The 142,436-nt window shown below is 50.0% G+C and overlaps 4 protein-coding genes across 7 annotated transcripts in view; 3 read left to right on the top strand and 1 right to left on the bottom strand.

Annotated features, from left to right (window-relative positions):
• The first annotated feature begins 10,137 nt into the window (after positions 1-10,137).
• LOC119957309 (cell division cycle and apoptosis regulator protein 1-like) lies at positions 10,138-59,848 on the top strand. 2 transcript variants are annotated; one of them, XM_038785170.1, is made up of 23 exons: positions 10,138-10,221; positions 15,994-16,106; positions 16,931-16,998; positions 19,338-19,447; positions 19,821-19,935; positions 26,410-26,545; positions 30,345-30,468; positions 34,670-34,810; positions 36,312-36,537; positions 37,007-37,120; positions 38,327-38,493; positions 39,688-39,898; positions 42,632-42,715; positions 44,379-44,579; positions 49,879-50,070; positions 50,318-50,638; positions 52,524-52,629; positions 53,575-53,648; positions 54,165-54,311; positions 55,417-55,543; positions 56,068-56,259; positions 56,855-57,060; positions 59,161-59,848. In XM_038785170.1, the coding sequence occupies exons 2-23, from the start codon at positions 16,070-16,072 to the stop codon at positions 59,191-59,193; spliced, it is 3,132 nt and encodes a 1,043-aa protein (XP_038641098.1). In that variant the 5' UTR covers positions 10,138-10,221; positions 15,994-16,069; the 3' UTR covers positions 59,194-59,848. The 2 variants fall into 2 exon arrangements, with proteins under 2 accessions (XP_038641098.1, XP_038641099.1); XM_038785171.1 differs by lacking the exons at positions 19,338-19,447; positions 19,821-19,935.
• An 8,150-nt stretch (positions 59,849-67,998) lies between these two features.
• On the top strand, positions 67,999-75,483 carry LOC119957529 (caspase-3-like). Its single transcript, XM_038785668.1, has 4 exons — positions 67,999-69,199; positions 70,274-70,446; positions 71,914-72,061; positions 74,890-75,483. Exons 1-4 carry the CDS (start codon positions 68,983-68,985, stop codon positions 75,135-75,137), a joined length of 786 nt encoding a protein of 261 aa, XP_038641596.1. The 5' UTR covers positions 67,999-68,982; the 3' UTR covers positions 75,138-75,483.
• Positions 75,484-79,578: 4,095 nt separating this feature from the next.
• Positions 79,579-85,766, bottom strand: LOC119957397 (trans-Golgi network integral membrane protein 2-like). 2 transcript variants are annotated; one of them, XM_038785429.1, is made up of 5 exons: positions 85,444-85,763; positions 84,219-84,347; positions 83,485-84,155; positions 80,709-80,792; positions 79,579-80,570 (listed from the first exon to the last, which is right to left on the bottom strand). In XM_038785429.1, exons 1-5 carry the CDS (start codon positions 85,490-85,492, stop codon positions 80,565-80,567), a joined length of 939 nt encoding a protein of 312 aa, XP_038641357.1. In that variant the 5' UTR covers positions 85,493-85,763; the 3' UTR covers positions 79,579-80,564. The 2 variants fall into 2 exon arrangements, with proteins under 2 accessions (XP_038641357.1, XP_038641356.1); XM_038785428.1 differs by having other exon boundaries at positions 83,485-84,347; positions 85,444-85,766.
• A 43,261-nt stretch (positions 85,767-129,027) lies between these two features.
• Positions 129,028-142,436, top strand: part of LOC119957387 (transcription factor 7-like 2) — a 35,091-nt gene continuing 21,682 nt past the window's right edge. For both annotated transcript variants that reach the window (XR_005458792.1, XM_038785343.1), the window contains exons 1-3: positions 129,028-129,291; positions 129,429-129,498; positions 129,670-129,782. Coding sequence is in view for 1 of the 2 variants with exons in the window: in XM_038785343.1 (XP_038641271.1) it covers positions 129,103-129,291; positions 129,429-129,498; positions 129,670-129,782 (372 nt within the window). In the remaining variant the exon portion in view is untranslated. The remainder of the gene's footprint in view (positions 129,292-129,428; positions 129,499-129,669; positions 129,783-142,436) is intronic.

The raw sequence follows: 142,436 nt of genomic DNA on the forward strand, positions 1-142,436 counted from the left end.
CTTTTTAGTGGTGAACACTGATCCCATTGCTGGGGCAGGATGCTGGAGAGAACAAGGCTTGGGAAACAGCCTGAATTTCCATGGGGAGGGAGGGGAGGGGTAAGGTTCTGGCCCTGTGACGTGGCGAGAGATTATAATCCGAAAGAGGGTCTTGCTGATAGGAGAATGAAAATAAATAATGGCCTGTTCTTTTCCTCAGCTGACGCAGTAGAGCCTCGGGAATGGAGGTGAAACCTCAGTGAAACTGCTCCTCAATCCAGGAATTGAGTGGGAATGGGGAAAGAAGGATGCGCCCACTGAGCAAGGAGGACGCGACAAGCAGCAAATTCCACGGATAAACTTTGCTGAAGCCCTGTGAACTGCGATTGTATCGAGGAGAGGAATGAGCGGAAGGACACAGCCTGGCTTGCCATTCCAAAAGACCTACCCCTCTATTCAATGACTTCTCTGCCGTCTCTTTGGCTGAGAAAGTCGCTGTGTGTTTAGTCCTTCCTGATCTTAATTCTGGTATAATTCTTGTGAATGTTTCTCTATGTTTTATTAAATAACTGTGCCGAGTTCTCCAGGTGAGCTCTAAGCAAAGTTCAATGCGGGTTTAACACAAGCCATCGTATTCTGGGACAATGGTGCTGGACTTTCTGAAATCCGTACTGTGGAGAGATAGTGTCACAGTCACCGAGATTCTGATAAAATTAAACAATACAGAAGGAGGCCTATCAGCTGCTGTGCCCATGTCAGCTCCTTTTAAAACTGACCTCCCTCACCCTCAACCTGACTCACACCATTCTCGAGTACAGTTTCAGAGATTTAGTATTGTGTTCTGGTGAGAATGTCACTCCTATGGTGGTGGCCGTGAACATGACCAGGGCTACCGAATCAGCGACCATTCACATTATTCACTATTTCCATGTTGTCTTAGTCAGTTGGGGTTTATAATTTCTAGCGCTACGAGCCAGATATCTCCATTTCAGTTCCTGGACTATGTTCAGTTAGCAGCACACAAGAGTTAAGGAGAGGAGTTCGATCTGATATGATTGTAGGTCATTTCAGAGTGACCTTTGATGAAGTTCTTCCTGTCTGGTGCATCGGGACACTTTCTGCAGATACGTCACATCTATCTTTTTTGAGCACTCCTGTGTGGGTCACTTCAGTGATTTGTATGCAGAATACAGTTTGTGAAAGTGCTCACGCACAATCCTCTTCTGGGTGCAGATTAGTGGGGAGCACAATTGGCTATGGTTAGTTCTGGCTTTCCCAAGTTGTCTGCCAATGAATCATAGAATTTACAGTGCAGAAGGAGGCCATTCTGCACTGTACCAGGGGCTGGTTTAGCGCACTGAGCTAAATCGCTGGCTTTTAAAGCAGACCAAGGCAGGCCAGCAGCACGGTTCGATTCCCGTACCAGCCTCCCCGGACAGGCGCTGGAATGTGGCGACTAGGGGCTTTTCACAGTAACTTCATTGAAGCCTACTCGTGACAATAAGCGATTTTCATTTTTCATTCGCCCGTCGAGTCTGCAGCTGACCTTGGAAAGAGCACCCTACCTAAGCCCACACCTACACTCTATTCCCGTACCACAGTAACCCCACCTAACCTTTTTTGGACACTAAGGGTAATTTATCATGGCCAATCCACTTAACCTGCACATCTTTGGACTGTGGGAGGAAACCGGAGCACCCGGAGGAAACCAACGCAGACACGGGGAGAACGTGCAGACTCCGCACAGACAGTGACCCAAGCCGGGAATCAAACCCAGGTCCCTGGAGCAGTGAAGCAACAGTGCTAACAACTGTGCTACCGTTCCACCTCTTAACTGTAACCCAATCCATCACGCAAACCAGCCTCCCATCCATTGACTCTATCTATATTTCCTACTGCCTTAGAAAGGCAGCCAGCATAATTAAGGGCCCCACGCACCCCGGACATAATCTCTTCCACCTTCCTCCGTCAGGAAAAAGCTACCAAAGTTTGAGGTCACGTACCAACCGACTCAAGAACGCTTCTTCCGTACTGCCATCAGACTTTTGAATGGACCTGCCTCGTATTAAGTTGATCTTTTCTCTACACCTTGCTATAACTGTAACATTATATTCTGCAATCTCTCCTTCCCTATGTACGGTATGCATTGTTTGTACAGCATGCAAGAAACAATACTTTTCACTGTTTGCTAATACACGTGACAATAATAAATCAAATCAAATGAGGATTTCTTCCCGTCCCACTGTGACCACCTGTCTGACTCCATCACCTTTCTGTGATTAACTATTCTATTTTGATTCAAATTGTTTTATTCCATGTTCTCAATGCAGCATGTATCACCACACCCTTGTTCCCACAGAATAAACAATGCTCTGAGCTTGTAGCCAGTCCATGAATCCCTTCCTTTCAAGTGAAGTGGGGCTGGTTTAGCTCACTGAGCTAAATCTCTGGCTTTTCAAGCAGGCCAGCAGCACGGTTCGATTCCTGTACCAGCCTCCCCGGACAGGCGCCGGAATGTGGCGACTAGGGTCTTTTTTCACAGTAATTTCATTGAAGCCTACTCGTGACAATAAGCGATTTCCATTTAATTTTTCATTTCAAATGCTGAAACTCTCTCTCCTCCACTGAGACTCAGTGCCAATTGAAAATGTAAAAAGTAAGATTTCTGGATTTTTGTTGCATTGGGGCATAACGGAGAGATATGGAACTAAGATAGCTAAAGAGAGTTAACGTCCAGATTAACAATGAGTTCATTCATTGGGGTTGGTTTAGCACAGTGGGCTAAACAGTTGGCTTGTAATGCAAATAAGGACAGCAGTGCAGGTTCAATTCCTGTACTGGCCTCCCCAAACAGGTGCCGGAATGTGGCGACTAGGGGCTTTTCACAGTAACTGCATTGCAGTGTTAATTTAAGCCTTGTGACAATAATAAGATTATTATTATTTATTATTATTTGAGGAAGAAGTTTCAAAGACTCAGATCCTCAAACAAAAATGTTTCCTCATCTCTGTCTTAAAAATGGGTGACCCCGAGTTCTCGACATCCACCCTGCCAAGACCCCTCAGGATCTTAAAGGTTTAAAGTTGTCTCTTACTCTTCTAAGCTAGGACAGCACGGTAGCATAGTGGCTAGCACAATTGCTTCACAGCTCCAGGGTCCCAGGTTCGATTCCCGGCTGGGTCACTGTCTGTGCGGAGTCTGCACCTTCTCCCTGTGTGTGCGTGGGTTTCCTCCGGGTACTCCGGTTTCCTCCCACAGTTCAAAGATGTGTTAGGTGGATTGGCCGTGATAATTGCCCTTAGTGTTGGGTGGGTTACTGGGGTACGGGGATAGGCTGGAAGTGTGGGCTTTCCAAGAGCTGGTGCAATCTCGATGGGCTGAATGGCCTCCTTCTGCCCATAAATTCTATGATCCAAACTCCAGTGGATACAAACCTAGTCTCTCCAACCTTTCCTCATACGACAACCCACCCATGCCAGGTATTAGTCTCGTAAACCCCTCTGAACAGTTTCTAATGCGTTTACATCCTTCCTTAAATAAGGAGATCAATACTATACTCAGTTGTGGTCTCACTAAGTCCTGTACAACCGAAGCTTAACCTCCCTACTGTAAGATTTATTTTCCCTCACAATAAATTATAATATTCTATCAGCTTTACTTACTTGCTGCAACTTTTTGAAATTCATACACTAGGACATCCAGATCCCTCTGACTCTCAGAGCCCTGAAATATCTCACAATCAATTATTTCAAAAGGAAATTGGATGGGCGCTGTTATGAAAATAAAGGTAGTATTAAGGGATTTGTATTTGCATTGGCAAATATTAGAAATAAGGCACAGTTTTAAGTGGGTTTAATTTAATGTTTCTCTGGCTGGACGGGTAAAACCTAAAGTTAGATTCATGCTGGACAAAGGTGATTGTACATGTGGGTTTGGTTTCAGTTCCAACTGTGATTCTATTGTGCTTAGATAGGGCTACGGTGTGAGGAGTGAATAAACTAGCAGTGGTAGCTTAGAAACTGGGCTTGTGAGGTAAAGAAGCTTGTAAATTTTAGTTTAGCTAATTTGATTGCAGTTAGAGATAGGTAGTGAAAGAGAAGGCAGCTTTGACAGCTGGAAGCAGTGGTTTTAGAAGGCTAAAGAGGAAACCTTTCATTCAGACCTACTGGAAGAAAAGCCATACGATGGAATAATAGTTAAGGGAATAGGTGCTGGAAACCTAAAATTCAGCTAGTTGAGAAAACTAGAAAAATGAAGAGAAGTTTCCAAGAAATATAAACTGGGAGCCAAGACAGATTACTTTTCAGTAAAGTTACAGAGAGTTCAAAAGACATTGGATTGTGAGAGGTCACAAATATATCTGCAGTAGTGCGAATGTTTGTAAGAAATTATTATAGTTTGGGAGATATTATTTGAAATAATTGTGGCAATCGGAGGCTGGACCTGTGAGTTTGTGTAAAAGTGTTTAAGACAAAGAAAACCTGAAGGGAGAGGTGTAAAACCTGAAAGAGAAGCCTTGATAGAAGCAGCGGAGTGGAAGCATCATTTAACACAAAATTTGAAAGCGTGACTTCCTTTAGTATATATTTTTATTCGGGCAGCAAGGTGGCACAGTGGTTAGCAATGTTGCCTACGGTGCTGAGGACCCAGGTTTAAATCCCGGCCCTGGGTCACTGTCCGTATGGAGTTTGCACATTCTCCCCGTGTCTGTGTGGGTCTCACCCCCACAACCCAAAGATGTGCAGGGTAGGTGGATTGGCCACACTAAATTGGCCCTTAATTGAAAAAATAACTGGGTACTCTACATTTTTTTAAAAAGAAAAGAAAAAAATATATATTTTTATTGGGTTGTTCAAATTCTTTACAATAAATGTGACCAAGTATTAAAAAATAATCAGTGCCAAACAGGTACAGAACAGAACAAAGGTTATAGCAAACATAGGAACAAGCAAGACAGGATAAATTCAAAACAATAGACTTAAGGAACCAGCGCCCCTAGTTCATGTCTCGGATTAATCCAACATCATTTTGGGGCAGCAGGGTAGCATGGTGGTTAGCATAAATGCTTCACAGCTCCAGGGTCCCAGGTTCGATTCCCGGCTGGGTCACTGTCTGTGCGGAGTCTGCACGTCCTCCCCCTGTGTGCGTGGGTTTCCTCCGGGTGCTCCGGTTTCCTCCCACAGTCCAAAGATGTGCGGGTTAGGTGGATTGGCCATGCTAAATTGCCCATAGTGTCCTAATAAAAGTAAGGTTAAGGGGGGGGTTGTTGGGTTACGGGTATAGGGTGGATACGTGGGTTTGAGTAGGGTGATCATGGCTCAGCACAACATTGAGGGCCGAAGGGCCTGTTCTGTGCTGTACTGTTCTATGTTCTAACAGATTAACAAATTGAGTGGGAAAGGGAGGTTGCACGCCTTTATTTATTGCAAAATCAAGACTAACAAAATGAAATAGCTCATGGAAATCTCACCAGGAGTAAGTCAGCCAAGGTGGAGCCGATGATTATGGAAGTCAGGAATTCCATAGGGATGCATTCCATAATTAGCCAATGCCTGTTTTGAATTCAAGTGTATTTGTCACTGATCCAGGGCCGTAGGATATTCTTCCAAGCTGAAAAGGTCAGTATATTGTACAGAATCAGTGATTCTCGCATCTGCAAGACTGAGAATCAGGAATACAGGACCTAACTCTAAGGCTCTCGCAAAAATCTTCCCAAGCTCTCTGACCGCCAGTCTAATAGGATTGAATCTCAACATAGGTCCTTCAACAATGTCTTTAATCACTCTTGACAACCAGGCGCTTCAGGCACATCAGGGATATAGCAGGATAAAATCAGTGTCTAAGATGTTAACTGAAGGCGGCGCAGTATTTTGAACAGGGTCTCTCTCATTTTATTGCAAACTGAAATTTTACCGGCATGGTTGCATGTATCACCCCATGTCACTTCGTCAAAATTGATCGCCAAGTCTTTTTCCCAAGACTGGAAGGCACTCAATGCTAACACTGGATTTAGAATTTAAAGTATTATAGAACTTGCGAATTAATTGTTTAGGCTCCACAGAATTCAGGATTCGTTCCACTTGGAAATTCAGGAGTCAAGACGCAAAGTTATGGATAAAGGAGTGATTCTCTTGTCTTTCAGCCACATGTTTCCCGGCGGAGGAGGCGACAGGCTGTTTGCTCTTGATGGGATTCTCTGCTCCTGGCGCTGTCAATGGGATTTCCAGTTGATGCTACCCCACGCTGCCGGGAAACCTATGGGTGGGGGGTGAACTCCTGGCTAGGCTGGAGAATCCGGCCACCAGCTAACGGCCGGAGAACTGGCCAAAGTCTCAAAGTTACAAATACCTAAAAAAAGAGTGTTTCGGGATGTCAAATTGTTGACATAGCTGCTCAAAGAATGACAAGGCAGTATTTCTGAACATGTCTCCTGTGACGATATGCATAAGGCAAGTTTGTACATAACGTTGTGCATGGCCATTGACCACGAGGTGGCATTGTAAACCACTCATGTGACCTTGTAGTCGAGGAGTTGGGAGTAGATCGTGCTGGAAGATAGACATAGAACATAGAACATTACAGCGCAGTACGGGCCCTTCAGCCCTCGATGTTGCGCCGACCTGTGAAACCATCTGAAGCCTATCTGACCTACACTATTCCATTTTCATCCATATGTCTATCCAGCGACCACTTAAATGCCCTTAAAGTTGGCGAGTCTACTACTGTTGCAGGCAGGGCGTTCCACGCCCCTACTACTCTCTGAGTAAAGAAACTGCCTCTGACATCTGTCCTATATCTACCACCCCTCAATTTAAAGCTATGTCCCCTCGTGTTGGTCATCACCATCCGAGGAAAGAGACTCTCACTGTCCACCCTATCTAACCCTCTGACTATCTTATATGTCTCTATTAAGTCACCTCTCAGCCTTCTCCTCTCTAACGAAAACAACCTCAAGTCCCTGAGCCTTTCCTCGTAAGACCTTCCCTCCATACCAGGCAATATCCTAGTAAATCTCCTCTGAACCCTTTCCAAAGCTTCCACATCCTTCCTGAAATGTGGTGACCAGAACTGCACGCAGTACTCCAGGAGCGGCCGCACCAGAGTTATGTACAGCTGCAGCATGACCTTGTGGCTCCGAAACTCAGTCCCCCTACTGTTAAAGGCTAGCACACCATATGCCTTCTTAACAGCCCTATTAACCTGGGTGGCAACTTTCAGGGATTTATGTACCTGGATGCCGAGATCTCTCTGTTCATCTACACTACCAAGAATCTTGCCATTAGCCCAGTACTCTGCATTCCTGTTACTCCTTCCAAAGTGAACCACCTCACACTTTTCCGCATTAAACTCCATCTGCCACCTCTCAGCCCAGCTCTGCAGCTTATCTATGTCCCTCTGTATCCTATAACATCCTTCAGCACTATCCACAACTCCACCGACCTTCGTGTCATCTGCAAATTTACTAACCCATCCTTCTACAACCCTCTTCCAGGTCATTTATAAAAATGACAAACAGCAGTGGCCCCAAAACAGATCCTTGCGGTACACCACTAGTAACTGAACTCCAGGATGAACATTTGCCATCAACCACCACCCTCTGTCTTCTTTCAGCTAGCCAATTACTGATCCAAACCGCTAAATGACCTTCAATCCCATACTTCTTTATTTTCTGCAATAGCCTACCGTGTGGAACCTTATCAAACGCCTTACTGAAATCCATATACACCACATCAACCGCTTTACCCTGATCCACCTGTTTGGTCACCTTCTCAAAAAACTCAATAAGGTTTGTGAGACATGACCTACCCTTCACAAAACCGTGTTGACTATCGCTAATCAACTTGTTCTTTTCAAGATGCTTATAAACCGTATCTCTTATAACTTTTTCCAACATTTTACCCACAACCGAAGTAAGGCTCACAGGTCTATAATTACCAGGTTGTCCTCTCTCTCTCCTTCTGAACAAGGGGACAACATTTGCTATCCTCCAGTCTTCCGGCACTATTCCTGTCGACAAAGACGACATAAAGATCAAGGACAAAGGCTCTGCAATCTCCTCCCTGGCTTCCCAGAGAATCCTAGGATAAATCCCATCTGGCCCAGGAGACTTATCTATTTTTACACTTTCCAAAATTGCTAACACCTCCTCCTTGTGAACCTCAATTCCATCTAGCCTGGTCGACTGAACCTGAGTATTCTCCTCGACAACATTGTCTTTCTCCAGTGTAAACACTGACGAAAATATCCATTTAACGCTTCCCCTATCTCCTCTGATTCCACACACAACTTTCCACTACTATCCTTGATTGGCCCTAATCTTACTCTAGTCATTCTTTTGTTCCTGATATACCTATAGAAAGCCTTAGGGTTTTCCTTGATCCTATCCGCCAACGACTTTTCGTGTCCTCTCCTTGCTCTTCTTAACTCTCCCTTTAGGTCCTTCCTGGCTAAATTGTAACTCTCAAGTGCCCTAACTGAGCTTTCATGTCTCACCCTAACATAAGCCTTCTTCTTCCTCTTGACAAGTGCTTCAATTTCCTTAGTAAGCCACGGTTCCCTTGCTCGACAACTTCCTCCCTGTCTGACAGGTACATACTTATCAAGGACACGCAGTAGCTGTTCCTTGAAAAAGCTCCACATTTCGATTGTACCCATCCCCTGCAGTTTCCTTCCCCATCCTATACATCCTAAATCTTGCTGAATAGCATCATAATTGCCTTTCCCCCAGCTATAATTCTTGCCTTGCGGTATATACCTATCCCTGCCCATTGCTAAAGTAAACATAACCGAATTGTGATCACTATCACCAAAGTGCTCACCTACATCTAAATCTAACACCTGGCCGGGTTCATTACCCGTACCAAATCCAATGTGGCCTCGCCCCTTGTTGGCCTGTCTACATACTGTGTCAGAAAACCCTCCTGCACACACTGCACAAAAACTGACCCATCTATAGTACTCGAACTATAGTATTTCCAGTCAATATTTGGAAAGTTAAAGTCCCCCATAACAACTACCCTGTTACTCTCGCTCCTGTCGAGAATCATCTTTGCAATCCTTTCCTCTACATCTCTGGAACTATTCGGAGGTCTATAGACAACTCCCAACAGGGTGACCTCTCCTCTCCTGTTCCTAACCTCGGCCCATACTACCTCAGTAGACGAGTCCTCAAACGTCCTTTCTACCGCCGTAATACTTTCCTTGATTAACAATGCCACACCCACCCTCCCCTCTTTTACCATCTTCTCTGTTCTTACAGAAACATCTAAATCCTGGAACCTGCAACAACCATTCCTTTTGCAGTAGTTGCACAATAATTAATTAGTGTTAGTTTATTTATCCCAGTTATCTCATTATGCAGTTCTAAATTATAGAATCTACAGTACAAAAGGAGGCCATTCGGCCCATCGAGTCTGCACCGGTTTTTGGAAAGAGAACCCTATCTTACGGTTAATTAGACCGGGTGGAAATTCTGGACTGGCCTGGATTGGAGAGGAGAAGTCAGTTTAGATCTCCTTTCTAGCGGATGGAACCACCTCCAGGCTCCAAGACTATCAATAATAATAGAATAGAACAGTACAGCACAGAACAGGCCCATCGGCCCTCGATGTTGTGCCAAGCAATGATCACCCTACTTAAACCCACGTAGCCCGTATACCCGTAACCCAACAATCCCCCCATTAACCTTACACTATGGGCAATTTAGCATGGCCAATCCACCTAACCCGCACATCTTTGGACTGTGGGAGGAAACCAGAGCACCCGGAGAAAACCCACACACACACAGGGAGGACGTGCAGACTCCACACAGACAGTGACCCAGCTGGGAATTGAACCTGGGACCCTGGAGCTGTGAAGCATTGATGCTAACCACCATGCTACCGTGAGGCCCCAAATAATAATAGGATTCTCAAACTACCTGAAAGTCACCAGAAAACAACACGAGCTGCGGAGGATAAACTGACTGGTCTGCTTCAATATCCTAACACAAACCTCCCCCCCTGTATGGCACTCTCATTATTACTTTGTGCTATTTATTTATAAATGCATCTCTTTTTGATCAATAATTTTCCAGCCTGCAGTACTTCCCGGTGCCGCCGGTGGGGCAGCGGGAGGTCCAGATGTAGCTGGTCCTCCGGCCAGTGCGCGGCGCTGCAGCCTCAGGTTCCGCTTGGCGCAGCGCGCACTCCTCGGTGTCGGCAGGCGGGAGCGGGCGGCCAGTGAGGCGGCGGATCGGCGACGGTAGGTGGCTCGGCCCGGGGCCCTCAGGCCAGGCGGAGGGGGAGCGAGGCCAAGGCGGCGGCGGCCTGGCCGGGGAGCGGCAAATCCAGCCCGGGGCCTGGGAGCACCAACACAAGCGGCCGCTCCCCGGAGCCGGCGGCCCCGCCTCACCGCCGCGCTGCTGCCGCGTGTCTTCCGGGCCGCTGGATCCGGCCTCCGGGACATCCTCCCGGCCTCCAGCAGCTTCTTTTGTCCCAGCAGCAGCCTCAGGCCCAGCGCGGCGCCACAACCCCCGGCCCCGATACACAGCCACCCCCCCCCCCCCCGATACACAGCCACCCCCCCCCCCCCGATACACAGCCCCCCCCCCGATACACAGCCCCCCCCCCGATACACAGCCCCCCCCCCCGGATACACAGCCCCCCCCCCCCCGGATACACAGCCCCCCCCCCCCCCCGGATACACAGCCCCCCCCCCCCCGGATACACAGCCCCCCCCCGATACACAGCCCCCCCCCCGATACACCCCCCCCCCCATACACAGCCCCCCCCCCGATACACAGCCCCCCCCCCCCCCGATACACAGCCCCCCCCCCCCGATACACAGCCCCCCCCCCCGGTACACAGCCCCCCCCCCGGTACACAGCCCCCCCCCCGATACACAGCCCCCCCCCCCGATACACAGCCCCCCCCCCCCGATACACAGCCCCCCCCCGATACACAGCCCCCCCCCCGATACACAGCCCCCCCCCCCGATACACAGCCCCCCCCCCCCCCGATACACAGCCCCCCCCCCCCCCCGGATACACAGCCCCCCCCCCCCCCGGATACACAGCCCCCCCCCGATACACAGCCCCCCCCCGATACACAGCCCCCCCCCCGATACACAGCCCCCCCCCCGATACACAGCCCCCCCCCCCCCCGATACACAGCCCCCCCCCCCGATACACAGCCCCCCCCCCCGGTACACAGCCCCCCCCCCGGTACACAGCCCCCCCCCCGATACACACCCCCCCCCCCGATACACAGCCCCCCCCCGATACACAGCCCCCCCCCCCGATACACATCCCCCCCCCCCCGATACACAGCCCCCCCCCGATACACAGCCCCCCCCCCGATACACAGCCCCCCCCCCCCGATACACAGCCCCCCTCCGATACACAGCCCCCCCCCCCCCGATACACAGCCCCCCCCCCCGATAAACAGCCCCCCCCGATACACAGCCCCCCCCCCCGGATACACAGCCCCCCCCCCGGATACATAGCCCCCCCCCCGGATACATAGCCCCCCCCCCATACATAGCCCCCCCCCCCCGGATACACAGCCCCCCCCCCCGATACACAGCCCCCCCCCATACACAGCCCCCCCCCGATACACAGCCCCCCCCCGATACACAGCCCCCCCACCCTATGCACAGCCCCCCCCCCCCCCCCTCCAGATACACAGCCCCCCTCCAGATACACAGCCCCCCCCCCCCCCCCCGATACACAGCCCCCCCCCCCCCCCCCGATACACAGCCCCCCCCCCCCCTGGATACACAGCCCCCCCCCCCCCCTGGTACACAGCCCCCCCCCCGATACACAGCCCCCACCCATACACAGCCCCCCATACACAATCCCCCCGATACACAGCCCCCCCCCCCCCCCCCCCCTGGATACACAGTCCCCCCCGGATACACAGCCGCACCCCCCCCCCCCCCCCCCCCCCCCCCCCCCGGATACACAGCCCCCCCCCCCCCGGATACACGCCCCCCCCCCCCCCCCCGATATACAGCCCCCCCCCCGATATACAGCCCACCCCCCCCCCCCCGATATACAAGGCCGGCCCCCCCCCCCGATACACAATCCCCCCGATACACAGTCCCCCCCCCCCCCCCCCCCCCCCGGACACACAGGTCCGCCCCCAGATACAGAGCCCCCCCTCCAACGGATACACAGCCCCGCCCCAACCGATACACGCCCCCCCCAACCGATATACAGCCCCCCCAACCGATACACAGCCCCCCCCCCACCGATACACAGCCCCCCCCCACCGATACACATGCACCCCCCCCAACCGATACACATCCCCCCCCCAACCGATACACATCCCCCCCCCAACCGTATACCAGCCGCCCCCAACCGATACACAGCACCCCCCCCCCCCCCCCCCCCCCCCCCGGATATACAGCCCACCCGAACACAGCCCCCCCCACCCCCTCGAGACAACAGCGCCCCCCTCCCAAACACAGCCCTCCCCCCAACCCCCCGAGACCACATCTGCCCCCCTCCCACACACTTAGCCTCCCAAGACACAGTCCCCCCCGATACAGAGTCTCCCCGATACACAGCCCCCTCCCGATACATAGCCCCCCTGACCTCACAGCCCCCACCTCACAACCCCCCCACACAGAAACCCTCCAAGACCCCCCTTTCCCCCATGACCCCCCTTCCCCCCATGACCCCCAAGACCCCCTTCCCCCCCCAAGACCCCCTTCCCCCAAGACCCCCCTCCCCCCCCCAAGACCCCCTTTCCCCCCCCCAAGACCCCCTTTCCCCCCCCAAGACCCCCCCTTCCCTCCCAAGACCCCCTTCCCCCCCAAGACCCCCTTCCCCCCCCCCCAAGACCCCCTTCCCCCCCCAAGACCCCCTTCCCCCCCAAGACCCCCCTTCCCCCCCAAGACCCCCCTCCCCCCCAAGACCCCCTCCCCCCCCCCCCCAAGACCCCCCTCCCCCCCAAGACCCCCTTCTTCCCCCCAAGACCCCCTTTCCCCCCAAAGACCCCCTTTCCTCCCAAGACACCCCGCCCACCCCACCCCGATACACAATTCTCCTCCCCCCCCCCCCCCCCCCCCGGATACACAGCCGTGCCCCTCCACTGATACACAGCTCCCCCCGACCTCACAGCCCCCCCCCCCCCCCCCCCCCACCTCACATGCCCCAACCCGACCTCCCCTCACAGAACCCCCAAGACCCCCTTCTCCTGCCCCCCCCCTCCAGATTCTCCCCCCCCCCTTCCCGGAACAACCCCTTTTTTCCTTCCCCCATCAGCCTCCCCTAGCCCCCACCTCCCTCTCACACCCCAGAGTCCGTCACCCACACAGACCACAGCCCCCCCCCCCCCTCCCCATGCAGAATGTATCCAAAAATCATGGGGGCTCAGCAGAAAGGTACTGCCACGTTCATGGGAGATTTGAATCTTCAAGTTGACTGGACCAATAAAACTGGGAGTCCGTTTTGTCAAATTATTCAGGGCAGTTTCTTGGAAACAATATGTTCCAGAGGCAACCGGGGAAAATCTATTTTATACCTGGCAATATGTCAATGAGGTGGGATGAAATATGACTTCAGTAAAGGGTTCTCTAGGTAAACGTGATCTGAACGTGATAGAATTTCACATTCAGTTTGAGATTGAGAAATGTGGGTTTGAAACTGAAGTCTTCATGTTAAAAGGAAAGGAAGGAAGTTGGCTAAAGTGGAATGGGCAAACGGTAAGATGATAGAGAAGCAGAGTCAGATATTTATGGGGATATTTATAACTGTCAACAAAAATGTATTCCAATAAGAAAGACACAATGATAAGGATGCACCAACTGTGGCTAACTAAGGAAGTTTAGGATAATATCAAATTGAAAGATAAGATGTACAATGCTAGAAAGATTAGGTGCCGCCGATAAGGTCACCACACAAGATGATGACGGGGTGATATATTAGCATGGATAGATGATTGGCCAACTAACATGAGGCAGTGTTGGGATGAATAGGTTATTTTCCGATTGTCAAACTAACTAGAATAGTGCAGCAGGGATTGGTGTTGGGGCCTCAACTAATTATGATCCATATTTCAGAGAATCGGGACAGTGCCGAAGGAGGCCATTTGGCCCATCGGATCTGCACCGACCCTCTCAGAGAACACCCTACCTCGGCCCACAAAGCAGCCTATCCTGTAACCCAAGAACCCCACCTAACCTGAATTTAGCATAGTCAATCCACCTAACCTGCACATCTTTGGACTGTGGGAGGAAACGAGCACCCGGAGGAAACCCACGCAGACACGGGGAGGAAGTGCAAACTCCACACATGATGTGGAGATGCCGGAGTTGGACTGGGGTGAGCACAGTAAGAAGTCTTACAACAACAGCTTAAAGTCCAACAGGTTTGTTTCAAACACAAGCTTTTGGAGCACTGCTCCTTCCTCGGGTGAATGACTGGGTGAATTCACCTGAGGAAGGAGCTGCGCTCCGAAAGCTCGTGCTTGAAACAAACCTGTTGGACTTTAACCTGGTGTTGTAAGACTTTTTACTGTGCAAACTCCACACAGTCACCCAAGGTTGGAATTGAACCTGGGTCCCTGGTGCTGCGGCAGCAGTGCTAACTCATTGCTATCTCAATGACTTATGGCATATTTTATGACTTGGCTGAGGGAACTGACGACATTGTAGCCACGTTTGATGCTATAAAGATAGGTGGAAAGCAGGAGGATGCAGAAGGATTTATTTGGCAGATGGAATTTAATGTGGGAAAACGTGAGATTACTTGCATTGGAAGTAGATCAGAGAAGGTTTGCTCAGCTGGTTCCTGGGATGCAGGTTGTCTTATGAGGAAAGGGCCTATCCTGACTGGGTTTCGAAGAATCCTTGAATGTGAAGTGTTCCATATGGCTGTTTATGCTTGGAACTCTCAAAACTTATTCAGCATACTTAGTGCATTTGCTAAACCTGTCTTTGTATTCCTGATTTTTCTCCATTTGTTGGTATCTAAAATGGAACTACTCCCTTCTCCAATACTGTTCAACACCCTGATTCTTTTATGCACCCTATTCCTGTTTTCCACCTTTATAAGCTGGTGCACACACTTCTGTGGATTGAAGTTGAAGCCTCCTCAGTCACGTTAATGAATTTCTACGCAAGAACATTGGTCCCAGTCCTGTTGAATCGGCCATGGAACTAGTTCCAATGCCCCAAGAATCTGAAGCTCTCCTTTGCACCATTCTTCAAGCCACACGTTGATCTTCACGGTCTCCCGATCTCTGCTGTCACTAGTGCGTGGCACTGGGGGTAATCCAGAGGTTGTGGTGTTTGAGGTCCTACTTTTTAAATTTCTCCCGATCTCCAGGGTGATTGACTCTTCAGAATCTAGTGCCCTTTGAAGTTGTCCTGCTGGAGGCCTCAAATGGGCTCTAAGCCTTCACTTTGGGTAAGGAAATGATTCTCCTGCAGATATCCTGACGTTCCATGTTGATCCATTATGAGGTGCTGATGGTGATGGGGTTCTCACTGCACCTCTCCTTAGATGCCTGAGCAGGATGGCTCGGATGGGCATATAGAGATACCAAGTGACCTCCTGGCTATACCTGTACCCTTTGCTTGACTCATGATGGCCTCTACCTTAGTCTGTGAGCAAACAGAATTATCTCCCCCAACAAAGAAGTTTCTGTTTGCTTCAGCACTACAGATTCTGCCCTGTCTCTCTGGCACTTGGATTATTGCCCTTGTGTCTCCGAGGGACACCATGTAGATGTGTTCAAGGTTGCAATTAGACACAGGTAATGTCCAGATGGCACACTGCCCGTGGCTATATTGTCACCAGTGTGGGTGATGGGGTATACCACTGGAATGTAGAGTTTAGGATACAGATGAGATGAGCACAGCTCTGTTTCTCTCCTTTCATCTTTACTGACAAGACTCACCAGTCATGAACTAAATGAATTGCGTTGCCCATTAGACTGGGGCCATGTTGGTAATTGTTGAAGAAACTGAGAGTGTGCGATCCAGATTCAACTGTGTGAACTGTCTGTATTTGCTTTCCTTTCTCAGGTGACTATCAGCTCAATCAGACACAAGCTTCCGAAGGCCAATATTGTGTTCTTAGTGAAGAGACCAGACAAGATCAATGTGGGGCAATCAGTTCCAGTCTGCCACCAAGGCAGGTACGTAGTCACTGAGTGAGTCTGATGTATGAACTGCGGTTAGCATCCTTAATTCATCCTATCAATACATTCCTCAGACTGCATCACCACCATTCTGACCTCTTGTTCCTCATTTCTCAAGCCTGAGCCTGCCCAGACCTTGTGTCCTCCGCCTGGCCCTCGGACCCTCCCTGCTCCCGCCTTGGGATTTTCCCTCCTGGCCTCGACACCTCTCATCCCCAGCCACTCCTCACTCCCCTCTCTGCCACTGTCCTCCCCATTGTGGCTGCTGGATCAGACCTGACTGCTTCCCCCTCTGCCATGGCCTGCAAGATTACCGGTCGCTTCTAATCTCTCAGTTCCTACTGTGTTGAGAATGCCATGATCTCTTTGGTAGACTGACTGCTCCTGTGTATGTCCACTATAGGTGTAAGACATGGAAACCAGATGTTGTACTTCCTGGGAGCCAATACAACAGTAGAAACGAGAGCCCGGCGTAGGCCATTCTGCACCTCGAGCCTGCTCTGCCAGTCACTACGATCTGATCTAATCTGACTATTGCCTTAATGCTACTTTGCTGCCTGCCACCATAACTCTGCCCGATTTGTGGATTCTCTCACACGGTGTGGACACTTGAGTGTTCAATAAAATCACAAACTATTTCACTGGATTCTTTATAGAGAAGCTCTTCAGTTGGTATTGTGTGGGCCAATTACTGAGTACAAAAATGATAGTTTCTGGCGAGAATGGACACTGAGGTGACGGTCCAGTACGTAACCCCGACCCAGAGTGTGTATAAACTTTACAGTTGTAAGTGAAATTAAGGCCTGTGTTTCTTCCTATAGGTGTTCATGGCCAGCAACAATCACTGCTGGGACCTGGACCTCCATCTCTACAACAGGCATTGCTACAGGTAATCACTGCACATGGAACACATTACTGTCACTCTGGGGGTGGGGAGTTCATGCAGTCACTCTGAGCTGGAGGGCAGTGTTGGGGAATCGAGTCACACTGGGGTGGAGGGCAGTGTTGGGGAATTGTCTATTTCTATCATTTTCTGAATTAATTTGTATTACTGCAAGCGGTTACATCAGAAAGCTGTCCATATTGCTGAGCCCTGCATTTAGAACATAGAACAGTACAGCACAGAACAGGCCCTTCAGCCCTCAATGTTGTGCCGAGCCATGATCACCCTACTCAAACCCACGTATCCACCCTATACCCGTAACCCAACAACCCCCCCCCTTAACCTTAATTTTATTAGGACACTACGGGCAATTTAGCATGGCCAATCCACCTAACCCGCACATCTTTGGACTGTTTTTGCCGAGTTTCCTGGTGTGTACTGGTGGGAGATTAAATATGGAGTGAAGGGGTCCCAGGATAGATACTTCCCACTTGAACCTCAAGCTGTCTTTCTATTTTCTCAGCTCTTTGTCTTTATTATGGTGTGAGATGCTGGTTTTGTGTTTTTTTTTTCCAATTAAGGGGCAATTTAACGTGGCCAATCCACCTCCCCTGCACATATTTGGGTTGTGGGGATGAGACCCATGCAGACACGGGAAGAATGTGCAAACACCACAAGGACAGTGAACCGGGGCCCGGGATCGAACCCGGGTCCTCGGTGACGTGAGGCAGCAGTGCTAACCACTAGGCCACTGTGTCGTCCCATACAGCTGATCTCTACATGTTCTCTTTCAAATCCTGATTTCCATTCCCTCTGTGTTTCTCACTTTGTCCCTTTGTCTTTGAGCTTGCCAGTTCCCTCACAGATGCTGACTAACCTATTGTTTCCTTGTCATAAGGATATAGGTCTTGTTATGTTCAGTGTGCCAGGAGCGACAGTCTCAATAAAGCTCTTGCTGGGGAGCAGAACTAAATTCAATCCTTGAAGTCAGACAACAATTCACTCAAAGCATTCAACTCTCAGATAATCTGCAAATGAATGATCGCTGCTTCAAAGGATGATAACTAGATAGAGTTTGATGTTTAAGCTGTGATTTCAACTCCATGTCCTCCTTGTCACAAAGATCACCTAATTTCATCGACTTGTGTTCCTGCCACATTGACCTCAGCTCATCTATTGAAATATTGATCCATTTCTTCGTTACGTCCAGGCCCAACTGTTGCAACATTTACCCAGATTTCCATCTTTCATCCTCTTATGATTTGCAGCTCATCCAAACCTATCTTGTCTGCATCCTAACTCCATTTTAAAATTTCTGATTCTTGTTCACGTCCCTCCCTCCTCTCTCTGGCCCCATTCAGCTCCTACAACCTTTCAAGGTTTCTGCGCTCCCTCACTTCTGGCATCTCTGTTTTGCCCATTCCCTTTCTCCCTCCGGGCAAAATGGCTTCAGCTATCTAGGCCAGATCCTCCCAACTTTCTACCTTTGAAGATGCTCCTCATTGCCACCCTCTTCTGTTTCAGCCTGTCTTGATATCAGCCACTTTCTGTTTGTTTGCAGCCCTGTCAAGCATCTTGGAGCATTTTTACTCTGTTGCAAGTTGTTGTGTTCAGAATTGCGCTGTTAAGTCTTTGAGACGTACTACAGAACTTCATAGCCAATGAATTGCTTCTTAATGCAGTCTCTGCTTTTACGGCATAGCAGATCCTTTGTGGACATAAAGATGCCGCAGCACACGATGAACTGAAATGGTTTATGGTCATCTTACTGAAAGAAGTAAATGTTGTTTAGGTCACGAGGAAGAACTCCTTTGCTGTTATTTGGCTGGTGCCGATGGATCCTTCCCTCCCACCTGAGAGCACAAATCGAGTCTGCGTTTAATGGAAGAACTAAACCACGTGTAGATCTTTACTTCATGTCCACTCTGCACCATGTTGAAATGTAGCCATTAAGTTGTGTATCATTGAGCCAGTCCTTAGCAGTTGTATGAAGAATTAACAGCTGAACCTCTCACGGCGTGTTCATGGATGTAAATGACCCGAGATGTTGTGCCCCAGATAAATTACAAACTTGGGAACTACGAAAGCAGGGGTGTCAGATTAGAGCGAGAGGTTACTCAGCGAGAATGTCTTTGCAGTTGAATATCTGGCTGACACTCGAACAGCAGGCCTCTGCTGGAGGGTGAATGTGGAATTGTGCCACAGAGTTCCGGAGAACGGGGTGGGGGAGTGGCTTCATGTTGACATAGAAAAGATTTTGTGATGGGCTTATCCCGTTATGGGGGTCTTGCTGGAGACTTGCTGTCCCTTATTACAATACTGACTGGTTCTGTTGCTATTGGCAGGGTCACGGGCAGGCTGGCCAATCGCAGAAGCAGCGTGTGTTCACAGGAGTAGTCACAAGTCTTCACGATTACTTTGGGTTCATTGATGAGGAAGTGTTGTTTCATCTGAAGTAAGTGATCCACGAACCTGTAGACCAGTGCTCTGAGAGAGGACTCCTCCGTTAATGATTGCTGCAGTCTGGCACTGAACCGTTCAGTTGCTCCAAGCTTGATGGGCAGTCTGTGCCACAGTTTGCCCCATGAGACTTGACTCCTGATGGCTGGAACGGGCTGTATACCGAGTTAACCTTGGCTGGTCATGCACACCATTATCAACTAGCTCAAATGAGGACTGCCCAGTTTGAAGTGCCAGAGGCCTGCATTCCCGGCAATCTGTGCCCCATTCCCACTTGGGAAAATCCCAACCATCAGCGTGTGCTGACAGTATTGAGCAGTTTAAGCAGCATGTGGAAGGGTTCTGATCTCTGTGTCTTTGTATTGCAGTGTGGTGAAGGGACGCATGCCCCAGGCTGGGGAGCGAGTGCTGGTGAAAGCTGTGTACAACCCCAGTCACTCAGTGAAGTGGAATGCACTGAAAGTCCAGGTGCAGCCAACACAGGTACAGGCATTAGTGTAGCAGTGAGGGAAGCACATGGATTAGTGAAGGGCAGGCGAGTATAGGGTGACAATGACTTTTCCTGGTTCAGTCTCCCCATGTGAGATAGGGTTTGTGACAGAGACTGCAGGCTGTGAAGCAGGATTTGGCATTGACGTTTCAAACAATCCCTCTCATATATAGCCTTTCTGAGCGCTCCTTTCCTGCTCTGAGCTCCCCTGCCCACTGTCTATAAGCCCCCCCCCTCCTTCAGCCTGTGAGCTCTCCTCTCCCCCCCCCCCACCCCACACACTGTCTGTGAGCTCTTCCCCCCCCCCCCCCCCCCCCCCCCCCCCCCCCCCACTGTCTGTGAGCTCTCCCCCCACTGTCTGAGCTCTTTGCATATTTGTTCCTCTACATCCTTCCCACGAGTGGATGAGCTGTGGACTACACCAAGCACCTTTTATATTCCTGAACTCCATCTTAATCAATTTTATCCTTTAATGTCCTCGACCCAATTGCAGTCTTTCACCCTGTCTCTCCAACCTGATACTGATAGTGAAGTCCAGGAGCTGCAGCTGACAACTGATTTAGCAATTCTCTGCCAGGTCTGGCTAGACTGCAAAGAGTGCTGTTGGATCCTGTCATGATTTGCTAAAACGGCTCGTTGTCATCTTGCAATGCACGGATAACCCAGCTCCCTTCCTCCACTGTGAACTGTTGTCCTAAACCCATCTCAGCTGACCCTTCCATCTCTCTCCAATACACAGTGCCAGGTGATCATGAATTTCTTGTCATTGAGATTGAGACCATCGACCAGTTGCTGTATTGCGTCCTTCCCTTCCATGATCCCACTGGACCAAGCACCCTTTAAATTTCCCCTCTTCCCTGAACTCGCATCTTTCTCAAATTTCTCTTCTGTGTCCCCTGGTGCCCTTTCTAAACTTATGTCGGGATGACGGACAAGATGCACTGCAAATTTCAGTAATTCTCCTTCGACAGTTCCTTCCAAACTAGCATCCTCTTCCACCTAGAAGGACAAGGGCAGAAGGCGACTGGGGACACCACCAACACCAAATCTCTCACTATCCTGGTTTGGAACAACTCCGTCCCTCTCCCCGGTAATTGTCAGAAGTCTGCTCACAACCTTGAGATTTGACCCTGATTTGTGCTTCCAAATACATTTGTGTCATCACTCAGACCACCTGTTTCAACCTCTGCCATGTCACCCAACCTTGTCCTTGTCTTCGCCCATCTGCTGCTGAAACCCTCAACCTTTCCAGTGCCTACCTGGCTGGTGTCTCACACTCGTCCCTCTGGAGTCCCCAATTGAAATTTCCCCCTTCCCACAAGTCCCCAATTGAAATGTCTCCACCATTGGTGGCCGTGTCTTCTGTTGGCCAGGCCTCAAGTTCTGGAATATTCTGCCCCCCTACCTCATCTCCTCCTTTCAAATATTCCGCACAATCCCACTCTTTGAACAAGTCCTTGTACCTCTTTACGTCACTCGGTTTTATACTTGGGTTTTATAATGCTCCTGAGCAACACATTTTGGATGTTTTATTGAATTGAAGATGTTTCTAAGTGGAAGTTGTTGATGGAGATTATGAATCTGGAACGTGTGTGTCCAGATATTTAAAATTGTGATATATGGGGTTGTGAGGGTGGGACTCCCCAGAATGGCCACTCAGCATGGTGGCACAGCGGTTAGCACTGCTGCCTCAGCGCCAGGGACTCTGGTTCAATTCCGACAGTGGGTGACTGCCTGTGTGGAGTTTACACTTTGCCCTGTGTCTGTGCTGGTTTCCTCCGGGTGCTCCGTTTTCGTCCCACAGCCCAAAGTGGATTGGCCATGCTAAATTGCTCCATAGTGTCCAAAAAAGATGTGCAGGGGCTATTGGGACAGGGAGGGTGGGTGGAGTGCTCTTTCCATAGCTTTTGATCATCTTCACCCTAAGTTCTATATCTAACTGCTTCTTGAAACCATACAATGTTTTGGACTCAACTATTTCCTGTGGTTACGAATTCCACAGGCCGACTACACTCTGGGTGAAGAAATTTCTCCTCCTCTGTCTTAAATGGTCTCCCCCGTATCCTCAGACTGAGTCCTGGTTCCGTACACCCTCACCATCAGGAACATCCTTTCTGCATCGACCCTGTCCAGTTAGACTTTTCCCCTTCATTCTTCTGAACTCCAGCGAATACAATCCTAACCGATTCAATCTCCTTGCACGTCAGTCCTGCCATCCCAAGAATCAGTCGAGTAAACCTTCGTGGCACTCCCTCTATAGCGAGAACATCCTTCCTCAGATAAGGAGGACAATTTAGGGCAGCACATCACAGTGGTTAGCACAGTTTCTTCACAGCTCCAGGGTCCCAGGTTCGATTCTCGGCTTGGGTCACTGTCTGTGTGGAGTCTGCACGTTCTCCCTATGGCTGCGTAGGTTTCCTCCCACAGGTCCAAAGATGTGCAGGTTAGGTCGATTGGCCACGATAAATTGCCCTTCGTGTCTAAAAACGTTGGGTGGGGTTACTGGGTTATGGGGATAGGTTGGTAGTGTGGGCTTATGTGGGGTGTTCTTTCAAAAGGGCCGCTGCAGACTTGATGGGCTGAATGGCCTGTGAAGATTCGGTTATCCCTGTGAAATCTCAAACATCTAATCATAGAATTTCTGCACTGTAAATTCTATAATCATACCCAGTCACGTCTATTTGCACGATTAGTTCGTCCACTTTATTGCGAATGCTCCTTGCGTTGAGGCACAAAGCCTTGAAGCTTGTCTTTTAATCATTACTAGTCCCACTCCCACCGTATTTCACTGGCCCTGTTTTAATCTTGACTCTTGGTTTATCTGCCTATCACTTTTCTTGTTCCCCTTTCTGTCTTTTGCCCAGCCCTTGATTCCTCCTCCTCAGTCTCCTTGCCTAGGTTTCCAGCCCCCACCCTCCCCAACCACTCTAGCAAATACTCTCCCAAGGACATCAGTCCTGGTCCTGCCTGGGTGTAACCTGTCCAGTTTGTACTGGTCCCACCTCCCCCAGAACCGGTCCCAATGCCCCAGGAATCTGAAACCCTCCCCCTCTCACCATCTCTTCAGCCACTGATTTATCCGATATATCCTGCTGTTTCTATTCTGACTAGCATGTGGCACTGGGAGTAATCCTGAGATCACTACCTTAGAGGTCCGACTTTTCAACTTTCTTCCTCACTCCCGAAATTCTGCTTTTAGGGCCTCGTCCCTTTTTTTTAACCTATGTTGTTGGTACCGATGTGTACCATGGCTTCTGGCTGTTCGCCCTCCCCCTGCAGAATAAGAACATAAGAACTAGGAGCAGGAGTAGGCCATCTGGCCCCTCGAGCCTGCTCCGCCATTCAATGAGATCATGGCTGATCTTTTGTGGACTCAGCTCCACTTTCCGGCCCGAACACCATAACCCTTAATCCCTTTTTTCTTCAAAAAACTATCTATCTTTACCTTAAAAACATGTAATGAAGAAGCCTCAACTGCTTCACTGGGCAAGGAATTCCATAGATTCACAACCCTTTGGGTGAAGAAGTTCCTCCTAAACTCAGTCCTAAATCTACTTCCCCTTATTTTGAGGCTATGTCCCCTAGTTCTGCTTTCACCCGCCAGTGGAAACAACCTGCCCGCATCTATCCTATCTATTCCCTTCATAATTTTATATGTTTCTATAAGATCCCCCCTCATCCTTCTAAATTCCAACGAGTACAGTCCCAGTCTACTCAACCTCTCCTCATAATCCAACCCCTTCAGCTCTGGGATTAACCTAGTGAATCTCCTCTGCACACCCTCCAGTGCCAGTACGTCCTTTCTCAAGTAAGGAGACCCAAACTGAACACAATACTCCACGTGTGGCCTCACTAACACCTTATAAAATTGCAACATAACCTCCCTAGTCTTAAACTCCATCCCTCTAGCAATGAAGGACAAAATTCCATTTGCCTTCTTAATCACCTGTTGCACCGGCAAACCAACCTTTTGTGACTCATGCACTAGCACACCCAAGTCTCTCTGCACAGCGGCATGCTTTAATATTTTATCGTTTAAATAATAATCCCGTTTGCTGTTATTCCTACCAAAATGGATAACCTCACATTTGTCAACATTATATTCCATCTGCCAGACCCTAGCCCATTCACTTAACCTATCCAAATCCCTCTGCAGACTTCCAGTATCCTCTGCACTTTTCGCTTTACCACTCATCTTAGTGTCATCTGCAAATTTGGACACATTGCCCTTGGTCCCCAACTCCAAATCATCTATGTAAATTGTGAACAATTGTGGGCCCAACACAGATCCCTGAGGGACACCACTAGCTACTGATTGCCAACCAGAGAAACACCCATTAATCCCACTCTTTGCTTTCTATTAATTAACCAATCCTCTATCCATGCTACTACTTTACTCTTAATGCCATGCATCTTTATCTTATGCAGCAACCTTTTGTGTGGCACCTTGTCAAAGGCTTTCTGGAAATCCAGATATACCACATCCATCGGCTCCCTGTTATCTACTGCACTGGTAATGTCCTCAAACAATTCCACTAAATTAGTTAGGCATGACCTGCCCTTTATGAACCCATGCTGCGTCTGCCCAATGGGACAATTTCTATCCAGATGCCTCACGTTTGCTAATTTCCAATCCACCGGGACCACCCCAGAGTCTAGTGAATTTCGGTAAATTATCACTAGTGCATCTGCAATTTCCCGAGCCATCTCCTTTAGCACTCTGGGATGCATTCCATCAGGGCCAGGAGACTTGTCTACCTTTAGCCCCATTAGCTTGCCCATCACTACCTCCTTAGTGATAACAATCCTCTCAAGGTCCTCACCTGTCATAGCCTCATTTCTATCAGTCGCTGGCATGTTATTTGTGTCTTCCACTGTGAAGACCGACCCAAAAAAACCTGTTCAGTTCCTCAGCCATTTCCTCATTTCCCATTATTAAAACTCCCTTCTCATCCTCTAAAGGACCAATATTTACCTTAGCCACTCTTTTTTGTTTTATATATTTGTAAAAACTTTTACTGTCTGTTTTTATATTCTGAGCAAGTTTACTCTCATACTCTAGCTTACTCTTCTTTATAGCTTTTTTAGTAGCTTTCTGTTGCCCCCTAAAGATTTCCCAGTCCTCTAATCTCCCAGCAATCTTTGCCACTTTATATGCTTTTTCCTTCAATTTGATACTCTCCCTTATTTCCTTAGATATCCACGGTCGATTTTCCCTCTTTCTATCGTCCTTCCTTTTTGCTGGTATAAACCTTTGCTGAGCACTGTGAAAAATCGCATGGAAGGTTCTCCACTGTTCCTCAACTGTTCCACCATAGAGTCTTAGCTCCCAGTCTACCTTAGCTAGTTCTTCTCGCATCCCCTTGAAATCTCCTTTGTTTAAACACAAAACACTAGTATTTAATTTTACTTTCTCACCCTCCATCTGTATTTTAAATTCCACCATATTGTGATCGCTCCTTCCGAGAGGATCCCTAACTATGAGATCATGAATCAATCCTGTCTCATTACACAGGACAAGATCTAGGACCGCTTGTTCTCGCTCTGAGACATCATTGATCCTAGCACCAGAGAGGCAATATACCATCCTGAAGTCTCCTTTGCGGCCACAGAAACGCCTGTCTATTCCCCTTACAATTGAATTCCCCATAACTATTGCATTCCACACTCTTTAGTCCTCCCCTCTGCAGCAGAACCGTCCGTGGTGCAATGAATTTGGCTGTTGCTGCTTTCCCCTAAGAGGTCATTCCCTTCAACAGCATCCAGAGCGGTGTTTGTTGTTGAGACATCACTGTAATGATGCAGGAGTCTCTGGAGTCCCCGGGACTGTACTCTTTCCCTCTTACTGGACCCCTCCTACAGCTGACTATTTTTGCCGCCCTCTTCACCTCAGTGGAGACTGTCTGACATGGGGATGGGGCTCTCAGGGCTGCTGTCCACACTTAAATTTATAACGGAACTGGAGTCTAGCGTGTGAAGGACTGTCACACGTAGCTTTCTGCATTATAAAGGTTGTAAACCTTGTGACCCTCTGCTCTACCATCACTACCTGAGTTAGCACTGCTGCCTCACAGCACCAGGGTCCCAGGTTCAATTCTGGCCTCGGGTGTCTATGCTGAGTCTGCACATTCTCCCTGTGTTTGCGTAGGTTTCCTCCGGGTGCTCTGGTTTCCTCCCACAATCCATAGATGTGCAGGTTAGGTGGGTTGGCCATGATAAATTGCCCCTTAGTGTCCAAAGGTTGGGTGGCGTTGGTGTTGTGGGATTTGGGTGAGTGAGGGGGCTTGAGTAGGGTGCTCTTTCCAAGGGCTGATGCGGGCTCAATGGGCCGAATGGTCTCCTTCTGCACTGTAGAAGATTAGAAGTTTGAGATTTCACAGGGATGACTGAACCTTCGCAGAGTGGGCATTGTATCAGGTGAAAGCCTTCCTTGTACTTACTACTTTTGTGATATTTATTTTTTGCAGAGTCCATCACACATGTTGTCTGGTCAGAAGCAAGGCATCCTTGGAGCAAAACCCCAGCCACAGCCCCTACTCCAAGCTCCACGCATTCCCTCCTTATTATCCTCACAGTCACTGCTTTCCCAGCTCCCCCACAAACGTAAGTATGAACAAGAATGCTCTGCTTTATCCACTGGAGTCAGGAAGCTACCAAAAAATATAACCTAGCCCTACGTATAGTAACAACATTCTTGGGTCTGTCAAGAGGCACGCTGATCCCAACGTGGAACCCCGATTCGTGGGGATGTACAATTTTGTTTTAGTGTGAGGAGATGAGTGAGAATAAACAATTCAATCGTCGTGTAACAATTATTAAAGATTATTTATTAAAGTGAAGGAAAGACAAATATACACAAACAGGACTACTCTACTCTCACACAATTAAAATGAATGATTTGCTAAACACTTAGCTTAGAGCCTCTGATTGCATCACCGTGAGACCCAAAAATGCCCCAGAAGGGTCTGCAATTTCTCCAGGGTAGGGGCCTTTATCGGCTGTTCGACCACTGTAGGCATCACTACCATCTGGGATCCTAGGATCATGGATATAATTCCCTAGAATTAATGGAATGCCTCCAATAGGCACGATTGCTGCCATGCCTACCACATTCCCCCGTCTTCAAGCTGCTCTATAAGCTTATTTTTACTCGAGCAAATTTTTTGCTTTTTCTGAGAATGCTGCTGATCACCGTTTCTTTTAATATCCCTCCTGGACAACAAATATCTTTATCCCACAACATTAGGGATCATCCCACCCTTGTATCTCGTATCATTTTAATATTTTTCCCCCTTTGATCCTGTCCATGTGGAAATATTTTACCCTGGCACCCATTTTGTAAACGCGCCTGCCACCTGCTGGTCATTCTGCATTAGTGTGTGTACAAGTCACACCTGCTTCTCCTGTACTCCAGTCCCTAATGTTGTATTTCCACTTTATAGATTTGTCACACCCTGTGCCTGACTGTTTAATCTCCGGCATAGTGATTCAGTGTATTCCAGTTTATCACAATGAGAACATCTGACCATTTTCTATCTCTCACCCTTTCGACAGGCTGTGTTGTATTCTGAGATAAAATCTTGGAGTTTCCGACCACTCCTCCTCTGGCTGACCTGTCCCCTCTTTCCTATTTCCAATTTCTCTGATTTAAAATTGGGTCCAAAGAAAGGCTTTGTGCCATGAAACCAGCTCATCGTTATCCAGAAGCTCCACACTTGTCTAACTCCGTTGACAGCTCTAACTTTGCTCCTCAACATGAGTTCTAATCATGGTTCTGTGAGGCAATTAACCTTTAAATTCCTCCATCAGAATTATCTCTTCAGGGCTTCATGGGTTTCTTTCATAGCCCTTACCCACCTATCAAAATGAGTTTGCTTCAGCCTTTTGAATTCGAGGTAAGTCTGCCCAGTCTGTTTTTTAAAAGATCTAAATTTCTGTCAGTACGTCTCCAATAGGAGCTCTCATTCTGCTAATATCGCTTTCTTCACTGTCGTATAGTCTCCACAACATTTCCTCTGATACGGACATATAAACTTCACTAGCCATATCCACACATTTACCGATAAGAGTGGGATCCAACAATCATGTTGGCACCTCAGCTGTTTAGCTATTTTCTGAGAAGGACAAAAGAATGTTTGGCATCTCTCCCATCGAATTTTGGTATGGTCTGTACATATTGGAGCACCTCCCCACTAGGTTCCCTTCCAGAACCACCTTCCTCCGCCCACTGCTCGAACCTTGCAGTTCCTGCTGCCTGTCCGAAGTTCGAAGCGCCTCTCTTTCTTCCTGGGTGACTTTCCCTTTTAAACTCCCTCTTCTCATTCCCATTGAAACGCTCTCTCCCCCTTTTTTCCTGCATATCTAACTTCTTAACTTCTACCTCCCTTTGTAATTGAAGCTTCATTAATTCAAAATCCTCACTTCTCAACATTTTGAGTCTGGCTAACTGCCCTCGTATATTTAAATTGTTACTGGGCTTGCAATTATCTCAGCCTTCTTAGCTCCTGTAAATGAGACTACTTCCAATTTACCTGCCAAATTCCACCAATTTGCCTTTAGGTACACTTTCAAACTTGCTAGAGTTATATTGTGTACGTCCAGATAAGAGTGAGCTGATCAAGAGCTATGGCATCTTAATTTAACATGTTCTTACTTGTTTCTCACTCTCGTTATGTTCAAAAGTCAGAAATTTCTTACGCCCAAGGAATTAAACCTTTTTAAGATCGAGGACACAAGCCCCAATTTTCTGTCACTAAGTACGATGATGTTGAAATTCCTGTTCCTTTCCCTTCATCCACTTATTCATCTAATCTTGAATATTGGCATAGTTTCTGCCACTATCTCTGGGAGTGAATCTCACAGCCTCATGTTCCTGCCCTCTCTCCTAAATCTCTCACATTTAATCTTGTATTTATTACCCCTCATTCTTCACCTCAGAATTTTTAACAAATTATTTTGTGGAATGTGGGCAAGGCGAGCACTTGCTCCCAATCCTTCATTGCCCTTGAACTGAGTGGCTTGCTGGGCCATTTCAGAGTAAAGCACATTGCTGTGGGTCTGGACTCTCATATGTGCCAGACCGGTGAGAGCGGATTTGTGTCGCTAAAGGACATTGGTAAGCCAGATTGGTTTTACAACAATCAACACTGGACACAGGGTTACTCTTGGGCAATCGTTTAATTCCGAATGTACGAATTGAATTTAAATGTAATCAGTTGTCGTGGTGGGATTTGAACCCTGGAGCTCTGGGTCACTCTGCCAGTGATGTCTCTGTATCCACGAATTAAAAACAGTCTGCCTTTGTCTCCCTATCTTTTCCTTTCAACATTATAAACATTTATTGTATTGTCCCGACAGATTTTTGTAATTTGTCCATTTTTCTTCATTGTGTTTCAGACAGTACCGTAATGATTTTGTTGTATCAAGTCTAAAACCTGTGGCAGAGATTGCAGGGCTCATGGTCACCTTTGAGATAAAACATTGGTTCAATCAGTTTTTGCTCACCAACAGGAGGTGCTGCCTGAATATTCTGGGCTAGGACTGAACCCCTCTGACTGTAGCCTGAGACAGAGACTGTCAACAATGGACATTTGGTTGGGTTGGTGGGTGATGGGGTGGGGGAAATGTGATTCAAACTATTTGATGGAATGCAAATTCAAAACTAAAATGGGCTGAATGGCCTATTTACATTTTATAAAGTTCACAAACTCCTATCTATAAATTGCTCTGTCCTTGCACGGCACCTTTGTATCACCTCACACTTGGCAGCACCAAATTTCCCCTGCTTTCCTGAAACTCATTTCCCTGTTCTCGTTGATGTCCGTCGCGGGATGCTTGCCTGGTTTTAAAGTTGAGATCACTGCAACCCAAGCGTGGAGCTCCTCACTCGCTCTTGCCAGGGTCTTGGGATGGAATTTCTGATGGCGTTGCTGACATATAGTGAGGAGAAACACAGCTCGTGTCTGACTTCCAGATGACAGCTCTCACCCAGATCACCCATCATCTAATCCCGGGAAAATTCCTTTCTCGTCTAGAACAGCTAAAGATGTTCAGTGGTTGAAGTTAAAGTCCTGCAAATAAGACAGATTGAAGGTTGGTTGAGCTTTGCCATCCCTTTTGTGTTTTCCAAATGTATTCCTGGATGTCAGGGTTACTGGCAACACCAGCATTTATTGCTCTCAAACAGGTGGTGGTGAGCCGCTGCCTTTTAGCAATCGTCCGTTTGGTATGGGTACATCCAAAGTGATTTTGGGGATGAACTTCCAGGATTTGGAAGCAGTGCTGATGAATGAACGATGATGTAGTCATTCAGCAGCACCACCTCTATGTGCATGTTGCTGTACCCTGGCCTGTGTTAAATGGTAGTCATGCTGTTTGAATACTTTCTCTCCTTCTTCCCCAGCTGGTTTACTGCAACCTTTGGTTCATCTGAGCCCACATGCCCAGCTTGGCCGTAGGTTGGATATAGGACTACGGGCGATGGGGAGAAATGGCCGAATGGACATTGGCAGGAGAGGTGACAGGAGGTAGGAGCATCTGTATTCTTTGTTTAGGTGGCATGTGTGAAATAACTTGCTGCTTTTGTTCGAAGGCTGTCAGGGGTCGGCGGGGTCTGTACAGGATCGGCGCGCGCTGTCCCGCCCGGGGTCGGCGCGCGCTGTCCCGCCCGGGGTCGGCGCGCGCTGTCCCGCCCGGGGTCGGCGCGCGCTGTCCTGCCCTGGGTCGCCGCGCGCTGTGCCGCCCGGGGTCGCCGCGCGCTGTCCCGCCCGGGGTCGCCGCGCGCTGTCCCGCCCGGGGTCGCCGCGCGCTGTCCCGCCCGGGGTCGCCGCGCGCTGTCCCGCCCGGGGTCGCCGCGCGCTGTCCCGCCCGGGGTCGCCGCCCGCTGTCCCGCCCGGGGTCGCCGCCCGCTGTCCCGCCCGGGGTCGCCGCCCGCTGTCCCGCCCGGGGTCGCCCGCGCGCTGTCCTGCCCGGGGTCGCCCGCGCGCTGTCCTGCCCGGGGTCGCCCGCGCGCTGTCCTGCCCGGGGTCGCCCGCGCGCTGTCCTGCCCGGGGTCGCCCGCGCGCTGTCCTGCCCGGGGTCGCCCGCGCGCTGTCCCGCCCGGGGTCGCCCGCGCGCTGTCCCGCCCGGGGTCGCCCGCGCGCTGTCCCGCCCGGGGTCGCCCGCGCGCTGTCCTGCCCGGGGTCGCCCGCGCGCTGTCCCGCCCGGGGTCGCCGCGCGCTGTCCCGCCCGGGGTCGCCGCCCGCTGTCCTGCCCGGGGTCGCCGCCCGCTGTCCTGCCCGGGGTCACCGCCCGCTGTCCTGCCCGGGGTCGCCGCGCGCTGTCCTGCCCGGGGTCGCCGCCCGCTGTCCTGCCCGGGGTCGCCGCCCGCTGTCCTGCCCGGGGTCGCCGCGCGCTGTGCTGCCCGGGGTCGCCGCGTGCTGTCCTGCCCGGGGTCGCCCGCGCGCTGTCCTGCCCGGGGTCGCCCGCGCGCTGTCCTGCCCGGGGTCGCCCGCGCGCTGTCCCGCCCGGGGTCGCCCGCGCGCTGTCCCGCCCGGGGTCGCCCGCGCGCTGTCCCGCCCGGGGTCGCCGCGCGCTGTGCCGCCCGGGGTCGCCCGCGCGCTGTCCTGCCCGGGGTCGCCCGCGCGCTGTCCTGCCCGGGGTCGCCGCGCGCTGTGCCGCCCGGGGTCGCCCGCGCGCTGTCCTGCCCGGGGTCGCCCCGCGCGCTGTCCCGCCCGGGGTCGCCCGCGCGCTGTCCCGCCCGGGGTCGCCGCGCGCTGTGCCGCCCGGGGTCGCCCGCGCGCTGTCCTGCCCGGGGTCGCCGCGCGCTGTCCTGCCCGGGGTCGCCCGCGCGCTGTCCTGCCCGGGGTCGCCCGCGCGCTGTCCTGCCCGGGGTCGCCGCGCGCTGTGCCGCCCGGGGTCGCCCGCGCGCTGTCCTGCCCGGGGTCGCCCGCGCGCTGTCCTGCCCGGGGTCGCCGCGCGCTGTGCCGCCCGGGGTCGCCCGCGCGCTGTCCTGCCCGGGGTCGCCCGCGCGCTGTCCTGCCCGGGGTCGCCGCGCGCTGTGCCGCCCGGGGTCGCCCGCGCGCTGTCCTGCCCGGGGTCGCCCGCGCGCTGTCCTGCCCGGGGTCGCCCGCGCGCTGTCCTGCCCGGGGTCGCCCGCGCGCTGTCCCGCCCGGGGTCGCCGCGCGCTGTGCCGCCCGGGGTCGCCGCGCGCTGTCCCGCCCGGGGTCGCCGCGCGCTGTCCCGCCCGGGGTCGCCGCGCGCTGTCCCGCCCGGGGTCGCCGCGCGCTGTCCCGCCCGGGGTCGCCGCGCGCTGTCCCGCCCGGGGTCGCCGCCCGCTGTCCCGCCCGGGGTCGCCGCGCGCTGTCCTGCCCGGGGTCGCCGCGCGCTGTGCCGCCCGGGGTCGCCGCGCGCTGTCCTGCCCGGGGTCGCCGCGCGCTGTGCCGCCCGGGGTCGCCGGCGCGCTGTGCCGCCCGGGGTCGCCGCGCGCTGTCGTGTCGGGGGGGGGGGGGGGGGGGCAGTCTGGGGCTCTTCCACCTATTGGGACTTTTCATGAGCGATCCTCTACTGTCCCTGAGTCGACTATTTAACTGTGCAGGTGGAGTTCTGAAATGCTGATTGCTCCTGCCAACATCAGACCCCGGGGAGCAGAGTGGCCTGAGAGTTTGGCTGGGCTCCAGACTGTGCTGGTAACCACAAGGTCTTGCACTGAGCAAGCAGCTCCTCTTGAAAGGAATCTAACAAAGTTCAGATTCGCCCTGTCAACTAGACTCCAGTTCAACACAGCATTGCTTTAAAATGGCTTTCATGGCAGGAACAGGCTGGTGGCTGTCCCTTTGCAAGTCTGGCCCTCACCCGTGAGTTCCTGATCCTGAACCCAGCCCCGATCCGTGAGTTCCTGTCCCTAACCCCAGCCCCGATCCGTGAGTTCCTGTCCCTAACCCCAGCTCCGATCCGTGAGTTCCTGTCCCTAACCCCAGCCCCGATCCGTGAGTTCCTGTCCCTAACCCCAGCCCCGATCCGTGAGTTCCTGTCCCAGGCCCCAGCCCCGATCCGTGAGTTCCTGTCCCAGGCCCCAGCCCCGATCCGTGAGTTCCTGTCCCTAACCCCAGCCCCGATCCGTGAGTTCCTGTCCCTGGCCCCAGCCCCGATCCGTGAGTTCCTGTCCCAGGCCCCAGCCCCGATCCGTGAGTTCCTGTCCCAGGCCCCAGCCCCGATCCGTGAGTTCCTGTCCCTAACCCCAGCCCCGATCCATGAGTTCCTGTCCCAGGCCCCAGCCCCGATCCATGAGTTCCTGTCCCAGGCCCCAGCCCCGATCCGTGAGTTCCTGTCCCTAACCCCAGCCCCGATCCATGAGTTTCTGTCCCAGGCCCCAGCCCCGATCCGTGAGTTCCTGTCCCAGGCCCCAGCCCCGATCCGGGAGTTCCTGTCCCAGGCCCCAGCCCCGATCCGGGAGTTCCTGTCCCTAACCCCAGCTCCAATCAGTGAGTTCCTATCCCTTTTTTTATAAATGTTTTTTATTGAGTTTTCATGTTTTATATATGACAAGTTACAAATTATTAGAGAGAAAAAAATAGAAAACACAAAAATTTAACATGTAAATTTACAGGTAAGCATCTTTATAACAACAATTGTGGCCGCCCCCTTTAGCCGGCATACATATTCTACATTCCCCAATATGGCCGAGGCACATGTTTGTAGGCATTTATTTATAGTTTGGTTTTGGGTCTTAGCTTGCCATCAAACCCCCATAATGAACCCGCAGCCCCCCCACCCCCCGGCTACCTTCCCCCGATTCCCGTCCATTTTCCCCTGATTCTTGGCCACCCGACTATTCTTCCTCTTGTTCGTTGGCCACAAACAGGTCCCGGAACAGTTGCATGAATGGCTCCCACGTTCTCTGGAAGCTGTCGTCTGACCCTCGGATGGCAAATTTGATTTTCTCCATTTGGAGAGATTCCGAGAGGTCGGACAGCCAGTCTGCAGCTCTGGGCGGTGCTGCTGACCGCCAGCCAAACAGGATTCTACGGCGGGCGATCAGGGAGGCAAAGGTATGTGCGTCCGCCCTCTTCCCCAGGAATAGATCTGGCTGGTCTGAAACCCCGAAGACCGCCACTATCGGGCATGGCTCCACCCTCACCCCCACCACTTTGGACATAGCCTCGAAGAAGGCTGTCCAGTAATCCACAAGTCTGGGGCAAGACCAGAACATGTGGGCGTGGTTGGCCGGGCCTCTTTGGCACCGTTCACATCTGTCGTCCTACTCATACGGTTTCTCGTTAAGTGGGCTCTATGTACCACTTTTAGTTGCGTCAGGCTGAGCCTTGCACACGTGGAGGTGGAGTTGACCCTATGTAGTTCCTGTCCCTAACCCCATCCCCGATTCGTGAGTTGCTGTCCCTAACCCCAGCTCCGATCCGTGAGTTGCCGTCCCTAACTCCAGCCCCGATCCGTGAGTTCCTGTCCCTAACCCCAGCTCCGATCCGTGAGTTCCTGTCCCTAACCCCAGCCTCGAAACATGAATTCCCGTCCCAGGCCCCAGCCCTGAACTATAATTGAAAGCCTTGCTGTGTGTCTCAGCTCAGTTGCGAATGATTTGGCATCTTATTCTGCTGGAATTAATTTTGTCTGGAAAGTGGTAAAAATTGGATGTTCTGGACTGCAGCTGTTTATGTTATCCTGAGAGACTAATCAATTTTACACAACTAAACCTCCAACTGTCTTTGTTTTGTTTCCCTGTGTGTCAAACAGAGGCAATTACAAGCGCATGGGTGGCCAGGGCAGCTCTCAGAAACGGTACCAGGATATGGCATCTGGGGAAGGACCAGCAAAAAAGGCACGGCATTACATCCCCTCGTACAGCGTGCAGTATGCCCGCTTCTCTCTAGACAGGTACTGGCTCTCTCAATACCAGTGTGTTTGTAGAATTGTATCAGCTGATTGTACGAGAGGCACTTATGCCAAGAGCAGAGGTAGTTTTCTCTGAGCTCTGATGTATTATTGGATGTTAGAAATACAGTATCTATTTAAAGGGGATTGATTTAGTGTTTCTGTGTAAGAAAGCGTAAAACTCCTAGTTAGAGTTTTGGTTTCATTTAAGCTGCGTGTCTGTTGTGCTTTGAGAGTTCATGGCTTGAAACTCGGAGAAACAAGCTCGAAGATAGAATGAGCTGTTGCTTAGCAACCAGGATCGCTTTAGGATTGACAGACCTTAACTGAACTCGGGTTCCAGTTCATTGAAGTTAAACGTGGAGCTGAATCGAGCAGACCTGCTGAAGCTGACGAGTGAGAAGCCAGAGCTCCGAAGTAATCGTGAGGTTGCAGATATTTCACTGCAGTCTGTTGAATAAAAATTGAAGAAATTGTGAATCAGTTGGTGACTGGATCCCTGAGAGATTGTGTGAAAGCTGGTGGCTATTCAAGACAAAGGAACACTGAATGGACAGTTGGAAATTCTGGAAGTGGATCCTTGCTGGAAACAGTTGAGGGAAGCATTGTTTGAATGAAAATTCTACAGCATGTCTTTTTGAGAGTGGAGGTTGGGAACACTTGTGTGAAAGGTGGAGTATAGTGAGAACAGCCGGCTCACGATATAATAAACCATCTGGGGATCTTGATAAATCCACAGAAGTTTGATTGGGGAGCATTTCACATTGGTTCCAGAGTGGGGTGTATTTGACCACAGTTAGCTTGCTGGGTTATCGGGACTGTGTATTTACTGAGAACATCATAGCATAAGATACATTTTGTAATCTGTGTTATCCATGAAGTCTGTGTGCAATTGTGAAGATAAGTGTGAAAGAATATAGTATTATAGTTGTGTTTAATAATTTAGTTAAAAAATAATTGGCAGTCCTGCAACTATCCATCCACGTTTTCTAAACAAAGTAAAAGTTTGAGGCAGGGTTTCATCCTGGGATCTTCCTGTCCAGGGTAACATCAGCTGAGATCGTAACAGTCGGCATTGTTCACCCTGCCACAGGGAATTATCGTAGCACAGTGTGGATGGCTGCTCTAGGTCGAATGGTGTGTGTTCACAGACTGTTTCCTGATTGAAGGACTCTCCACATAGCACTGTCTCTCCCCTGTATGATTTCCAGAAATTTATGTCTGCGATTACCCTCTGGGCGATGGGATACGGTCAGTCTGTGACTGACCCCCAAATGGTGGTGGGGGGGGTTGGTCTACAGATTGAGGGTGCACATTCAAAACTGGTGAGCTGGGCTGTGATGAATTGTATTGTGTTAATGAGATCAATAGAACTTGCTGTTCGGGTGCGACATTAGGCTCCATCACAGATGTACTAGTACAAATGCGATGTTTTGGGGTTTTTGTATGTAATGCTCCAGATTGTCAGTCATTGTGAAGCACCATTTTTCTTTTTGTTCTGCAGCTCTACTTGTGATGCAATCGAAGTCCAGCGCCGATATCCTTGCCTGCACATCCCAGATAGGTTCTTCGATAGTAAGGTGTCCTGGGCCAATACATTCCCGTTGAGTGAACCTTTCCAGATAGGGCAGAAATGTGTATTCCATGTGATGGAGGGTGGATCAGACTCTGCTGAGGTACAGGAGAGTTACGTGGAGCCCCCTGATGCAGATTCCACCTACAGTGCCAAGGTGAGCTGAGGGACCTTCACCGTACTGATCTTACTGTATGTGTGGTTTGAATACCATTCCGAAACATAGCTCAGTTCTCCCTTACTTGCAAGCACATCGAGTGCATGTCTCCTGTCCCCCACACACGGGTCTGTCACGTCCTTGCATGAGCACAATCAGTGTGAATCCCTCTCCTTCAGTTAAAACTGCAGCACATTTAGTAAAGATTACTATAGCACTATGTGGGTACTGCACTTCAAATCTTGCACTATTCATCAAGGTAACCGTGCAGGATTCCAGGTAAAGTGCAAATGGTTATTGGGTTGAGTCCTGCCACTGTTGGTGAATAGTCAGCAGAGTTCGATGGGCCGAATGGCTGCCTTTGGTGCTGTAATTTTGCTGACTGTTTGCCATTGAGAGTCTGAATTTGAATTCTATATTCACTGCTTGTCTCCAGCTCTTTCACTGACGGTCTTGACTGAAATTTTAGGTGATCCTGCTGTCGTGCCCTGACCTTCAGAAGCTCTATCATCAGACATGCACCTTAGCTGAAGCCCCAAAAGAGACAGGGGACGTTCCTCAACATCCCACCAAACTGATCAAGGTAGGTTCTCTGTGATGGTTTTTGCAAAGGGATTGTTTTCGTCCTATTATCTTGCACGGGCAATGTCTGACCACCAGGATACAAGCTCCTTCGCATCACAAGCAGGCAAATGGGGTTTTTGTGTGAGCCCACACTGCCAGGCTGTTTTAGTGGCTAAAGCACTGGGCCCGTTTTAAAAAGAAAATTCCTTTAAGGGCAATTTAGCGTGGCCAATCCACCTCGCCTGCACATCTTTCAGTTATGGGGATGAGACCCAGACACGGGGAGAATGTGCAAACTCCACATGGACAGTGACCCGGGGCCGGGATCAATCCAGGTTCTCGGCACTGCGCCACCGTGCCGCCCTTGGCCCAGTTAATCCTCAGTCAGTGTGCCCCCTATGAAGTCATCTTACTGGATGTGATTTGCGAGAGAGTGCAAATTCTGGTGGCGAGATCAAGCCAACTCCATGGGCACAGGCGCTAGGACTTCTGGTTTAAATAGTTCAGTAAAATTCCACCTGGGATCATTATTAACAGGTCATTGACCCAATACTACAGGCCAAGATGCCCAATCTTAGGGGAGCACTGTACTGTCAGGAGAGTTGATGCTGAGGGAATGCAGCACTGTCAGTCGGAGGGGCGGTACTGAGGGAGCACGTCACAGTGGGAGGCAGGTGGGAGGGTCTGAACTGGGGGTGTTCTGTGCAATCGAAGAGTGCTGTCTTGGGTGAGGCATGAAATTGAAGCCCTATCTTCCCCTTCAGGTGAAAGTAAATCTTGCCCTGGCTTCATTCAAGGAAGACTTGGGGAATTCCAGGCAGCATGGTGGCGCAGTGGTTAGCCCTGCTATCTCACGGCGCCGAGGTTCCAGGTTTGATCCCGGCTCTGGGTCACTGTCCGTGTGGAGTTTGCTCATTCTCCCCGTGTTTGCGTGGGTTTCGCCCCCACAACCCAAAGATGTGCAGGGTATGTGGATTGGCCACGCTAAATTGCCCATTAATTGGAAAAAATGAATTGGGTAGTGTAAATTTATTTTTTAAAAGAATTGGAGAATTCCTCCCAATGTGTCCTGTGGCCGGTATTAATTCCTCAACTAACATAACTTCATATTATCTGGTTAGTTATCACTTGCAGTTTGTGGAATCTTCCTTTCTGCACTGCCTGTCTTTATATGTGGATTTCATCCTCCTGATCCCCCCCGTTCTCTCTCTCTTCCTTTGTGCAGTTCTTGGTGGGGATGAAGGGCCAGGAAGGAGCCGAACTGATTGGAGGCTCTTGGTCCCCTTCTCTTGATGGTCCATGTCCAGATAAGGATCCCAGGGTACTGATCAAGACTGCCATTCGCACCACCAAGGCCCTAACTGGCATTGACCTGACCGCCTGCACTCAGTGGTGAGTTTGTGACCTCGCAGAGGAGTGGGTGGGCACTGGGTGTGGGTACACGTTATTCTGATGGTGCAGGAAGCATGACGAAGGGGCATGGCAGGCACATTAATGAAGAGAATACCAGTTATCACATGAATCCATGGAGGAAAACTATGCAGTTCTGCTGTATGCAACATGATTCAGTGCTGGTGCATTGCACGACTTGGTCAATGGAACAATATCTCCCATCACTAGCGCCACTTTCAACTGTTGGACTCACAACGAGCATAAACCTGCTGGTGACACTGCTCAGTGACCTGGCGAGGTGCATCCTCCAGGGTCAGGCAGATATTTCCGAGGGAGTATGTGCTTGAGTGACACCGGGTGAGGGAATTAACTAAAATGTGACAAAGCGAGTGAGGGGATTGAGCAGTTTTGGCAATAGTTTGTCATAACCATTGGCCACACAGGTGTCGGACAGAACCTTGTGCTCTTTGGCTTGTAGCAAAGTGAGCCTTTCCTTTCAGCGCCCAGTGAGGCTGTGCTGGTGGCATGTTGCCCAGATGTGTAATGTTCCTGCCACAAACAGCTGGGAGGCTGACAGTACATCTCTGGTCATTTGCTGCTTTTTTCAGTGGCTCCCTGGATTAATATTCTAAATGTAGATGCTGAGGGTGCCCAAATGTTTAAAAACAAATCACTCTGGGACCCCAGAGCCACATGTGCCCAATCTCTGCACTGAGGCCCCGGGCATCTCCTCATCGCTGGCCTGTTTGTTTCTGTTGTGTGTCATACGTCAAACCCACTGTGTGTTTGAACTGTTTGTGTTTGTAAAGCCAAAACTAACAGCAGTTCTTGAGAAGGAGAACAGGTTGCTGCTCTTGATTAGCTTGCTGTATTAGCCTTGCAAATAGAAGTTGGAGATGGGAGGGAGGTCAGTGTACAGTCGAGTCAATGGGTGGGTGGAGCTGGCCTGGAGATTGGTGGCCCACTATTTCTCTGAACCACATGCCCTTTCCCCTGGGAAAAACTGGGAGCTGAGCCTGTCTAGGGAGCTGATGGAGGGCAGAGGGATGGGAATTAGGTACATTGGGAATGAAAGCCTTCTTTTTAGGAAGGGGAGATTGAAAAGTGCGGATTGACGCGGAACTGTAGACTGTGAGCATTGGATTTCTGCTCCTGTGTGCTGTTATATCCAGTAACCCTCTTCCCTTGTGACAGGTTTCGCTTTGCTGAGATTCGCTACCATCAGCCTGGGGAGCTCCATGAAGGGTGGCTGCCTCCAGCCCGCGTGGAGACTGTGGTTGTATTTCTGCCGGATGTTTGGCATTGCCTCCCTACTCGCTTGGAGTGGGACGCACTGTCCCTGGGATACACGCAACAGCTGACTGACAGGGAGCAGGCAGAGCACAAGGACACGGACCGAGATGAGGCATTGAATCTTTTTTTATTACTCCATTTTCTAACACAAACACTGACACACACACACACAAACACACACCTTAACCCCTCCACTGCCATATCAAGAATGATCAGGAGCACTCAGTTGACGTGACCATTTGCCGTCCTTAAAAGTTGCTGACCGTTAAATTTTCAAATGGTGGAGCGGAGAATGATTGCAGCTCCTCTTGGCACTCTGTGTGAATGTGGAGGGGGGTTCATTGACACTGAAACACAGCAACTGGCCTCATCTCAATTCCTTAAACAGAGTCGGGGTGGCACTAGAGTTGGCATCTTGGTAAACTTCAATCATTAATCTAGCAGTTGTCCAGTAGCATCATCTTCAGGATAGTTTGTCGTCTGCCCCTTCCAGTTCTCACTGTGGAGCTGTTACTGATGCTGAGTGAAGGAGACACTGCCAGTGCCACGAGGTGTCTTTCCTCCTGGGATGGAGCAGCAGCTGCGTCTAAGAATCACAATTATACACAGCACCTTTGTTCAGTCCTCAGCGGGATTACTGAACACAGGTCCCCTGTCATCCCCACACAATGATAGAACCTGGCCTGGTGTCAGTAATATCTCTCCTGGGTGCTTTAGGCACCCGGTAATGCACTAGCTAACATTGCAACATAGGAAGGAAAGAATAGCATTCGGTGGAATTAACTATCTGAATTCAACAGCCCTTTTTGTTCACAGTATAGAATCTGAAAACTGCAGCAAATTCTTTACCTCCCAGAACACCCTGTTTAAGGAAATGTGAGTTGGCAAGCACACAGGCACACACACACCAATAATACATCTGTGCTCCACACATACACACTCTCACACAACTACCTTCCTCTGTGACATCCCTCCACACCTACTGAAACACTGTTTATGATGCAGTTTGCCAGACAATTTGTTGTTCCTTCCCCTGACAGGCTCTCTGACCCCTCAGCTCTGCACCTCCTGTGAATGTAAGGAGCACTGTCCTGTGTGTGTGCATGGCCCATTTCTGCTCCGGATATTCAGTCTGATACCTTCAGGGTGAATTCCATCTCATTTGACGAACCAACGCTACAAAGACCGCTCCTCAGTTCGTGTAAGGGAGTCTTATTCCCGGGCAGGTGTCCACTCAGAATAGCATCCTTTAATGGTGGAGCAGGTAGTGAGTTTGTGATACAGCTAAGCCTATCATTAAGTGGCATTCACATAACTTATGGACTGGAGGTTTTGTATCTACTATGGAAGAGACTTCTCCACAATGTGGGAATGAGAATACCAGCAGCAGGCAATCCAGGTTTAAGGTGGAGCAGCAAGCCAAATTTCTAACATTGGCTCAAGAGGGAATAAGACAAGTATTAAAGCCCCCCTCCCCTCCTAGGTTGGACGCTTCAGGACTGACATAGCACTTGTTGGTAGAACATTACTAACATTGACATCTGTACCTACGACACCCCAGTATTATACAGTGAGAGACCTGTTACGACTAGTGCTGTACCTCAGTATTGTGCAGTCATTTTGACTTCTGACTACCCCTGGTTCAGATTTGCACCTCAGTCAGAAGTTACAAGTGGCTCCACATTAAATGCAGCGTGAATAGATTATCAGAGGATGGCGACTTGGGGGCAGGTTGTAGAATTGCACAGCGCACCCTGAAGGGAGGAGGCCCTTACTGCAGGAATCTGTTGGCTGACGATTGGTCCTTGTGGCCTCCGACTTGTAACATGCGGAGTTATCGCCTACAGTCTCACTTCTGCTGGCTGAAAGTGTGGCTTTGTCCCTGATCCACGTGGGCACGAGGGTTGAGTAATGGTTTGCTGAAATGTCCTCCATTATTATGGTGCATGTTCCAGTTCCCCTGATGGGCAATGTGTTCATTTGGAGTCTGTTTGGACTAAGAGAAGCAATTAACGAATCAACAGCAGAGTCACTTCAGGGCTAAATGACGATCTGATCCTGCAGGGTCGCCAGGCTGTCAGTTGCAGGAAAGGGACTGCAGAGCTCTCATCACGTTGGGCCCACAGGATAGGGACAGTGCAATGGGATCTGTGATGTGTCTACCATTCTAGTGTGTGATGGGGACAGTGTAGAAGGAGCTTCATTTCATAGTTGACCCTGTCCTTGGAGTGTTTAATGGGGACAATGGGGAGCTTTACTCTATCTACGCTGTGATATTCCTATGCTTTGCGTATTTGATGCTCCCGTCAGGTGTCTGAATTGTGGTGTTGCATTTTTAAACCTTGAAGAGGAACATTTGAAAAGCTTTGCTGAGCAGTGGCTGGGTATTGTGGAGGGAGAAGGATGTCTCGGTGAAGCAGCTGACAGGTAGTTAGGGGTGGATGGACAATTCAAAAAGTCGTCTGATCATTGAATTACAGAATTGTTACAGGGCAGAAGGAAACCATTGTGCTCTCTTGTGAGTGGAGAAGGACATGGGACTTTGTTCTGCACCTCTGTCTCCCTTAGTTTCAATTCCATATAACTGAATTTCCCTCCTTTGTCTCTCTGGACCTGTGCTGGGAGTGGCCTCCCTCGATTAGGGAGCTGATCCAGAGTCCCACAGCTCACAGACCATAGCTACTCCAGGTTTTGTTTGGAGGTCAAAGGCCAGGACAGGGTCAAATAGCGGTCCTGTGTGCGGCGTTTGATGCATTGGCAGACGACCCTTGGAATCTGCGTAGGAAGATGAGCTCAGCTGACACTCCAGGCTGCTCAATAATGTAAGACATATTTATCCTCACAGACTGAAGAGAAGATGGAAGAGCAAGGAGAAGATGCACTTCCCACTCCAACCCAGTGGAGCAGTCTGGACCTGAAGACCATGAAAGTAAGACCTGCTTCTGTATCGCAAACTGTGTACATGCTGGTTCGTGATGGGATTATCGTCAGTGTGTGTCATCCCAACTCAAAATCTCTGTTCCTATTCATTCTTGTTCCAGGCTGTATTTACATCAAAACTCCTATTCTAGCTCCCTTCACGTCCAGCAAGAAAGTACTTTGTGCATTTCTAATCAGCCAGAACACAAACTGGGCCATTCAGGCCCGTGAGACCATTCTGGCTGCTACGAGGAGTGCATTGTCAAGATTTAACCTGGAGGTCAAAAGAGCCTCAGGAGACTTGTCTGAGGCAGAAGATTGTGGAGTCAAGCTGTCCCCAGCCCAGCTCCTATGACCTGAGCGCAAAATCTCGCTGACATTCCAGTGCCAGTAGTTGAGAGATTGCTGCATTGTCAGAGGGGCTGTGTTTAGCAAGAGCCGTTAAATTGAAGCCCCGCAACTTCATGGAAATTATCCCACAACCAGTATTCAAAGATGGGCAAGCTGTTTCTGTCTGGTGGCCTGGCCAGCATTCATCCCTCAAGCAGCATTACTAAAACAGATGACAGAATTTACAGTACAGAAGGAGGTCATTTGGCCCATCGAGTCTGCACCGGCCCTTGGAAAGAGCACCCTACTTAATCCCACACCTCCACCCTATCTCCGTAACCCAGTAACCCCACCTAACCTTTTTGGACACGGAGGGCAATTTAGCATGGCCAATCCACCTAACCTGCACATCTTTGGGCTGTGGGAGGAAACCGGAGCACCCGCAGGAAACCCGCACATACACGGGGAGAACGTGCAGACTCCACACAGACAGTGACCCAAGACTGGAATTGAACCCGTGTCCCTGGAGCTGTGAGGCTGCAGTGCTAACCACTGTGCCGCCCAGATTGATCCTGTTGCTATGTTTCCAACATTGTAACAGTAATTCCACTTCTGAAGTACTTCATTGGCTCGGGAGTGTTTGCGATGTCCTGAGGCTGTGAAAGGTGGAAATGAAGTTTTTGTTCTAACCTTCAGTCCCGAAAAGCTTAACCTCAAAATATATAAATACTGTGTGCGATAGAGATTAATTCTGATACAATACTTGGATGTACATGGTTTAGAGAGGGTGGTCAATATTCTTCACCTCAGCTCATGATCAATATATTATTACTCCCTAATTTTTTTCAACTTTCACCACCTCCACCTAATCATCGTCGTGTCTTGGTCCTTTGTGTCTGTTTTCAAAGCAACATGATTGTGTGAATGATCGGCGAGACTGTGAAATCAGTGATTGTGTGAATGATCGGCGAGACTGAAATCAGTGATTGTGTGAACGATCGGCGAGACTGAAATCAGTGATTGTGTGAGTGATCGGCGAGACTGAAATCAGTGATTGTGAGAGTGATCGGCGAGACTGTGAAATCAGTGATTGTGTGAATGATCGGCAAGACTGTGAAATCAGTGATTGTGCGAATGATCGGCGAGACTGAAATCCGTGATTGTATGAATGATCGGCGAGACTGTGAAATCAGTGATTGTGTGAGTGATCGGCGAGACTGTGAAATCAGTGATTGTATGAATGATCGGCGAGACTGTGAAATCCTGGCTGGAGGAGCAAGAAGCCTAGAGGTTGCTAACTGGGATTGAACCGGAGTGCTGTGATGGATTTTTCATTGATTTAGGTGGAAGATTTCCGCAGAGAGCTGAAAGCAAGGAATATGAATTCCAAGGGGACGAAAGCGCAGCTTATCAGCCGTCTGGAGAAAGAACTGGAAGAAGAGGCGGCAAAGGAAGAGATTGAAAAGGATGAAACAGCAATCCAGAAGGAGGCTGCAAATGACGCTACAGAAGAAACGAGTTCCCCGATGGAGGAGCAGAAGGAGGTGAGAATATTGAATGTATAGATGGGATATGATTTCAAAATTTGTATAGAAAGGCAAAGTCAGCATTGAGGTAGGCGAGGGTGCAAGAGCAGAAAGCTGGGGGGGGGGGGGGGTGATTGCGCACAGATGTTTGAGGGCAGTTCTTAAAGAAGGCTTTATTACCAGACTCAGCACAAAGCTTGATAAAGCACTCATTCAGCCTCTCCAGCATTGTGTCCAGTTCTGAGCACCGCACGTGAGTGAAGCTGTCCTGCCACGGAGGGTGCAGAAATTTACAGGAATGGTTGTCAAAATGAGGCATTACAATCACATCAATAGACCAAAAAGCAGAAAGATTTGAGAGGAAACGTGATAAAAGTGTTTAAAATTATTAAAGTTTCAGACAGCGGCAAGCGAGAGATGGTTTTCAGTCCCTCCCAAGGTCAATAAACAGAGATAGGAAGCGATTGGCAACAAGACCAGAGGGGACACAAGCAAATACTTTTATAATGCAATCAGTGGTTAGGATTCGGAAAGCACAGTCGGATTGGATGGTGACAACATTTTCAGTTGGGGTCTTTGCAAGGAAATTGGCTAAAAGGAAAGAAAAATGCAGTGATATGGAGAAAGAGCAGGAAAGTTGGGTGAAGTAGATTGTTTTTGGAAAGTGCTAACATGTACAAGATGGGCCAAATGGCGTGCCGCTAGGATTGGGTAATAAACATCCTTGTTGGCACTGAGCACTCTTGAAATTGTGGGATATGGATGTCGCTGTCAAGGCCAACATTTCTGAACAGAATGGCTTGACCAATGACCCACTGCTGTAGATCCGGAGGCATGTGTGACATGCTCGCTTGGCATCCTTCTTTCAGGTGACATCCTTTGTCAGGCCGATGACGCCACCCGAGATTTGCAGAACTGGGTTGCAACACCCATTGATGGGCTGCAGCGGAGGGTCACCAGGTGAACCCCTGGGATGGCGGGATTGCCTGAAGTGGAGAGATTGTGGAAAACTGGCTGTGTTCCCATAAGTTTTCAAGAATGAGGGGTTACCTGGTTCTTCAGCCATGACGGTGGATGTGGATGTTTGCCCTGGCTGCTGAGTGTAGAACCGGGAGAAGCATGCTGAGAGTAATGGGTAGGCTGTTTTACATTGAGATAAGAAGTAATTTGTACCTTTGGGAATTTCTGATCTGGGCTAGTGTGAGGGGGGTGGCATCGAGGTTGATGACCAGCCATTCTCTGTTTGAATGGCGCAGGCTTGTCACGCTGAATGGCCAACTCCTATTTCCAATGTTCCGATGCGCCTTACCCTCCTTTCCCACCTCCACTACCCTCTGCGCCCCATCCCCGTCCCTCTCTCCATCCCCGTCCCTCTCTCCATTCCCGTCCCTCTCTCCATCCCCGTCCCTCTCTCCATCCCCGTCCCTCTCTCCATCCCCGTCCCTCTCTCCATCCCCGTCCCTCTCTCCATCCCCGTCCCTCTCTCCATCCCCGTCCCTCCCCCATCCCCGTCCCTCCCCCATCCCCGTCCCTCCCCCACCCCCACCTCCGTCCCTCTCTCCATCCCCGTCCCTCTCTCCATCCCCGTCCCACTCTCCATCCCCGTCCCTCTCTCCATCCCCGTCCCTCTCTCCATCCCCGTCCCTCTCTCCATCCCCGTCCCTCTCTCCGTCTTCCTCCCTCTCTCCGTCTTCCTCCCTCTCTCCGTCTTCCTCCCTCTCTCCGTCTTCCTCCCTCTCTCCGTCTTCCTCCCTCTCTCCGTCTTCCTCCCTCTCTCCGTCTTCCTCCCTCTCTCCGTCTTCCTCCCTCTCTCCCTCTTCCTCCCTCTCTCCGTCTTCCTCCCTCTCTCCGTCCCCCTCCCTCTCTCCGTCTTCCTCCCTCTCTCCGTCTTCCTCCCTCTCTCCGTCTTCCTCCCTCTCTCCGTCTTCCTCCCTCTCTCCGTCTTCCTCCCTCTCTCCGTCTTCCTCCCTCTCTCCGTCTTCCTCCCTCTCTCCGTCTTCCTCCCTCTCTCCGTCTTCCTCCCTCTCTCCGTCTTCCTCCCTCTCTCCGTCTTCCTCCCTCTCTCCGTCTTCCTCCCTCTCTCCGTCTTTCTTCCTCCCCTCTCCCGTCTTCCTCCCTCTCTCCGTCTTCCTCCCTCTCTCCCGTCTTCCTCCCTCTCTCCGTCTTCCTCCCTCTCTCCGTCTTCCTCCCTCTCTCCGTCTTCCTCCCTCTCCTCCTCTCTCCGTCTTCCTCCCTCTCTCCGTCTTCCTCCCTCTCTCCGTCTTCCTCCCTCTCTCCGTCTTCCTCCCTCTCTCTCCGTCTTCCTCCCTCTCTCTCCGTCTTCCTCCCTCTCTCCGTCTTCCTCCCTCTCTCTCCGTCTTCCTCCCTCTCTCTCCGTCTTCCTCCCTCTCTCTCCGTCCCCCTCCCTCCCTCTCTCTGTCCCCCTCCCTCTCTCTCTCTGTTCCCCTCCCCCTCTCTCTGTCCCCCTCTCTCTCCGTCCCCCTCTCTCTCCGTCCCCTCCCGCTCTCCGTCCCACTCTCTCTCCGTCCCACTCTCTCTCCGTCCCCCTCCCTCCCTCTCTCTCTGTCCCCCTCCCCCTCTCTCTCTCTCTGTCCCCCTCCCTCCCTCTCTCCGTCCCCCTCCCTCCCTCTCTCCGTCCCCCTCCCTCCCTCTCTCCGTCCCCCTCCCTCCCTCTCTCTCCGTCCCCCTCCCTCCCTCTCTCCGTCCCCCTCCCTCCCTCTCTCCGTCCCCCTCCCTCCCTCTCTCCGTCCCCCTCCCTCCCTCTCTCCGTCCCCCTCCCTCCCTCTCTCCGTCCCCCTCCCTCCCTCTCTCCGTCCCCCTCCCTCCCTCTCTCCGTCCCCCTCCCTCTCTCTCTGTCCCCCTCCCTCTCTCTCTCCGTTCCCTCTCTCTCTCTCCGTTCCCCTCTCTCTCTCTCCCTGTCCCCCTCCCTCTCTCTCTCCGTTTCCCTCCCTCTCTCTCTCTCTCTCTCTCTGTCCCCTTCCCTCTCTCCGTCCCCCTCCCTCTCTCTCTCCGTCCCCCTCCCTCTCTCTCTCCGTCCCCCTCTCTCTCTCTCTGTCCCCTCCCTCTCTCTCTCTCCGTTCCCTCTCTCTCTCTCCGTTCCCCTCTCTCTCTCTCCCTGTCCCCCTCCCTCTCTCTCTCCGTTCCCTCCCTCTCTCTCTCTCTCTCTCTCTGTCCCTTCCCTCTCTCCGTCCCCCTCCCTCTCTCTCTCCGTCCCCCTCCCTCTCTCTCTCCGTCCCCCTCTCTCTCTCTCTGTCCCCCTCCCTCTCTCTCTCCGTTCCCCTCCCTCTCTCTCACTCACTCTCTGTCTCTGTCCCCCTCCCTCTCTCTCTCTGTTCCCCTCCCCCTCTCCCTCTGTCCCCCTCTCTCTCCGTCCCCCTCCCGCTCTCCGTCCCACCCCCTCCCACTCTCACTCCGTCCCCCTCCCTCCCTCTCTCCGTCCCCCTCCCTCCCTCTCTCTCTGTCCCCCTCCCTCTCTCTCTCTCTGTGTCCCCCTCCCTCTCTCTCCGTCCCCCTCCCTCTCTCTGTCCCCCTCCCTCTCTCTGTTCCCCTCCCTCTCTCCGTCCCCCTCCCTCTCTCCGTCCCCCTCCCTCTCTCCGTCCCCCTTCCTCTCTCCGTCCCCCTTCCTCTCTCCGTCCCCCTTCCTCTCTCCGTCCCCCTCCCTCTCTCCCGTCCCCCTCCCTCTCTCCGTCCCCCTCCCTCTCTCCGTCCCCCTCCCTCTCTCCGTCCCCTCCCTCTCTCCGTCCCCTCCCTCTCTCCGTCCCCCTCCCTCTCTCCGTCCCCCTCCCTCTCTCTCTCCGTCCCCCTCCCTCTCTCTCTCCGGCCCCCTCCCTCTCTCTCTCCGTCCCCCTCCCTCTCTCTCTCCGTCCCCCTCCCTCTCTCTCTCCGTCCCCCTCCCTCTCTCTCTCCGTCCCCCTCCCTCTCTCTCTCCGTCCCCCTCCCTCTCTCTCCGCCCCCTCCCTCTCTCTCTCCATCCCCCTCCCTCTCTCTCCATCCCCCTCACTATCTCCGTCCCCCTCCCTCCCTCCGTCTCCCTCCCTCTCTTCGTCCCCCTCCCTCCCTCAATCTGTCCCCCTCCCCCTCTCTCTCTCTCTCTGTCCCCCTCCCTCTCTCTCTGTCCCCCTCCCTCTCTCTCCGTCCCACTCCCTCTCTCTCTCCATCCCCCTCCCTCTCACTCCATCCCCCTCACTATCTCCGTCCCCCTCGCTCCCTCTCTCCGTCCCCCTCCCCCCCTCTCTCCATCCCCCTCCCTCTCACTCCATCCCCCTCCCTCCCTCTCTCCGTCCCCCTCCCTCCCTCTCTCCGTCCCCCTCCCTCCTTCTCTCCGTCCCCCTCCCTCCTTCTCTCCGTCCCCCTCCCTCCTTCTCTCCGTCCCCCTCCCTCCTTCTCTCCGTCCCCCTCCCTCCTTCTCTCCATCCTCCTCCCTCCTTCTCTCCGTCCCCCTCCCTCCCTCAATCTGTCCCCCTCCCTCTCTCTCTCCGTCCCCCTCCCTCTCTCTCCGTCCCCCTCCCTCTCTCTCTCTGTCCCCCTCCCTCTCTCTCCGTCCCCCTCCCTCTCTCTCTCTGTCCCCCTCACTCTCTCTCTCTGTCCCCCTCACTCTCTCTCTCTGTCCCCCTCACTCTCTCTCTCTGTCCCCCTCACTCTCTCTCTCTGTCCCCCTCACTCTCTCTCTCTGTCCCCCTCACTCTCTCTCCGTCCCCCTCACTCTCTCTCCGTCCCCCTCGATCTCTCTCCGTCCCCCTCCCTCTCTCTCCGTCCCCCTCCCTCTCTCTGTCCCCCTCCCTCTCTCTGTCCCCCTCCTCTCTCTGTCCCCCTCCCTCTCTCTGTCCCCCTCCCTCTCTCAGTCCCCCTCCCTCTCTCAGTCCCCCTCCCTCTCTCTCCGACCCCCTCCCTCTCTCCATCCCCCTCCCTCTCTCCGTCCCCCTCCCTCTCTCCGTCCCCCTCACTCTCTCCGTCCCCCCTCACTCTCTCTCGCTGCCCCCTCACTCTCTCTCGCTGCCCCCTCCCTCTCTCTCGCTCTCCCCCTCCCTCTCTCTCGCTCTCCCCCTCCCTCTCTCTCGCTCTCCCCCTCCCTCTCTCTCGCTCTCCCCCTCCCTCTCTCTCGCTGTCCCCCTCCCTCTCTCTCGCTGTCCCCCTCCCTCTCTCTCGCTGTCCCCCCTCCATCTCTCTCGCTGTCCCTCTCTCTCTCTCTCTCTCTCTCTCTGTCCCTCTCTCTCTCTCTCTCCGTCCCCCTCTCTCTCTCTCATTCCTCACTGCAGAGAGCTGTACTGGTTTATTTCTGCCTTGTTAATCTAATTGAATTGCATTGAAATTTGTGAAGGATGCCACGGGGAAGCAGGCTGGCGATGCTACCGCCCCGCCTAAGGAAGAGCCTCGCTGTCCCCTGCCGGCTGAACCCGCTGTGATTGTGCGTCCCACTCGCTCCTCCATGGGAGGGAACTTTGGCTGTGACGTCCTGTCTCTGAGTACACTGAGAAGCTACCGCAATGATTCCAAGGGCCATTCCTTTGAGGTAATTTTCTTTTGCACGTGACAAACAGTTTAACACTTTGGCTCCTGTCATTGGCCACGATGTTGAAGGCGTGCAGCATGAGCCTGATGATGTGTCTGAGCCATGCTGTATCCGCCTGGGGGGGTGTAGACGGAGTTTCACTCTGTACCTAACCCATGCTATACTTGTCCAATCTTCCTGCAAGACGGTGCATGCGTTGGAGGAGGAAGGTTTAGTTTTGAGTCTGAATCCTGTGCTTTAATCCCAGGTTTTGTGGCTCGCTGAGATGTTTGGTGAAATGCTGCAAAGGGACTTTGGCTACACCATCTACAAAGCCCTGCTGGCATTCCCTGAGAAAAAGCCAGAGGAGGAGGTGGAGAAACCCAAGGCCGCAACTGCCAACGAAGAAAGTGAAGAGAAAGATCAAAAGGAGCTGGAGCCGGAGGAAAAGTTGAAACAGCCGAAGAAAGAAGCTGAGGTGAAGGAAGCAGAGGTGAAGGAAGCAGAGGAGGTGATGGAGGCGGAATCGAGCCAGACGTCAGTTAAAGCCGCTCCACTGGAAGAGGATTGGGACTGGGAGCTGACAAAGGTACAGACCACCAATGGGAAAACTGGACAGGGGCGGGGCAATTGGGCCAATGGGATGGAGACGTAGCCAGTTTATGGGCAAACACAAAGTGGCCAATGGGAGAGTTTGAATTGGGTTGATAGCCACTGAAAGCTGAGGAATGGAGGGGAAGGCAATGGGGATAGGTGGATATGAAACATCAGCACCAGGAAGGGCACAGTGGAGCAGATAGTGTTTTCTTTATATTTTCATGTGTTGTGGGGTTGCAGGCAGGGCCAGCATCTGTTGCCCATCCCTAATTGCCCTTGAACTGAGTAGCTAGTTAGAATCATAGAATCTCCAGTGTAGAATGAGGCCCATCGAATCTGCATCAACCCTCTGAAGGACCACTCCACCGAGGCCCAATCCAAACCCCCAACCTATCCCAATAATCCCACCTATTTAGCATAGCAAATCCACCTGCGCATCTTCGGGCTGCGGGAGGAAACCGGAGCACCCGGAGGAAACCCACGCAGACACGGGGAGAGCGTGCAGACTCCGCACAGTCACCCAAGCTGGGAATTGAACCCAGCTCCCTGATGCTGTGATAACCACTAAGCCACCGTGCTGCTCTGAGGGAATTTCAGAGTCAACTGCATTGCTGTGGGTCTGGAGCAGGGGTGGGCAAACTTTTCCGTGCAAGGCCCACATTCAGAAATTCATAATTTTAAAGGGCCGCATAGTATATTAAGTAAAATAATTACTTTAGCCGGTTATGATTCTGGGCGCCTCATATAGAACATAGAACAGTACAGCGCAGAACAGGCCCTTCGGCCCTCGATGTTGTGACGAGCAATGATCACCCTACTCAAGTCAACGTATCCACCCTATACCAATGAGTAACCCAACAGCCCCCCCCCCCCCCAATTAACCTTTAAAAATATAATTTTTTAAAATAATTTTTTTTTTTTTTAAATTAATGACTTGGTGGGCCGCATAAATACCTTTGGCGAGCCGCATGCGGCCCGCGGGCCGTAGTTTGCCCACCCCTGGTCTGGAGTCACATGTAGGCCAGACTGGGTAAGGACGGCAGATTTCCTTCCCTAAAGGACATTGGTGAACCAGGTGGGTTTTTACAGCAATCGACAACGGTTTCATGGACTTTTAATTCCAGATTTTTATTACAAATTCTACCACCTGCCATGGTGGGATTGACCTTGGTCCCCAGAGCATTGGTCTGGGTCTTTGGTTTACTTGTCCAGTGACAATGCAACTGTGCCACTACGTCCCAGCGGCATCTTGCGAGGAAAGGGAAAGAGGGAATGTGATCTGAGAGTTGGGCTTGGGGTGAACGTGTGAAGCTCTGGGCTGGGATTTTGCAGGGGGGGTAGTTACTGGGTGGCGGGGGTGCTCTGGGCCAGAGATAGAGATGTTTGATGACATGCCATCTTGGTGGAAGAGGTGCTAAATATTCTTCATTTCCCCAATGATGCTCACTGGGTGAAAGAGCAATCTCTGAGGAATGGTGCTGCTGATGGTTTTCTGATTGTTCAGCCAGAAGAATCTATTTTTCTAGTAGCCTTTGGCAGATGAAGAAGAGAGACTGAGGGTTTGACCTGCTCAGTATTCCTAAAGTTTGGAGTATTTGTTTTTCGCCTATCCCTGTGTCCTGATCCCCCTCCATTACCTCAATGTGAACTCAGAGTCGAGTGCACAGTCTCCAGCTGTAGCTACTCGGAGATTCATAGCTGCATCTTCATTTTTGTATTGCAGAGCTGGTGCTGTGAACCAACTCTTTGACACCAGGGGCTGTTATTGTAATGGATTATAATCTCAAATCCCTCATCCTCCCCAAATATCCCAGCAAACCCTCATTGAAAATATCATTTATTTATAGTTAACCATATCTTTCCAATGATCATTGTAGCCCGAAGAGGGAGTGGCTAAAGAAAAGGATGGCAAAGAGTGCGATGACGATACACTTCTGCAGATTGATGATGTTCTGCTCCTGGAGGACAACGAGGAGGATTTTGGTGAGGAACAGTTAGTTTGAAAGCAATTCAACATAGTCCCAACCATCTCACTACATAGTGTGGAGGCTGTTGGATCTGTGTGCGGTTCTCACAGATCTGCAGTTCTCCAGATCTTCATATTAATTTTATAGAATTTGTGGCATTTATTAGGTTGTTACTTCAGCACGTTTGAAAAGACACTTTGCGACACAGCATTGTAGTTGAGTTAGGAGGTATTTACTTGTTATCTTTCATTCAGAATAAATGGAAAATGAGTAAATGTTGGCTCCAGTTTCATCCTATACCAATGGCAATCAGAATTAAAACACTTGGGCCATTCTGTGACGTTCTGATGTCAAAGAATCACCGATAACCTGCCCAGTGAACCAAACTGGCATCAGGAAGAATCCAGTCAATGAGTCAAAGGTGTAGATTGTTCAGTGCACCGGAATTTAGGCACATGTAACCTGCATAGTATCTCCCTGGTTCTCAATCCCAAATGCCAGGTCGAGAAGAATAAAACCATAACCAAGTTTTTACTCACTTGAGCTTCGGTTTGCCGAGGTACACATTACAAATATGCCAGCTGCAAATCTCAACAATCACCACTTTAATCGTTCCTGTGCAGGAACTATCATATGAATGAATGAAAATGAAACGAAAATCGCTTATTGTCACGAGTAGGCTTCAATGAAGTTACTGTGAAAAGCCCCTAGTCGCCACATTCCGGCGCCTGTCCGGGGAGGCTGGTACGGGAATCGAACCGTGCTGCTGACCTGCTTGGTCTGCTTTAAATGCAACTGAACATTGAATTGTATATATATGAGGGAGTGTTTGATGGGACAATGTAGAGGGAGTTTTTACCCCATATCTAATACCAGCTCTGAGACCGTAACAACTCTGTCTGCTGCTCCCTCCCTTTGTGCTTATCTCCAATGTCATGATGCTTGTTTGTGCTTTCTGCAGGTATCTCGAACACTGATGAAAAAAAGCCAATTGTGAAAGGGAATAGCGCAGAGAGTGAATCTGTCAAAGAGATGGTAAGGAAATATTGGTGCAATGAGAGACTGCTGGGACAGCAGAAGCTTTCTAGACATCACTGAATTCCGAGGCTTTGGGATTAGGTGTATCACAGGGCAAGCAGTGAGGGGCAGACCGGGGAAGCTGCAGGATCACAGAATGTGATTGGGGGGAGGGGGGGTTAATGCATGACTGTCAGTCAGAGAGAGAGGCTGCATGCTGAAGCTGGTAGAGAATTGGGTGCAGCTATGGTGGTGTGGGAGGGGGCTGAGTGGGCTCTGTGGAGCTGGTAGTGGACTGGGTGCAGCTATGGTGGTGTGGGAGGGGGCTGGTTGGGCTCTGTGGAGCTGGTAGTGGACTGGGTACCAAGGCCCTTGCACTGCACCCAGTGGAAGCTTTGAAACTGAGCCTGGGGTTGAATGGAACGTGGAGAGTTTGCAGTATGAAGCTTCAGTCTGGTTAACTTGGGAACATTCACAGTGGTTAGCACTGGAAGGACAATAACATAACTCTGCTTTCATCTCTCTCTGCCACAGGAGAAGGATGTCAGTCAAATGGTGTCATTGCGCAAGGATCTTCTACTCGCCTTCATCTACTTTGACCGCAATCTGTGTAGTTACATTCTGGAGAAAGACCTGGAGCAGATCATCTGTACCGTGGGACTGCATCTGTCCAGAGCTCAGGTACGCTGCAATCCTGCTCATGTATACAGTGCACACAAGCTTCCCTGGTACTTGCATACTTTTTCATAGCTTGCTTGTTCCTGCTTGCTGTTCCTGCTTAACTCAGTATAGTTCGGGCGGCACGGTGGCACAGTGGTTAGCATTGCTGCCTACGGCGCTGAGGACCCGGGTTCGAATCCCGGCCCTGGGTCACTGTCCGTGAGGAGTTTGCACATTCTCCCCGTGTCTGCGTGGGTTTCGCCCCCACAACCCAAAGATGTGCAGGGTAGGTGGATTGGCTACGCTAAATTGCCCCTTAATTGAAAAAATAATTGGGTACGCTAAATTTATTTTTTTAAAAACTCAGTATAGTTCCTCCATCCACCCGAGTGACAGTTCAATGGGTACTAACACCTCTCTTTTGACTTTGAGAGTTAACCCGGGCACAAGCTGAGTTTACAGCTCCACTGCATCCTTTTTCAGTCAGGGATCTTGTGGTTGACAACTGGAACCCTGGCTGATTTCCTACTTTCCATCACATAGCTCCCCAAAAGGTGTCCAGGTTAAGATCAGCGAACTGAGCAGACAATCAGGCAAGTTATTCCGGTCACTGTTGAACAGCAAGAGCTGTTTCCTGACGACTCTTGGGCCTCGGTTAACTCTGCTCTTGCAGCTTGACTGGAGCAACCTTCAGAGCCCCTCTTCCTTGCGAGATATTTTGCAAGGGAGCTGGCACCTTGGGTGTCCTGTGTGTGTATCTGTGATAGAACAAAGAACAGCACAGGAACAGGCCCTTTGGCCTGTTCGGCACATTGACCGCACGTTCATTTCAGTGCTTTGTCACATTTCAATCACTGTGATTCACCCAGGAAAGCTAACATAACAGAGACAGGGTGTTGCTGAGTAAACGTCACAGGATTTGGGACGAGCTCCAATTCCTGACTGGTTTGTTGGATACTGGCCAGTTTGACTGTCCACAGGGTGAGGGACATGACTCATTAAGTGGATTGAAAGGGATAAACTGTTGAGGGCAATGAACATACACCCCTGACACCAATTAGTGGGAGCTCAGCAAAGGGACTTGCAGTCAATGGACCCTAATTTAAATTGCATGCTGATGTTGCAGGTTAAGCAGCTGGTGGTGAAGGTGTGCTCCCAGAACATGTGTCTTTATCGAACCCTCACCGATGGCTGGGAAGGCGATCTGGAGAAATTGGAGGACAAGAGCCTTGTGACAGAGGAGATGCTGCTCGGTAAGTTGTGTATTATTTGGTCCATCCTCCTCCTGCCGGTATTATACTCCAGGGGACCCATTAGGATTTTAAATGTGCGTTGACCCCCTGCTATTCCACACTGGCCCAGGGCAATTATTGTCCCTCATTATGATGAGCCCAGATCAGCCACTGAGGTCCCTGTGTAATTGCTGATTGCACACTGCGCTCTGAAAATTCAGTCCTTCAGCCTATTCAAGGCTTAAACATAATTTCTTGTATTCTAGCCTGCCTGAGTGCACACAGTAAAACCCGCAGCTCCATGCCGACTCTCCCCTCATTACCACTAATTCTTCATTTGCTCCTCCTCACTTCTCCCTTTACCCCCCCCCTCACTTCTCCCTTTACCCCCCTCCCCTGCTCCTCACCTCCCCTGTCCAGTCACTTGATCTCTGATGCCTCATGGTGATGTCAGTGTGACTCAGTGGTGGGTTCTGTTGCCTCCCATGGCTATTTGTTGAGAGAGGAGAGGAATTTGACCTTTGATTGTTGTGCATCTCCCTCAGGGAACCATCACCTCTTGCCATCCTGCCCCAGCGTTGCTCCCAGTAAACCGAGGACCCGGTCTGGAGACACTAGCCTGATTGAGCACAATGGCAACATGGTCAATGTTGGGAATCTGATCCAGAAACTGGAGCGAGATGAGAGGAACCGTGCAGACATGGAAAATAAACTGGAATCAATGGAGTCCCAGCTGGGTGAGCATGAAAATGATGCCGGGTGGTAGGTATGCTGAAAAGTGTCGAGACGTGCTAAGGAGATTTACTCGATTTGTTCCAGGGAAATAGTAGAGCGACTGAAGAAGCTGATTTTCTCCTGAGAACAGAAATATAAGTGGGAGATTTAATTGAGATATTCAAAATCCTGTTTTGATTGAGTAAATAAGGAGAATCTGTTTCCACTGGGAGAAGGATCAGTAACCAGAGGATACAGTTTTAATTGGAAAAGGAACCAGAAGAAAGATGAGAACTTATTAAATGCAGGAACTATGATTTGGAATGAGCTGACTAAAGGGACGGTAGAAGCAGATTCAATAGTAGCTCAAAGAGAATGAGAAAAATATTTGCCAAATTGAAATTTAATCAGCGAAGGGGTAAGTGAGTTCAAAGTGGGGCTGATTGTGTAATTGCTTCAAGGTGGCCGATGTGTCAAACTGTCTCCTCTTGTGCAGCAAGGTTCTCTGATTGAGTGAAAGGGAGATTGGGGGTGGGGTTTTCAATGTGGCCAGTTCCTGGGGACCGGGAGTTGGGCTTTGGTGTTATGACTGATGGTTGAAAAATGTTTCCTGTGCAGCTGAAACTCTGGGAAAACTGTCTTCAAATGACAGTGTAAACAAGTCTCTGAGTTCGGAGATGCAGGAGATGCAGAAACAGGTGTCTGAACTGGAGGAGCGGGTGAAGGCAGCAGAGAAATTGAAGCTATTCTATGAACTGCGGCTCCAAGACAACACCAGGAATCTCAACTCCATGATGGAGGAGATTCAGCGCATCATTAAAAAGGTAAAGAGTCCCATATTATTTACACAAGCCAACCCCTCCCCCAATAGCCCGTGACAACAAACACACCCTGCCCTTTGTCTTTGTATTATTAGGATGCTGGACCAGACCCCAATGTTTTATTTCATTTGTAAGATTGAGGAAAGGATATTTCACTCCAGGAGTGACTCCACCCACAAGCAGGGATATAATATATTAAAACAAACTATTAGTAACACAGTATTAAACTAACTTTAACATCACACAAGAAAGACCTTACAATTACTAGTTAAACAATGTTTAACAAAATGTGACACTAACTCTTAACTACTATCCTTTAATCTGCAATCAGGCAAAACCAATTTCAGGTCAAAATGCACTTTTAAATGCATTCAGCAAACACAGGAATACTTGCTGTATAGAGATGTCGTGGAGAAATTGCTTTGAAGAGAGAGATCCTTCAGGAAACAGCCTGTAGTTTCTTGCCTCTGTCAAACTACTGTTGAACTTGCCAGCATTTGGCAAAAAGCTCCTGTTCTGTTCTCGCAAAATTTGAACTGAAACTCGACAGCCGGCTGCTGCAACCCTGGGCTCCACCCATGAACTACATCATCTCTATCCCACTAACTGACCATCGAACCGCAAAATTCCATTGGCTGAATTTGGATAAACACTATACATGGCTGGAATGAATCAGGCTCTTGTACAATGCTTTAATTAGCCCGTCTGTAGACACAGCGTCTGCCTGTCTTTCAAACAAAGAACAAAGAAAATTACAGCACAGGAACAGGCCCTTCGGCCCTCCCAGCCTGCGCTGATCCAGATCCGTTATCTAAACCTATCGCCTATTTTCCAAGGATCTACTTCCCTCTGTTCCCGCCCATTCATATATCTGTCTAGATGCATCTTAAATGATGCTATCGTGCCTGCCTCTACCACCTCCGCTGGCAAAGCGTTCCAGGCACCCACCACCCTCTGTGTAAAAAAAAAAATTTCCACGTACATCTCCCTTAAACTTTCCCCCTCTCACCTTTAAATCGTGACCCCTTATAATTGACACCCCCACTCTTGGAAAAAGCTTATTGCTATCCACCCTATCCATACCCCTCATAATTTTGTAGACCTCAATCAGGTCCCCCCTCAACCTCTGTCTTTCCAACGAAAACAATCCTAATCTACTCAAACTTTCTTCATAGCTAGCACCCTCCATACCAGGCAACATCCTAGTGAACCTCCTCTGCACCCTCTCTAAAGCATCCACATCCTTCTGGTAATGTGGTGACCAGATCTGCACGCAGTATTCCAAATGTGGCCTAACCAAAGTCCTATACAAATGTAACATGACCTGCCGACTCTTGTACTCAATACCCCGTCCGATGAAGGCAAGCATGCTGTATGCCTTCTTGACCACTCTATCGACCTGTGTTGCCACCTTCAGGGTACAATGAACCTGAACTCCCAGATCTTTCTGTACATCAATTTTCCCCAAGACCCTTCCATTGACCATATAGTCCGCTCTTGAATTTGATCTTCCAAAATGCATCACCTCGCATTTGCCTGGATTGAACTCCATCTGCCATTTCTCTGCTCAACTCTCCAATCTATCTATATTTTGCTTTATTCTCTGACAGTCCTCACTATCTGCAACTCCACCAATCTTAGTATCATCTGCAAACTTGCTAATCAAACTACCTATACCTTCCTCCAGATCATTTATTTATATCACCCAGGATTTTGTAAAACCTCACTGCAGTACAGGCATGCAGTCTGTATGTCAGACACTACCCCAGTCTTTTACCCATTGTTGTACCAGATACATTTACAATATATACCTGAAATCCTTATGTTCATCACATGACTGGCTCCAATTATATGTTGAACCCCAGTTTGTCATCAGTCAGTAGGCCTTATTTGAGAATCACTGATCCTTCCGGGTGGGATAGGCGATGATCTTTCAGTGGGCCGGGGTGTCTGCCAAGATGGCTGTCTTGGGTGAATTGGCTTGTCTCTTTATACAGGTGGGTAGAGGACTTGTCAAGGAAATGGGGTGGAGTAGCTTGTTGGCGGGTAGTTGGCCTAGGGTGACTTCATCAATTCTAAAGACTTTTCTTTTCTCTCTCTCAGAACAACGCAGTGACCGAGAAGAAGGCAAAATGAGAAAGGGGCCTTGTCCCCAGAGATAGAGCGTGGACTCCTCGATAGAATACAGTGAGCTAGCATCAGATTCGTATATTGTGACCTGCTTGAACCCTTGCTTTCCTAATCTTATTAAGGCCGAATAGAAATACCAAGTGACTCCAAACTGCAAGTTTGCTGAGTTGTGCCGTGTGTTTTGATTTTTACATTGGTCCTGTGCATCGTATTCCGGGTGTACAACAGGGGGACAGAGATCAATGTATATTTGTGTGTCAACATCCATATTTTAGTGGTGTCCTCAGCGGGGACTGTTCTCTCTTCCTCATATCTCCCCAATTAAAGCCAGGGTGTGAAGGCGTGGTCTGGGCCTTTCTCCAGGCCACTCGAGCCTGTGAAGGCTTCCTTTCCCCGTGAAACATGTGGCAGACTCAGAAGAGAAAACAGCCTTCTCCGGAACCTTGCTGAGTGCAGTCCACTGATTGTTGGAGCTGGCTGGTCAGAGCATTCACTGAGCAAACTATTTCAACCCCGTTTCCATTTCTATCCCTAGACTGAGGCTTGTGGGGCCAGATCTCTCTCCTCTCACAACTGCCTTTCCTTAGATCCTTGTTGCCCCGTCCTCTGTCAGGATGTCACCGTATTTACAATATAAAGATTCTTCACTGTTTTTAAAACATCTGGTGTGTGTTGTGTTCATTTCTTCCAGGGTTTATTGTTGAGTTGAGCTGAGAAGCAGATAGTGTTTACTGGGTTGTGTGTGAGGTGCCACGTCCGATTGAACACACAGCAATATTAATACTGGATTCTGCTGCCAGTGGGGGAACCATCACAGTCTTACACCTCAGCCGAAGGAAAGGGGGCGACATACTCCATCCATTGCGTTCACAAAACAGGAATCTGCACGCATCATTAGCAGCCTACCCCTGCTCCTGTGTTGCTGTCATCATAGAATTTAGATCATAGAATTTACAGTGCAGAAAGAGGCCATTTGGCCCATCTTTTGAAAGAGCACCCTACCCAAGCTCACATCTCCACCCTATCCCCATAACCCAGTAACCCCACCCAACACGAAGGGCAATTTTGGACACTAAGGGCAATTTATCATGGCCAATCCACCTAACTTGCACATCTTTGGACTGTGGGAGGAAACCGGAGCACCCGGAGGAAACCCACGCACACACGGGGAGAACGTGCAGACTCCACACAGACAGTGACCCAAGCCGGGAATCGAACCTGGGACCCTGGAGCTGTGAAGCAATTGTGCTAACCACTATGCTACCATCCAGCTCTCCTCGCCAGTACCTGAATGTTCTGAAGTGGCGATGGAATGATTGACAAGTGAGGGATCAAATTGTCAGCTCCCTGCAGACTCGGCTGGAGTCGCAATACCTTATGCTGTCCCTGGTTTGAGGGCTGGGGTTACGGATGGGTTTGTGAGGGGTGAGTGTAAATGTGAGGCAGTAATTTATTTAACTACTATTATCTTTGCCTGAGCCAGACACTGGTATGGCAACTGCTCGGCCCAAGACCGTTGTCACATTGTTCGCTGAGCAGTTAAAATAAACTTCTACACACAGACTCCTGAATATCAGACAGTCTGTATCATGTTTGGAAATTCTCCCCGGATGCTCTGGTTTCCTCCCACAGTCCAAAGATAGAACATAGAACAGTACAGCACAGAACAGGCCCTTCGGCCCTCGATGTTGTGCCGAGCAATGATGACCCTACTCAAACCCACGTATCCACCCTATACCCGTAACCCAACAACCCCCCCCCCCCCCTTACTTTTAGGACACTACGGGCAATTTAGCATGGCCAATCCACCTACCCCGCACATCTTTGGACTGTGAGAGGAAAACGGAGCACCCGGAGGAAACCCACGCAGACACGGGAAGGACGTGCAGACTCCGCCCAGACAGTGACCCAGTCGGGAATCGAACCTGGGGCCCTGGAGCTGTGAGGCATTTATGCTAACCACCATGCTACCGTGCTGTGTGGAGGTTAGGTGGATTGACCACGTTAAATTATCCCTTAGAGTCCCAACGGTTAAGTGGGCTTATGGGGTTAGAGAAATACGGTGGGGGAGTGAACCTAGGTAGGGTGCTCTTAAGGTGTGGCCTCAATGGGCCGAATAGCCTCCTGCAATGTGGGGATTCTATGATAAAGGCAATCGGTTTCCTTCCCACCAGCTAAAACAAGTGGCCTCACGGTAGCATGGTGGTTAGCATCAATGCTTCACAGCTCCAGGGTCCCAGGTTCGATTCCCGGCTGGGTCACTGTCTGTGTGGAGTCTGCACGTCCTCCCCGTGTGTGCGTGGGTTTCCTCCGGGTGCTCCGGTTTCCTCCCACAGTCCAAAGATGTGCGGGTTAGGTGGATTGGCCATGCTAAATTGCCCGTAGTGTAAGGTTAATGGGGGGGATTGTTGGGTTACGGGTATACGGGTTACGTGGGTTTAAGTGGGGTGATCATTGTTCGGCACAACATCGAGGGCCGAAGGGCCTGTTCTGTGCTGTACTGTTCTATGTTCTATGTTCTAAGAGAATCACGGCATCAACCAGCGAGGCTGCATTGTGTACAATCAGCAAAAACTTACCAAACTTCTTTAACAGCACCATTAAACTCTTGTATTTGGGAGTTGGTTATGAATAAATGAGCTACATTTTCTGCATTTCAAAAGTATAGCATTGGCTGTCTAGCTAATGAAGATTGTATGAAAATATATTCCAATTCTTTGTTTGAAGGACATCATCTCCAATTCTGATACCCTGGGCCGAGCAGTTGCCATTCCAGTGTCTGCGTGGGTTTCCTCCGGCTGCTCTAGTTTCCTCCCACAGTCAAAAGACGTGCAGGTTAGGTAGATTGGCCATGGTAAATTGTCTCTTCGTGTCCAAAAGGTTAGGTAAGGCTACTGGGTTACGGGGATAAAGTGGAGGTTTGGCTAGGGTTATCTTTCCAAGGGCCGGTGCAGACTTGATGGGCTGAATGACCTTCTACACTGTAAGTTCTATGATCTTTGGGATGTAGGGGGTGTGAGACCCACGCAGACACGGGGAGGATGTGCAAACTCCACACAGATAGTGGCCTAAGGCTGGGATCGAACTCAGTGCCGTGAGGCTGAAGTGCTAACCACAGCGCCACCTTGCTTTCTCTTCCCCCCCCATCCATCAATGAATTCAAGGTGGATTTCAATGAAGGCAGATATGTGGGACATTGCAAACTGGATGTATTTTATTCTAAATGTATATAAAAGATTACAAAACATAAGCAATTCGGGGAACAAATTCTCCAACACACAACTCTACAGTTTGTACAAACTGCCCTTTTTCACCCCCGTGACGAACAACTCCTTAAACATGGCCACGAACATTCCCTACCTCACCTCAAAGCCATATGCTGAACCCCTAATTAGTACTTAATCTTTTTCAAGAAAGTCATCTTAGTCTCCCACGGTTGCTGGCCGTCACTCCAACAGGATTCTTTGCCGGTCAGTCAGAGAGCCGAAGGCCACAACATCGGCCCTCCTCCCCTCCATCAGCTCCGGCTTTTCCGATATTCCATATATCGCCACCAAAGAGTCCGACCCCACCTCCTCCCCTCTATCCTAGTTAGTGCCGCTAACACTCCCGCCCACAATCTCCAACTTCTCGTAGCCCGGAACATATGAACATGATTCGCTGATCCTCGCCCACACTCGTCTGCCACCCCTGTAAGAACCCACTCATTCTTGCCCACATCATGTGTATCCGGTTTACCTCCTTGAACTGTATCAGGCATATCTTTGTGCACAAGGAGATCGCATTTACCCTTCGTAATGCCTCACTCCACATTCCTCAGGGACGTGCAAACTGTGCATTCAAATAGTTAAACGTTGCATCATCCCCATCAGCGATTAACCATGAATTTGAGAGATCAAAGATAACATATTGAGGTAGTGAGTGCACAAGGTGGGTCAATCAGCAGAAGTTTAAGAGCAGTCAGTTTAGGTTATGCAACAGTTGACACTGGGATTAACTGTGAACGTATCCGTGGTTTGCAAACTTGGGTGTTATTTGGCAATTTCAGGCAGGTGGTAGATTAAACTTTAAACCCGGATACATTGCAGTTTCCCAGCTCACAAACGTATCCTCGCTTCACACCTTACCAGGTGAATTAAACTGGTCGGTTAGCTTCAGTTTCAGATTCAATATTATCAGGTTCCTATAATTACAATAAGAACTCTGTTTTATTGGCCTAGACACATTCGAACATTATGAAAGATGCTATAGAAATATAATAATCTTTACCAGTGTCACAAGTTGGCTTACATTAACACCGCAATGAAGTTACTGTGAAAAGCCCATAGTCACCACATTCTGGCACCTGTTCAGGGACACAGAGAATTCAGAATGTCCAAATTACCTAACAGCACGTCTTTCGGGACTTGTACGAGGAAACTGGAGCGCCCGGAGGAAACCCACACAGACACGGGGAGAAAGTGCAAACTCCACACCGACAGTGACCCAAGTGGGAATCGAACCTGGGACCCTGGAGCTGTGAAGCAACTGCTAACTATTGTGCCGCCCATATGACATTGATGCATAAACAAAACCCACTGTGCATCATTACTGGACTTGCCCTGCAGCCCCCCGCACCCCCAACCTTGTCACCTGCTGAGAGGCAAAAAAGAAAAACAAACTAAAAAGGGGAGAAATAAATACTCCAGAAAATCTGTCTGCAACTACCTCGATGACAGATCGATCATTACTTGTAGAGGTATTGCATGTATCACATCATGCTTGCTCTGTCCACTGAATTACTTCCTTTAAAAAACAAAATGAGGTGTCTTTGTTGCTGTAAACTAGACCCTCACCTCTGCCTGTTTATTCGCCCTCCCAAAACTCAGACTGAGGTCAAACCCAACCAGAGCACTGGCAGACATGGAGAAATCCCTTCCTCCAAACCAAATATGTGTTCTTGTATAGATTGTGTCTCCTTGCACTGCAGAAATGTAGGACTAGTCAGCCTCATTACACTCAGCACATTTACTTGCAGTTAGCTGTGTTTTCTTTCGCCTCTGAGTCAGAAGATTGTCAGTTCGAATTGCACTCCAGAGGCCTGCGAATCTGGGCTGACACACTGCTGTGAGGGACTCCACAATCTTTTGGAAGATTCAAGGTTCATTCTACCCACTGAGGTAGATACAAAAGATTCCTTCACACATTCACAGAACAGGGAGGTTTCCTGATAGGAGCAGGAGGCCATTCAGCCCTTCGATTCTGCACCATCATTCATCATGACTCAGTAACCTGTTCCTGCTTTCCCCCTGTATCCTTTGATCCCTTTATCCCCAATAGCTATACCTAACTCCTTCTCGAAGACGTACAACATTTTGGCATCAACTGCTTTCTGTGGTAGTGAATTCCACAAGCTCACTGCTCTCTAGGTGAAGAAATTCCTCCTAACCTCAGTCCTAAATAGTTTACTCTGTATCCTCAGACTGTGACCCTCTGGATCTAGACTCCCCTGCCATCAGGAACATCCTTACAGCATCTACCCTGTCCAGTACTGTTAGAATTTTATAGGTTTCTGTGAGATTCCCCCTCATTCTAAACTCCAGCAAATATAAATCGACAAGCCTCAATCGCTTCTCATACATCAATGCCAGGAATCAGCCTGGTAAACCTTTGTTTCACTCCCTCCATAGCAAGAACATTCTTCCTCCGATAAGGAGGCAAAAACTGCACACTATTCCAGGTATGGTCTCGCCAAGTCCCTGTATAATTGCAGTAAAACATATCCCCTACCCTACTACTACATACCATTTGCCACTTTTACTGCCTGTTGAATGGGTAGCACAGTGGTTAGCACTGCTGCCTCACTGCACCGAGGACTCGGGTTTGATCCTGGCTCTGGGTCACTGTCCGTGTGGGTATCACTCCCACAACCCAAAGATGTGGTAAGTGGACATCCTGAGGTTGTGACAAGCTATATAAACGCTAATCTTTTCATTCGTACAGATGCTTCATTCGACCAGGCTCTCAGTTATCTTAATGATTAACCTCAATGCGTGAGAAGGTAATCTCATTATCAGATTGAACTATAAACTAGCAACTGAGCAATAATGATTAGAAAGACACTGATTAACAATGCAGATTAATATTGCACGTTTAAGGTAATAAAATGGACCAACGGCGCTGAGGTCCCAGGTTCAATCCCAGCCCTGGGTCACTGTCCGTGTGGAGTTTGCACATTCTCCCCGTGTCTGCATGGGTCTCACCCCCACAACCCAAAAGATGTGCAGGGGAGGTGGATTGGCCACGCTAAATTGCCCCTTAATTGGGGGGAAAAAAGAATTGGGAACTCTGAATTTATAAATAAATAATAAAATGGCCAAAGCTGCTTCACAGGGGTGTTATAAGGGAAAATTTAAAACCAAGCTATCGAAGGAGATATTGAAGCAGGTGGGCAAAAGCTGGGTCAACAAGATCTGTTTGAAGGGTCATCTTTAAATAGGAAAGAGCCGAGAGGTTTAGGGAGGGAGTTCCAGGGTTTGAGGCTTTGATCGCTAATAATGGAGCAATGAAAATGAGGAATATGCAAACAGTCTGAATTAAAGGAGTATAAATGTATCTTTGGAGGGCATTGCAGAGGTAAGAAGCCCCAGTCCATGGAGGGACTTGAAAATAAGGGTGAAAACGTTAAAATCAAGGGAAACGTTATTTGGGATCCAGTGTAGGTCAGCAATAATGGGATAGTGGAGGAATAGGACACAAGAACAAGATTTGGATGACCAAGTTTGCAGAGGGTAGAAAATTGGAAGTGGGTCAGACGTAAGTTGGAATAGTTAAGGTCCCTATGGACATGAGGACAGAATGAGAAATGGATCGTCAGGATCTCACTCTTCTCCAGTCAGGTTCGACTTCCGAAAGGTTCAGTATTGGAAAAGTGATAACACTGACGGTATCGGTGGCCATCAGGCTTTTGATGTTGTCAACTGATATTAATAACATTGATATGTTAGACTTCACCTCATTGGCACGGTTGTATAATCAATAAGGCTTAAATGATCAAATTCAGATGTATGTACGGTTAATGTTGAAAAGCCTTCATTTGTATGCCTTATTGAGATCTTTCAGGTGGAACCTCCATGAGTGTCAAATCACTATTGTTCTGGACCAGGGCTTCGAAACTCCAAAGTGTATTATGAAGTTCACCTGACCTTTCACTTTTATGTTCAATTTGGCTAGGATGAGCACAAGAGCCTTCACTTCAGGCGTGATTCACAGAGTTCCTAGCCACTTTTATCAAAACAAAGTTTATTATAATATATAAAACAAGAATTTGTTATCAAACATGAAAAAACACAACAAATGCAGTAATCTATATATAAAACTCTATGAATTCCCCCTTAGCTGTTCCAATTCAATACAAAATCCAATAAACCAAAACCCCTTTGACGAGCGTGGCCCAGCACACATTAATCTCACTTGAATGGGTCTGGTCCTTTCCCTGAGATCCAGCCTCCAACCAGCAGAATCAAAACTCCATCAGAAAAGCAACTCTATCTTGAAAGTTACCATGAGAAGTCTTACAACACCACGTTAAAATCCAACAGATTTGTTTTGAATCACTAGCTTTCGGAGCGCACCTCCTTCCTCAGGTGAATCAAATTAAAGTTACCACGGCAGTTTGCCACACCCAATCTTCCTTTAGTTCACTGAAACAGCTTTAAAATAAAAACAGAGACGACAGGGAAATACTGCTTTTTTTCTTTCGCAGTCCAAAGCAACAAATAAACTGAAACGCAAAAATCTAAACTCTCCCACCTGACAGCCACAGCCCAGCTCCACCCACAAATGACATCACTGAAGCTGTGCTGCAAGTCATGTGGTAAGACCAAACCTTTCTTAAAGGGACACTCTCATGACAGTATTAGAGGTTTAAGTAAGAAGATGAAGGGAGCGCGCATTTGCATATTTGGGCTCCAGTGAGTCGGGCATTTGCAGTGAACACAAGCCACGTCTGTGATAGATTCTCTGAAGTCTATCCTGGGAGCTCAGTTGGCAAGGCCTTCAGTCAAGAAAGGTAAAAGTTCAGGTCAGTTTCTTTTTGTTTAAGAAAATATTTTATTAAGGCATTTATAATTTTAACATTTTTAAAGAAAGAGATCCAACAAACCCAAAACCTCAGAATAACAACCATCTCTCCTGCCCCCCTCCCCCACCCCCCCCCCCCCCCCCCCCCACCCCCCCACCACCCCACCACCACCACCGCATAAACCTTGGGGTCAGTTCCTTGTATGGGAGCCAGAAGCACTCTTCACATTGGTCAGGAATTGCAAATATTTAAATAGAGGTTATTAATTATGTTGATGAAGTGAGTACAGAGTTGTGCTGAATGTTGCTCAAGCTGACTGCAAAGAATGTAAATCTAGGGTATCTGCACTTGCCAAGGGAGAGGCATCTGACTCGGGTCAGCTGGGGATATTTGTCAGGAGAGAAAATTAGGGGTCAGTAGGAGCGCATTTCCTCAGGAGTTAGCATTGCCAGTTGACAAGTAATCATCTGGGTTAGGGGTTGAGGGTTACCCAGTATTAGAATCCAATATTAGGGTTCAAGATCATTGCCTTAAGAGAAGATGAATTGTTTTTGTTAGGATACTATCTCCAGGAGCTCAGCAAGGCAGCTTCCATATCTGCAACCACTACCATCTAGAAGGACAAGGACAAGCAGATACATGGGAACCCCACCACCTGGAGGTTCCCCTCCAAGCGACACAGCATCCTGACTTGGAAATATATCACCGTTCCATCACTGTTGCTGGGTCAAAATATTGGAACACCATACCTAACAGCACAGTGGGTGTACCTACACCACGTGGACTGCAGCAGTTCACAAAGGTGGTTCAGCACCACTTCCTCAAGGGTAATAATTGCTGGTGTAGCCAGCGAAGCCCATATCCTATAAAATACTTGAGAGGCTCACTGAGGCTTTCATGAGCTCAGATAAGGAAATGTTGCAATTCCTATAAACAAGGTGACTATGTATGTCACACCTGGCACAGAGCCATTGTCTGGATCCTAATCATGGGATTTTGCTGAGTTCAGTAGCCAAATCTTCCAAGTCCAAAAACTCAACTCACCTATTTTTTAAAGCAAACCGCTAGAGATTTTGGAATTAAAAGCAGAAAGTGCAGGAAATGCTCTTCAAGTGGGACGAGGAACAGCCTTAAACATTTTACCGAAGAGCAGCATGGTAGCCCAGTGGTTAGCACTGCTGCTTACGCCGCTGAGGACCCGGGTTACTGTCCGTGTGGAGTTTGCACATTCTCCCCGTATCTGCGTGGGTCTTGCCCCCAACAACCCAAAGATGTGCAGGTTAGGTGGATTGCCCCTTAATTGGAAACAAAAATAATTGGGTACTCTAAATTTATATTAAAAAACATTTAACCAGAACTGAGTCAGGTACCGGAATCATGAGTGCAACTTCCCTCTGCAATGATGTTGAATGAACTGCTAAGGACAGTGAAGCTTGCTCTGTTTTTATTACACCCAGTATCTGTTGTGTTTCGCACTCTGCTATGTTACTGTTTCAACTGTCCAGTCTCTTAGTTCTTGACCCTGTAATCTGTACCGTACAGCAGAAATAATGCCCGCTCCTTCTCTGTGTCTCAAACTCCATAAAAACCTTACACAGGGTGACAGCATATCCCTTTGGATTGAACAGGGTGGAGCCACCAGCTTGCGGGTTTGTGAACCGCCTCTAATTGAACAGGTAGATTAGTCACTGTGAGCTGCAGTTGATCAGAGCGGTGTTCTATTCACGGTTAAAATGACAGATTCCCTGGCTGGTTCACACAGCAGCAGAATCAAACCCAGAGTGTTGATCTTGACAGTGCAGAAATTCTACCCTCCCTCTAACTTCGAAAACAGGTGTGGAGCTTCAGTAGACACCAAGAAACTTCACAAGGTACTGTTCAATCTGGGCTTTGAGGTGACATTTAAGATTGATTACACAGCAGAAGAGATTCTCCAAGAGTACAGGAAAGGTAAGTGACGAGACGGGGTGTGAGATTAAACTGAGCGGAATATTAAAAGTATTCGGGGAATGTGCTGGAGCGTGGGGTTGGACTAGATGTGATATTAAATGATATGAAACGGTGGTGTAGTGGTTAGCACTGCTACCCCACGGCGCCGAGGTCCCAGGTTCGATCCCAGCCCCGAGTCACTGTTGGTGTGGAGTTTGCACATTCTCCCGTTGTCTGCGTGTGTCTCACCCCCACAACCCAAAATGTGCAGGCTAGGTGGATTGGCCACGCTAAATTGCCCCTTAATTGGAAAAAATGAATTGGGTACTCTTTTTTTAATTTTTTTTAATTAAAAGAAATGAAAGGGTATGAGGAGTGACACGGGTTCAAATATTGCCATGAAATGTGAATTCAATAAAATGTGAAATTAACAGTCTTATAATGGTGCGACGGCAGCACAATGGTTAGCACTGCTGCCTCATAGCACCAGGGACCTAGGTTTGATTCTGGCCTTGGGTCACTGTGCAGAGTCTGCACGTTCTCCCCGTGTCTGCATGGGTTTCCTCCCAGAGTCCAAAGATGTGCAAGTTAGGTGGATTGGCCATGCTAAATTGCCCCTTAGTGTCCAACGATTAGGTGGGGTTGCGAGGTTTGGGTGGGGAAGTGAGCCTAGGTATTCTGCTCTGTCAGAGGGTCGATGGGCCGAATGGCCTTGTGCACTGTAGGGATTCTATGAAACTTGCTGATTGTCAGCAAAAAGTTACGTGGTTCACTAATGTCCTTTAGGGAAGGAAATCTGCTGTCCTCACTTGATCTGGCCTATATCCGACTCCAGATCCACAGCAATGTGGTTGACTCTTAAAATGCTCTCTGAAATGGCCTCGCTCGTCACTCAGTTCAAGAACAATTAGTGATGGGGAATAAATGACGGCCCAGCCAGTGACGCCCACATCCCATAATTGAACCAAACAAAAGAGCGGAAGAGTGGGATAAGACAGGGTGGGATATTGAAGGCCGCAGAGAGTGGGCTATGTACAATGTTTGGATCCTGGTTCAGTGATATGTTTCCCTCATCCCCTCCTCCCCTACTCACAGAAAGCTGTCAGACTCATGGCTCCTGCTTCATCTCAATAATCTCCAGCCATGGTGAGGAAGGAGTCATTTATGGATCAGATAGTTGCCCTGTAAGGCTTGGAGACATTTATTCCATGTTCACATCGCAGAGCTGTCCATCGCTGGCTGGGAAACCAAAGATCTTCTTCATTCAGGTAGTGTGTTCATACAGAGGAAAATTTTAGTTTCTTATTTCTTAATCTCCATCTGTGCTTATTCTGCCCTGATCCAAAATAGTCAAATATTCAATAGTCAAACACCGTGGGTGGCACGGTAGCACAGTGGTTAGCATTGTTGCTTCACAGTGCCAAGGTCCCAGGTTCGATTCCCGGCTTGGGTCACTGTCTGTGCGGAGTCTGCACGTCCTCCCCGTGTCTGCGTGGGTTTCCTCCGGGTGCTTCGGTTTCCTCCCACAGTCCCGAAAGACGTGCTGTTGGGTGAATTGGACATTCTGAATTCTCCCTCCGTGTACCCGAACAGGGGCTGGAATGTGGCAACTAGGGGATTTTCACAGTAACTTCACTGCAGTGTGAATGTAAGCCTTCCCATAAAGGCACCACTGAGATAGAAGTCAGACTTTTTGGCACCCAAGAGAGATTGAAGGGATTTGGGTCGATTGGTTGGTTGGTGACCAATGAATTGGCAAAAGGCAGTATTATGCCCAGCGACAGGCGGTGATTGGGAGGGTTTTTAGAGGACGCAGTCAGGTCCTGGACAGTGAGAGGAGCAGTTGTGAACGCCTCTCTCCACAGACAATACTGCCTATCTGCAGGTTTCTGAACCTACAATAAAAGCCATTCCAGGCTGAAAGCAGAAATCTTGAACTGAGAGCCTAGACCGAAGAAAGGTGTCTTGGAAGACAACAAAGACTCATACTTTTACTTTCATCATTATTTTACACCACTCTTTTCCCTCTATATTTGTCTGTCATATGTTTGTGTAGAGGAGAGGGTGGGGGGAGTTAAAAAGGGGGAGGGAGTTAGAATTAGTTAACCAGTTATATCTGCTGCCTATTTAATTATAGTTACTGGTATTAATAAAAATGAATTGTGTTTAAATTTACACACCTGGTGACGTTATTGGGCAGCCAGAGACTTTGTTTGTTTTTGAAGAATTGGTTGTTAATTTCAATTGTGTTGCGACTCCGGGTCAAGCGGGGCTGGAATAGACCGCGCACTAGCCCAGCTGGTGGTAACGCAATTGACAGGAGATCGTCAAAATGATATGAAAGCTTTGGTCGCGTGGACACAGAGAGAATGCTTCACTTGTAGGAAAAATAAAACTAGAGGCCAAATATAAACTCGTCACTGAAAAAACAAGAGAAATAACAGTGGTGAGTGGTGAGCATGTGTCACCTGCTACCACAAAGTAGTTGAGATGAATAGTTTTGATCAATTGAGAAAGCTAGATAAATAGACAAGGGTATAGGGGTATGGTGATGAGGTGGAGAAGCAGGCTTGTGGATACAGTTGGGCCAAATGGCCTGATTCTGTAAATGTAATGTAATTCTGTAGCTGTGTATGCACATTCCTGGTCCCCCACGCTGTGCCCCTAAGTATGTGCCTGATTTGCCAGCGTACCCAGATATCTTGCCCATTGCCTGCTGATGTTGCTTTCCTCAGGCTTGCAGAGGTGCAGAGCTGGATGATGGCGCATTTGTGGAAACCGATGGAGGGACTGAAACACTCAGTGGGCACCCTCCACAGAATCCCTTCTCACATTATGAAGTCGTGCCCGAAGACACTGCTGTCCATTTCTCCACTAGTTCTGGTAGGTATTGCAGAGTATTCAGGCAACTCAACACAGAGACCGAGCAGGGGAAGGAACAGAAGGGGAGAGAAAGTGATTGGGAGAGTGAGAAAGGGCAGGGTGGAGAAGAGAGGATGATGGACATAAAGTGAGGGAGAGGAGAGAAGGCACAGTCACGTGTGCATTAATTTGTACTCGATCTACACCCATTCCAATCTGTCACTCCCTCACTCACGCTCACTCTCAAACATATTTATGCGCACACACTCACAATTGCACACTCTCATACTCGTTTGGTTTTCTGTAGTTGGTTCAAGGACCAGTGATGGGGCCTCAGCTGCTTACATCTATATTAATAACTCCACCACCGGTTTAGCTCAGTCGGCTGGACGGCTGGTTTGTGATGCGGAGTGAGGCAGCAGCATGGGTTCATTCCTGCACTGGTTGAGGTCATTCATGAAGGCCCTGCCTCCTCAATCGTGCCCGTAGCCTGAGGTGTGACGACCCTCAGGTTAAATCACCACCCTTCAGCTCCCGCCCCCCCCCCCCCCCCCCCCCCCCCCACACACACGGAAAAGCAGTCTGTAGTCATCTGGACTGTGGGGACATTTTAATGACTCAATAATGAAGGCAAATGGAATGTTTATTTCAAAGGGAATGGAGTATAAAAACAGAGAAGTGTTGCTAAAACTATACAAGGACCGCACCAGGAATACTGTGAACAGCTTTGATCCTCTTATCTAAGGAAAGATATACCGGCATTGGAGGCCGTCCAGAGAAGATTCACTGGGTTGATCCCGGGTGTGGAGGGATTTTCCTATGAGGAGAGGTTGAGTAGGTTGGGCCTGTGCTCATTGGAGTTTAGAAGACTGAGAGGGGACCTTATTGAGACATATCGGATTCTCGGGGAGTTTGACAGGATCGATGCTGAGAGGATGTTTCCCCTTGTGGGAGAGTCTAGGACCAGAGGGCAGAATCGCAGAGTGAGGGGTCGCCCATTTCAGACAGAGATGAGGAGGAATCTCTTCTCTCAGAGGGGAGTGTATCTGTGGAATTCTTCACCGCAGAGAGCTGTAGAAGCCGATGTGGTGATATGCATCACTGTAAATACACAAGGGGTTAATGTAAGTACACGTAGACCAGATAGACACTAGAGGGAGCACCAGAGACATGACACACAGACATTCAACCAATAGGTCAGTAAGATAGGACACGACCAATGGGCATTCACGATACACACAGAGGTGACACTACCACAGGGGGGCATTACACCAACCCGCATAAAAGGACACAGCACACATGATCTTCCTGTTTGCAGTGGAGACACTCGGTGAGTACACAGGGTTGATTTGAAACACCACACCCACCATGTGGATTGTAGCAGACTGGTTCGTCAGTCTGAGTAGCTATAGCAGGATTAACGGGATAGTCGAATCCAAGTAGGAGAATTGTTAACAGTTTAATAAATGTGTTAAAGTTATCTCCAAGTCTGAACCTTCCTTTGTCAGAGTGCACATCAAGGAAGCAGCTTATGCTACGTCAAGAGCATAACAAAACAGCCGGGTCGTTAAGTATGGTCGGTGCTGAGACAGAGTTTTAATCAGAGAGGGAATCAGGGTTATAGGGATCAGGTGGGAAAGTGGAGTTTAGGATTATTGTCTCAAATTAGCCATGATCCCATTGAATGGTGGATTGACTCAACGACATGTTCGCGGTCCAATTCAGGATGCTCGGTGGGTCAACAGGAGGCTATTTCAGGATAGCAGCTGTGAGCACTGCTGCCTCACGGTGCCGAGGACCCGGGTTCGATCCCGGCCCCGGGTCACAGTCCGTGTGGAGTTTGCACATTCTCCCTATCTGCGTGGGTTTCACCCCCACAACCAAAAGAGATGTGCAGGGTAGGTGGATTGGCCACACTAAATTGCCTCTTAATTGGGGAAAAAAAGGATAGAGGTTGCTGCAGGAAAGGGAAAAAGTGGGTGGCTCTGAGCTTGAGCTGCCCTCTCAGCAGTTCTCAAAACATTTCAATTTAAAAATGGCCACAGTAGGGCAGCACGGTGGTGCAGTGGTTAGCACTGCAGCCACAGCCACCAAGATTCCAGGTTCGATCTCAGCTCTGGGCCACTGTCCGTGTGGAGTTTGCACATTCTCCCCGTGTTTGCGTGGGTTTCACCCCCACAACCCAAAGATGTGCAGGGTAGGTGGATTGACCACACTAAATTGCCCCTTAATTGGAAAAAATGAATTGGGTACTCTAAATTTATGGGGGAAAAATTTATTTTTTTAAAAATGGCCACAGTCACAGGAGGTGTCTTTCCACAGGGCAGCCCGCTCACAGCCATGGAGAGGACTTCAGAGCCAGGCTGCCTGCTTGCTGCCTTCTCCCACCCCGGCCTGGAAACGGGAAACCGCCCCCTGGTAACTGTTTAACAGTTTAATAAATATGTTAAAGCTATCTCCAAGTCTGAACCTTCCTTTGTCTTTGGGTTGTGGGGGTCGGGGAGACTGTGCAAACACCACACGGACAGTGACCCAGAGCCGGGATCGAACCCGGGACCTCGGCGCCATGAGGCAGCAGGGCTAACCCACTGCGCTACCGTGCTGCCCTAACACTCATTTCTTAAAGGTACAGTTCTTAAACACACATTTCTTAAAGGTATTCTCACATGACAGTCACTCGCTGCCGCTTTCAGGTGTGTTGTTTTTCCTGATCCTGCCTTTGGGAAATAGCCCGGAGGCAGGATGAAACTTGCAAACTGGCACGTTGGCCAACTGTACAAACTTGTATGCTCAGCTGCCCTGTCAGCAATGTTTACAGATCAGACTGAATGGTATTTCTCTGCTTACAGATCATGCTGCCTTTCTCAGCCCCGGTGGCTCAGTCTTTCTGCAGAGTTTGTGTCAGGTGTTGGATGGCAATGGGAGATACCTGGAAATACTGCAGATCATGACCCGAGTTAACAGGCTGGTTGCCTGGAATTTCGAGTCCAGAGGACAGAGATTTGGGGGCAAGAAGCAGATGCCTTGCTTCATCACCAAGCTGCTACGAGAGGCTTTTCCATTTTCTGATGGGTCAATCCGAACCCCCCTCCCATAGTGACAATTCCCAAGCTCAACACCTCCACCTGCTGAGCCTTGATTGCTGCAATGTTTCAATCACTACTTGTATTTATATTGCACCCTTGCATGTAGTTAAACACCCCAAGCATTCCACATTCTAACACTCAGCCACAGATATGGAAATATTGGAGCAGATCATTTATAGACTTAAAGTTAGTGCCCTCTTGCAGTGCAGGGAACCCTCACGACTGTACCGATAATGTTCATAGAATTCTTACAGTGCAGAAGTAGGCCATTCGGCCCATCAAGTCTGCACCAACCCTCCATAACAGCTCCTTACCTAGGCCCACGTCCCCACCCTATCCTAGTAACCTCACCTACCCTTTTGGACACTAAGGGGTAATTGATCATGGCCAATATACCTAACCTGTGGGCTGTGGGAGGAAACCCACGCAGACATGGGGGGGGGGGGGGCATACAGACTCCACACAGTCACCCAAAGCTGGAATTGAACCCGGGTCCCCGGCGCTGTGAGGCAGCAGTGCTGCGCTCAAGGCCACCATGGCTCCCAGTGTTGCCTGGAATTTATGCTCAAGTCTCTGAACAAGGGCTTAAAGCGACAATCTTTTGGCTATGATGCTGCCACTGAGAAATGGCCATCAGAAATGTTCCCCACGGTCGTCTATTGCAGAAAATACGGAGGCTGGGGATTGAGGGTGATTTAGAGATGTGGATCAGAAATTGGCTAGTTGAAAGAAGACAGAGAGTGGTAGTTGATGGGAAATGTTCAGAATGGAGTTCAGTTACGAGTGGCGTACCACAAGGATCTGTTCTGGGGCCGTTGTTGTTTGTCTTTTTATAAATGACCTAGAGGAGGGCGCAGAAGGATGGGTGAGTAAATTTGCAGACGACACTAAAGTCGGTGGAGTTGTAGACAGTGCGGAAGGATGTTGCAGGTTACAGAGGGACATAGATAAGCTGCAGAGCTGGGCTGAGAGGTGGCAAATGGAGTTTAATGTGGAGAAGTGTGAGGTGATTCACTTTGGAAAGAATAACAGAAATGCGGAATATTTGGCTAATGGTAAAATTCTTGGTAGTGCGGATGAGCAGAGGGATCTCGGTGTCCATGTACATAGATCCCTGAAAGTTGCCATCCAGGTTGATAGGGTTGTGAAGAAGGCCTATGGTGTGTTGGCCTTTATTGGTAGAGGGATTGAGTTCCGGAGCCATGAGGTCATGTTGCAGTTGTACAAAACTCTAGTACGGCCGCATTTGGAGTATTGCGTACAGTTCTGGTCGCCTCATTATAGGAAGGACGTGGAAGCTTTGGAACGGGTGCAGAGGAGATTTACCAGGATGTTGCCTGGTATGGAGGGAAAATCTTATGAGGAAAGGCTGATGGACTTGAGGTTGTTTTCGTTAGAGAGAAGAAGGTTAAGAGGTGACTTAATAGAGGCATACAAAATGATCAGAGGGTTAGATAGGGTGGACAGCGAGAGCCTTCTCCCGCGGATGGAGGTGGCTAGCACGAGGGGACATAGCCTTAAATTGAGGGGTAATAGATATAGGACAGAGGTCAGAGGTAGGTTTTTTACGCAAAGAGTGGTGAGGCCGTGGAATGCCCTACCTGCAACAGTAGTGAACTCACCAACATTGAGGGCATTTAAAAATTTATTGGATAAGCATATGGATGATAAGGGCATAGTGTAGGTTAGATGGCCGTTAGATTTTTTCCATGTCGGTGCAACATCGAGGGCCGAAGGGCCTGTACTGCGCTGTATCGTTCTATGTTCTAAGATGCCTGTGCACAGCCCTCACTGGGCCCCAATGAGCTGAGCTAGTGAGCTACCTGTCGCTTCAAAGAGCAACAAGTGTTTGGACTCTAAGATGTGTAGTCTCGCCTCCAGTGTCAGAGTTTATACAAAGATACTGCAACCTCGGCTGTTTATTTACAAGACCACAGTCCAGGCAGTGGAAGAAGATGACTGTAATCCTATTTACGTTTCTTTCTGGACTTGCTGCTCAATTAGGGAATTAGATTTTTCTGCAACTGCTTGGATCCGGGATCTGGCTGAGAGATTGCCTTCACAGAGAAGGGCTATAATTCTCTGGTCAGCCTTCTGTTTTATCCTCATAGCAGTAGTTTTGCTTCTGTATAATATTTTGTTGCAAATGAAACTTCTTTCTTGCGCCTGTCGAAAGCTGGTTGAGTGAGTGACATTTCCCTGACCGATCGGTTGACTTGAGGAAATGGATGGACAGCTGCCAGTGTCTGAGGCGGCAGGAGCTCACAGTTCAGGGCCAGCAGAGAAAGATACAAATCTCTATTTGGAAAAGACAACTCATTTATTGAATCACATTCCGTTCTTCCTGCTACACATCTTACACACTGTTCAGAAGAGGAAATCTTTACAAAAGCAATACCAAAATTATTGGAAATTGGTAATCAAAGAGAAATATTTGGTAGGTCAACAGCAAAGAATACCCACAGATTCTGCCTGATGTGCTGGTATTTCTGATCATTCAGATCTCCAGTCTTTTGCTTAATTCACTCTCTCTTCCAAGAACATCTGCCTTGAGGGAGTTCTGACCTCTTCTCTGACAGGAATTCCATTTTCCTCTTTTACCTTGTTCACCTTCGTTTCTTTCTATTTCCTTTTTGTCTTCGATCAAGTAGTTACCGAAACTGTCTATGCCAGTCTGCACGTTCTCACCGTGACTGCGTGGGTTTCCTCCGGTTTCCTCCCACAGTCCCGAAAGACGTGCTGTTAGATGAATTGGACATTCTGAATTCTCCCTCCGTGTACCCGAACAGTAGTCGGAAAGTGGCGACTTGGGGACTTTCATAGTAACTTCATTGCAGTGTTAATGTAAGCCTACTTGTGACAATTAAGATTATTATTGTTAAGGTGGCTCCTGCTCTTTTACTCCTTTTCGCTTCGTTTCAGGGGGTATTTTCATTTAAAAACCCACTTGTTTAGGTGGGCTTATTGGTGGAAGAAATGTCGGAGTCAGCCTCAAGGACTCCGGCCACTCCATTAATGGCCGAGATGCTTCCGAGCACCTTGACGACAGAATTTGACAAACGCTGACTGGTTCTGTTCGGGCGACCTCTGCAAATCGATGAAGAGGCCTTGTTCCCATCTGTTTGGCACTGGAGAGGACCAATAAAACGGTAAAGGCACATGGGGCCATGATACAGGAATGGAGGCCTCCCTGTCGAGAAATAGTGACCAGATTGTGTCTCTGGAAGTGGAGATGTCTCTGATGGCCGATGAGGGACAAAGTAAATGATTTGGAGAATCATTCCGGGAGGCAAAATATCCGAATTGTGGGGCTGCTAGAGGGGGTTGGGAGGCCCAACTCCCAGAGTATTTTGCAGAGATGGTAGGGGAGCGTTGACTCGCTCTTCTGCGCTGGACCCACCCCATTGGACACTTCGGGAAAGGCCACACCATCATGTTTTACCAGGATGTGGGATGGTGTTGTCGGTGGCATTCAACAAGGTCAAAGCTGCCCAATGTAAAAACAGAGTCTGGTTGGGGTGGTGCACTCAACTGGGCTAAGAGTGACTTTTGAGGAAAATACTTCTTAAAAATATTTTATTTTTTAAAATAAATTTAGAGTACACAATTCGTTTTTTCCAATTAAGGGGCAATTTTAGCGTGGCCAAGATTTAGGGACCTGTTTGTGGCAGGAAGGTTTGCCAGATTTAAGGAGCTGGAGGAGAAATTTCAACTCCCTGGTTCCAGTCTTTTCAGATACTTACAGGTTTGCAATGACATGGCTGTTGCCTCTTTCCCCTTGGCATCGCACTCATCGCTGTTGAAGCGGTTTTTGTCTTGCCAAGCCTCGATTTATTTTCTACACAAACGGCCAGATCCTATCAGCTCCGTTGAGTGAGGTGAGGGTGAAATGGGAGGGTGAGCTGGGTCCCATTCTGGGTGATGAGGTTTGGAGTGAGGTCCTTCACAGCGTCAACTCCACGTCTTCATGTGCTGGGCTAAGTCTGGTCCAATTCACGGTGATGCATCTGACTAAAGCGAGGATGATCAGATTCTTCTCTGGGGTGGAGGACACGGGTGAGCGTTGCTCTTGGGGGCCGGCTAACCCCACACGTGTGTTCTGGTTCTCCCCCAAGTTGGTCAGCTTTGGGCCTCTTTCTTCAACACTATGTCAGAGATACTGGATGTTGATTTGGATCCATGTCCACTGGTGGCCATTTTCGGGGAATCAGATTGACCGGGGCTGCAGACCGGCTGGCCTAACTGAGAATCCTGCTGGCGTGCCGCACCAGATAACAGAGAATCCGCCCCATATTTTTTTTAAAAGGAATTGCTTTGGATTTTTGTGAACTGTGTTTGATCCCAAGACAAATCCACTCTCAAACCTTCCCGGGTCAGAGTGTCTCAGTAAAGAATTTTTATGGTGCAATGTGGAAACAGGAACATTAAAGGAAGCAGCAGTCGAACCAGCAAGAGATTTAACAACCAGTGAGTTTAATTCTCTTTCGAATGATTACATGAGGGTGTGGCTTCAGGGGAGGCTCGCTCCACAGTGGACACAGACTCGGCACTTACCAACCCTTTGCTACAATAATTTACAGACCTTTTCAACCAAAAATACAAACAGAGAGAGACTGAGTGTTGGCCAAGTACACAGACCCATGTATGGCTGAACATGAGCGTAGTGCTTCCTTTCCTGGTCACTGTGAGATGTGCTGAAAAGCCCATTTTACTAACTGTTCAGCACCTCACTCAGCAAAGCCTTGATGGAACCTCCAACAGGACACTCCAAATCTTCCCAGGCAGACATCACACATCGTCCAGCTACTGGCCCCGTGACTGTGGGCAAAGTTGGGGAGCAGGGGCTTCCCTCAAAGTCGATTCAGATACGAAGAGACGATCCTGAAACCCAGTCCTTGGACCTACCCAGCCTAGAAACAACAGCAACTATTCCCAGTGTCATTGTCTCTCACTGGAACTGCAATCTCCAAGAAAGAGCCGTCCCACTCACCCACACCTCATCATCTCATCCCCGAATCATACTCTCTTATTAACCTCCAATCTCACCCCCCCCCCCCCGCTCCCCATACTCAATCCCTTATACATTCCAATGACCCCACTCCTCATCTCTACTTACCCACTACTCAAGCCCACCACCCACTCCAGCACATTGTGACTGAGCTCTGTATTATCAGATAGTTACAATTCACTTCTCAAGGACCCCAATCACACCCCCGACCCCACAGAAACATGATAGAGTGTCTTTGTACAAAGAAGGAAATATCATTCACACAAATGCTGATTGGAATCTGGAGAAATGATTCTGCATCAAGCTCTCTGCGGAACTGGCCCTGGGCAGGCTTTAAGAGTCTCATAGGTTAGAGAGGAAGGTAGGGGGGGGGGGGGGGGGGGGTTTAAAAGTGCTTCTGCATGAGGGTCCATCGGTGTTCAGAGGATCTTCACATCTGGAGAGACAAGGCAGAATAGAAAATCAAACTTGAGACTTGAGTGAGGGGCAAGGGAAAGGCAGAGGGAGAGGAATGGATAAGGGAAGGGGGTCAAGGACAGAGAGTGGGAGGCGAGGGGGTGGGAGAAGGAAATACCTTCTGGTCCAATCGCTGATAATCTGTTGACTTTGGCCGTCGATTGGCATTTGACCTCCGACCTTCAATAACAACAGCAATAATCTGCAACGGAAAAACAGCATTAAATATAATCCTGCTTCGGGATAAACCCAGCCCCAGGATAACTCTATTTTCTCCTGCACCCACAATGATACATGCTCCACTGTTCCTGGGGGTGGGTTGCGAAGGGGCTGGGATGACGTTGTTGGAGAGGGAACCTAATAGGATACCTCCAGTGAGCAACGAGACATTCAAATTAGGAGCAATAGTCGGCCCCTTGAATCTTTCCACTATCAGTAAGGTCACGGCTTTTAAAAAATTAATTTAGATTACCCAATTCTTTTTTTTCCAATTAAGGGGCAACTTAGCGTGGCCAATCCACCTACCCTGCACATCTTTGGGTTGTGGGGGCGAGACCCACGGAGACACGAGGAGAATGTGCAAACTCCACACGGACGGTGACCCAGAGCCGGGATTGAACCTGGGACCTCGGCACCATGAGGCAGCACTGCTAACCACTGCGCCACCGTGCCGCCCAGTATGATCATGGCTGATTTGATTGTACTTTCCTGTCTGTCCCCATAATCCTTATCAATCAAAACTGCTGTAACTCATATTCAATGATCCAGCCTCCACAACTCATGGGAAGAGAATTCCACAGGCGAGTGACCCTCTGACAGAGTAAATTCATCGTCAACGGCGCCTTAAATAGAAAATCCTTCATTTTTAAACCATGTCCTCTGGTTCCATATTTTCCACGAAGTGAACCATTCTCCCATCACCGACCCTATCACACCCCCTCACTACCTTCATGTTCCAGTATGGTCACCTTTCATTCTTTTCAACTCTGTACAGGCCCAACTTGCTCAACCTTTCCTCGTAAGACAAACCCTTTCATCCCAAAAATGGGCAGAGTGAACCTGATTTGAACTTCCATTGCAATTATATCCCACCTCCAGTAAGGTGACCAAAACTGCAGACAGTCCACCAGGTGTGGCCTCACCAACACCCTGTACAGTTAGAGCAAGACCTCCACTTTCATGCTTCATCCTTCTGGAAATAAAGGCCAACATTTTGTTTGCTGCCTTTGTTACTGAACACTGACCTATTGGAATACAGAAACCCGGTCAGCTACATCTGCCTGCATTGCAGCATTCTGCCATATAGAACATACAGGGCAGAAGGCGGCCATTTGGCCTATCGAGTCTGCACTGACCCACTTCAGCTCCCACTTCCACCCTATCTCTCAATGTAAATAATATTCTCATTTTCTATTATCCTGCCGATATGGACAATCTCACATTTTCACACATTACACTCCATCTGTCACTCTATCTATATCCCTTTGCAGACTCTTTGTCTCCTCCTCCCAACTTGCTTGCGTCATGTGAGAGTGCCTTTCAGAAATGGATGTTTGTTTACAGAATAACTGTAGTGGGTGTAAACCTTTCAGAAATGGGTGTTTATTACTGCAGTGATGTCAGAGTGTGGGTGGGCTTAGCTGTCTGTCAGCTTTTAGTTTCACATTGAGAAAAGCTTGGGTGTGTCTGTGTTTTTTTTGGTTTTCTTTCAGTGTTGGAGCTGCAGCCAATCACAGGGGGTGTAATGTTGATCTCTCTGCCATGTAAAGACGATCTCATTTTCATTTGGTGAATTCAGAGTGATAACTGTTCTCAGTAGTGAATTTAAACCTGATGTGCTTCTGTTAAAAGTTTTTTTTAATGTCTTATGGATGTTAAAAGGGAAGTTTAAGGATTACTTAGTGTTGTATTCTTTGGGGGGTGTATTTGAATTGATGGTTGCTAAGATGTTCACTGTATGTTTTAAAAAGATTGACTGAGTTTATAGAACAAACATTGTTTTGCTTTAAAAAAATACTGTTAGCTGTCTGCTGCACCACACCTGTAGAGTGGGCCATGTGCTCTCCATACCACAATCTAGTAAAAGTCGTGGGTCAGAACTCTAAACCCTGGCCCATAACATTTGCCCACCTATCTTTGTGTCATCAGCAAATCTGAACTGCAATCAAAGAACAAAGGAGGTTACAGCTCAGGAACAGGCCCTTCGGCCCATCAAACCAGCACCGATCCAGATTCCTTATTTAGACCCACTACTTAGTGCCTAAACGATCTGTGTCCCTCTATTCCCCGCCTGTTCATGTGTCTATCAAGATACAACTTAAACATTGCTATCGTGGTATCCTTGGAAATCCAAGCACATGACATCTACGGGTTTCCATTAATCCACCTTGACAGTTACATCCCCAAAGAACTAGCAGAAAATTATGAAACACTATTTCTCTTTCCCAAAACCATGTTTTTTAAAATATAAATTTAGAGTACCCAATTTTTTTTTTCCCAATTAAGGGGCAATTCAGCGTGGCCAATCCACCTACCCGGCACATCTTTGGGTTGTGGGGGCGAAACCCACGCAGACACGGGGAGAATGTGCAAACTCCACATGGACAATGACCCAGAGCGGTGATTCAAACCCAGGTCCTCAGCGCCGCAGTCCCAGTGCTAACCACTGCGCCACATGCCCACCCCCCTCACAAAACCATGTTGACTCTGCCTGCTTGTAGTATCATTTTCTAGATGTTCTGCTACTATCTCTTTAATAAAGAATTCTGGAATTTTTCCTATGACTGGTCTGTGGTTTCCTGCTTTCTTTCTCCCTTTTTGAATAGATGTGTTACTCTTTGCAACTTTCTCATTTCTCAGAGCAATCGCACGGCTCAGTCACGCATCCCTCTCACCTTGCGCTTGTTGTGATAGGCGATGTACAGGACTGCAACAATTACTGCTGTGGTCACCAGATATGCAAAGAAATGGCTGCTCTCCGGTTCGTCTCTGGGCACTGATTCAGCACCAATGTCTGTCCCTGCTCCATCCTTCACCAATCCACCATTGGAAGTGGCACTGTCACCAGCCTCCTTGACATTCTTATCTCCAACTGTTTCTGGTGTCTCATCATCCTCTCCTTCATCAGCACCACCCTCCTTGCCATCTCCCTCATTGTCCTTCTTGCTCTGCCCACTTTCTGACTTCTTGTCCTCAGTAATTGTTGGGTGCTCACTGCCTCTCTCATTCACTGCATTTTTATCACCAGTTTGATCACCAGTCTCAACATTGTGGATTCCACTGTCGACGGCCACAGTCTTGTTCTCGTTGCTGGTCCTCGTCCTGCTCTCCACCTTACCTATGCTGACAGCCTGGTTATTGCCATTGGCTTCTCCCTTGGTGCTGTTTTGAGCCTTGTTCTCATTCTCGCCATCACCTGCGGCCTTGTCCCTGCCATCACCTGCGTTCTTGCCCCCTTCACCTGCGTTCTTGCCCCCTTCCCCTGTGTTCTTGCCGTCTTCACCTGTGTTCTTGCCCCCTTCACCTGTGTTCTTGCCCCCTTCACCTATGTTCTTGCCCCCTTCACCTGCGTTCTTGCCTCCTTCACCTGCGTTCTTGCCCCCTTCACCTGCGTTCTTGCCCCCTTCACCTACGTTCTTGCCTCCACCATCCCCTGCAACCTTTCCCCCTCCATCACCCACGGTGTTGCCCCCTTGTCCAGATTCTGCAGCATGATTACTGGGTGGAGCAGAGTTGGGTTTGCTGCTTGATACTGCATCTGAGAAGCAAAGAAGCAGAAAATTAAAAATTAGCTACAGCAAGGATCGGAGTCTGCACATTCTCCAGGGGCTCCGGAGTCCTCCCACAGCCCAAAGAAGCGCAGGTTAGGTGGATTGGCCGGGATAAATCGCCCCTTGTTTGGAAAAGTAAATAATGGGGTGTTTTAAAAGTACAGAGAGGGATGTGTGATTGGGGAGGGTTGGGGCGTTTCCGGGTTCCTGGGCCCAGGATAATCAGCCAGGGCCTGGGGGAGGGGGGGTCACTCAGTCCCGGCCTGGGGGAGGGGGGGTCACTCAGTCCCGGCCTGGGGGAGGGGGGGTCACTCAGTCCCGGCCTGGGGGAGGGGGGGTCACTCAGTCCCGGCCTGGGGGAGGGGGGGTCACTCAGTCCCGGCCTGGGGGAGGGGGGGTCACTCAGTCCCGGCCTGGGGGAGGGGGGGTCACTCAGTCCCGGCCTGGGGGAGGGGGGGTCACTCAGTCCCGGCCTGGGGGAGGGGGGGTCACTCAGTCCCGGCCTGGGGGAGGGGGGGTCACTCAGTCCCGGCCTGGGGGAGGGGGGGTCACTCAGTCCCGGCCTGGGGGAGGGGGGGTCACTCAGTCCCGGCCTGGGGGAGGGGGGGTCACTCAGTCCCGGCCTGGGGGAGGGGGGGTCACTCAGTCCCGGCCTGGGGGAGGGGGGGTCACTCAGTCCCGGCCTGGGGGAGGGGGGGTCACTCAGTCCCGGCCTGGGGGAGGGGGTCACTCAGTCCCGGCCTGGGGGAGGGGGGGTCACTCAGTCCCGGCCTGGGGGAGGGGGGGTCACTCAGTCCCGGCCTGGGGGAGGGGGGGTCACTCAGTCCCGGCCTGGGGGAGGGGGTCACTCAGTCCCGGCCTGGGGGAGGGGGTCACTCAGTCCCGGCCTGGGGGAGGGGGGGTCACTCAGTCCCGGCCTGGGGGAGGGGGGGGTCACTCAGTCCTGGCCTGGGGGAGGGGGTCACTCAGTCCCGGCCTGGGGGGGGGGGGGTCACTCAGTCCCGGCCTGGGGGAGGGGGTCACTCAGTCCCGGCCTGGGGGAGGGGGTCACTCAGTCCCGGCCTGGGGGAGGGGGTCACTCACCGGCCCAAAGCCACAGGAGCAGCGACAACAACAACAACCTGGGCCTCATCCCGGCGGCACAGCAACTCCCGGAGCGGATCCGGCGCAGCAACTCCCGGACCGGATCCGGCGCAGCAACTCCCGGACCGGATCCGGCACAGCAACTCCCGGACCGGATCCGGCACAGCAACTCCCGGAGCGGGTCAGAGAAAAAACACGGAGCCTCCAAAGATCAAACCCTGAGCGGGCCAACCACAAAACCCGGAGTGGGTCAGAGACAAAACCCTGACGAATGGTGTGACAGCCACCATCTTTTTCAGGGGCTAATTTCAGGCAGCTGAGTCAGTGAGGGGCAGGTGGCCGGAAATAAGCTAATTGAGGGGCGAACGTCAGGAAGTGAAGTCAGTGAGGGGCAGGTGGCCGGAAATGAGCCCACTGAGCGGCAAATGATAGAAAGTGACGTCAGTGAGGGGCGGTTGCCGGAAATTGATTCTCTGAGGGGCAAGTGACAGGAAGTGATGTCAGTGAGGGGCAGGTTGCCGGAAACTGATGCTCTGAGGGGCAAGTGACAGGAAGTGATCACAGTAAGAAGTCTAACAACACCAGGTTAAAGTCCAACAGGTTTGTTTCAAACACGAGCTTTCGGAGCACTGCTCCTTCCTCAAGTGAAACCCGAAAGTGCTCCGAAAGCTCGTGTTTGAAACAAACCTGTTGGACTTTAACCTGGTGTTGTTAGACTTCTTACTGTTATCACCCCAGTCCAACGCCGGCATCGCCACATCACAGGAAGTGATGTCAGTGAGGCAGCTGACCGAAAGTTAGTTAACTGAGGGGCCGATAACAGGAAGTGAAGTCAGTGAGGGGCAGGCGGCCGGAAATGAGCTCTCTGAGAGGCAAATGACAGAAAATAAGTCAGTGAGGGGCAGGTGGCCGGAAATTGATTCCCTGCGGGGCAATAGACAGGAAGTGATGTCAGTGACGGCAGGTGACCGGTAGTTCGTTAACTGACGGCCCGATGACAGGAAATGACGTCCGTGAGGGGCAGGTGGCCGGAAATTGATTCCCTGCGGGGCAATAGATAGGAAGTGATGTCAGAGATAGCAGGTGACCGGAAGTTAGTTAACTGAGGGGCCGATGACAGGAAGAGATGTCAGTGAGGGGCAGGCGGCCGGAAATGAACTCTCTGAGGTGAAAGAGAAATGCTGGAAAATCTCAGCATCTCTGGCAGCGTCTGTAGGGAGAGGCAGGGCCAACTCGGAGGTGAAGCTTTCCCTCGGTTTGGCGCCGGAATGGAAAGGCAGTGAGTGCGGGCGGCGGAAATTTGTCATTTTGTAAAATTTGCGGAGAGAAAAACGGAGTTTTACCAAAACTGAGGAAATGTGAGAGTTTTAAAGAGAATTTCATAGAATTTACAGTGCAGAAGGAGGCCATTCGGCCCATCGAGTCTGCACCGGCTCCTGGAAAGAGCACCCTACCCAAGGTCAACACCTCCACCCTATCCCCATAACCCAGTAACCCCACCCAGCACTAAGGGCAATTTATCGTGGCCAATCCACCTAACCTGCACGTCTTTGGAATGGGCCAATGGAGGAGGCGGCGCTGGGCCCTCAGCCTGAGCCGACCTGGGGCCCTCTGCCTGATCCGACCCGGGGCCCTCCGCCTGATCCGACCCGGGGCCCTCCACCCGAGACGTAGGCCCCTAAACCATGGCCGACGGGCCCTCCGCCCGAGCCGACCCGGGGCCCTCCACCCGAGACGTAGGCCCCTAAACCATGGCCGACGGGCCCTCCGCCCGAGCCGACCCGGGGCCCTCCGCCCGAGCCGACCCGGGGCCCTCCGCCCGAGCCGACCCGGGGCCCTCTGCCCGAGCCGACCCGGGGCCCTCTGCCCGAGCCGACCCGGGGCCCTCCGCCCGAGCCGACCCGGGGCCCTCTGCCCGAGCCGACCCGGGGCCCTCTGCCCGAGCCGACCCGGGGCCCTCTGCCCGAGCCGACCCGGGGCCCTCTGCCCGAGCCGACCCGGGGCCCTCTGCCCGAGCCGACCCGGGGCCCTCTGCCCGAGCCGACCCGGGACCCTCTGCCCGAGCCGACCCGGGGCCCTCTGCCCGAGCCGACCCGGGGCCCTCTGCCCGAGCCGACCCGGGGCCCTCCACCGAGACGCAGGCCCCTAAACCCGAGCGGACCCGGGGCCCCTAAACCCGAGCGGACCCGGGGCCCTGCGCCCGAGCCGACCCGGGGCCCTGCGCCCGAGCCGACCCGGGGCCCTGCGCCCGAGCGGACCCGGGGCCCTGCGCCCGAGCCGACCCGGGACCCTGCGCCCGAGCCGACCCGGGACCCTCCGCCCGAGCCGACCCGGGACCCTCCGCCCGATACGACCTGGGGCCCTCTGCTCGAGTAGACGCGGGACCCCTAAACCCGAGCGGACCCGGGGCCCTCCGCCTGATACGACCCGGGGCCCTCAATTGCACATTTCAAGATGTAATAAGAATCAGAGATTTGGCAGATTTTTAATTGAATTGATTTGATTTATTATTATCACATATATTAGTGTACAGTGAAAAGTATTGTTTCTTGCATGCTGTACAAACAATGCATACCGTACATAGGGAAGGAAGGAGAGACTGCAGAATATAATGTTACAGTTATAGCAAGGTGTAGAGAGAAGATACGGGGCAGGTCCATTCAAAAGTTTGATGGCAGCAGGGAAGAAGCGTTCTTGAGTCGGTTGGTACGTGACCTCAAACTTTGGTATATTTTTCCTGACGGAAGAAGGTGGAAGAGAGTATGTCTGGGGTGCGTGGCTGCCTTTCTGAGGCAGCGGGAATTATAGATAGTCAATGGATGGGAGGCTGGTTTGCGTGATGGACTGGGCTACATTCACAACCTTTTGTAGTTTCCTGTGGTCTTGGGCAGAGCAGGAACCATACCCAAGCTGTGATACAAGCAGAAAGAAAGCTTTCTATTGTGAATCTGTAGAAGTTGGTGAGGATCGTAGCTGACATGCCAAATTTCCTTCGTCTTCTGAGAAAGTAGAGTCGTTGGTGGGCTTTCTTTTTTTTTAATAATTTTTATTGAAATTTTTCGATACAAACATTTACCCCTATTACATTTTAAATTACAACACCACAAATCCCCCCTGGAAAATCCTCCCCACGCCCTCCCCCACGCGCACCCCCCCACCCTCCCTTCCCCCCCCCCCCCCCCCCGCGCTATCAGTCTAGCAACCAAACCGTTTTTCCCTTTCTGCCGATGGCCTCGGGCAGTCATTGCCCGCGACCCCCCGCTGACGCGCTCCCTTCGTTGCTATCCCCCCCCCCCCCCCCCCTCCCCCCCCCCCCCCCCCCCCCCTTTTCTCCCCGGGTTGCTGCTGTTTCGGCCTCCAGTTCCTATCTCTGATCCAGAAAGTCAAGGAAGGGCTGCCACCGCCGGAAGAACCCCTGTACCGACCCTCTCAGGGCGAATTTGATTTTTTCCAATTGGATGAAGCTTGCCATGTCGTTTAACCAGGTGTTAACACTTGGTGGCCTTGTGTCCCTCCACTGAATCAAGATCCTTCTCCGAGCTACCAAGGACGCAAAGGCCAATATTCCGGCCTCCCTTGCCTCCTGTACTCCTGGCTCCACCCCAACCCCAAAAATCGCTAGCCCCCACCCTGGTTTGACCCTGGTTCCCACCATTCTCGATACCGTCCCCGCCACCCCCTTCCAGAACTCTTCCAGTGCCGGACACATCCAGAACATATGTACATGGTTCGCAGGGCTTCCCGAACACCTAACACACCTGTCCTCCCCCCCGAAGAACCGACTCATCCTAGTCCCCGTCATATGGGCTCTGTGCAGCACCTTAAATTGGATGAGGCCCAACCTTGCGCACGACGACGACGAATTGACCCTCTCTAGGGCATCCGCCCATGTCCCATCTTCTATCTGCTCTCCCAGCTCCGCTTCCCACTTGTCTTTCAGCTCCTCTATCGGTACCTCCTCCACCTCCTGCATTATTTTGTAGATGTCCGAGACCTTCCCTTCTCCGACCCAGACCCCTGATAGCACCCTATCACTCGCCCCTCCATCGGGAAGCAAGGGAAATCCTTCCACCTGTCGTCTGGCAAATGCCTTCACCTGCAGGTATCTAAACGTGTTCCCCGGGGGGAGCTCAAATTTCTCCTCCAGCTCTCCCAGGCTCGCAAACCTCCCCTCTATGAACATGTCCCCCAGTTGCCTGATGCCCGCCCTGTGCCAGCTCTGGAATCCCCCGCCAGTGTTCCCCGGGACAAATCTGTGGTTCCCTCTCAGTGGCGCCGCCATCAGACCCCCCACTTCCCCCCGTGTCGCCTCCACTGCCCCCAGATTTTAAGGGTGGCCGCCACTACCGGACTCGTGGTATACCTTGTGGGGGGGAGCGGCCATGGTGCCGTTACTAGCGCCCCCAGGCTTGTATTGCCGCAGGACGCCCTCTCCATACGTTTCCAAGCTGCCCCCTCCCCCTCCATCACCCACTTGCGCACCATCGATGCGTTCGCCGCCCAGTAGTATCCGGAAAGATTGGGTAGCGCTAATCCTCCACTGTCCCTACTCCGTTCCAAGAAAATCCTTCTCACTCTAGGGGTGCCATGTGCCCACACATAGCCCATAATGCTGCTAGTTACCTTCTTAAAGAAGGCCCTGGGGAGGAAGATGGGCAAGCACTGGAACAGAAACAAGAACCTCGGGAGGACCGTCATTTTGACTGACTGCACCCTCCCTGCTAGCGACAGCGGTACCATGTCCCACCTCTTGAACTCCTCCGTTGGTGGGCTTTCTTAACCACAGTGTCGGCATGGGGGGACCACGGCAGGCTGTTGGTGATCTGTACACCGAAAAACTTGAAGCTCTCGACCCTTTCTACTTCGTTCCCATTGATGTAGACAGGGGCATGTTCTCCACTACGCTTCCTGAAGTCGATGACAATCTCCTTTGTTTTGTTGACATTGAGGGAGAGATTATTGCAATGATTCCTGGAGAGTGGATGGAGGGAGATGTTCTACTGAAGTATTTGAGTGTTTAGCCTGCAGGGACTGAATGGGGCAAGACTGTGGAATGGCTTATGGAAGGATTTTCTATGCAATTAGTTGGGGTTAGAAATCAGTGAGCACTACTTGGTGACTTGTCATTAGCCTAACCTCATTGTAATCTGGGATGTTCTGGACTGTTTTGATGGGACATGGATTCAGTCTCAATTCAGCTTGTGCAAACTGGCTGTAAATCCACAATCGAACCACATGAGGGAAATAAAAACAGAAAATGCTGCGAAAACACAGCAGGTCTGGCAGCAACAGAGTTAACATTTTGAATATATGTGATTCTCCAGTGAAAATGCCCACTAACATATGAACGAACATACAAATGAGTCCTTCTAGTTATTCAATGAGGTTGTGGCTTATCTGATGGTAGTTTCAATCCCACATTCCTGCCAGCCCCGATTAACCTGACACCAGCTTGTTAATCAAGAATCTATCCAGCTCGGCCTTAAAAATATTCAAAGATGGGCGGTGCAGTGGTTAGCACTGCTGTCTCACGGCGCCGAGGTCCCAGGCTCTGGGTCACTGTCCGTGTGGAGTTTGCACATTCTCCCCGTGTCTGCGTGGGTTTCACCCCCACAACCCAAAGATGTGCAGGGTAGGTGAATTGACCACGCTAAATTGTCCCTTAATTGGAAAAAATGAATTGGGTACTCAAATTTATTTTTAAAATATTCAAAGACTCTACTTCCACTGCCTTTTGAGCAAGAAAGTTCCAAAGACTCCGGTCCCATGGAAGATGGTTCAGACAGGCCGATTGCTTTTGGCTCCAGAACTCTGTCCGATGGCGAGTGGAAATATGCATAGATCGAGAAAGAAGGTCTTGCCATAATCTAAGGCATCAAGAGATTTCACCAGTATGTCCATGGGAGACGATTCACAATAATAACTGACTACAAGCCTCTGCTGGGGTTCCTCCATGAAGACAAGCTGATGCCTCCGCCCGTGTACAATGATGGCTTGCTGTTGGCTAGCCTACGGTAGCATCTTTCAGAACAGGTTCACACATTTCAAATGCTGATGAGCTGAGTTAACTCCCAGTTCCAAAGTACCTGCCACTACCACCAGTGCATCAAGACATCATCATGGCACTAAACCTTCTTGACACTTCTCCAGTATCGGAAGTCAGGTTGGAAAAATAGAGTGGCAACTTCTTATCTAAGTGGAGAGAATCTTCAGAGTGCTTCAGTTCAGAGGGATCTGGGCGTCCTAGTGCATGAATCGCAGAAAACTTGTCTGCAGGAACAGCAGGTAATAAGGAAGACAAATGTATTTTTGGCCTTCATAGATTAAGGAACAGAGTATAAAAGTAGGGAAGTGTTGCTGCAACTGTACGAGGGATTAGTGACACCACACCTGGAGTATTGTGCACAGTTTTGGTCCCCTTATTTGAAATGGAAAAAAATGAAAATCGCTTATTGTCACAAGTAGGCTTCAAATGAAGTTACTGTGAAAAACCCCTAGTCTCCACATTCCGGCTCCTGTTTGGGGAGGCTGGTACATTTGAGGAGGGATGTAGTTACATTGGAGGCAGTTTAGAGGAGGTTCACCAAATCGGTACTAGAGATGAGGAGTGACGAGCAATTCAGGCCGGGACTCTCTAAAAGAATGAGAGGAGATGTAATTGAGGTATGTAAGATGATAAAGGGAATTGACAAAGTCGACATAAAGAGGATGCTTCCTCATGAGGAGCAATCGAGAACGAGAGCTCATAGTTTTGGATAAGCGGTAGCAGATTTAAAACGGATGATCAGAAATGACCTCTCTCAAAGGGTGGTGAATCTGGAATTCGCTGTCCCAGAGTGCGGTGGGATGCTGGGACAGTGAGTACATTTAAGGAGGAGTTAGACAGATTTTTAATCGGTAATGGGTTGAAGGGAGAACAGGCAGGAAAGTGGAGTTGAGATGAGATCAACCATGATCGTATTGAATGACGGAGCGGCTCAAAGGGCTGAATTACCCACTCCTGCTTCTAGTTCTAGTTATGTATCTGAAGAACTGGACGCAACACGAACCTGCCCTGTCTAGTCTAGATCTAGTGAAGCGCATGATCTTAGCCAGGTAGCACCATGATAAATGTGGCCAGTTATTGTATTGTTCCCTATCCAGGCCAAACATTAAAATACTATCTCAGAGCTATATTTGGTGGCCCGGATATTGAACACATGGTGTGCCAGTGCGACCCTTGCCAGACACAGCAGACATTGTTACCCACAGCTAACATCCACCCAATGAGAATGGCCTGGTCATTCCTGGACAAGGGTACATGTGGACTTTCCACGTCCCTTCTTGGGTAGTGTTATGTATTGGAACCAATGCCCTGTGTAGTGAGTCTCATGATTATGTGGTGACAGGGGCAGCACGGTGGCCTAGTGGTTAGCACAACCGCCTCACGGCGCTGAGGTCCCAGGTTCGAATCCCGGCCCTGGGTCACTGTCCGTGTGGAGTTTGCACATTCTCCCCGTGTCTGCGTGGGTTTCGCCCCCACAACCCAAAAATGTGCAGAGTAGGTGGATTGGCCACGCTAAATTGCCCCTTAATTAGAAAAAATAATTGGCTAATCTAAATTTATAAAAAAAAAAAAAAAAAAATGATTATGTGGTGACATTGTCAGGGAATCTGGAAGATTTCCCTCTCTTCCACCTTAGACTGTGAGCAAGCAACACCGCTGCAATAAACTCTGACAACTGGCTAAGAACCTATGGCGTGACAGCCTGGTTATCATTTGTCTCTACTGTGAAGAAAAGCAAACCCCGCAAAACGTAACCGGACTAAATACAAAGCTGGCAACGAGGATGGTTCTTCGGTAAAAATAGTCAGAAAAGATCATTCAGACCATGACCTCGAGTCAAGGATTGATTTTCAGGAGAACACGCCACTATTGAATGAAGTGTGGTAAATCTGACCATTGGAAACAGAGTGTTAGCATTTGCTAAGGGTGTACATTTATTTTAAAAGTTATAGAAAGTACTCCAGGCTCTTCCTTAACTTTGTTCACTCAACCGCAGCTACAGAGGTGGGAAAAGAGGTTGATCTCATCTCTGTAGCTCGGAGCTACAGAGGTGGGAAAAGAACATTTTTTCTCAGCCAGCATGTGGATGGTATAACTGGGTAAATCAAACAACTGGTGGGCTCAAAATCTGGAAAATGAGCAGAGAAAGAAAATAAGGGGGTATGTTGAGTAAAAAAACTAGTTTGCTTGCCAAAGCTGGAGAATCTTTCCCAGCTTTCACACGTGCCGCAGCGTTGGATCCTCAATTTCAGAGACGGGGAAAGGTCTGCTTTTGGAAAAAACAATTGCTCAGAGTGAAATAAAAATAATAACCAAACAACATTTTTTTTTTAAAGCCACAGTCCAACCAAGAAAATAAACAAATGGGGAGGAATGTTAAAGAGTACGACAACTTAAGAACAGGTAACTGCGATGGCAGGAAAAGGCAATGCCATGGAACCATTCAATGCAACTACAGACGCCCCTATGAAGAGAGATTTCAATATTACCTTCTTGCAAACAGGATACCGGATTAAATTAAAGTAGCAACTTGAATGTAATAGGACAGATAACCTTCACCCTATTACTTTTTTTAAAGATAAATTTAGAGTGCCCGATTCAATTTTTTCCAATTAAGGGGCAATTTTTGCGTGGCCAATCCACTACCCTGCAATCCATTGTGGCGGCAAAACACACACAGACACGAGGAGAATGTGCAAACTCCCCACAGACAGTTACCTGTGGATGAAATTAAACCAAGGAGCTGTGAGGCAGCAGTGCTAACCACTGTACCACCGTGTTGCCCACCCAAATATCATCCAAATAACATTGAACACCATTGAGGTCCCTAAGGATTTAGTCCATGGACCAAAATAGGACCGGTGCTAACATTTTTACCGAAGCAGCCTTGAGTATAGTTTTTGGAATCAAACAATTTCATTATGTCTGTATGGAAGACATTATACCTCGTGGACAGACCACAGGCCTTGAACAAAGATCTTTGGTCCATACAAAGGAATAACGTCTCCAGCTGCGATCCGTTTGCAAAGATGCTCCATCATCTTATCAGTGCATAATTACGAGATTGAAGATCGGAGCAACATGCGAATGCCGATGTGGGACAAAGCCGGGTCACAGGAGAACTTGTGTACCTGTTACTGCATCTCCAGTGTAAAGACACGCAAGGTCACGTGGTGATGGGAAAGATCATGAACATTATCCCCAGAACAGGCGCCGGAATATGGCGACTAGGAGCTTTTCACAGTAACTTCATTTGAAGCCTAATTGTGACAAGCAATTTTCCTTTCATTTCAAGGTGTACGACCGGATAAACAAAGGAGGAATCCGGAATTCAAGCCGTACCGAACAAGGAAACTTGATCTTTATGATACAAAACAGAGTACATGAGGATCCGAGTCATCGTCCCTCCATTGTGTGGAGTTGTATACTAGATCAAATCCATGAAAGACATCCTGAGGGCAGCACGGTGGCCTAGTGGTTAGCACAACTGCCTCACGGCGCTGAGGTCCCAGGTTCGATCCCGGCTCTGGGTCACTGTCTGTGTGGAGTTTGCACATTCTCCCCGTGTCTGCGTGGGTTTCACCCCCACAACCCAAAAATGTGCAGAGTAGGTGGATTGGCCACGCTAAATTGCCCCTTAATTGGAAAAAATAATTGGTAATCTAAATTTAAAAAAAAAAAACATGAAAGACATCCTGGAGTTGTACATATGGAAGAGCCCATAAGAGGGTATTTCTGATGGCCAGGACTCGCAGATTAAAGAAAGAGTAGGTCAATGTCAGTCTTGCACTAGGATACGATATATTCCACCTCTTCAACCACTTCACTCGTGGTATTGGCCAAAGCAACCATGGCAAAAGAGTACATATCGATTTTGCGGGGCCAATTGAAGGTTGTATGTTTCATGTCCGAGTGGACGCACATTCCAAATGGCCCAAAATCCATCAGAATGAAGTCGACAACTGCTAAAAAGACAATCGAGCGTCTGGAAGAAATACTTGCACCATTTGGAAAAACTGGAACAAGTAGCTCGAGATAACGGGACTCCGTTCACATCAAACAGTTTGTGCACTACCTTCAAAATAATAACAGACAACAAATACAAATTGCGCCTTATCATCCTCCACAAACAGGTTGGCGGAGAGGTGGTACAATTATTGAAGAATGCCATCAAGGGACAAAGGACTGATAGCGAAGAAAATAAACAAGTTTCACATTTCCTACAGAAACACCACCCATGTGACACCCCAAAACCCACCGACAATATTGTTTTGAAGTTGAGAACCAAGTGTGATTTGCTCTTACCCCCTGACACTACCGTCATTGTAGAGCGAGAACAACAAAACCAAAAACCAAGTTACTCGCTGTGATGAGACATCGAAACCACTAGGTTTTGTGCAAGGAGAAAGCTTTAACAAGAAAATGTGCTTCGGTGGCACAGTGGTTATCACTGCGCCGAGGACCCGGGTTTGATCCCAGCCCCGATCATTGTGTGGGGTTTGCACAAAACCCCACTGTTTCCCCCTGTTTGCGTGGGTCTCACACCTACAACCCAAAAAGATGTGCATGGTAGGTGAATTGGCCTTGCTAAATACCCCTTAATTGGAAAAAGAAAATAATTGGGTACTTTAAATTTATGTTAATTTGAAGTGAAAATTACGTTTTGTTTGAAATACCTTCACCTGTCATTAATGTTTGAATTGTGTTGTTTTTCGCTGGTTGTTACAGTAAAAGTGAAATCTTGTCCAAGGGTTTTCTTTCCGTTGGCATCATGGGGACTCCTTTCTTTCGATAAGTTATCAGTCTCCAAGGGGATTGTATCAGGATAAGGTGAGACTCTGTAGCCCAGCAGCTTCCATAGTTGCTGTTTAGTGATGGGGATGTATCGATGTATCGTCATCATCCAGGACAAATCAGCCCCGCTTGATTGGCACCCCTTCCCCTTGGCACAAACATTCACTCCCTCCACTGCTGACGAACGGCAGGAGCCGTGTGTACCATCTACAAGATGCATTGCAGGAACTCACCAAGGTTCCTTCAGCAGCACCTTCCACCTAACAAACCCACGACCACTACCATCTAGAAGGACAAGAGCAGCAGATACCTGGGAACTCCACCACCTGGAGGTTCTCCCCCGCCCCACCCTGTCGAGGAAATATATCGCCGTTCTTTCAAAAATGCTAGAACTCCCTGCCTAACAGCATTGTGGATGTACCAACCACATGGACTGCAGCAATTCAGGGAGGCAGCTCACCACCACCTTATTGAGGGCAATTAGGGATGGGCAATACATGCCACATAGAACAAACAGTGCAGAAGGAGGCCATTCGGCCCATCGAGTCTGCACCGACCCACTTAAGCCCTCACTTCCACCCTATCCCCCTAACCTAATAACCACATCTAACCTTTTTGGACACCAAGGGCAAATTAGCATGACCAATCCACCTAACCTGCATGTCTTTGGACAGTGGGAGGAAACTGGAGCACCCGGAGGAAACCCACGCAGACACGGGGAGAACGTGCAGACTCCACAGACAGTGACGCAACTGGGAATCGAACCTGGGACTCTGGTGCTGTGAAGCCACAGTGCTAACCACTGTGCTACCGTGCTGCCTGGAAAAATGAATTTTAAGTCGTGTATTGTCTTTACTTGCTGGGATTGAGTAAAGGCATCTCCCTGATGCAATCTGTCCCAGTGTATCCATGGAACTCTCGCTCCTCGATCTTTCCCCCCCCCACTCCCACCCTTCTCTATCCACACCCACCTCTGCTCCCTCAACTGCGTAAGATTAGGAATCCCAGAGCTAATCAGGAATACAGTCCCATCCTGACTGCATCAGACAATTAAAAACAGTTGAGGAGATTAGATAAACGGTCGTCTCGATAAATACTCTGCTTCTGTATGAGGTAATCTTGTTGCCAGTCAGAATCAGTCGCGCTCCAAATTGAAGGCAGATAGTCAGCACCCACCATACCAGCTGGCAGCGCATTCCACAGGCTCACTGCCGGCGCATTGTGAGGAAGTAACTTCGTCTTGGGAGTATTCATGATCTGGAATTCGCTGCCTACGAGGTTACAGGAAGCAGAGACGATCCAGGATTTCGAAAGGAAATTGGATGTGTGGGTAATTAGGAGTAGGCCGTTCAGCCCCTCAAAATAAACTTGCAGGATTACAGGGATAGAATGCTGAATTGTTCTGCAGAGAGCTGACATGGACACAATGAGCCGAATATCTGCCTTCTGTGCCACAGCGACTCTCTGACTCCCCTAAGACGCTTCTTAAAATCTACCTCTTGGGTCAAAACTCTGGTCATCGGTCCTAATATCTTCTTATATGGATCGTTGTCAAATTTTGCTCATTTAAGACTGCTGTGAAGCACCTTAGAACATCTGGCTATGTTACCAGCGCCACATTAATGTAAGTAGTTGAATTTCTTGTGAGCTGATTCAAGGGCTGTGCCAGGACAGCACAAGGGGCGATGCCTCAAGGGGGCAACACAAGGCAACAAGTAAGAAGGGGCAAAGAGGCTGCCACTACAGCTGCTACTTGTTCATTTGCAAGGAAATGATGCAGGCCTCATGGTGGCTGTTATCTGATTGAGTTGCCTTTGCCAGCTGGTCATACATATTCAGATTGGAAGGTCACACGACTCTAACTTGAGCAGGCAACTCATCCGACTGGTAATGAGGGGCTTACTGCTGTGGTAACACCAATTTAAATCATTGCCTTTCATCTTCATTTTATGTGCAAAGATTGTAACATTAACTGAAGTGTATGGCTAACATATCATTTGATCAACACTGTTGTTTTTGTTTCAGAAAAGATCAGCCAGACAAGAAAAATCCATGTGGCTTGTGATTTTACGAGCTAAAAAGGATGTTCAGATCTTAATTGGAGCCCAAACTTCTGGTCCCCTAACTTCTCATCGAAAGACATCCCCCAAATCCCATCACGGGCCCTCCCTGTACTCCCCCAGGTCTCTTGAAGCATCCCATTAACACCCAAATCTTTATCATCCTATCTTGCTCAGTCCTCGACTCTCGAAAGTAAACTCTAGAACGCGAACTCACTGATCACTATCATGGTGCCTGGCTTTTTAATTCCAGATTAATTTCATAAACTGAATAATTGTACAACTGGCATGATGGGATTTCAACTGATACTTCTGAATTGCTGATTGAATAAAATAACCACTACACTGCTGTACTTTACACCGTCACCAAAACACGTTGATCTATCCCACACCCCTCACTGACTATAAGTCGTAGGAGCAGAATTAGGCCATTCTGCCCATCTATTCTGCTCTGTCACTCAATGAGATCATGACTGATCTCATGTGATTATCCACAACACCACTTTCCCGCCTTATCCCCATATCCCTTGATTCCCTGACTGGTTGAAAATGTGTCTCTCTCAGCCTTGAACATACTTTTTTAAAATAATTTTTATTCAAAATGTTCACACATTATAAATAACAGAAAGGAAAAATAGAACCCCCCCCCCCCCCCCCCCTCCCCCCCCCGGGCCTCTTTACACAAATAATAAAACAAACAGAACAAAAGTGCATAAATAAACAGTTAACCAGTAAACAATAGTAAATCCCCAACCAAACACGAACGTGCCCCCTCCCACCCCTCCCCCCCGGTTGCTGCTACTGCTGACCATCTCCTAACGCTCTGTCAGGAACCCCTGCCACCGCCTGAAGAACCCCTGCCACCGCCTGAAGAACCCCTGCCACCGCCTGAAGAACCCCTGCCACCGCCTGAAGAACCCCTGCACAGCACAGATCCCCTTAAGGCAAATTTCGCCCTCTCCAATTTAATAAACCCCACCATGTTGTTAATGCAGGATTCCTCGCATCCTTCCACTGAAGCAGAATCCTTCGCCAGACTACCAGGGACTCAAAGGGCAGAATACTGGCCTCTTTCGCCTCCTGCACTCCCGACTCATCTGACACCCCAAATATTCCTCCTGCATCACTTGGTACGTTGCCGAGATCCTCCCCTCTCCAACCCACACCCCCGAGAGCACCCTGTCCTGGACCCCACACGGCGGCAACAGAGGGAACTCCGCCGCCTGACAAACGCCCTTACCTGCATTTACCTAAAGGTGTTTCCCGGGGTGAGCCCGAACTTCCCTTTCAGCTCACCCAGGCTCGCAAACTTCCCGTCTACGAACAGGTCCCTCAACCTCCTGACACCTGCCCTGTGCCAACTCAGGAACCCGCCATCAATTCTCCCGGGACAAATCGGTGGTTGCCCCGTATCGGGGCCCCCATCGAGGCCCCCACCTCCCCCCTGTGCCGTCTCCATTGCCCCCAAATTTTGAGGGTAGCCGCCACCACCAGGCTCGTGGTATACCTCGTTGGAGGGAACAGCAGCGGCGCCGTTACCAGCGTCTCCAGGCTCGTGCCCACACAGGACGCCATCTCCATCCTCTTCCATGCTGCCCCCTCCCCGTCCATCACCCACTTACGCACCATCGCTGCGTTGGCAGCCCAATAGTACCCACAGAAGTTGGGCAACGCCAGTCCCCCCCTATCCCTGCCCCGCTCCAGGAACACACTTCTCACCCTCGGGGTCCCGTGTACCCATACAAACCCCGTAATGCTCCTGTTAACCCGCCTGAAAAAGGCCTTCGGGATAAGGATGGGGAGGAACTGGAACAGGAACAGAAACCTCGGGAGCACCGTCATCTTGACTGACTGCACCCTACCCGCCAGAGACAGCGGCAGCACGTCCCACCTCTTAAACTCCTCCTCCATTTGCTCCACCAGCCTCGTGAGGTTAAGCTTATGCAAGGCCCCCCAGCTCCTGGCCACCTGGACCCCCAAGTGCCTGAAGCTCCTCTCCGCCCTTTTTAGTGGGAGCCTACTAATCCCCCCTCCTGGTCCCCCGGGTGTACAACGAACAGCTCGCTCTTCCCCAAGTTGAGCTTGTACCCTGAGAATTCCCCAAATTCCTTGAGAATCCCCATCACCTCCGGCATTCGCCCCACCGGGTCCGCCACATACAACAATAGGTCATCCGCATAGAGCGACACTCGGTGTTCCTCCCCACCTCGTACCAGCCCCATCCAGTTCCTCGACTCCCTCAGCACCATGGCCAGGGGTTCAATTGCCAGCGCAAAAAGCAGGGGGGTCAAGGGACACCCCTGCCTCGTCCCTCGGTATAACCGAAAATACTCCGAACTCCTCCTATTTGTGGCCACGCTCAGCATCGGGGCCTCATATAACAGCCTCACCCAACTGACAAACCCCCCCCCAAACCCAAACCTTTCCAGCACCTCCCACAAGTACCCCCACTCAACCCGATCAAAGACCTTTTCCGCATCCAACGCCACCACTATCTCCGCCTCCACTTCTACCGCCGGCATCATTATAACATTCAAGAGCCTCCGTATGTTAGTGTTCAACTGCCTCCCCTTCATGAAACCCGTTTGATCCTCGTGGATAACCTGCGGCACACAGTCCTCTATCCTCGTGGCTAAGATCTTCGGCAACAGCTTGGCGTCTACATTTAAGAGTGAGATCGGCCTGTATGACCCACACTGCAGGGGATCCTTGTCCCGTTTAAGGATCAAGGAAATCAGCGCCCGAGACATCGTCGGGGGCAAAGCCCCCCCCTTCCCTTGCCTCGTTAAAGGTCCTAACCAACAGGGGGCCAACAGGTCTGCATACATCTTATAAAATTCAACCGGGAACCCATCCGGCCCCGGTGTCTTCCCCGACTGCATCTTCCCTATCCCTTTAACCAGCTCCTCCAGCTCAACTGGCGCCCCCAGCCCCTCCACCACCCTCGGGAATCTCAACCGGTCCAAGAAGCGCCCCATCCCCCCCGCCTCCGCTGGGGGTTCGGACCGATACAGTTCCTCATAAAAGTCCCTGAAGACCCCATTAATGTCTACCCCTCTTTGCACCACATTTCCTCCCCGATCCTTAACGCCACCAATCTCCCTGGCCGCATCCCGCTTACGGAGCTGGTGCGCCAGCATCCTGCTCGCCTTCTCCCCATATTCATATACCGCTCCCTGTGCCTTCCTCCACTGAGCTTCCGCCTTTCTGGTGGTCAACAAGTCAAACTCAGCCTGAAGGCTGCGCCGCTCCCGCAACAATCCCTCCTCCGGAGCCTCCGCGGATCTCCTGTCCACCCTCACCTTCTCCCCGACCAGTCTCTCCCTCTCTCTGCTCTCTTATCTCCCTGTGGGCTCGAATGGAGATCAACTCCCCCCTAACCACCGCCTTCAGCGCCTCCCAGACCGTCCCCACCCGGACCTCCCCATTGTCATTGGCCTCCAGATACCTCTCGATACATCCTTGAACCCTCCCGCCCACCTCCTCGTCCGCCAGCAGCCCCACCTCCAAGCGCCAAAGTGGGCGCTGGTCCCTCTCCTCCCTCAGCATCCTCAGCATCAACCACCCTCGCAATCAGCGCCCTACTCATAACGAAAAAATCAATCCGGGAATAGGCATGCCGGAATAGGGAGAAGTATGAAAGTTCCCTGGCCCTCGGCCTCGCAAACCTCCATGGATCCACCCCTCCCATCTGGTCCATAAACACCCTCAACACCGTAGCCGCCGCAGGCCCCCCTGTCCTGGATCTGGATCGATCCAGTGGCGGATCCAGCACCGTATTGAAATCCCCCCCCCCCCCCCCCATTATCAGGCCCCCCCGCCTCCAAATCTGGAATCTGGCCCAACATGCGCCACATGAAACCTGCATCGTCCCAGTTCGGGGCATATACATTGACCAGTACCACCCGCTCCCCCTGCAGCTTGCCACTCACAATCACATACCTCCCGCCGCTGTCTGCCACCACATTCGACGCCTCAAGCGACACCCTCTTTCCCACCAGGATCGCCACGCCCCGATTTTTTGCATCCAGCCCCGATTGAAACACCTGGCCTACCCACCCCTTCCTCAATCTAACCTGATCCACCACCTTCAGGTGCATCTTCTGAAGCATTGCCAGATCCGCCTTCAGCCCCTTCAGGTGCGCGAACACGCGGGCCCGTTTGACCGGCCCATTCAGTCCCCTCACATTCCAGGTTATCAGCCGGACCAGGAGGCTACCTGCCCCCCTCCCCCGCCGACTAGCCATTACCCTTCCTCGGCGCCCCCCCGATCAGCCCTTTCCCCACGGCGGCAGACCCCCATCCCGACCCCCTCCACATACTCCAGCTCCTTCTTGGGCATTCCAGCAGCAACCCCGGTTCCCCCCACCCCCTCCTCCCCCAGCTAGGACCCCCCCTCGCTGCGTTGCTCCCTCCATTGTACTCCCACAAGTCAGCTGACCCCAGCTACTCCCGCCCCTTCTCCGACATCTCCCAGCGTGGGGCTTCCCCTCCTCCCCAGTGTCCACCAGCAGGCTTTTCTCTTCCCCCTCCCGCTCTTAAGCGGGGAAAAAGCCTGCGCTTTTCACCTGCCCGACCCCACCTCCTCTACAGCAGCTCCCTTTCCCGGCCCGATCACCTCGCGGGGCCCCAACCCCCCTCCACACCATCAGCCCCCACACAGCAGGTCTGCCCCCCTCCTCGAGCCCATCCAACAAACAAGCAGAAAACTGCCCCACCCGCCCTGAAAACAACAAAGAACCAACATTAAACAGAGAACCCCCCCCCTCAAAATATAAGTTACATACAGACCCCCGCACCCAGCCCTCAGTTTGAGTCCAACTTCTCGGCCTGCACAAAGGCCCACGCCTCCTCCGGGGACTCAAAGTAAAAGTGCCGGTCCTTGTAGGTGACCCACAGACGCGCCGGCTGCAGCATGCCGAACTTCACTCCCTTCCTGTGCAGCACCGCCTTCGTCCGATTGTACCCGGCCCTCTTCTTTGCCACCTCCGCACTCCAGTCCTGGTAGATCCGCACCACTGCGTTCTCCCACCTGCTGCTCCGCTCCTTCTTGGCCCACCTGAGCACACACTCCCGGTCGCGGTAGAACCGCACCAGCACCGCCCATGGTGGCTCATTCGGCTTGGGTCTTCTTGCCAATATTCGATGGGCCCCCTCCAGCTCCAGGGGCCCTTCAAAGGACCCAGCTCCCATCAGCGAATTTAACATGATGGCCACATGATTGTCTGACCCCTCCAGCCCTTCTGGAAAGCCCAGGATCTGCAGATTTTTCCGCCTCGACTGGTTCTCCATCTCCTCGAACCTCTCCTGCCATTTTTTATGGAGCGCCTTGTGCATCTCCACCTTCAGCGCGAGGCCTAAGGTCTCGTCCTCTCTTTCGGAGGCCTTTTGTCAGATCTCTCGGATCGCCACCCCCTGGGCTTTCTGGGTCTCCAGCAGCTTATCAATTGAAGCCTTCACTTTAAGCTCCCTGAAGCAGCGCTGGAGAGTCTCCTGCTGCTCCTGCGCCCACTGCCTCCTGGTCTCCGCCAACCGCCATCTTGTGCTTCTTCCCTCGCTTCTGCTTTGGCGCTGCAACCACTTTCTTACTCGCCCCACTCCTGGTCCAGGCCATATGCTGCTGGAGAAATGTTGCTGGCTCCTTCCCACGTCGGGAAACATCGAAAAAGTACCGCTGGGGGCCCTAAAAAAAGCCCAAAAGTCCGTTCCTGGCGGGAGCTGCCGAACGTACGACGTAGCTCCGCATAGCCGCAGCCGGACGTCCCTCCTCCTGTTTGTGGCCACACTTGCCACCGGGGCCTCGTACAGCAGCCTCACCCAGCTGACGAACCCCTCCCTAAACCCAAACCTCCTCAACATCTCCCACAGATACCCCCAGTCTACCCTATCAAAGACCTTCTCCGCGTCCATAGCCGCCACTATCTCTGCCTCCCCTTCCACCGCCGGCATCATAATTACATACAGGAGCCTACGTACGTTGGTATTCAACTGCCTCCCTTTCACAAAACCCGTCTGATCCTCATGTATGACCCCCGGAACACAGTCCTCGATCCTCATGGCCAATATCTTTGCTAGCAGTTTCACATCCACATTAAGGAGTGTAATCGGCCTATACGACCCACACTGTAAGGGGTCCTTGTCCCGATTCAGAATTAGAGAAATCAGTGCCCCCTCCCTTGCCTCGTTGAAAGTCCTAACCAGCAGCAGGCCCAGCAGGTCCACGTACTTCCTATAGAATTCCACCGGGAACCCATCCGGCCCCGGTGCCTTCCCCAGCTGCATACTCCCTAGTCCCTTGACCAGTTCCTCCAACCCAAGCCCTGCCACCTGCCCCTCCTCTACCCTCGGAAACCTTAGCCGGTCCAGAAAGCGACCTATCCCCCACCTCCTCCGATGGAGGCTCAGACCGATATAGTCCCTCGTAGAAGTCCCCGAAGACCCCATTAATAGCCACCGCACTTGGCACCGTGCTCCCTCCTCCCTCCCTCACTCCCCTGATCTCCCTCGCTGTCTCCCGCTTCCGAAGCTGGTGTGCCAGCATCCAGCTAGCCTTCTCTCCGTACTTGTACACCGCCCCTTGTGCCTTCCTCCACTGCATCTCCGCCTTCCTGGTGGTCAACAGGTCAAACTCTGTCCCGCTCCTTAAGTAATCCCTCCTCAGGGGCCTCTGAGTACCTCCTATCCACCCTTACCATCTTCCCCACTAGCCTCTCTCCTCTCCTCCCCCTCTTTGTGTGCCCTGATGGAGATCAGCTCTCCCCTGACTACCGCCTTCAGCACCTCCCAGACCTCCCTACCTGCACCTCCCCGTTATCATTGGCCTCCAGGTACCTCGCTACACACCCCTGGACCGGCCCGCTCACCTCCTCGTCCGCCAACAACCCCACCTCCAAGCGCCACAGCAGGCACTGGTCCCTCTCCTCCCCCAGCTCAAGGTCTACCCAATGTGGGGCATGGTCAGAGATGGCTATCGCCGAATACTCCGTGTGCTCCACCCTCGGAATCAGCGCCCTGCTCATTACAAAAAAGTCAATCCGAGAATAGGCCTTATGAACATGGGAGAAGAATGAGAATTCCCTGGCCCCCCGGCCTCGCAAACCTCCACGGATCCACTCCTCCCATCTGGTTCATAAACCCTCTCAGCACCTTGGCCACCGCCGGCCTCCTGCCCGTCCTAAACCTAGAGCGATCCAGTGCCAGATCCAGCACCGTGTTGAAGTGCCCCCCCCCCATTATTAAGCCCCCTGTCTCTGGGCCCAACATGCGCCGCGTGAACACCGCATCGTCCCAATTCGGGGCGTATACATTTACCAAGACCACCCGCACCCCCTGTAGCTTACCACTCACCATCACATATCTACCTCCATTGTCTGCCACGATGCTCAATGCCTCAAAACGACACCCACTTCCCCGCCAGAATCGCCACCCCCCCCCAAATTTTTAGCATCCACCCCCAAATGAATCGCCACCCCCCCCCCCCCCCCATGAACCCACCCGACAGACAGAGAAGAAACATTGCCCAACCTAACCACAAAATCCCCCCAAAGCACAACACAACAGTCCCAACCATCCCCCCTCAGCGTCCCCTCATTCCAGGCCCTCAATCCAATTCGGCCTGAATAAAGGTCCACGCCTCCTCCGGCGTCTCAAAATAATGGTGACGGTCCCTGTAGGTGACCCACAGTCGCGCCGGCTGCAACATGCCGATCTTCACCTCTCTCTGGTGCAGCACCGCCTTAGCCCGATTGTACCCGGCCCGCTTTTTAGCCACCTCCGCGCTCCAGTCCTGATAAATCTGGACCTCTGCGTTCTCCCACCTGCTGCTCCGCTCTTTCTTGGCCCACCTTGACACACGTTCTCTGTCCGCGAACCGGTGGAACCGCACCAGCACCGCCCGCGGCGGCTCACTGGGCTTGGGCCTCCTCGCCAGCACACGATGGGCCCTGTTGCTCGGTGTGCTTTTACTTAATTGCTCTGTTTTAATAACCTTTGCTCTAGAGTCGCCAGGTATCTTTCTGATACCACCACGAGGTTCAAAGCCAAGTGCTGATCAATATCTCAATACACCAGTTAGTAAGTTTCAAATCAAAACACATTTATTATATACACAGTCAATCACTACTCATGCATAAAACTCTACTTACTAGACTATCACTACAACTAAAGGCCTATACTTAGCTTTCAAATGGCCCACCAGGTCAGAGGAACTATGGCCTTTGTCCGGTTCTGAATCTGCTGGCTTCAAGCTGGTATGGAATAGTAGCTAGGAGCGCCTATCTCGTTGCGTGCGTTGACTGGAGACTTAATTGTTGGTGCAGCTGCTAGCCAGGTCTCTCCTTGTTGAGAGTCACGGTCAAGAGTTATTTTAGAGCTGCCAAGAGAGCGAACTGAACTTGGGGACTCTCCTTTATAGTCCCCAGGGGTTTCGCGCCCTTTTGGGCGGACCCGGACTTGGTCCCAATTAATTGGACCATGTCCCAATCGTTTCAATCGATTTCTCCAATACTGGAGCTGTTCCCTGATCGCTGGGCGGTTCCTATGTGTCCGTTGGCCTGCCTTTGTCCTGGCTCCCACTGGCGCCGGGGAGTCTGGTTTGGTCCCAATTGCTTTAATGTTTCTAATTGTTTCTGGGGATTGCGCATTAGTATGTAGATGGCTACTGGTTTCGGTTCTGTCTGGGTTCTGCAAGTCTTAATACACAGGAAACCTTGCACCTGCTTGTTCTCCTGTGCCTGGCCAATTTTCCCTGCATTCTTTCCGGCCTCCATTTTGGAATCGGGAAGTGGCCAACCCCAGGTGGCTACAGCCCCCTCCAGCTCCAGGGGCCCCTGGAAGGCCCCCGCGCCCATCAGCGTATTCAACATGGTGACCACGTAGGCACCCACATCTGATCCTTCCAGCCCCTCCGGGAGACCCAGAATCCACAGATTCTTTCTTCTCGACCGGTTCTCCATGTCCTCGAACTTCGCCTGCCATTTCATATGGAGCGCCTCGTGCATCTCCACCTTCACCGCCAGGCCCAAGATCTCGTCCTCATTCTCCGAGACCTTTTGCCGGACCTCCCGGATTGCCGCCCCTTGAGCCGCCTGGGTCTCCAGCAGTTTGTCAATTGACGCCTTCATTGGCTCCAGCAGCTCTGCCTTCAGCTCCGTAAGCAGCACTGGAGAAACTCCTGCTGCTCCTGTGACCACTGCGCCGACGCTGTCTGCTCTCTACCCGCCGCTGTCTTGGTCTTCCTTTCTCTGCTCCAATTCCACTTTTTTCACCGCGCCATCCCTGGTCCAATCCATACAGTGCTGGGGGAATATTGCTGTCCCCTTCTGGGACAGTGGGAATCACACTGGGAATCATCGCAAAAGTACTGTTGGGGGGGGCCTGATCCCAGGGGCTGGTTTAGCACACTGGGCTAAATTGCTGGCTTTTAAAGCAGACCAAGGCAGGCCAGCAGCACGGTTCAATTCTCGTACCAGGTGCCGGAATGTGGCGACTAGGGGCTTTTCACAGTAACTTAATTTGAAGACTACTCGTGACAATAAACGATTTTCATTTTTCATTTCATTAAAGGGAGCCCCGAAAGTCCGTTTTGTAGCAGGAGCTGCCGAATGTGCAACTTAGCTCCGCATAGCCACAACCGGAAGTCAGCCTTGAACGTACTTAACGACCCGGCATCTACAGCTCTCTGCGGTAAAGAATTCCACAGATTCACTCCCCTCTGAGAGAAGAAATTCCTCCTCATATATGTCTTAAATAGGCAACCCCTTATTCTGAGATTCTGCCCTCTGGTCCTGGACTCTCCCACAAGGGGAAACAACCTCTCAGCATCTATGCTGTCAAGCTGCCTGAAAATCCAATGTATTAATAAGGTCACCTCTCCTTCTAAACTCCAATGAGCACAGGCCCAACCTCATAAGAAAGTTCCTCCATATCCGGGATCAACCGAGTGAACCTTCTCCGGACGGCCTCCAATGCCAATAAATCTTTCCTTATTAATAATAATAATAATTATCGCTTATTGTCACAAGTAGGCTTCAATGAAGTTACTGTGAAAAGCCCCTAGTCGCCACATTCCGGTGCCTGTTCGGGGAGGCTGGTACGGGAATTGAACCCGCGCTACTGGCCTCGTTCTGTATTACAAGCCAGCTGTTTAGCCCACTATGCTAAACCTGTCCCTAGATAATGGGACCAAAACTGTTCACAGTATTCCAGGTGTGGTCCTTGTATAGTTTTAGGAAGACTTCCCGATTTTTATACTCCATTCCCTTTGAAATGAAGCCAACATTCCATTTGTCTTCCCTATTACTTGAACTTGCATACCAGCTTTTTATGATTTATATAGGGAACCCCTAAATCCCTCAGTGCTGCTGCTTTCTGCAGTCTTTCTCCACTGAGATAATTTTCAGCTCCTTTATTCTTCCTACCAAAGTCCCACATTATACTCCATCTGCCAAGTTTTTGCCCACTCCCCTAACCTGTCTATATCGATCTGTAGACTCTGTGTGTCATCCTCACCACTTCCCTTCCCACCTATTCTTGTGTCATCACCAAATTGGCACTAATACATTCACTTCCCTCATCCAAATCATTAATGTAAATTTTTCCTGTGGCGTTCCACTAGTTACCGGTTGCCATCCTGAAAATGCTCCTCTTATGCCAACTCGGTCTTCTATCAGTTAGCCAATCCTCTATCCATGCTAATACTGTATAGTACCCCTAACACCATGGGATTTGATCTTAATAAGCAGTGCTGAACATTATTTTTTTTTTCTTTAATTAAGGGGCAATTTAGCGTGGCCAATCCACCTAACCTGCACATCTTTTGGGTTGTGGGGAGAGACCCACGCAGGCATGAGGAGAATGTGCAAACTCCACACGGACAGTGACCCAGGGCCAGGATTCGAACCTGGGTCCTCAGCGCCGTAGGCAGCAGTGCTAACCACTGTGCCGCATGCCTCCCCTTGCTGTACCGCAATGACTTTTTTGGAAATCCAAGTATGTTACATCTACTGGTCCCTCTTTATCTATCCTGCTCGCTACCACCTCCAAAGAATTCTGGCATATCCCACATCCCTCTGAACCCTACCCCTCACTGTAACAACCTGACACAACCCACATTCTAACATCCTCACACAGCCAAAGATTGTTGGGGTAGGACATTGCCCTGAGGAACTCCAGCAGCTACAACTATCTTCCTTTGTGGCAGGTATGTCCGCAACCAGCAGAGGGTTTTCCCCCTGATTCCCAACTCCAGTTTAGCGAGGGCTCCTTGATGCTATACTAAGTAAAATGCTGCCTTGATGTCGACGGCAGTCACTTTCCCCATACCTCTGGCATTCAGCTCTTTTGTCCATGTTTGAACCAGGATGAGTTCAGGAACAGAGTGACTCTGGCAGAACACAAACTGAGCAATCATGAGCAGGATATAGGCCTAGACCGGCCCACCAATTACTTCAGTTCCATACCACCTAGAAAATATACCAGTTATAAAGTTTACAGGAGGGACGGGGAGAATAGCAGAGGGGATGGAGTAGCCTCGCTGATTAGAAATATCTCTTCAATGGTGAGGGAGGATATCCCAATGGTGAAAGGACAGCACAGTAGCCTTGTGGATAGCACAATTGCTTCACAGCACCAGGGTCCCAGGTTCGATTCCCGGCTGGGTCACTGTCTGTACGGAGTCTGCACATCCTCCCCGTGTCTGCGTGGGTTTCCTCCGGGTGCTCCGGTTTCCTCCCACAGTCCAAAGATGTGCAGGTGGATTGGCCATGCTAAATTGCCCTTAGTGTCCAAAATTGCTCTTCGTGTTGGGTGGGGTTATGGGGATAGGGCGGAGGTGTTGACCTTGGGTAGGGTGCTCTTTCCAAGAGCCGGTGCAGACTCGATGGGCCGAATGGCCTCCTTCTGCACTGCGAATTCTATGATGATATCTATGATATAATAAGCGGAAAGTATCCAGGAGACGTTATGGGTGGAACTGAGGATCTATAACTGTAAAGGATCTATAACTGTAATGGGTGTTGTGTAGCTGTTCTGAGATGTTATAGATTGTATAAATCGAGAAATTAGGCAAATGTGTAAAAAAAGGCAGAGTAGTATTAATGGGAGATTTTACCTTACTCTTATATTGGGAGAGGCAGGCAAGCACCTGGCAGAAAGGTAGTGAATTTCTGGATTGCGTCCAGGATAGTTTCCTGCAGCAATATGTTCTGGATGTAACAAGGGGACAGACAATATTATATTTAATTATGAGTAATGAGGGCAATTGAATTAGTAGCCTAACTGCGTGAACATTTATCAAATAGTGGTCACAACATGATTGAATTCAGTGTATTGTTTGAAAGTCAAAAGCATGAATCAGCTGCTAGGATTTTAGACTTGGTGGGGCAAGGCTGACATTAACGGGATGAGACAGAGACTGTCCACGTTAAAATGGGGATATCTGTAAATGGGTCAAATCACGAAAGAACAGTGGAGAATATTTAAAGAAACATTTAACGAAATACAGAACGAGCATATATCCTGAGAGGAAAATGCTCCACTTTACAAATAAAAACCAGACAACTAAAGAGGTTAGGGTCAGCTTAAAACAAAAAGAAAGGACTTAGAAAAATGCAAAACACAGCACAGATCCAGACAGATGGGAGAGACACAAAGACCAACAAAAGTCGCAAAGCAACGTAGACTTTGAAATGAAACTTGCAAGGGGCATCAAAAACAATAAGAAGAAATGTTATAGTTATATAAAAGGAAAGCCCTGTGTGGAGTTTGCACATTCTCCCCATGTCTGTGTGGGTCTCACCCCTACAACACAAAGATGTGTAGGGTCGGTGCCATTGGCCACGCTAAATTGCACCTTAATTGGGAAAAATTAATTGGGTACTCTAAATTTTAAAAAATGGCGATATTGTCAGTGATAATGGGAAAATGGCAGACATGTTGAACAATTTGCTTCGGTATATACAGTTCAAAAGGAGGAAAACGTACTGGAAGTCCTGAAAAAAATAATAGATGACAGAAGACAGGGACTTAATACATTTAGTGTACGTAAAGCATCATTAACCAGGAAATTAATTGAACTAAAGAGTGACAAATCCCCAGGACCTGACGGTTCCCATCCGAGGAAGTAGGGGAGCACATTGTAGATGCCCTAACTATAATCTTCCAGAGTTCCCTCGATTCAGAAGTTGAAAAATTACACATGTCACTCCACCTTTTCAGAAAAGTGAAAGGGGAAAACCAAGGAATTACAGACCGGTTAGCTTAACATCTGTGGTGGAGAAATTGTTGGAATCTATAATCGGGGATAGGGTAACAGAACACCTAGAATTTTGGTCGATAAGGGAGAGCCAACATGGAATTATGAAGGAAAGGTCATGCCTGACAAATCTCATTGAACTTTTTAAAGAGACGACCAAGGTAATGGATAGGGGAATGTTTATGGATGTTATTTATTTGAACTTCTAGAAGGGATTTGATAAAGTCCCACATAAGAGACTGTTAACTAAAGTGAAAGCCCATGGAGGTGAGGGCAAATTATTGATATGGTTAGGAAATTGGTTGAGTGGCAGGCGACAGACAGTGGGGGTAATGGGTAATTACTCTAATTGGCAGGACATGAGTGGTGGACCACAGGGAACTGTGTTGAGGTCTCAATTATTCACACTTTTCATTAACAACTTGGCTGATGGCAGAGAAAGTCATATGTCTAAATTTTACTGATGATAGAAAGTTAGGCAGTCTAGATGATAGTCTGCCAATATCTCCTTGCAATTTTATGCTAAGTGAATGGGCAAAATTGTGGCAGATGGAATTCCATGTAAGATAGCGAGAGGTTATACATTTTGGACCAAAAAAAGGATAGAGCAGAGTACTTTCCAAATGGTACATTGGATGTCCAAAAAGACTTGGACGTTGACGTGCATAGATCTTTAAAATTCCACGAACAAGTGCAGAAAATAATCAAAAGGCTAATAGAATGCTCGCCTTTATATCTGGAGGATTGAAATATACAGACCCAGGGGTTATGCTGCAGCTTTACAAACACCTGGATAGACTCCACTCCGAGTCACTGTGAGCAGTTCTGGGCATCTCACCTTAGGAAGGATATTTTGGCTTTGGAGAGAGAGCAACGTGGGTTTACACAAATACCTGGATTACAGGGGTTAAATTACGAGATTACTCACATTAGACCTGTTTCGGCCAGAATTTAGAAGGTTAAGGGGTGATCTGATCAAAGTCTTTGCGATATTAACAGGACTCCCCGTGTCTGCGTGGGTCTCACCCCCACAACCCAAAAGATGTGCAGACTAGGTTGATTGGCCATGTTAAATTGTCCCTTAATTGGGAAAAAAAACTGGGTATGTGAAATTTTTTTTAAAAAGATATTCAGAAGAAAAGACAAAGTTGATAAACTCTTTCCAATGGTTGGAAATTCTAAACCTGGAGGGGGGGAATAGTCTAAAACATATGGCCAGACCATTCAAGAGAGATGTTAGGAGGCAGTTCTTCATGCAGGGGGTTGGAACTCTCTCCCACAAACAGCAGTTCAAGCAACAATATGAGGAGAGAATTTATTTTGTCATGTCTTTACTCACTCTTTGAAACAGCTGTTGTATTTTGTGTTCCCCCCCCCCCCCCCTGCTTTGTCTGTCACCCAGAAACTTTTACGCTTTTTTCTTTTTAAAAAATAAATTTAGAGTACCCAATTATACATTTCCAATTGTGGGTCAATTAAGTGCAGCCAATCCACCTGCCCTGCACATCTTTGGATTGTGGGGTTGTCATTCCAGGCTTGAATGTGTGGCATTGCACAATCATCAGCCCACACGTGGAATCGGGAGGTTACAGATGCTCTGTATTGTTCAGATATCAGACTAGAGTCCCAAACTATTTTAGCCAATTTGTAAAACTGTTGGGAATGGATACTTCACGCCAGGAGTGATGACTCTGACTAATACATATCTTTTATGTTAAAACAAACTTTAATTTAAACACAGAATTAACATCAAATAAATAGCTTTACAATTATCAGTTAAACATTCTTAAATTAAAGGGAAAACTTGAGCTTCGTATTGTAATGGGCCAGGGTTTAGAGAACCCCAAAGTGTATCATGGGGTTCACCTGACCCACAACGTTTAATAGATTGTGGTATGGGGAGCATACAACCTACTATACAGGTGTGGTACAGCAGAAATGGAAAAGTATTTTTTTAAAGCAAAACAATGCTTATTCTATGAACTCAAGTTAACCTTTTTAAAACAGTGAACATTTTAGCAACCATTAATTCAAATACAACCCCAAAGAGTACAACATTAAGTAATGCTTACGCTGTCCTTTAAACATCCAGAAGACTTACAAAAACATAGCCTTTAACAGAAGTACATCAAGTTAAAGTCACTACTGAAAACATTTATAATTCTGAATTCACCAAATGATCAAAAGATAGTCTTTTCATGCTAGAGAGAACAGCAGTACAGCTGCTCTGTCTGGCTTCAGCTCCAACACTGAAAACGAAACTAAAACACGCCCTGCAGTAAACAGCCTAAAATGAAAGTAAAAAGCCGACAGAGCCCAGCTCCCCACACATTCTGACATCACTGATAAACACCATTCCTTAAAGGTACATTTCTTAAACACCCATTTCTTAAAGGTACTCTCACATGACACCTCCACCAAGAAAAACAACCCCACCAACTTCTAGATGGTTTCATTTTTCACCTTTTCACTATCCTTTAACAAATGCACACAGTAAATATACTTTTTTGTTTCAACAAACAACGCACGCAAACAGGTATAATAATATAGTCCATATTTTTTGGTTGTTCCTCCAACTGAAACTGCTTCCGTTCATCACATTCGTGACAAAGCATCGGCTATCACATTTTCTCGTCCTGCCACATGTCTATTTTTAAATGAAATGGCTGTAACAATTAACTCCAGCGAAACAACCTTGCATTGTTATTCCAGAATCGCTCCAAAAATGTCCACAGATTATGATCAGTATATATAACGGTGTCAGACAGATTGCTGGTCACATAAATATGAAAGTGTTGCAAAGCTAGCACCAAACTCAAAGTCATCTGCTACTAATTCCAAACAGGCAACCAAATACAGTTCAAATGCGACTTATAAATAAAGTTAACAAAACATGTTACTTATCTGTGTGGATGCTTTTGGAGAGAGATCCTTTCAAGAGCAGTCTCCGTGCACACGTCTTGTCAGACTCAAATCCTATGGCAAATTCAGTTCAACTTAAAATCTTTTAACAGACTACAAAACTACAGACAGACCTACATCCTCCCATTGATTTCATCATCCATATCCCACGAAGTTCCATGACCAATACAATCCTCATAAATTATCCGCACTCCAAGAAACCATCCAGGACCACTGCAGGCTGACGGGATGGCTCAAAGGAGACAAGGGATAACTGCTGAGGTCATGGCTGATGATGCCAGTGTGGAGGGCCAAGACTGAGGCAGAGTCCTAGAATCCCTACAGTACAGGCTATTCAGCCCATCGGGTCTACACTGACCCTTGAATGAGCACTATATCCATGCCCAGTCCCCTGTAACCTAACATGCACATCTCTAGAGACTAGGGGGTAATTCAGCATGGACAATCTACCTAACCTGAACATCTTTTGACTGTGGGAGGAAACTGGAGCACCCGGAGGAAACCCACGCAGACACGGGGAGAAATGTACTAACACCAGCACTGTGGTTAGCACAGTTGCTTCACACCTCCAGGGTCCCAGGTTCGATTCCCGGCTTGGTCCACTGTCTGTGCGGACTCTGCACGTTCTCCCCGTGTCTGCGTGGGTTTCCTCCCACAGTCCAAAGATTTGCAGGTTAAGTGGGTTGCCATGATAAATTGTCCTTAGTGTCCAAAATGGTTAGGTGGGGATAGGGTGGAGGTGTGGGGTTCTCTTTTCAAGGGTCGGTGCAGACTCGATGGGCCCAATGGCCACCTTCTGCACTGTAAATTCTACGATTTCCCGCACAGTCACCGCAACCGCAATTGAACCTGGGTCCCTGGTGCTGTGCCACCATCCTGTTATAATGAGGCCCACACTGCCATCTGGACTTTCATTAAGTGCTGCATAGGGTTACTAAAGATGCAGGTCCCCTGCCTGGATTGCTCTTGCAGTGCTTTGCAGTTCAGTCCCCACAAGGTCTGCTGCATCATTGTGGTCTCCTGTGCCCTTCACAACCTGCTGCAGCAGCCAGGCAACATTCTGGAGGAGAAGGAGGAATGTGTGGCTTCCTCTGAGGAGGATATAGAACAGGAGTGCCTGATGGACATGCCTGAGGAGGACACGGAGGATGGAGGTCAGGCATCAGCACGGGTCCAACATGCCACGAGGACCAGATTCGTCAATTAAGAGGCTTGGTGCCTTGCAGTTCAACAACCATACCCCTCCCATCAAAACCTTCAAAGCCCTCTCCCAGAGCCCTTCTTCCCCTCCTGAGAATCCTGCACCCTGCCCGAGGGAGATGACGACACACTGCGAGGGAAGCTGTGATGCTCCTCTGGTTCTGCTTAAATCTGACTCCTGTCTGTCGTTTGACTTCACACAGAAACCCGGACTCAGTGGAGATCAGGGTCACATTCATTTAGCCCCACACTCACGTGGGTGGAGAAAAGCAGAAGCTTCAGTGAATGATGAGGCTGTCATTCAGGATGTCTGTCACTGTGGGCTCTCACTGTTGGAATTGCTTGGAGAGCCTACAGGATGATCTGAGTAAAGAAGGGAAGCTAAGTGCCTTTCAGGTACGATATTCTTTAATGGCGATTATTTACAGCACAATTGTCCACTTCCTAACTGCCAGGCGGCATGTGGCACAGTGGTTAGCACTTTGGGTACGGCACTGAGGAGCCGGGTTTGAATCCTGGCCCTGGGTCACTGTCCATGTGGAGTTTGTTAAGTAATGGGTTGAGAGACATTGCAATTAGTTGTCTCATTTATGTTAAGTGTCCAATAATTGGCACTGATATGTAAATGGGCTTCAAGTGGCCTCTGAATCAGGTGATGTGTAGAGTTTTGTGCAGTCTGTTGGGAGAAATAAAGGTGTGTTGGTGAAAAAGGAACAGAACTTTTGTCTCTTCATACCACAACATCGAATACGTTTACCAGAGTTTGCACATTCTCCCCCATCTGCGTGGGTTTCGCTCCCACAACCCAAAGATGTGTAGGTTAGATGGATCGCCCACACTAAATTGCCCCTGAATTGGAAAAAAAAATAATTGGGTATTCTAAATTATTTTTTAAAAACTATGACGTCTGCCTTCACTCCACTCTGTGCTTCTGAAACTTATTAATCTTGTGTGGTCCAGCACTCCACCTAGGTGTCTCCCCAGGATGTACATAAGAAGTGGAGGCAGCCTACTTTCTTCCCTGTAGCCCGAGATGCCCATAGTCAGGGTCCTCTGGAGGGCCTGGACCGGTTAGAACCTGGCCAACTTCTGGGTGGCATTGGTGTCACCCAATGTTCTGGGTGACATTGTGTTCTGCATGCTGTCCCTGAGATGCAATAATGTCAGGGGGCTTCACATGAGCTGAAAACTGCTATTTAACACAGAAATGAGATTTTTCTCTGGGAGGGTTGTGAGTCTCTGGAACTCTCTTCGTCAAAAGGCAGTCCTTGAATATTTTTAAGGCTAAACCTTGATTAACAAGGGGGGAGGCGAAATTTTATTGAGGGTCGGCAGGAATGTGGAGTTGACTTCACAATTAGATCAGCCATGACCTTATTGAATGGAGAAGCAGGCTCGAGTGGCCTACTTCTGCTTCTAATGACTATGGCCTGGATTCTCTGACTTTGTGGCTATGTCCGGAGGAAGCGTCTGATTTTACGACCAAAACGTCGGCGCCACCCCCACACTGATGCCCTGCCCAGTAGAGGCTCCCAGCTTTATGTGCAAATACGGATGCAGAATGGCCGGGTTCGTGGCCTGCCAGATAGTGCCCCCCTGCAACCCCCCCTTGCCACCCCTATCACCCACCACCAGTCCCCCCAGCCGCAGCCCAGGCCAAACCCACCCTGTCAGCGGAACAGCTTCCCCCCAACTGTAGCAGTGCTGGACACAGTCCGCAGCCGCCATGCAATATCCCCGAAAATTGAGAGGGCATGCGACTGCCGCCTTCGGGAAGTTGGCCCATTGGGGGCGGAGAATCGGGGGAGAGCATCAGATGACATCCCGAGGTCGTTCCCATGGTGTGCAGTGCGCTGTTTTTCAGGGGGCAAAGCGTCCGACAAACGGTGCCGCCCCCGATTTCGGTGTTAAAACGGATTGACTGGCCAAACGCGATTTCGGGGCCGGCAATCGGAGAATCCCGCCCTGTATTTCCGCTTTCGTAATCGATACCTTTTATGAAGCCAAACATTCCATATACTTTACTCACCACTCTCTTAATGTGTCCTGGCACCTTCACAGATTGACCCTGCACACTGTTTACATCTGTACCATTCAGTGTGTATTGCCACTATTCCGACTGTCAAAGTGCATCACTTCGCACTTCTCTGTATTAAATTCCATCTGCCACTTGTCTGTCCGTTCTGCCACTTGTCTGTCCATTCTGCTAGCCCATCTGCATCCTGTTGGAGTTGATTTGTACCATTCTCACTGAATGAAAGTATGAAAGACAGAGAGAGATTGCGAATGGGGCAGAGAAAGAAGGAAGGTAGCTGGAGCGGGCCATCAAGAGTGGGACAAAGAATTTGTGGCAAAGTAGACAAAGTGTTTAATGAACTTTTATTGTCGAATATTTTGTGTAACCGATCTGGAGGTGGGAACACTGCATGTTCATGAATTATGTATCCAGATCTCTAACCTATTTCTTCATGTTCTGGTGAAATATGAAATCTTTGAATTAGGTTTTTACTTCAGATGGTTTCCTGATTGTGAAGCCAGTTCACTGTGTATGAAGATCAAGGCTGTCTGGTTTGGATTAACACCGAGTGTCATGTGGATGATGTGGCTGGAAGTTTGTATGAATAAATTATAGGAGGAGTGTGTTTTAATGTAGGAATTTTAGATACGGTGCATTAGATATATTTCGAGCAGTAAGGGTTAACCTGGATTTGTGTATGAGTGACTGCTGCAGTAGTGTTTTTAAAAATCCTAGTTTGCAAGACTCCTAGGCTATTGGGAAGCCAGCTGTGCAATTAAAGCATTGTAAAAGGTTGGGCGAATGATTTGTGTTTCTATTAAGAGGGTCCTTGTGGAGTATTTAATTAAAGATATTGTGTTCAGTTTGTAAGATGATATAGTTAATGGAAGGAGCCAGGGACTGAAACAGTTAGATGTTGAGGTTTTAGTTTAGTTTTAGATTGGGATGTGAACAGAAGTAGAGCATCTGTTGTCGATACAGTGCAGTTAAAGATCTTTCTGTAGACAGATCAACAATTTATTTCCAAACAGTTCAGAGTTTCTGAAGACTAGCTGGAGATCCTGCTTTGTTCTGATGGGGATCAGGTCTCTTTCTTTAAAGCAGTCTCTCTTAAAGATCTCTCTTTCTCAAAGTGGAGTCTCCAGACATCTCTGTACAGCAGGCATTCCTGAGTGCTAACTGTATTTAAAAGTGGATTGGGAACTGAGATGGTTTTGTTGTTTCAGTGGGAGTAAAGATAGCAGTTAAGGGTTATCGTGTCAGGATATTCATTAGCGTTGTTTAAGGGTAATTGTAAGCGAGTTTCTTGTGTGATTTTGAAGATATTTTAATACTATGTTAGTAATGAAGTTTGTTTTAATGTACCACATCCCTATTCGTCGTGAAACCACTCCTAATAAAAATACAGTAATCTTTATTATTGTCACAAATAGGCTTATATTAACACTGAATTGTGAAAATCTTTACTGTGAAAATCTTCTAGTCGCCACATTCTGGCGCCTGTTCGGGTACACAGAGGGAATATTCAGAATGTCCAATTCGCCTAACAGCACGTCTTTCAGGACTTGGGGGAGGAAACCGGAGCATCCAGAGGAAACCCACGCAGACACGGGGAGAATGTGCAGACTGCGCACAGACAGTGACCGAAGCCGGGAATCAAACCCAGGACCCTGGCGCTGTGATGCAACAGTGCTAACCACTGCTCCACCCTGTATGAGGTATTCTTTCCTCACAGTCTCACAAAACTAATATTAAATATTGTGGTTTCTGTCCAGTCTCCTCGTCACTGTTGGGGGTCTGGTCTGGGATTGTCACAGAAGTGCCTGTGTGTGTGCGCGCGCACAGGTCTGAGGAAATTCACAGCTAGGATGTGAGCATGAATCTATCTGCTTCTGGAGTCAATCAGCTCAATGAACCCTGCTGTCTCTGGGAGAGTAACTCAGTGCAGAGAGGGGGCTGTGGAATCGGGGCTGGGAAAAAGGGAACAATACCAATAAGATTCCCAGAGCTCCACCTCTGTTTCTTTCACAGGGAAGTTTCGAAATGTTCCTGGCTGCTCATCAACCAAGATGTACAGAGAAAGAAAACCCAAGTGGCCAATGTGAGGAATGCACTAATGCAGACCCTCAGAGAGGGTCATTTGCTTCGGCTTTTGATCAATGTGCGTCCGCAACAGTTCCTTCCATTTGTCTGGGATATGAAGCAGGTACTAATTTGCAAATAATAATGCATCGAGCCCTCATTAAGCTTTCCGGGTTCTGGCACTCATTCAGTCGGTCAGAGGCTCCATGCAGTTAGTTCCTTGCTTGAAGACAGCAGGGCTGCCAGGCCTGGGAGTTGAGCTTTGTGCTTCATCCGTCTCATCAATTCCATCGCAAGAAGCATTTGATGTTGCAGCGGTGTCAGAAGTTAGGGATGATTGACAAATTGTCTATCCCAGCGGATCTCATTAAATCCATGGGTTGCTCAGGGGAGTGGAGCTTCACATCTCTCACACTTGGCCTCATGTTTACAGCCCACCCCATCTCAATATTCAGAGTTCCTCGGCTCCGGTGTGTTGAGAGATTGAATTCACTTTGCCTGGTAATAATCTCTTTCTAACCTTGCCAGATGCTTTTTCCTCTTGAATGGTTAGCTGCCAGCATCTGTTGAGCATGGAGCAGGAATGACCAGGAGCAGGTCTAACAGAGACACCAGTTGGATTATTCATGAGCTTCTCTCCACTTTGATTTCCCCCACGGGTTCACCACTTTACTCATCTTTCTCTCTTCCAGTGCCCGTTCTCCACCCTCCTCTTTACCACAGTTTTTCTCAGCTGAGCGATGTATTAATTAATCGGTTAGAGTCTCGGGTTTTCCCGGGGAAAAAAGTACTTTATTTTCCATCGATCCCTTTCCAGTGCCAGGACAGCAGAAAGAACTCGCAAGATAACCTTACAATCTGTACCACCTTTTACATCCACATTTGAGGGCAGACAGCTCCTTGATGTAAATTATGGGAGGAGAGAGACAATAATGGACTTGTGGGAAATATCTGGATTTCCTACCAGGTGTGCTGGACTGGGAGGGAATTGAAAGATGGCAGTGTTAAGCAACACGTTGGATAGAATGAGAGGACGTGAGAGTTCATCTGTATCCTGCAGCTCTCTGTCCACTGGATGTGTTGTGAGGATCTGCAGTGCACATCTCCTGTTGATGCTGAATTCCTTCATCTGTGGTCAGAATATTTATTTGGAATAGAACAAAAGGCCCCACACCATGGCCACCATTAATCTTTGAGTCATCAAGTGCCACAAGATGAAAGTGCACTTGCCTGGCAGGGTCAACACCACCTGGGCACCAAAGGAGAGCTTTCTGTGCACAGATTGGCTGCAATGTTACAACAGTGACACTGTTATTTTCTCAGATGAGCAATCACTTGTAAGCACAGGGAGCATGATTTTGCAAAGTAGTTGTTAGACGAGCAACAGCAGGCATGAACTTTGTAATGAGAGTGTGAAACTTGACAAACCCAGAGTGATACACAGCTTAAAAATCACAAAGAAATATCCCTTCTCTCTTTTCTCCCTCGTGCATCTAGCTTCCCCTCTAATGCATCTATACGCTTGGCTTCAACGAGTTCCATGTTCTCTATTGAATTTGAGAGTGACAACTTTTAATTTAAGACCCTTGCAAATCCTGCCTGCAAATGGAAAAAAAATCATCTCCCTGCCTTCTGCATGATCGTTTGTCTTAATTTTTAAAGACTCTATCCGGTCACCTCAGACTCTTACAGCATCTGGGGAGAGAGAAGAGAGCAAACGTTTCAAGTCTGGATGACTCATGGCCAAAGCTTTGGCAAAGAGTAATCCAGACTCCGAACATCAGCTCCCTTCTCTCTCTACAGACGCTGTCAGATCTGCTGAGATTGTCCAGCATTTTCTGTGTCAGATTCCAGCATCCTCAGTAATTTACTTTTATCGCCTCAGACTTTTCTAGAGCAAAGAGCTCCAACCTTTCCTGATAGTTATACTCTGTGCATCCCTAGCCTGTTAAGCTCTGATGCCTTTGCAAAGATGACATTCTTTTGTAAATCTGAAAGCCCCTTTGAACAAAGTGAGGAGGCGAGGCTGAAGGGGAATAATCCAGGTGACTGGATCAGAAAGGCGGGGAACATCAAAGGTTACAAGAGTTTATTATGAGTCAAATATTCCACTGCACAATAATCTTAAATGGCTTCTCCAAGACTTTCTGCTTCTCCCTTTATGTTTGTCCAATTCTCTTTTCAAAGTTACTACTGGGTCAGCTTCCACCATTCTTTCAGACAGTGCATTCCAAATTGTATCACCTTGTGAGTAAACCTTGTCATGTCACCCAGGCTCCTTTTCCAGTCATACATTCATAAGCTTTGGAGCAGAATTAGGCGATTTGGCCCATCAAGTCTGCTCCGTCATTCGATTATCACTGATCTAATCTTGGCCTTAACTCCACCGTCCTGCTTGTTCTCAATATTCTTCAACCCATCACAAATTAAAAATCTAGGGCAGCATGGTTGCGCAGTGGTTAGCCCTGCTGTCTCACAGCGCCGAGGACCCGGTTCGATCCCGTCCCCGGGTCACTGCCCGTGTGAGTTTGCATATTCTCCCCGTGTTTCCGTGGGTTTCCTCCCATGATCCAAAGATGTGCAGGGTAGGTGGCTTGGCCATGCTAAATTGCCCATAAATTGGAAAAATAAAATAAAACAATTAAAAATCGATCTAACTCTTCCTTAAATTTACTCTGTCTCAGCATCCACCGCACTCTGGGGAGGCAAATTTCACAGAGTCTCAACTCTTTGGGAAAAGTAGTTTTTCTTTAATTATTCTCGAAACCTTTTGTAATTTTACAACCTCTATCAAACCACCCCTCATCCTTCTCGGCTGTTTGGATAATGATCCCAGCTTCTCCACTCTCCATTTATATCAATGGACTAATCTCACAGGGTGTGGTGTAGATATAGGCACTCTGAGTGGGTGCAGTGTATATGAGGGACTGGTCTGAGGAGTTGCGGTTTATATACAGGGACTGGTCTGAGGGATTGTAGAGGGACTGGTCTGAGGGGGTGCGGTTTACATAGAGACATGGTCGGGCAGCACGGTGGCACAGTGGTTAGCATTGCCGCCTCATGGCGCTGAGGTCCCAGGTTCGATCCCGTCTCTGGGTCACTGTCCGTGTGGAGTTTGCACATTCTCCCCATGTCTGTGTGGGTTTCAGCCCCACAACCCAAAGATGTGTAGGTTCGGTGGATTGGCCACACTAAATTTCCCGTAATTGCAATAAATATGAATTGGGTACTCTAAATTTATTTTATTTTTAAAAAATAAATACATAAATATATAGAGACTGGTCTGAGGGGGTACGGTTTATATAGAGGAACTGGTCTGAGGGGGTGCGGTTTATAAAGAGGGATTGGTCTGAGGGGCGGGGTGTATATAGCGGGATTGGTCTGAGATGGTGCGGTTTATATACAGGGATTGGTCTGAGGGGGTGCGGTTTATATAGAGGGACTGGTCTGAGTGGTGCGGTGTATATAGAGGTGACTGGTCTGAGGGGTGTGGTTTATATAGAGGGACTGGTCTGAGGGGGTGTGGTTTATATAGAGGGACTGGGGTCTGAGTGGTGCGGTGTATATAGAGGGACTGGTCTGAGGGGGTGCGGTTTATATAGAGGGACTGGTCTGAGGGGGTGCGGTTTATATAGAGGGACTGGTCTGAGGGGCGGGGTGTATACAGCGGGATTGGTCTGAGGGGCGGGGTGTATACAGCGGGATTGGTCTGAGGGGTGTGGTTTATATAGAGGGATTGGTCTGAGGGGCGGGGTGTATACAGCGGGATTGGTCTGAGGGGCGGGGTGTATACAGCGGGATTGGTCTGAGAGGGTGCGGTTTATATACAGGGACTGGTCTGAGGGGGTGTGGTTTATATAGAGGGACTGGGGTCTGAGTGGTGCAGTGTATATAGAGGGACTGGTCTGAGGGGGTGTGGTTTATATAGAGGGACTGGTCTGAGTGGTGCGGTGTATATAGAGGGACTGGTCTGAGGGGGTGTCGTTTATATAGAGGGACTGGTCTGAGGGGGTGTGGTTTATATAGCGGGATTGGTCTGAGAGGGTGCGGTGTATATACAGGGACTGGATCGAGGGGTGCAGTTTATATACAGTGGTGTGAGAGGTGTGTATGTACAATGATTGGTCCGAGGGGTGTGGTGTGCATACAGGGACTGGTGTCACGGGGTGTGGTGTATTAGAGGATTTGGTCTGTGAGAGGTGTGTATATACAGGTACTGGTTTGTGGAGTGCGATGTATATAGAGGGACTGCTCTGAGGGGGTGCGATGTATATAGAGGTTTTGATATTAGGGGGTGCGGTGTATATACAGGGACTGGCCTGAGGGGTGTGGTTTATGCAGAGGGACCTGTCTGAGGGGGTGCAGTGTATATAGAGGGACTGGTCGGAGGGGTGTGGTTTATGCAGAGGGACTGGTCGGAGGGGGTGCAGTTTATATAGAGGGATTGGTCTGGGGTGCGGTGTATATACAGGGAATCTGAGGGGAGTGGTTTATATCAAGGGACTGGTCTGAGGGGGTGCGGTGTATATAGAGGGACTGGTCTGAGGGGTGCGATGTATATAGAGGGACTGGTCTGAGGGGGTCGGTTTATATAGAGGGACTGCTCTGTGGGTGCGGTGTATACACAGGCACTCTGAGGGGGTGCGGTGTATATACAGGCACTCTGAGGGGTGCGGTGTATATACAGGCACTCTGAGGGGGTGCAGTGTATATTGAGGGTCTCTGCGGGGGTGCGGTTTATGTACAGGCACTGAGGGGGGTGCGGTGTATATAGAGGATCTCAGAGGGTGTGTGGTGTATGTAGAGGGTCCCTGAGGGGGTGCGGTGTACATTGAGGTACTGAGGGGGTGCGGTGTATATAGAGGGTCTCTGCGGGGGTGCGGTGTATATACAGGCACTCTGAGGGGGTGCAGTGTATATTTAGGGTCTCTGCGGGGGTACGGTTTATATACAGGCACTGAGGGGGGTGCGGTGTATATACAGGCACTCTGAGGGGGTGCAGTGTATATTTAGGGTCTCTGCGGGGGTACGGTTTATATACAGGCACTGAGGGGGGTGCGGTGTATATAGAGGGTCTCTGAGGGTGTGTGGTGTATGTAGAGGGTCCCTGAGGGGGTGCGGTGTACATTGAGGTACTGAGGGGGTGCGGTGTATATAGAGGGTCTCTGAGGGGCTGCGGTGTATAGAGAGGGTCTCTGAGAGGGTGTGGTGTATATAGAGGGTCTCTGATGGGGCTGCGGTGTATATAGAGGGTCTCTGATGGGGTGCGGTATATGTAGAGGGTCTCTGAGGGGGTATGGTGCAGATAGAGGTTCTGAAGTGGTGTGGTGTATATAGAGGTACTGAGGGGGTGCGGTGTATATAGAGGTACTGAGGGGGTGCGGTGTATATAGAGGTACCGAGGGGGTGCGGTGTATATAGAGGTACTGAGGGGGTGCGGTGTATATAGAGGTACTGAGTGGGTGCGGTGTATATAGAGGTACTGAATGGGTGCGGTGTATATAGAGGTACTGAGGGGGTGCGGTGTATAGAGGTACTGAATGGGTGCGGTGTATATAGAGGTACTGAGGGGGTGCGGTGTATATAGAGGTACTGAATGGGTGCGGTGTATATAGAGGTTCTGAGGGGGGTGCGGTGTATAGAGGTACTGAGGGGGTGCGGTGTATATAGAGGTTCTGAGGGGGTGCGGTGTATATAGAGGTACTGAGGGGGTGCGGTGTATATAGAGGGTCTCTGAGGGGGTGCGGCGTATATAGAGGGTGTCTGAGAGGGTGTGGTGTATATAGAGGTACTGAGGGGGTGCGGTGTATATAGAGGTACTGAGGGGGTGCGGTGTATATAGAGGTACTGAGGGGGTGCGGTGTATATAGAGGGTCTCTGAGGGGGTGTGGTGTATATAGAGGATCTCTGAGGGGGTGCGGTATATATACAGGCTCTGAGGGGTTGCGGTGTATATAGAGGGTCTCTGAGGGGGTGCGGTGTATATAGAGGGTCTCTGAGGGGGTGCGGTGTATATAGGGGGTCTCTGAGGGAGTGTGGTGTATATAGAGGGTCTCTGCGGGGGTGCGGTATATATACAGGCACTCTGAGGGGGTGCGGTGTATATAGAGGGTCTCTGAGGGGGTGCGGTGTATATAGAAGGTCTCTGCGGGGGTGCGGTGTATATAGAGGGTCTCTGAGGGGGTGCGGTGTATATAGAAGGTCTCTGAGGGGGTGCGGTGTATATAGAGGGTCTCTGAGGGGGTGCGGTGTATATAGAGGGTCTCTGAGGGGGTGCGGTGTATATAGAGGGATTTATTTGCCCTCCTCATTGTGCCAGCTCTCGGTGTTGTGAATGTGTTGCAGCCTCTGGGCTGTGTCTGTATTGAGTCTGAGTCTGAGCCAGTGTCCATGTCCCTTTGCTCCATCCTCTCTGTCTGTGTGTCTCTCTCTGGATCCACAAGGAGCGGCTGGAGTCCCCCCCTCCCGGAGCTGCGGTTTAAAGAGCCGAGCTGCAGGACTCACCCCCCAGTCCTGCTTTGGGGAGGGGGCTTGACAGCGGCAGCTTGAGATGGTGACGGGGGGAGCTGAAGAGTTAGAGTCCAATTTGGGGGCGGTGGTGCTGGCAGGGCAGGGTGATTCCCGGAACGGAGTCAGTTTGGGGTGGGTGGGGTTAGTGGGGATGAGTGGGGAAGGAAGAGGGTGTTGAGGGTCTGCTGTGGGCAAAGGGAATGTGCTGGGAGGGAGGGGGGATGTGCTGGGATGAGGGGGAGATTCCCAGGACGGAGTCAGTTTGGGGGGGAGATGCGGGGGGAAGGAGGAAGGTATTGAGGGTCTCTTGGAATGAGGGGGGAGAAGGATTGTGATGAGATGAGGGAGAGTGGGGTTGTGCTGGGATGAGGGAAAGTGGGGTTGTGCTGGGATGAGGGAAAGTGGGGTTGTGCTGGGATGAGGGGGCTGGGTTTGTGCTGGGATGAGGGGGGGTTGGGTTTGTGCTGGGATGAGGGAGGGGAGATGAGGGTGTTGGGGGTCTACTGGGGGCAGTGAAACTGTGCTGGCATGAGGGGGAGATTCCCTGGAAGGAGTCACTTGGAGGGGTAATGGGGGTCTGCTGGGCTGTGCTGGGATGAGGGGGAGGAGGAGGGTGTTGAGAGTCTTTGCTGGGATGAGGGGAGGAGGGTGTTGAGGATCTGCGCTGGGCTGTGATGAGGGAGGAGGAGGTTGTTGAGGGTCTGTGCTGGGCTGTGCTGAGGGGGGTGTTGAGGGTCTGCTGGGATGAGGGGGATGAGGAGGGTTTTGAGGATCTGCTGGGATGAGGTGTTGAGGGTCTGCGCTGGGATGAGGGGGAGGAAGAGGGTGTTGAGGGTCTGCTGGGCAGTGCTGGGATGAGGAGGGAGTTGCGGGTCTGCTGGGATGAAGAGGGCGTTGGGGGTCTGCTGGGCTGTACTGGGATGAGGGAGTTTGTGGTCTGCTGGGCTGTGCTGGGATGAGGAAGGTGTTGAGGGTCTGCTGGGCTGTGCTGGGATGAGGGGGAAGGAGGAGGGAGTTGGGGGTCTGCTGGGCTGTACTGGGATGAGGAGGGAGTTTGGGGTCTGCTGGGCTGTGCTGGGATGAGGAGGGTGTTGAGGGTCTGCTGGGCTGTGCTGGGATGAGGGTGGAAGGTTGAGGGTCTGCTGGGCTGTGCTGGGATGAGGAGGGAGTTGTGGGCCTGTGCTGGGATGAGGAGGGAGTTGGGGGTCTGCTGGGCTGTGCTGGGATGAGGAGGGAGTTGTGAGCCTGTGCTGGGATGAGGAGGGAGTTGGGGGTCTGCTGGGCTGTGCTGGGATGAGGAGGGAGTTGGAGTCTGCTGGGCTGTGCTGAGGGGGGTGTTGGGGGTCTGCTGGGCTGTGCTGGGATGAGGAGGGAGTTGGGGTCTGCTGGGATGAGGAGGGAGTTGGGGGGTCTGCTGGGCTGTGCTGAGGAGGGAGTTGGGGGTGTGCTGGGATGAGGAGGGAGTTGGGGGTCTGCTGGGTTGTGCTGGGATGAGGAGGGAGTTGGGGGTCTGCTGGGTTGTGCTGGGATGAGGAGGGAGTTGGGGGTCTGCTGGGCTGTGCTGGGATGAGGAGGGAGTTGGGGGTCTGCTGGGATGAGGAGGGAGTTGGGGGTCTGCTGGGCTGTGCTGGGATGGTGGGTGTTGGGGGTCTGCTGGGCTGTGCTGGGATGAGGAGGGTGTTGAGGGGCTGCTGGGCTGTGCTGGGATGAGGAGGGAGTTAGGGGTCTACTGGGCTGAGCTGGGATGAGGAGGGAGTTGGGGTCTGCTGGGTTGTGCTGGGATGGTGGGAGTTGGGGGTCTGCTGGGCTGTGCTGGGATGAGGAGGGTGTTGAGGGTCTGCTGTGCTGTGATGAGGAGCGAGTTGGGGGTGTGCTGGGATGAGGAGGGAGTTGGGGGTCTGCTGGGCTGTGCTGGGATGAGGAGGGTGTTGAGGGTCTGCTGGGTTGTGCTGGGATGAGGAGGGAGTTGGGGGTCTGCTGTGCTGGGATGAGGAGGGAGTTGGGGGTCTGCTGGGTTGTGCTGGGATGAGGAGGGAGTTGGGGGTCTGCTGGGATGAGGAGGGAGTTGGGGGTCTGCTGGGCTGTGCTGGGATGAGGAGGGTGTTGAGGGTCTGCTGGGTTGTGCTGGGATGAGGAGGGAGTTGGGGGTCTGCTGGGCTGGGATGAGGAGGGAGTTGGGGGTGTACTGGGTTGTGCTGGGATGAGGAGGGAGTTGGGGGTCTGCTGGGCTGTGCTGAGGAGGGAGTTGGGGGTCTGCTGGGCTGTGCTGGGATGAGGAGGGAGTTGGGGGTCTGCTGGGCTGTGCTGAGGAGGGAGTTGGGGGTGTGCTGTGCTGAGGAGGGAGTTGGGGGTGTGCTGGGATGAGGAGGGAGTTAGGGGTCTGTTGGGATGAGGAGGGAGTTGGGGGTGTGCTGGGCTGTGCTGGGATGAGGAGGGAGTTGGGGTCTGCTGGGATGAGGAGGGAGTTGGGGGTCTGCTGGGCTGTGCTGGGATGAGGGGAGAGATTCCCGGGATGAGGGGAGAGATTCCCGGGATGAGGGGGGAGATTCCCGGGATGAGGGGGGAGATTCCCGGGATGAGGGGGGAGATTCCCGGGATGAGGGGGGAGATTCCCGGGACGGAGTCAGCTCCAGGCTCTGGCTCCGCCCCCGGGGGGGCTGCTGATTGGAGAGCAGCTTTGGAAGTTTCTTGTCCATCAAAGTGTCAATCAGAGAGAGGGAGAGGGGGAAGGAGAGAGAGAGAAAAGGAGGGAGAGAGGAGAGGGGCAGCGGGAGAGATGCCGCAGCTGCCCGGAGCCGATGATCTGGGGGCCAGCGATGAGATGATCTCCTTCCAGGACGAGGGCGAGCAGGAGGGGAAGAGCCCGGGCAGCGAGTCTGCCGAGCGGGATCTGGCCGAGGTCAAGTCGTCGCTGGTCAGCGAGACGGAGGAGCCGGAGCCCCGCAGCAGCTCCTCCGAGTCCGAGGTGAGGGAGGCCCCTGGGGGTGGGGGTCCCGTTCCCCTCTCCCCCTGTTTTCCCCTATCCCACCCCGGACCCCTCCTTACGCACTCACAGCCCCCTTCCCACTCACAGCTCTCCTTTCTCTCCTTCCTCTCTTCCAGGCTGACCGCCGTCCGCAGCCCAGGAGCTCGGGGAGTTTTGCAGAGAAGATCCGGGAATACCATCAGGAAGGTGAGAGCTGAGCCTCTTCCATCCCCCCTTCCTTCCATCCCCCCTCTCCCTCTCACCGCCCCTTTCTGCATCCACAGATTTCCAACATTCCTGGCAATTCATAAAAGTTTGATCAACTTTTTCCCTCTCTCTCTCCCTCTCCCTCTCTCGGCCATGTTCCCAAATTCCCAGTCAAAAGGCAAGATGGAGGTTTGTTCAAGGGAGCAGCTTACCCCTTCATCATGATCCCGGACTTGTCGGCTCCCTACCTCCCAACTGGATCCCTGTCCCCAGGGGCTCGCACGGTAAGTCTCCATAAACTTTTCCCTCCCAACTCGCTCGGGTTGTTTTGTTTGTTGGGGGCTGGGTGGGGAATCTGAGCCTCTGTGTGTGGGAGGGAGGGGGGGGGGGGTGCAGGAGCTTTCCCTCTTCCCACTCCTTCTCCCTCTTCCCACTCCTTTTCCCGTTTCCTTTTCCCAACTTCCCCCCCCCCCCCCCCCCCCCCAAGACTGGCCTCTCAGGCTTTTGTTCTGTGCTGTATGATCCGGGATGGGCAGACAGTCTGCGTGTGTCTCTCTCTGCTCACAAAGTTTGCAAAGTTTCGATGAACTTTCTGCACTTTCGGGAGGGCCCCAGGGCGGGTAATTTCCATAAAGCGATGGCCTCAGAATTTATTCCCCCGGGCTGGAGGAACTGAATACCAAAACCCTGGGAGGTAGAGAGTGAAACATTAGTGCCCGCTCTGAGGGAGTGGGGCAGACGCTCACTGGCTGACAGAGTGGGCACTGACTCTGCTGGATTTAGCTGCAGTCACTGTGTCTGGTTCCACTCCCTCTGTCTCCATCTGCCACCCTCCTGGTGTCCACCACTCCCACTCTCACTAGATGTGTCTGCACGCCAGTATCTGTGTAACTCTATTAATTAATTATCTAGTTGCAATGTCTCCACATCTCTCAATCTGTGCTCACTCTAAACTTGGCTCATTCTATTGTGATCTTTAGACTGAGCGAACGGGTTGTGTAGATTTTCAGGATGTGTTCATCCTCTGGGGCAAATGTTGGATCAGACTTGAGGTGGAACTTGTTGCTGTGAATGCGGCACTGTGGAATGGACAAGGAGCCCTACAATTCAGTCAAGGCTGTCAGTGAATCACTGAGCAACAAATGGTTTGTTGTTGTGAAGCAACAAACGGTAACTTGCTTCCACGCAGCTCTTTGCATGTCCCAAGGTCCCTCCATAGGAACATGGAAACAATTGACACCAAATCATAGAAAGGGATATTCGGACAGAGGACTGAAAACTTGATTAAAGAGGTTCTAACAATCATCTTAAAGGAGAATTGAGAGCGAGAGGGGCGGCAAGGTTTAGTTTGGGATGCAGACAGCTGAAGTCACGGCTGCAATGGTGCAGCAGTTAAAATTGGGTGTGTGCAAGAGATGAGAATTGGAGGATGCAGACTACCAAGATGGGGAGATGTTACTAGGTGTCTTGCTGCAAAAGCCCCATATACCCTCTGCAGCTCTACTGGTACATAGCAGAAAATGTGGAACTGCATGATGTATATCCTCGGGGAATCTGGAAACTAGGATAAGGATTTTGAAATAGTGATGTTTCTAGATGAGGAATACTGTCAGTCAACAAATATCGAGGTTGATGGGTGAATGGGACTTGTTGCGAGTTAGGATATGGACAGTCGATGTTTGGTTGGCCTCAATTTTATGTTGGGTGAGATGTGAGAAAACTGGTCAGGAGAGCATTTGATCAAAAAGATGTGGATGAGGGTTTCAGCAGCAGTGGACAGACAGTAACATTGTTATCAGTGAGTCACCCAAAGGTCTGGAGTAGTTATCGTCTGGAGGCATCACAGCAGCTGGAGAGTTTAAATTTGATGAATGAAAAATCTGGAATTAAAAAGCCAAATCGGTCTTTCAAGATGGGAGAGGTCATGGGTTTGGAAGGTGCTGTTAAAGGAGCCTGGGTGAGTGACAACAGTTACCAGTCGATGGTACATGCTGCTGCCACTGTAGTGGAGGGGGTGCCAATCAAGCAGGCTGTTTTGTCCTGGGTGGTGTTGAGCTCCTCGAGTGTTGTTGGAACTTCACTTAGCCAGGCAAGTGGAGAGTATTCCATCACATTTGTGACTTGTGCTTTGTTTGTGGTGGATAGGAGGTGATTAATCTCCACACTCTTCAGCCACTGGCCTGACCTTGTAGGTGCAATAGGTATGTGGCTGGTCCAGTAAGTTTTGGGTTAACTGACTCTCGGGATATTGATGACATGGGATTTTGTGATAGTAATGCTATTGAATGTTACGGGAGGTGGTCAGACTTGTTAGAAATGGTCATTGCCTGAACGTTATTCGCCACTTATCAACTCGAGCCAGAAAGTTGCTATGGATGAACACGGACTGCTTCAGTACCTTGAGAAGTTGCGAGTAGCACTGTGCAGCCATCAGTGACTGTTCACATTTCTGACCTTATGATGAAGGAATGTCATTGGTGAAATAGCAGAAGATAGTTGAGCCTAGGACACTAAACTGAGAAACTCCCAAAGCGATATATTTGGGCCTGAGATGATTGACCTCCAACAGGCACAGCCATCTTCCTTTATGTTAGGTATAATTCCAGTCAGGACAGAGTTTCCCCCTCGATTCCCCATGACATTTATATTTTTCCACTGGAACACCTTTGGCTAGGGCTGTGGGTTTCTGGAGCACCTGTTTCTAGGACCATAGCAGGGTTGATGTCAGGGTCCATAGCCATTGCTGTGCTGTGTCCAGTGTGAGCAGATGTAACTTTGTATTAGAAGGAGTGAACCGAATTGGCTGAAGACTGGCTTCTGAGATGGTGGAGAGCATGGGAGGCAGAGATGGCACTTTCTTGGTACTTCTGGCTGAAGATGGCCAGTTAAGGTTTCATGGGAAATTGTCTGGTTGCAGCACAGGTTGCTTAAGGAGGTGGGGTGGACCGAGCACTCCATAATGTTCCAGTCTTCCCTAGATGGAGTTTGGCCAATTATTGAAGAGATGGTGCAAGGACATTGCCAGGAACAACAGGCCGGTCAGTTTAACATTGGTGTTTGGGCAATGTTTTGGTGCCTGTTCGGGTAGACAGAGGGAGAATTCAGAATGTCCAAATTACCTAATAGCACGTCTTTCGGGACTTGTGGGAGAATCCCACGCAGACACGGGAAGAACGAGCAGACTCCGCACAGACAGTGAACCAAGCTGGGAATCGAACTGTGACCCTGGGGCTGTGAAGCCATAATGCTAACCACTCTGCTACTGTGCTGTCCAAATAAAAACAGGCACTTGGAGAGGTTCAAGTCAATTCGGGAGTGTCAGCATGGATTTGTAATAGACACATCTTGCTTGATGTGTCCAATGGAATGTTCCGATGAATGAACAGCAAAGGGCGATGAGGGCAATGCAATGGATCTCGTCTGTACGGATTCCAGGAAAATGGTTGACAAAGTGCCACATAAAATACTCGTTAACACAACTGCGAATGGTTCTGGAGATGAGAGATTTCATTTAGTTCAGAGAATGGATTGGTGAAACTGGAGCTGTTAAAGAAAAGGTTGAGTGGAGATTTTGTAGAGGTGTTCAAGATCACGGTGCGACTGGACTGAGTAGTTGCGATGAATTGTTCCCATTGGCAGAAGGGTTGAGAACCAGATGACACTGATTTATGATGTCTCAAAAGAAGCAATGGTGACATGAGAACCTGTTTTACACAGTAAGAAGTTTTACGACACTAGGTTAAAGTCCCAACAGGTTTGTTTCGAATCACTAGCTTTCGGAGCACTGCTCCTTCCTCAGATGAATGAGGAAGAGGAAGGAGCAGTGCTCCGGAAGCTAGTGATTCGAAACAAATCTGTTGGACTTTAACCTGATGTTGTAAGACTTCTTACTGTGCTCACCCCAGTCCAACGCCGGCATCTCCACATCATGGCTATTTTACATAGTCAGTAGTTCGAATCAGGAGTGCACTGCCTGAGAGCATAGAACATAGAACAGTACAGCGCAGAACAGGCCCTTCGGCCCTCAATGTTGTGCCGAACCATGATCACCCTACTGAAACCCACGTATCCACCCTATACCCGTAACCCAACAACCCCCCCCCCCCTTAACCTTACTTTTATTAGGACACTACGGGCAATTTAGCATGGCCAATCCACCTAACCCGCACATCTTTGGACTGTGGGAGGAAACCGGAGCACCCGGAGGAAACCCACGCACACAGGGGGAGGACGTGCAGACTCCACACAGACAGTGACCCAGCCGGGAATCGAACCTGGGACCCTGGAGCTGTGAAGCATTTATGCTAACCACCATGCTACCGTGCTGCCCCGAATGGCTGAGGAAAATTAAAACATGGCTTTCAAAAGGGAATTGGTTGCTTCGGAAAGGGGAAAGGTAGGGCAATGGGATGAGCTGATCTGTTTTGACAGAGATCCTCATTTTGTGCTGTAACCATTCGATGATTCTCTTCAGTAAATTTGGTGGACAAAGTAAAGCTGTTATGGTGAGCTGATGGTCAATGTTCTGGGGGACATGCATTGAAAGTTTAGAGCAAGAGATTAAGGGGATTATGAGGAAAAACATTTTCCGACAGGAGCCTCCAGCCTCAGAGTTCTGCAAGTGTAGACGGTCAATGATTTCCAGAAGAAATTGAATAGGCACGTCAGAGAAATAAACTTTCAGAGCTCTGGGGATACAGCAAGGGAATAGGACTGCCTGAATTACTCTACAGGAAGTTGGCATGGACTCAAAGGTCCAAATGCCTCCAACTGTGATGGTATGACTATCACTGCAAACAATCTTCATCCTTGTCTTTTGCTCTGATGTGCTGGGCTCTGCATATTGAGAATGGAGATATTCATGGACCTAGCTCTTCCTGAAGCAATGGGGGAGGGGTCTAGGTGGTAATCAACAGGAGAGTTGCGTGCTCATGTTGTGAGACTTCATGGGGTTCAGAGTCAATGTTGTGCGCTCCTCAACTGACTGAATACCTCTGGTATGCCTGTCCAGAATCCTCTGGTATGCCTGTCCAGAAGACTGGATGGGGCATATTTAGCGATGGAGATAATGAAAAGAGAAAACACTGAAAATACTCCGCAGTTGTGGCAGTCTCAATGGAGAACGAAACAGAGTTAACATTTCATCAGTCACCTTACATCAGAACTCGTATGTTAACTCATTTTCCTCTCTCAACCGATTCTGCCTGATCTCCTCAGTGTTTCCGCATTTTGTGTTTCTGGTTGATGTTCGTGATGATGGAGGTGTCTGGCTGTAGGGCACAACAATGTGAGACTGTTGCCTAGTCTGTGAGATAGCTCTCTGGAGTGCCGTATGTTAGCGAGGAGGATCTGCAGGTTGGACCAGACAAGATGTGATGCCTAACCATGGATTGGCCATGTGTGGGCTAAATAGCTGGCTTGTGATGCAGAACAAGGCAGCAGCACGGGTTCAATTCCCCGTACCAGCCTCTCCGAACAGACACCGGAATGTGGCGACTAGGGGTTTTTCACAGTAACTTCGTTGAAGCCTACTTGTGACGATAAGCGATTATTATTAAATGGATTCTGCAGGATTATTCAGCTTCATTGTTACTGTAGATTTGTTGTTGTTTAGTGGAGCTGGGTGACATGTTGGGCCTTTTTAGATTGCTGTGGCGTTATGTGATATGCAGGCTCGACCGCCAAGGATGGTAGATTCCATTCTAAACAGGACATGCGTGAACTGGGTGAGCCTTCATGACAAACTGTTATATTCATGGTAACCGTGTCTAATACTACATTTATTTGTAAAAATGTAAAAAAAATAAATGTAGAGTACCCAATTCATTTTTTTCAATTGAGGGGTAAGTTAGCATGGCCAATCTACCTACCCTGCACATCTTTGGATTGTGGGGGTGAAACACACGCAAACACAGGGAGAATGTGCAAACTCCACACAGTGTCCCAGAGCCAGGATCGAACCTGGGACCTCGGCGATGTGAGGCAGCAATGCTAATCACTGCGCCACGATGCTGCCCCTAATACTTCATTTATATTCCACATTTAATTTACTGAATTTAAATTCCCCAGCTGATGTGGTAGGATTCCAACTCCTAACTGAACGTCATTAGCCCAGGCCTTTGTGATCACCAATCCAGTAACAGGGCAGCAATGGTACCAAAGTATATGAGAGTTCAAAGGAGAGAAGTAGAGAAAGATGCGATTTCAGGCCATATCATGGGGTGTGCCCTGAGGGAGTGCTGCACATTGGGTGGGCAGGGCATTGTGGTTACTGCATTGTCGGAAGGACGGCCCAGTGGTTAAGTTGCACAGTTGGTGATATCTTCAAATTAAATATGAAATGCAGGTCACATCTTTTCTCTCTGCCCGATCTATTTTAAATAATGCCATATAATGCTGTTTGAATTAAGAAGGGAATCTCTCTTCAGTGTCCTGGTCAATATTTAACCCTGACCCGACATGATAAGATTGCTATTTGTGGGAAGATGTTAGGCTATCTTTCCTGCTTTACATTAGTGATGACACTTACAAAATGATGGTGAAGTGCTGTGATACATTCTGAGCTTGTGTCTAGATGTGATTTCATTTTTGCCAGTGCTCTTGAGGTGATGATTCATTTTTGTCTTCGACTCACGATTGATGTACAGCACGGGGTTAGATACAGAGTAAAGCTCCCTCTACACTGTCCCCATCAAACACTCCCAGGGCACATACAGCATGGGGTTAGATACAGAGTAAAGCTCCCTCTACACTGTCCCCATCAAATACTCCCAGGACAGGTACAGCACGGGGTTAGATACAGAGTAAAGCTCCCTCCACACTGTCCCCATCAAACACTCCCAGGGCAGGTACAGCACGGGGTTAGATACTGAGTAAAGCTCCCTCTACACTGTCCCCATCAAACACTCCCAGGGCAGGTACAGCACGGGGTTAGATACAGAGTAAAGCTCCCTCTACACTGTCCCCATCAAACACTCCCAGGACAAGTACAGCACGGGGTCAGATACAGAGTAAAGCTCCCTCTACACTGTCCCCATCAAACACTCCCAGGACAGGTACAGCACGGGGATAGATACAGAGTAAAGATCCCTCTACACTGTCCCCATCAAACACTCCCAGGACAGGTACAGTACGGGGTTAGATACAGAGTGAAGCTCCCTCTCCACTGTCCCCATCAAACACTCCCAGGACAGGTACAGCACGGGGATAGATACAGAGTAAAGATCCCTCTACACTGTCCCCATCAAACACTCCCAGGACAGGTACAGTACGGGGTTAGATACTGAGTAAAGCTCCCTCTACACTGTCCCCATCAAACACTCCCAGGGCAGGTACAGCACGGGGTTAGATACAGAGTAAAGCTCCCTCTACACTGTCCCCATCAAACACTCCCAGGACAGGTACAGCACGGGGATAGATACAGAGTAAAGATCCCTCTACACTGTCCCCATCAAACACTCCCAGGACAGGTACAGTACGGGGTTAGATACAGAGTAAAGCTCCCTCTACACTGTCCCCCTCAAACACTTCCAGGGCAGGTACAGCACGGGGTTAGATACAGAGTAAAGCTCCCTCTACACTGTCCCCCTCAAACACTCCCAGGACTGGTACAGCACGGGGTTAGATACAGAGTAAAGCTCCCTCTACACTGTCCCCATCAACACTCCCAGGGCAGGTACAGCACGGGGTTAGATACAGAGTAAAGCTCCCTCTACACTGTCCCCATCAAACACTCCCAGGACAGGTACAGCACGGGGATAGATACAGAGTAAAGATCCCTCTACACTGTCCCCATCAAACACTCCCAGGACAGGTACAGTACGGGGTTAGATACAGAGTAAAGCTCCCTCTACACTGTCCCCATCAAACACTTCCAGGGCAGGTACAGCACGGGGTTAGATACAGAGTAAAGCTCCCTCTACACTGTCCCCCTCAAACACTCCCAGGGCAGGTACAGCACGGGGTTAGATACAGAGTAAAGCTCCCTCTACACTGTCCCCATCAAACACTCCCAGGGCAGGTACAGCACGGGGTTAGATACAGAGTAAAGCTCCCTCTACACTGTCCCCCTCAAACACTCCCAGGACTGGTACAGCACGGGGTTAGATACAGAGTAAAGCTCCCTCTACACTGTCCCCATCAAACACTCCCAGGGCAGGTACAGCACGGGGTTAGATACAGAGTAAAGCTCCCTCTACACTGTCCCCATCAAACACTCCCAGGACAGGTACAGCACGGGGATAGATACAGAGTAAAGATCCCTCTACACTGTCCCCATCAAACACTCCCAGGACAGGTACAGTACGGGGTTAGATACAGAGTAAAGCTCCCTCTACACTGTCCCCATCAAACACTTCCAGGGCAGGTACAGCACGGGGTTAGATACAGAGTAAAGCTCCCTCTACACTGTCCCCCTCAAACACTCCCAGGGCAGGTACAGCACGGGGTTAGATACAGAGTAAAGCTCCCTCTACACTGTCCCCATCAAACACTCCCAGGACAGGTACAGCACGGGGTTAGATACAGAGTAAAGCTCCCTCTACACTGTCCCCATCAAACACTCCCAGGGCAGGTACAGCACGGGGTTAGATACAGAGTAAAGCTCCCTCTACACTGTCCCCATCAAACACTCCCAGGGCAGGTACAGCACGGTGGCACAGTGGTTAGTACGGCTGCCTGACAGTGACAGGGTCCCAGGTTAAATTTCCGGCTTGGTTCACTGTCTGTATGCAGTTTGCACGCGGTCCCCGTGTCTGCGTGGATTTCCTTCCATGGTCCAAGGATGCGCATTCGTGGATTGATCATGTTAAGAGTGTGCCTTAACCTGCACATTTTTGGACTTTAAGTCGGGTTGAGGGGATAGAGTGGGGGATTGGGCCTAGGTAGGGTGTTCTTTCAGGCAGGGGTGGTGCAAACTTGATGAGCTAAATGGCCTCCATCTGTATTGTGGGGATTCTATGGGTTCAATATATAATAACACTCCCTCCACTTTGTCCTTTCTGCCACAGCACCTCTATTGGTTAGAGAAAAATTCATTTAGTGACTCTAAATGTGACTGATAAATTATTAGTGTGTAGGAATCAAACTTGTGTCTGAATTCTGCCCAAATCCTCTGCTCACGGGCATCATGAAGTGGGCAGCTTGGTAGCACAGTGGTTAGCACTATGGCTTCACAGCACCAGGTTCGATTCTCGTCTGTGCGGAGTCTGCACGTTCTCCCCATGTCTGCGTGGGTTTCCTCCGGGTGCTCCGGTTTCCTCCCACAAGTCTCTAAAGACGTGCTGTTAGGTGAATTGGCCATTCTGATTTCTCCCTCTGTGTACCCGAACAGGCGCCGGAATGTGGCGACTAGGGGATTTTCACAGCAACTTTATTGAGTGTTAATGTAAGCTTGTGACAGTAAAGATTATTAAATTTTAAAATATCCCATCTCCTGTCGACAAAGTCTGTTAATGGGCTCATGGCTGCCAATTTGTGATCACAAGCCCACTATTGTGTTAGAACTGGGGTATAGCAGGGGACTGGCTCCACGAATGAGTCTGTATTGGGCTATGGATGTAGGGAGGTGGGGGGGCGAAGCGTGCTCCGCATTAATTTGGGATGTGCCTATCCTGGCTAGGCCAGCATTTATTGCTGATCCCCATAGCATTAGCTATGAGGAGCGGTTGAATAAACTCGGTTTGTTCTCGCTGGAACGAAGGAGGTTGAGGGCGACCTGATAGAGGTCTACAAAATTATGAGGGGCATAGACAGAGTGGATAGTCAGAGGCTTTTCCCCAGGGTAGAAGGGTCAATTACTCGGGGGCATAGGTTTAAGCGAGGGGCAAGGTTTAGAGGAGATGTACGAGGCAAGTTTTTGTAATACAGTGGGTAGTGGGGGCCTGGAAGTCGCTGCCAGAGGAGGTGGTGGAAGCAGGGACGATAGTGACATTTAAGGGGCATCTTGACAAATACATGAATAGGGTGGGAATAGAGGACCCTGGAAGTGTAGAAGATTTTAGTTTAGACGGGCAGCATGGTCGGCACAAGCTTGGAGGGCCGAAGGGCCTGTTCCTGTGCTGTACTTTTCTTTGTTCTTTGTTCAATTGCCCTTCATAAAGGTGATGGTGAGCTTCCTTCTTGAACCGCTGCAGTCCATGAGGTGTAGACACACCCACAGTGCAGTTAGGGAGGGAATTTGAGGATTTTGACCCAACCACAGTGAAAGAACGGAGATATACTTTGAAGTCTGGGTGGTGAGTGGCTTGTAGGGGAACTTGCAGGTGATGGTTTTCTGTGGCATATGAGACCCTTCGCTTTCTAGACGGTAGAAGTTGCAGGTTTGGAAGGTACTATCGAAGGAGCCTTAGTGAATTCCTGCAGTGCATCTTGTACGGACTGCTGCTAATGTGCATCAATGGAGGAGGGAATGAATGTTTGTGGATGGGGTTCCGATCCAGTGGGTAGCTTTGTCCTGGATGACGTCCAGTTTCTTGTGTTGTTGGAGCTGTACTCCCCCAGGCTAGGGGAGAGTTTCCATCATACTCGCGACATGTGTTTTGTCGATGGTGGACAAGCTTTGGGGAGTCAGGAAGTGAGTTACCCACTGCAGATTTCCCAGCCTCTGACCTGCTCTTGTAGCCACAGTATTTATATGGTTAACCCAGTTCAGTTTCTGGTCTATGGTAATCCCCCCCAGAAAGCTCTGCTTCAGTTGTACAGGGCATTGGTGAGACCACATCTGGAGTATTGTGCACAGTATTGATCTCTTTATTTAAGAAAATATGTAACTGAATTTGAAGCAGTTCAGAGAAGGTCTCCTGGGCTGATACCAGGAATGGGTTGATTGTCTTGTGAGGAAAGTTTGGAGAGACTAGTTTAGAGGACAAAGTGGTGACTTGATTGGAACCTTTCAGGCCCTGAAGGTCTGTCTGGGTTTCCTCCGGGTGCTTCGATTTCCTCCCACAGTCCAGAAGATAGGTTAGGTAGGATGGCCATGCTAAATTGTCCCTTCGTATCCAGGGATATGCTGGTTAGGTTATGGGGTAGAAAGAGGTGGTTGGGTGAGTGGATATGGTAGCGTGCTCGTTCGAAGGGTCAGTGCAGCCTCGATGGGCGAATGGCCTCCTTCTGCACTGTGGAGGTTATATGACAGGGCGGATGTGGAAAGGATGTTTCCCCTTGTCGGAGAATTAGAACGAGGAGGCACTGTTTAAAAATTAAGACTAAGGTGGGGGTTTTCTCTGAAGGCCGTGAGTCTTTGAAACTCTCTTCCTCAAAAGGCAGTGGAAGCTGAAGCTTTGAATATTTTTCAAGCAGAAATAGATTCTTGATTAACAAGGGGATGGAAGGTTATCACAGAATCATAGAATTTATAGTGCCGAAGGAGGCCATTCGGCCCATTGAGTCTGCACCGATCTTTGAAAGAGCACCCTACCCAAACCCACACCTCCACCCTATCCCCATAACCCAGTAACCCCACCCAACACTAAGGGCAATTTTGGACACTAAGGGCAATTTATCATGGCCAATCCACCTAACAGCACATCTTGGACTGTGTGAGGAAACCGGAGCACCCGGAGGAAACCCACGCAGACATGGGGAGGACGTGCAGACTCCGCACAGACAGTGACCCAAGCCGGAATCGAACCTGGGACTCTGGAGCTGTGAAGCGATTGTGCTATCCACAATGCTACCGTGGCCTTGATGTCAAAGGTTGTCACTCTCACTTTGCCTCTTGGTTTAAACTCTTTTGTCCACATTTAGACCAAATTTGAAATGGGGTCAGGTGCGGAGTAGCCTGTCATTGCTAAAGGTGCATGGAGTGAATTAAAATCCTCCTTCATTTCTGGGCTCTCCCTTTGTGGAATGGGTCTGGGGCAAATTGAGCTGGTTGCGAGCACACTCCTTTTTTGTTCTGGTTCACCCTGTGTGCACACCTCGACATTCCTGCTGTCATGTTAATGCAGAGAGTCAGATGGGCTCAGGGGGCTATTGTTGGAACGGGAATTAATTGCACAGAACCCGAGAGGGCATTCTGTCAGTAGATTGAACTGCAAAACTCTGACTGAGTGGTGTCTCTCTTTGCCACTCTTGCAAACCCTCTTGCTTTTTAATTTGTTCATCTCACTCTACCTTTCCCCGTTAACCCATTCCCCGTTATTGGTGGGGTCTCGATCAGTGCCTGATCCTCTATCCACAGTTGTAAACTGGTTTGAGTCAGTGACGAGTTGTTCCGTTCTGTTTTCATTACAAACATCTGAAGTATGTAGTGGTGAGCGGCTGCTTCACAATCACCCCTCTGTTCCCAGTGTGCAGTGTGGGAATAAGCTGCCACCTTCTGGAGATCTGTGCTCTTGAGTTGCCTGCTGCCTCCCCCCCCCCCCCCCTCCACTGCACCCCAGCCACAACCATGCAGCACAGAGCAACTGCAACACTTGGGATGTGAGTGAGGTCGCAGACTTTGGTGGAGAGGAAATGCGAGTTTCAGGGGCTGGAATGTGGGAAAACCCGATTCCCTTTGTTTCCTTTCTGAACAATCCTCCCCTGTCCCCACTCTTGAGTACACTCCTCCACCCCCTCGCTCTTATCCTGGTCTCTTTAAATTCTCTTCACTGTGTGCAGCCCATTAGTTGCACTGTGTGGTCCTTTTTCAGTTTGCTTCCGAGGCACACATGCACATTTCTTGAATGGAAGGCTGCTTGTGTGCGTCCTGTTTCAGTCCTGCATGACATATTTCTAATTAAGAGCATAACATAAGATACGGGAGCAAGAGTCGACCAAATTGCCCCTTGAGCCTCGTCTGACATTCAATACTTTCAAGCCTAATAATCTGCCTCAACTCCACTTTCCCCCTCTTCCTCGCGTAGCATTTAATTCCCCAAGAGACCAAACATCTGCCCCCCCCCCCCCCCCCCCCCCCACCTTTGAGCGAACAGGGCTCCTGAAAAGGTTTGGGA

Source organism: Scyliorhinus canicula, chromosome 26 (assembly GCF_902713615.1).
Source record: "Scyliorhinus canicula chromosome 26, sScyCan1.1, whole genome shotgun sequence".
Classification (NCBI taxonomy): Eukaryota; Metazoa; Chordata; class Chondrichthyes; order Carcharhiniformes; family Scyliorhinidae; genus Scyliorhinus; species Scyliorhinus canicula.

What these genes read in the sequence shown, in the direction of transcription:
- LOC119957309 (XM_038785170.1), top strand. Translation starts at nt 16,070, where the DNA reads ATGTGGGGCAATCAGTTCCAGTCTGCCACCAAGGCAG. An exon ending in AGGACACGGACCGAGATGAG is followed by an intron (nt 39,899 to 42,631) that starts GCATTGAATCTT and finishes TTATCCTCACAG; the next exon opens with ACTGAAGAGAAGATGGAAGA. An exon ending in TGGACCTGAAGACCATGAAA is followed by an intron (nt 42,716 to 44,378) that starts GTAAGACCTGCT and finishes TCATTGATTTAG; the next exon opens with GTGGAAGATTTCCGCAGAGA.
- LOC119957397 (XM_038785428.1), bottom strand. Translation starts at nt 85,492, where the DNA reads ATGAGGCCCAGGTTGTTGTTGTTGTCGCTGCTCCTGTGGCTTTGGGCC. An exon ending in GCTCCTGTGGCTTTGGGCCG is followed by an intron (nt 84,348 to 85,443) that starts GTGAGTGACCCC and finishes TTTGCTTCTCAG; the next exon opens with ATGCAGTATCAAGCAGCAAA. An exon ending in CCTATCACAACAAGCGCAAG is followed by an intron (nt 80,793 to 83,484) that starts GTGAGAGGGATG and finishes TTTCCGTTGCAG; the next exon opens with ATTATTGCTGTTGTTATTGA.
- LOC119957529 (XM_038785668.1), top strand. Translation starts at nt 68,983, where the DNA reads ATGACAGATTCCCTGGCTGGTTCACACAGCAGCAGAATCAAACCCAGA. An exon ending in CAAAGATCTTCTTCATTCAG is followed by an intron (nt 70,447 to 71,913) that starts GTAGTGTGTTCA and finishes TGCTTTCCTCAG; the next exon opens with GCTTGCAGAGGTGCAGAGCT. An exon ending in CCATTTCTCCACTAGTTCTG is followed by an intron (nt 72,062 to 74,889) that starts GTAGGTATTGCA and finishes CTCTGCTTACAG; the next exon opens with ATCATGCTGCCTTTCTCAGC.